At 40.9% G+C, this 144179-nt stretch overlaps 3 protein-coding genes across 9 annotated transcripts in view; 2 read left to right on the top strand and 1 right to left on the bottom strand.

The window, feature by feature from the left end:
- ZNF740 (zinc finger protein 740) overlaps window positions 1-5269 on the bottom strand; it is a 17459-nt gene extending 12190 nt beyond the window's left edge. For all 4 annotated transcript variants that reach the window (XM_087710561.1, XM_087710562.1, XM_087710559.1 and 1 more), the window contains exons 1-2: window positions 5132-5269; window positions 1889-2262 (exon numbers count right to left, since the gene is read on the bottom strand). In XM_087710561.1, the coding sequence (XP_087566687.1) occupies window positions 1889-1897 (9 nt within the window). In that variant the 5' untranslated portion in view covers window positions 1898-2262; window positions 5132-5269. The remainder of the gene's footprint in view (window positions 1-1888; window positions 2263-5131) is intronic.
- A 48917-nt stretch (window positions 5270-54186) lies between these two features.
- Window positions 54187-129890, top strand: GALNT6 (polypeptide N-acetylgalactosaminyltransferase 6). 4 transcript variants are annotated; one of them, XM_087710557.1, is made up of 12 exons: window positions 54187-54335; window positions 77495-77568; window positions 80412-80992; window positions 98090-98262; window positions 106317-106466; window positions 108932-109166; window positions 116758-116875; window positions 120566-120766; window positions 121685-121816; window positions 122754-122855; window positions 125470-125622; window positions 127029-129890. In XM_087710557.1, exons 3-12 carry the CDS (start codon window positions 80505-80507, stop codon window positions 127140-127142), a joined length of 1866 nt encoding a protein of 621 aa, XP_087566683.1. In that variant the 5' UTR covers window positions 54187-54335; window positions 77495-77568; window positions 80412-80504; the 3' UTR covers window positions 127143-129890. The 4 variants fall into 4 exon arrangements, with proteins under 4 accessions (XP_087566683.1, XP_087566681.1, XP_087566684.1 ...); XM_087710555.1 differs by lacking the exon at window positions 77495-77568 and having other exon boundaries at window positions 127029-129889; XM_087710558.1 differs by lacking the exons at window positions 54187-54335; window positions 77495-77568 and adding an exon at window positions 77585-77795.
- Window positions 129859-132489, top strand: CELA1 (chymotrypsin like elastase 1; the record flags this gene model as incomplete). The annotated part of the gene is made up of 2 exons (XM_087708271.1): window positions 129859-130114; window positions 132326-132489. Coding segments are annotated over 2 exons (420 nt in total), but the record flags the coding sequence as incomplete, so codon positions are not given.
- Window positions 132490-144179: the final 11690 nt, after the last annotated feature.

Raw genomic sequence — 144179 nt, 5'->3', positions numbered from 1 at the left:
ATTAACACAAAGTTAGTCATGTTGATGGGCAAGAAAGCAGAAGATTAAGTGAAAGATGAAGGGAGATAGGAGAAGGAGAATGCAAACCCGAAGGGCATGTCCTACTGTCCAACATCTTAAACGAGGCACAAGTGAAAGCAACAACTTTCAACACCCAATGTGGTAACTGGATCTGCAACCCAGAGGCTGCATAGGCACAGATGTACAGCATGACAGCAATTTGGACACGTGCCAGACTCTGGCATTCTAGCCACAGATGATCACAAAAAGAGAATTACAATACTTCAGAGAAGAGCTAAGTCAGCCATGAAAAGGGGGGGGGGATTATGAAGAATTGGGAGCTGGGTTTGGCTGGGGCCTCATCAGCCTCAGTGGCAGTGAAACGGGCCACCTCCTCACTCTGCAAATGGTGAAACAAATAGAAGAGGGATTAGTAAAGTCCTAAATTGCCACTGGACTCGGAGCCTACAGCCTACAGGGGATTCTGTTTGTATTCTTCTTGCTGAAGAAAAAAAAGCATTGCCAACAATGGCCAAACTCGCCCAGGTTCTGTGAATGAAGCCCATCAGGTAGAGCCTAAAAAGCTTTTCTCAGACACTAAAGCTGAGATAGTTAACTCGTGTGAAGGGGTCTGGAACCGAGGATACCTGGGTTTAAGCCTCAACCAGATAGCGCTCCCTAGATGATTTGACTGCATCATCTCTCCCCATCCCTCCTTGCACAGTTGCTATTGTGACGGGTGGAGGAGAGAGGATATGGCCATATGATCTATTTCAATCTCTCCAAGGATCCTTAAGAAAGAAAGGCAGTAACACATGGATCTCGTGCCTATAAGTGCTACTGCTGGAGCTGCCATTTTAACTTCCCCTCAGTGTATCTGGCATCCTGATGGGGCATCCTGAGAACTGGAATGACACTGTTGTGATTTTTGAAAAGTGGCTTAAAAGGCTAATGCATGAGTAGCAATAGCTGCTAATGGAAAACCAGGGCAGAAGAACATTTCTCTAAGACTGTAAGATCCCAAGACATATTGATAATTGGACTGAGGAAGTAAAGAGAACAGAAAATCTGTGAATAATAAAATGTACGTAAAAAGAAATACAGCAGTAAATACTGGATTAGATTCAATGCTTTAAGATCAAACAAAGATGCAGTTTGATGCATTGGATGAGACAGACAGTCAAGTTTCCTATGGTTGGGGTGTACTTTTCCTCTTCCCCAACCCCCCCGCCCCCTCAGTGGGTTGCAAAGGATATGGCAGATGACATAATCTGGGTGGCAAAGCTGAATTTCTGGGATGGCCTGTCTGGGTTAGTCTGAAGATAATAAAGAGACCCCCCCCAAAAAAAGTATATATAAAATTTTATGTAGGTTTTTACACATTTACTTTGTCCCGTTTTTTGTTTGTTTTTTTGCAAATCCCACTGTGAAAAATAGTGCTACCTAGAAACTTTGATACTACAGTCGAATATTGTTGATGAAACGTGAAGCTGGAAAATGGGTTTGGGGCAGTAGAAGTGCTTTGACATTCTTCATCGCTCTCCCATCAGCCCCTACTCCAGCATACATGTAAGCCCCCTAGGCCTGGAGCGAAAGACGAGAAAAATACGAAAACGTTTCCGGCTTGAACTGGAACTGGCTGTAAGAGAAAGCAAATACATTCTCCAAACATGGCTGTGAGAAGAAGGCCAGAACAGATTGATAACCCCCAGAACTTTTGACGGGGAGGAGCCCAGCACACCAAGCTCTGCAGTGCTGACTCCTGCAGCAGACCATCAAGAGCTGAACAGTTTACGTGACAATAGAATAGATTATCACAGATGGCTCTTAGCAGCCACTTCCTCGATGGATTCCTGTGAGACAGGATGGGAGAACCGGGGCCTGTTACCTGAGCCATCGCGTTAGTCTGACAGTCCTCAACACGAAGATTACGCCAAGTCCTTACGCTTTCTCTCTCTTTCTTGCTCAGGAAAGAATTTTACGACTACAAAGATTTTTCAGTAAATCGTTTCTGCGCCGGTCCCGTCCAATACCTTCCACTTTGTTGACATCTTTCTGGAGTCGGAGAGTCCAGAATGGAGTGCAGCAAGTTTCCTCAGCCTTGTTAAAAGCTGAGGAAAATTACAGACTGCTGCTCTTGCAGATGAATCACCCCAAACCTAAATCCCCCTTCAGGATGGCCCTTCCTGGGGGGGAAAGGGTGCTGAGGTCTTCCTTGCAAAGAAGCCACAATATTGCTGTATGTCCACCTCCAGTTTCCACCTGTGGGTTAAGGGAAAAATATATACATATATTTAAAAAAGAGAAAGTCAGAACAGTTTTTTAAAGAAAATTATAATTACACACCAGAGAATTTTACTGCAATGGCAAAAGGTATTGGTGTCTCTAGTCTACTTAAGTATTCTGCTTATTACTAAGTTCCCATCTCTATATGATTTCTGCAAGCTCTTGCACTAAATTCTGAACTGCTCTTTCAGTACATCATCCTTCTGTACTAAAATATCATAATGCAACTTTAATATAATAATTTTCTATCTGCTTGTTTTCTTTTTTTTAAACCTCAGTAGGAAATATATAAATCATGTAGAAAATCACAATGTTTTGTAAAGTCCATCTAAGCAAGACCTCCTACTGCAGTTAAACAACTGGTCATACTCATGCAATGAAGGTAATTTCTCACTAGATACTCAGTGGATATCTGAATCAGATTCTGACATTGAAATATTAGTAGCTCAAATACAGAATGTTAAAACTTTACAAAGTTAACTTAGTCTCCACGCATAAGCATTCTATTTAATTATTAATGTAATATTTATGGTATTTAATATGAACATTCTAGTCTCTTCATTACTATGGTTCAGTAAAAAATGTTTTAAACTCAAAACCAATGTTTTTAACTCTACACAACACAGCCTTAAATCTAACATCACTGACAGAATGAAGCACATAATGCCTTTTAGCAAAACCAATGTGATTATGTAAGTAAGCATTACAATATACATGCACCAATAATACTGTGTTGACCAAATTGGATGCCCTCCAATTATGGAAATTTCCACAAATTTTCAGAAATAACCATTTTGAGTTGGGAATTCTGGGACTTGAAGTTGCACAAGTGAAAGGCACCAGAGTTAGGAAATACAAATTAATCTATAGTGCCACATTGAAAAAACCAAATATGTTGCAAAAGAGTAAACTGGCACCAAGAAGAAAACCAGAAATGAAGAAAATTAGAACAGGTAGTCATTCGACTTACAATAGTTTATTTAGTGACCATTCAAAGTTATAACTGCACTGAAAAAAGTGACATGACTGTTTTTCACACTTACAACTGTTTTAGCATCCCCGTGGTCACGTGATCAAAATTCTGTTGTTTGGCAACTCATTCATATTTAAGAAGGTTGCAGCATCCCGGGGTTTATGTGAATAGTTTTTATGGCCTTCTGAGAAGCAAAGTCAATGGGAAAGTCAGCTTCGCTTAACAATCGTGCTACTAAACTTTACAACTGCAATGATTCACTTAATGACTGTGGTAGGAAAAGTCATAAATTGGGGCAAAACTCATTTAACAAATGTCTCATTTAACAACATACATTTTGGGCTCATTTGTGGTCGTAAGTTGAGGACTACCTATATTAAAAATTGGGAGTTGGCTATGAAAAAACCATATGACTTTCAATATGTCAATAATTGCAATAAAGCTCAAAAATACAAGGACAAGGACCTCTGACTTAACCACATTAAACCTATGACACAAAACAAATTCTTATTTCCTATTTAAAACCTTTCCTTCATTTTTCAATAGATCAGAATATTGAGAATCCTTGATTCTTTGAATATATACATCGCACAGCATGGACACAATAGTGTTCACACAAACCTGAGGTTTGGTAATTTTGGATCTTTTTTGTTCCTAAAAGGATCAGTGTCAACATTTTTCCCAGCTCAAGAATATTTTAACACCAGGTTATCTCCTTAAAGTGGAGCCTGCATAACTGGGAAAATGACCAACGTTTCATTCACCCTAACCAATTCTAGCTTCTGCACATCAGTGAACAAATGTCATGGTTCAGCCTCAATCTTTTTTAAGGACATGGGTCAATTTGAGATTACATGTTGGTGTAAAGGCTACTTCATCAATTTCACAACCCTTTTGCTTCAGGAAGGTCAACGGGGAACCCTGCAGAAAGTTTTAGCTAGCATCCAGTTACACCATTTGCGCTGCAAGAAGCAAAGCGTGCTCAGCAGCCTCATTTAAAACTGACACCCCTCACATCCTGGACATAAATTGTTTCAATTCCTACCCTCAAAACGACACTAAAGGGCACTGCACACCAAGACAACTAGACACAAGAACAGTTTTTTCCCCCAGAACACCATCACTCTGCTAAACAAATAATTCCCTCACCATTGTCAAACCATTCACTAAGGCTGCATTATTATTAGTCTTTTCGTCGTTCCTACCACCCATCTCCTCCCACTTATGACTGCAGGACTGTAACTTTGTTGCTTGTATCCTTAGGATTTAAATTGATATTGATTGTTTCCTGATTGCTTATTTGTACCCTATGACTATCATTAAGTGTTGTACCTTATGATTCCTGATGAATGTATTTATTCTCTTTATGTACACTGAGAGCATATGCACCAAAGACAGATCCCTTGTGTGTCCAATCACACTTGGCCAATAAAGAATTCTATTCAACTCAAGCGCAGCCCGAGGAGGGTTAGATAGAGTCGGCGGGAAGGATCGGAGACCGGGACGCATTGCTCCGCCTCGATCGTTAAAGCACCTGTCTTGCAAGAGACAAACCCTTCGCCGGTCCCTGCAAACAGGCAGCCGAACAAGGCGGCCGAATAAGTGACGTTGAAGAACCCCGGCAGAGTGAGCGAAGGAAAATCAGCAGCAGCCCGAAGGGCGCGTGGACGAGCATGCACCGCCTCACGAGGGGGCGAGAACAAACGCCCGCTTTCCCCCCACCCCCAACCCCGCGTCTCCCCGCCTGGGCGGACAATGAGCGCGCGGCGGCCATAGCCGCCCCCTCCCTCCCTCCCCGCGAGCGCTAAGGCGTGCGCGCGCCTCTCCCAGGGGACGGCCGCACTGCCGCGCACGGCCCACCCAGCCCCGCACCTGAGTTCAAACTCCCGGCGTTACGGCTCTCCCCCCGACTCTCCCGGGGAGACACCAAAACCAAACACCGCCACGGCTCCTTGCCGCTGCCGATATTCCTACCGCCGCCGTCCCCACCGCCGCCGCCCTGGAAGCGGAAACGTCGGAACCCAGTACACACTGCGGGGTTTCCGGTGGCTTTGCGCACGCGCGTGCTTGGCGACTTCCTGCTAGGTCTGCGTGGAATTTCCCCTCCCCCCTCCTCCTCCCGTTGCGGCCCCCACCTTCGTAAAGAGAAAAGAGATATGGGGGTGATCTCGCGTAGCTCGGATGATAGGAGTTGTTGTCCCATCTGATTAGGAATGGCTGCCGCAAGAAAAAAAGGTTTTTGACTAAGAAACTCTGCTTCTTTTCCTTTGCGGTATTATCGCAGCCTAGATCAGGGATTCCCAGACTTTTTTTTTTGTATTCTTTCTTTTTAGAAATACTACTCCTTGCACTTGGCATTCTCGTATTTTTCTTTTCCTTTCTAGGTTTCATTTGTGGTGTCTTTACTAGTTTTTTTTAAAGCAATTCAACAACATTATTACTTGGAAAAAGAAATACAGTATTCCTTCCTAATTCTCATTCAAAGGAACCCTCCCTTTTTACAAAATGCTCAAATTAAAAAACACAAAAGTTCCCAGCAGATCCATTGATGGGAGTTAAGAGTTCAACAATATTGTACTGCTTATATTTCCTACTTTTAGACTTTCATTCATTCTTTTCTCTCCAGCAGTGAAGGAAGGGAACCTGAATTACCATCAGCAGTATTCCATGTAATGCCTATTGTATTGTGTGAATGATTTTTGAAACTATATTTGGAAATAAAAACAGATTATGCCAAATCAATCTTATTTCATTCTTTGACAGAGATTAAATTAGTAGACCAGCAAAATTCTTTTTTTTTAATTTACATTTTTATTTTCATTTTCATAACACACACTCACATGTATACTATACATAGCCCATATCATATAGTATTAAATAATAATTACATCAGTTCCTCTTGTCAACAATGCCCCCCAAAAATAGAAACCCATTATAGGTCTTCTGCTCTCCATACACCTCTTTCTTCTACCACCCTCCAACTTTCTATCTTCCCTCCATCATCCTTTTCTACTTTATTTCCCCTCCCTTTCTATTGCTCCTCTCTCTACAATCCACTCCTCCTTATCCTTCTAATCTTCCCCCCTTACCCTCTCTCCTATCCTCTTCCCATCTTTCTTCTTTCCCACTCCTCCTCTCCTTGGTGTATTTCCGCTACATATCAATATGCTTAGCCTATCCTATTTTTAAAGAAAAAGTAGTAATAATAATAGTAATGAGAATATAAAATAAAGAGGGAAAAAACAGTATACATGTGGAGTCAAATTACATTGACCAGCAAAATTCTGTTGACATAGTCAGTGGTGGGATACAAGTAATTTAACAACCGGTTGGCTCAGGATCAGGCTGGATTTTCATTGGGGCACGTGGAGTGAGACAGCTCCTCTTGCCACCTCTTCTCCCCCCCCCCACCTCATCAGCATGGCAGGGCTTCTTGCCCCTCACTTCAGCCGGTTCACCAAACCAGAAAAATTTAACTACCAGTACTACTGAACCAGTAAGAACCGGCTGAATCCTACCACTAGACTTCAGCAAGGCATTCGATAAAGTAGACCATGATGTACTTCTTGGTAAACTAAAAAAAATGTGGGATAGACAGCATCACCACCAGTTGGATTTGTAACTGGCTGACAAACCATACTCAATAAGTAGTCCTTAATGGCACTACATCTACATGGAGGGAAGTAAGCAGTGGGGCACCACAAAGGTTCATCTTAGGCCCAGTACTCTTCGATATCTTTATAAGTTGCTTAGATGATGGAATAAAAGTGGAAGTCATCAAATTTGCTGATGAGACTAAGCTGGCCAGAATAGCCAACACCCCAGAAGACAAGCTCTGGATCTAAAAGATCTTGACAGACTTGAGCAATGGACCCTATCCAAAAACATGAAATGTAATGTGGAGAAAAACAAAATTTTACACCTAGGCAGGCAATACAAGAACAGAATAGTTGAAACCTGGCTCAAAAACAGTAACTGTGAGAAGGACCTAAGAGCCCTAGTGGACAATCACATAAACATGAGCCAGCAGTGTGCAGCAGCAGCCAAAAAAGCTAATACAATCCTTGGTTGTATAAACAGGGGGATAGAATCAAAACCACATGAAATATTAGTGCCGCATTATAAATCCTTAGTAAGACCACACCTGGAATACTGCATCCAACTTTGGTCAGCACATTACAAAAAAAGTTACTTTGCACTTTGGAAAAAGTGCAAAGAAGGTCAACTAAAATGATTAAGGACCTGGAGATAAAAACATGAAAAACAGTTGCAGGAATTGGGATGGCAAGTCTAAATAAAAGAAGGACTAGGGTGACATGGTATAAGTATTCCAGTATTTGTGGAGCTGCCACAAAGAAGAGGGGGTCAACTTATTTTCTAAAGCACAAAAAGGCAGGACAAGAAACAATGGATGGAAACTAATCAAGGAGAGAAGCAACCTGGAATTAAGGAGAAACTTCCCATCAGTGAGGACAATTAACTAGTGGAACAGCTTGCCTTCAGAAGTTGTAGGTGCTTCATCACTGGACGTTTTTAAGAAAAGACTGGACAACCACCTTTGTGAAATGGTATATAGGGTCTCCTGCTTGAGCAGAGGGTCTCTTCCAGCTCTATTCTGATTGATTGAAATAGGGATCCCGCATCCACAATAGGGTCCTGGTGGCTTAGTGGCTAAGACACAGCTTGTCGATCAGGAACGTTGGCATTTCAGTGGTTCGAATCTCTAGCACTGTGTAACGGAATGATCTCTCATTATTTGTCCCAGCTTCTGCCAACCTAGCAGTTCGAAAGCATGTAAAAATGCAAGTAGAAAAACAGGGACTACCTTTGGTGGGAAGGTAACAGTGTTCAGTGTTTAGTCATGCCGGCCACATGACCATGGAGATGTCTTCGGACAGCGCTGGCTCTTCGGCTTTGAAATGGAGATGAGCACCACCCCCTAGAGTTGGGAACGACTAGCACGCATGTGCGAGGGGAACCTTTACCAGGCACAATAGAATAGACTGCAGCATGAGACAAGGGTAAACCCATCTGCCCACCATGCCATGTTTCTCATCCAATTAGAAACAAGTTGCACCTGCAGTACAGCATTAAGAAAAAAACTTTGGTCACAATTTTTATGGTGCCTCAATTGTTTCTCTCAATGTAACAAGAAAGTGACATCTTTCATTTCACTGCAGAGGCTGAAGCATTGTCTGCAGAGTATCTGAATGTGTGCACAGCGTTAAGTCAGTCAGAGCCAGTTTGTAGTAGTGGGTAAGGCTAGGGAGACCATGAATTCTAGCTCTGCCTTAGACTCAAAGCCAGATGGGTAACCTGGGACCAGGCACTTCCTCATCCTAGGAAGGATGTAATGGCAAACCATTTCTGAAAAATCTTGCCAAGAAAACTGCACGGATTTGGCCAGGCAGTCTCCAAAATTGGACACGATTGAATGGAAGAAAAAAAAATCCACCAAGGATTCAAAAATCCACCACTATAGTTTACAAATTATTCTGGCTGCAATCATGTAAAACCAAACCACACTGTAGACATATTCATATTTCTCAGAAACAACTCTAACCAGAATGGTACAAACATACGTATGTGCAAGGTTTGAGAGGGAAATGTTAAAAAAAAAATCCAAGCATAAAAAAGTTTAAAAATTAGTATGTCATTCACTTTCTAGCCCATCTCAAGTGATTTCCCTAAGGAAACAGATTCTTCAAAAATAGGTAATAAGTTAACAATATGCAGATTATCTTCATTATAATTAATAAATTATTATAAATTTATATTTACATTTAGGTGGTTGCCCATCTCACATATGTGACTCTGGGTGGCAAGCAATTAAAAATAACAAACAGCATTAAAAGTAACATGAAACACATTACAAGCATTAAATATATTGTCTTAGAAGAGTTAATCTTTCCAGAGGCAAGAGCCTAGAATGGCATCCACAAAGAATCATTTCCACTTCTTCTTATCTGTGATTTGAAGATAGGCCTGAATTTCTGTAATTTTGATCTGCTTGACTCAACTGAGACTACTTTCTTATTACTCGGGGAAAACTGCTTAAGCATAAACTTTGATACCCTCATGATGAATGGCTACCCCAGTGTTTCTACAATTTCCTTGCTCATAGTAAAAATTCAAATAAAAACGTTTATTATAACCATACAACTGAAAATGTGCTGGCTGTATTCCACCCCCTTGTTGTTTGCTGATTCCCAGAATGTCAGTGTTGAATATTGAGACTGCTACTCTGACAGAATAAAGTCTGTCTCTGATGGGTCTGTCATTCTCCACAGCGCTAGCATGCAAAACATTGCAGCAGTGAAGTTTCCTTTTGCTTCTTGTCACTTCAGCACATCCTTTCAGGTTCTGTTGGGCCATACCTTAAGCAGGAGGACTATTTGCACAGTACTTGTTCTCTGATCTCCCTTAGCAGTTCACTAGGCATTTTGCAACCTGGGAAGTCTATCCAGCATAACGTAAACATTTTGAGTGTGAATCCATGTGGCTTCCTTGGCACTATTGGCAGACTACTGTATTTCTAGCCATCTTGCAAGGCTAATTAAAGCGTTTCTTAAAGTGTGGTCATAAAACCCCTGGTGGGATCCCCAAGACCCTCTTAGGGATCTGCAAAATCAAAATTATTTGCTAGCCTACGGTTCAAAAATAATATTAAAATCCCATCAAACGTGAGATGCAATATCAGCAGCAAATACATTATTTTTTCTTTTTAATGTAGTAAATATCATTAAATATAACCCATGTAAACAAAAATTCTTTTGGAGTCTTCCTTAATTTTAGAAATGCAAAGGGGTCCTAAAAAAAAACCGAATTAGAGTATTGAAACTTGCAATGCCAACTTTTCTGGAGGGTACCAGGCCCAGGTAGGTTGCAATAGAGAACTACCCGGATGATTTTATTTTTCCCAATGTGTCAGAGCGGGAGTGCTATTCCCGCATTAGCAACAATATTGAGGGTTCGGATTTCGCGCGTTCGTCTGTAGAACCCTCTCATTGGTGCTGAGTGAGGCAGAGGGAGGAGTTTTACACCTGTGCTTTTTTTGGTTGTTGTCGGGGTTTTTTTAAAGACCCAGGAAACCTTGGCTCCTCTTTCATCCTTTAGTTCCACGAATCGAACGTGAATCTCCTCCATTCAGGCCAGAGGGGGCCGGGCGGGGCGAGGGCGGGGAATACCTGAAAGCCAAAGGAACCATCATGCAGCGCGTGCCCCCCCCCCATCCCCCGCGAGCTCTTTTCCCCGCCACATTACAAAATCAGGTTTGGAAGGAGGTGGAGTGGCGTTTCGATCTTCCCCATCACGACCTTTCGCTAAGCGCCCCACTAGCCCCCACACCATCCAGCGGTCATGGACGAGAGAGAGAGGTTGCTCGGGATCCTTGAGGAGCTGACCGACAAAGAGCTGAAGAAATTCGAGTTTTTTTTGCCCGATGACATCCCTCGTGGGAAACTCGACACTGTCTCTCGGGTGGATCTAGTGAACGTGATCTTGCAATACTACCCCGAAGATGCCTTAAATATCTTCGTCAAGGTGTTAAACAAAATCCCGAGGAAAGATCTCGTCTTGCAACTTCAAGGGAAACCGATTCGAGGTCCCCGGTATGATAGGACCGAAGTGGCGACGGCGGGTAAGCTATAAAGGCAGTCAAGCAGCCGCACACCGTGCTAGCAACCTGAGATTAAAAAAAAACAACAACCCCGAAAGTAGCTATCTTGGAACTTTACGTAGGATTATCAGGGGTAATAGGACATGTAGCAATAATCACCTCAGCCCAATTACCCATGCTTTAAAATAGCAAGGACAGAGGAAATGTAGCTGTATGGGCCAGAAAATCTGTTGTATGGATGGATCATCTACTCTACTGTATTTACTGTGAGTGCCCCTGCTGTCCCGGAATCACAATTTGGAGACTCTTGCAAGGCAAATCAGCGCAGGAATAGAAAGGCTTTCAAATATTCTTCAGTTCTTTAAAATTGTAAGAACTCAGAAATGTCCCTGAGCTGCTGAGATGAAAGGCACTTCAGCAAGGCATTTGACAAAGTAGACCTAAAAGTGGGATAGATAGCATCAGCACCAAATGGATTTGTGACTGGCTGACAAACCGTACCCCAAGAGTTGTCTTTAATGGGTCTGCGTCTACATGGAGGGAAGTAAGCAGTGGAGTACCACAAGGTTCTTTCTCAGGCACAGGACTCTCCCAATATCTTTATAAACAACTTAAATGAGGGAATAGAAGAGGAACTTACCAATAGAAGAAGAACTTACCAAATGTGCAGATGATACTAAGCTGGCAGGAATAGGCAATACCCTAGAAGATAGGCTTAAGATCTAAATGGATCTCGATAGACTTGAACACTGGCCCCTATCTAACAAAATGAAACTCAGTGTAGAGAAAAGTAAAGTCTTACACTTAGGCAAGAAAAACTAAAAGTACACATATAAAGTGGGTGAAACCAGGCTTAATAGCAGTGAGGTGGATCCTGGAGTCTTAGTGGACAACCAGCTAAAATTGAGCCAGCAGTGTACAGTGGCAGCCCAAAAAGCCACTGCAATCCTAAATTGCATTAATAGAGGGATACAATCAAGATCAAATGAGGTACTAATACCATTCTATAAAGCCTTACTTAGTAAGACCACAACTAGAATACTGCATCCAGTTTTGGCCACCATACTATAGAAAGGATGTTAAGACTAGAAAAAGTGCAGAGGGCAAACAGGATAATTAGGAGACTGGAAACTTAAACATGAAGAACAGTTACAGGAACTGGGCATGGCTAGTCTAGTGAAGAGAAGGGCCAGGGGACACACGATAGCAGTATTCCAATATTTGAGGGGATGTCACAGAGAGGAAGAGGTCAACTATTTTCCAAAGCACCTGAAGGCCAGACAAGGAATAATGGATGGAAACTGACCAAGAAGAGATTCAACCTACAAATGAGGAACTTTCTGACAGTGAGAACAATCAACCAATGAAACAGTTTGCCCTCGGAAATTGTGAAAACTTCATCACTGGAGGCTTTCAGGAAGAGATTTGATTGCAATTTGTCAGAAATGGTGTAAGGTTTCCTGCTTGGGTGGGTGTTTGGATGAGATGACCGACAAGGTCCCTTCCAACTCTGTTAATCTGTTAAAGATACCAAAAAGAGTGAGACTCGAGAAGAGGCTTGAAAAGTAACAGCTTTTTATTTTGGCCAAAGCACAATAACTAGATGAACATTTTTCCACACACAAACAGCAAACATGTAAAGGAAATTGCCACATCTATCATAGGTGAGTGTGGCTTCAACATCTTATACCCCCCATTTAGCCAATCAGAGACAGAAGTAGCTACCCAATGTGGGCATCTTGCTCATGTCCCCCTTATCCGTGGAGTATGCTCTGTCCGTGCTTTTTGTTATCTTGCAGGGTCTGTGCTCCTAGGTAGCCCACTGCTCTGGCCCCGTTTGTCTATGGGGCAGGATATTCCTGGGTAACTTTTGTTCTATCTCCAAAGATGTGCTTAGCTTTGAAGCAAACAAACAGAAGTAAGAAACCAGATAGCAAAGGATACAATTTTTAACAAGCAAGGTTTACAGAATTAATCCCTAGCAAATAATTCCTAACGAGCAAAATTAGCAACAAGCAAGTCTTACAAAAGGAAATAGCCACAGTTAGATTGATTTGTGTCACTATGTCCTTTCATTCCTCTTTTTTCTTTATGGCAAGATGCTTCCTGACAATGGGGAGAATATTCTTTGGGGATGGTTTTAAGGACCATGATTTTTTCTGGCCTAACGTGTCTGTGTGTGTGTGTGTGTGTGTGTGTCAGTGGACACAGAGGAGGCTAAGAATGCCGTCAGAGTGATGGGAGATGTAACCATACGCTGAATCAGAGGGATGAAATGGGAGGAGAAGGAGACCTCCAAAAGCTAAGAACACTGGAAACCCAATTATTTTTCAGAGAGAAGATACTGCCAAACCAGTTGAAGCCAACTGCCCCAGTCCAAGTCTGCATTGGGATGTGGACAGTTCCCCCCCCACCTTCCTGGCAGCAATCTATAACTTTTCCTGGACCATCTATTTGAAAACAATAATTTGAGAGACAACATTTTCAACATACACCTGCTGTTGCTAACAAAAAGTGTAAAGCAAGTTTATTCTCATATGTTGCAGTTTTAAACTGAGTATCCTATGCAGCCGTTAAAGCTAAAGCATTAGCAGTTTTATTAATTATTACTCCAACCATTGCCTGTAACCCTATTAGTCTATTCAAGAGAGATCCCGGTTTTGGATCTAGCAGGCCTCCCTGTAGACTCCTGGGACCAAAAACAGGCTGCGAGTGGGTTGTCAAGAACCCCCCCTCCCCATGTGCACCATTCTGGGCCTAGCAGTCCTCTCTGCATAAGGTGACCAGATTTTCAGATTGGTAAAGAGGGAGACACCTTTGACCGGGGTGGGGGGCTTGATTAAAAATTTTATATGGAGCAACAAAAATTTTCATACAACGCAAAAATAGTATTGTAATATTTTTTTTATTTCAACATAACTACAATTTACAAATATAAATTGTAACTGTTGCCAAACATCAAAAATTTGATCACGTGACCATGAGGATGCTGCAACGGTCCCTAAGTGTGAAAAATGGTCATAGTCACTTTTTTCAATGCCATTGTAACTTTGGTCACTATACCACCTTTCTTGCCACAGTTCTTAAGTGAATAACTGCAGCTGATAAGTTAGTAGCATAAGTGAATCTGGTTTCCCCATTTGACTTTGTCAAAAGGTGATTATATGACCCCAGGACACTGAAACCATCATAAATACGAATCTGTTGCCAAACATCAAAATTTTGATAGCGTGACCATGAGGATGCTGCAATGGTCGCTAAGTGTGAAAATGGTCATCAGTCACTTTTTTCAATGCCATTGTAACTTTGGTCACTAAGCCCATTATACCACCTTTCTTGCCACAGTTCTTAAGTGAATAACTGCAGCTGGTATTTTGTATTTTGGATAGAATCTTTTTTTAAATAGTCTAAGACAATTTAAAAAAAAGAATCCACACAGAATAAATTGAAGTAAAACATTTCAAAGTATTGTGCATAGAATTTTTAAAAATGGTTTCACTTCAATTTATTTTGGATAGAATCTTTTTTAAATAGTCTAAGACAATTTAAAAAAAGAATCCACACAGAATAAAACTATTTTAAAAAATCCTATGCACAATAAATAAAATATTATTTTAAAATACATTAAAAAAAATAAAAGAAAAAAACCCAGCTCACTTACCAGCAGGCACAAGTGAGCACTCCAAGTCAATCCAGAATGATGTAGATGTTAATACAAAGAACTGAGCAAATTAAAATGGTGAAATGAGTCAGGGAAATATTTTTCAAAGAAACTTTGCCACCATTTTTTCCACACAAGCTGACCTCCAACCTCTGTGCCCCTCCCCTCCGGAAAATCCAGGAAGGAACACTCGCTACCTCTCTAGACAAGTATTTCCTGGAGTTCTATGGTACTAGGTCATCTTTTCTTAGAAAAGTGAGTAAAAGGGGCGGGGGGTCCGTTTTCTTGCTTTAAAGTTTTAATATCTTCAATGAAAGTACTGAGACAGAGAGAGAGAGGTTAGACAGAGTGTCTTTTGTCTTGCCCCGGTTAGGATTTCTTAAGCAAATCCACTGGGCTTTCAACATGAAGCCAGAAAATTGGGAGTTTTTTAAAGCTCCCTGGGACAAATTGTTATAAATTGTGACTGTCCCACTGAAATCAGGACGTCTGGTCACCTTATCTCTACAGCCTTCTGGGACCAAAAATGGGCCATGGGCAGGTACGCTGCAACACCCATGGCCTGATTTGGGCCTAGCAGGCCTCCCTGCAGTCTCCTGGGACCAAAAACGGGCTGCGGGTATGGCATGCCATACACACCCTAGGCCCCATTTTGTGGCATGCGTGCTATACATTTGCCATCATGGTCCTAGGACAACAGTGTTCAAGTCAGGTTGATCAGATTAAATGCCCCAATTATTACAAAATTAATCTACCCAGTCTTCCTCTATTACCATATCACAAGGTCCTTCAGAAGCACATACTAGTCCACAATCAACAATGGTAACAACAACAACATTCAGTGATACAGTTACAATCACAGAAGCAACACATCCTGTAGGGTGCAGAATTACACAGCTTCGTTGGGGATCTTCAGATGGGATAACACGGTGGGTTACGACCGAGATCCGGAACCCACCACTGGAACAACATAGGCCACCACAGGCAGAAAAAATAAAAAAGTTGGTACTCTTGCAATGAGAAAAATCACAAACAAAGTCCATTTTGGTAATGTTTTGGTAATATTTATTCTCAGCGGGTCTTTTCCAGGAACCACTTTCCACTCTCTTACATTCGTCAACAGGTAAGTAAGTAAAATCTTTATTACGGTCAAAGACCAGCAATACACATTAGTTTTTACACTATATTAAAAAATACTAACAACAGGTCCTTTTGCATGTGTGTAGTGGGTCCACCCTTTGTTGTTTGTCCAGACTACTGTTTCAGCAGTCAACAGGACTTGGTAGGACCTGTCTCGGACTTCGCTAAGCTTTTCTTTATGTCAGCTTTTTATCAAGACCCAATCAGTGGGCTGGAACTTATGGACAGCAAATATGAGAGGTAGGTTTTGACCTAATGATCCTATGTTTCTGAGGAAAGATAAGAGGAGAGCCCAAATATACAGTTCTTTACAAACATATCTTTAGATTCATATTGTGGACTGATGAAAGAAATGTCCTTCTGGGTTCGGCTCCAAGTGGGGAAAACGACACTGGAGACATGGAGGCTGCTTGGAAAGATGGTTTATTGGTGGACAGGACCACATGGTTTGAGCCCTGAACAGAAAAGGCGATCACATGCTTCAATGTTGGTGGAGAAGAAGAGAAGGAAGGAAGGACTGAGATGCTGAGTCCCTGGTTTTATCCCCTCTCTGGCCTTTGATCTTGAGCTTGTATTCTGATTGGTTGTCAGACTCCCATGGGGGCCATCCAGGGACAACTCTAGGCTGCGTTTTGAATCCAGGTTTGGTTTCCTTCCAACAGGCAATACCCATTTCTGCTCTCCAATTTCTAATGCTTCTACTTTCTTTAACTCCTTCTCACTGTCCTTAAACATTCAATTCCTTCTACTGCTGCCATCCTGGCTTCTGAGTCAGCTAAATTAATGCCTCAAGTTTCAAAAGAATTCAAAGCTTGATTTAAGGCATACAATTCACATGTCTATGTAGACCAACTTAAATGTAACTTTCTAGCTTCTACCAAAAGTCCTTCTCTTCCTTCTACTACTTTCTCTTCCTATCTATAAACAAATTAATCCTTCTCCCAAGGGAATATCCATTAAATCAAGTCTAACCCTAGGCTATAATACAGCTACCCCAACATAATGTTCAATATCCGATCCTCCTTCTAAATCTCTAATCCTTATAGACAAGGTCTAGCATTTTAGACAAAAATGCTGCTGGCTGTCTTTTTCTTTCCTACTTCTGAGTTAAAATCCTCAAAGCCATTCCCATATCCATGTAACACTAGGCTCTTCTAGTAGTTTTGCATACAAGTCTTTATTCAAAATAGCATAATTATCTATTCACAGCCTGCAATATCTAGTTAATCCTAGAAATTTCCTCAACTTCAGATGTTAATTTTCTACTACTTTCATTAATCAAATGTCCTAAGTATTTTATCTCACTACATATTGTAATTTCTAACATCCCTGTACCAATCCCTAAAAAAGTAACAACTTGTGCTAATAACAAACAAACAAAAAATGCCATAGGATGGAGCACCTTGACTCCTAACCAATCAAAATACACACAGACATAAAGGCATAAAAGTGGGAGGTAAGAACAGCTTCAAAAATAAAACAAACAATGTAAATAAGGTGTTTTGAGTCAATGCTCTGAAACATATTTGGGTCTAATTTCAGTGTCAATTCTCTGCCATCTGTGAGTCAGATTCAGATTCCATTCAGATAGAAGCAAATTCTCATTAAATAGATTAAAAACATTTACAAATGTAAGCAAACTATGTCAAAATAATTTCTTTTATATAGATTTTAATTAAGCATTTTAAACCTCAAAAATATCCAGAAGGGAAAAAAAATCAAAATTTTATATCTGCATAGTTTTCTATATATGGATCAAAACAATGAAAACTAAGGTTGCAAGAGCAGATTTCAGATGTCACACAGGCTCAGCAGAGAGGGGGGGTGAATGGTTAAAAAGAACAAACTGCACCCCCCTTTCCTGCTTCTCTCACTCTTCCAAGACAAAAGCTCCTCGAGTACCACAAAGAAAAGTTAACAACCAGTGAGGACAGAAAAAAAAAGTTTAAAAGACTACACAGAAATCTCACCCCTTTTCTCCATTCAGCATCCTCTCAACAAAATAATTTTCTCTGTTTCTTCCCCACAAATTTCTCTCTCACATCCTCCATAGCAAGTGTTTGCAAGGAAAAGAAATAATCTTTCTAATTTCTTTTCCTTGCAAACACTTGCTATTCCCTTTCCATTTACTTCACAAAAATAACAGAAACCTTGAAACTTACTGTTTATTTATACAAAAGTGAATCAAAGTATATTCACACCAACTTTTACCATCAACATATTCACATTTGTACTGCTTTGTGTAAACCAATTTCACATGCAAAAATTCCATTTCATGCTTTCTCCATGCAAAGCAAACATTACAATTATTTTCTGGGAGCTTTTTCACAAGCCAATGAGCTCCATTTCCTAAATAATTTTATGTACTATTATTAGAGAGTTTCATCCTCCATCCAGGTTTGGAAATGATTACATACATACACATCAATGGTGGGTTCCGGATCCCACATTGCCCATATGGATGCATGCAGTGCATGTGCACACACGCCCTGTGCGCATGCATCATACCTGCCAGCAATGCCTCTGCAAGCCTCCGCTATGCTCCAGTGACTCGGCGGAGCATCACACAGGCGCTGTACGCACCATGTGCATGCATGGAAGCACCGAAGGCTTTAAAGGACAGGTAAGGAGCTCAGGTGGGTGGGTGGGCCCTCCGGAGCACCTTCATCAGAACAATACCCGGTGCTCTGGGCAGGCTCTGATACGCCTGTACCAGGGGGTACCGCCTGCAACCCACCACTGATACACATGCATATACCATTAAACAACATTTCCAGACCTAGGGAGGTTTTTTTCCTTTAAATCTCCACTTTTTCTTTCCTTGGACAATCTGTAGCTCATTCTCCAAGCAGTGAGAAAAGTCAGGGAGTAGTTTCAGTCATAAATGTGATTGAGGGCCCTAACCACTTCCCATTTCTCAGTTTTTAGCCCAAGTTGAGAAGCTTACTTAATTTGACGGCTGGCCAAACATATCACAATCAATTCAATTCTACATGCTAGGATTATAGATGCACATATAAGAATTTTTAACAGAAATCGCATCCTTTTCGTGCCAAGATGGTGCCACTGACGGCAGCCCTGTTGAAGTGCTCTCTGATAGTTTTTCTGTTTTTTATCATTCTTTATGATTCACTATGGATTTCATACTCAAGAGACCAACTGCTAAGCATCAAGCAATCTTTCTTTGATGATTTTTTTAAAAAATATACTTTGTTGAAAAGACACTGCCATGTCAGGGTAACAATTACAAAGCAAAGCCAAAGAAAAATCTTAACATACATAACAAGCTAATAACTATAACAGTAATATATTTACAGTAATTATAGTAATACAACCAATTGAAAAAAAAGAGAAAAGAAAATGAGCTTTAACTAAATTTCTACTTACATTAGCCTATTTACAATTTTTCCATACAATATCCATAATTCTATAGCATCTTTAGTTTCCATACTAACAGTTATTGACATTTGTCATTTCCCCTCTCATTTCTACCTCTTGTCTCTATCAATTCATAAAATTTATTCCAGGTCCTATAATATTTTGAGTCTTCTTTATCTTTAATTTTTAAGGTTAATCTATCCATTTCAGCACAATCTCAAATTTTCCTAATTTTATGATCATCCAATGGGGTGTTTGCATTTTTCCAATATTTAGCATATATGATTCTTGTTGCCATCAATATATGTAACACTAAATATATAGTTGCTTTGTCATAACTTTCCAACAGTATACCTAAAAGACATGTTTCTGGTTTAAAACGTAATATGTTGCTCAGTTATCATTTCTAACCAATTATGAATTTTCACACAGTAATTCCTTGCTTTCTTACACGTCCACCACATGTGGTAGTATGTTCCTGGAACCTGGTTACATTTCCTGCATTTGGTGGAGGAGTTCTTATACAATTTGGCCAGTCTTGCAGGCAGCAAATGCCACCTATAAAACATTTTGTAGAGGTTTTCCTTATAGGCTGCAGCCATTGTCAGTTTGTAGTTTCTCTCCCAAATTTTTAATCATTTTTCTAATTCTATACTGTATCCGAAATTGTTTGCCCAGGCAATCATTGTTTCTTTAACTATCTCTTCCTCCATTTTATAGTTCAGTAAATATATGTTTGTGTGTGTGTGCGTGTGTGTGTGTGTGTATGTATATATGTATGTATGTGTTGTATTTGTGCTGATAAATAAATAAAGGGAGACTAGTATAGATCTATTTCAAGCTATTTAGCTCTCATCAGCTAGCCATACCCTTACTGAATAATCCCAGTAAGGGTATGGCTAGCTGATGAGAGCTAAATAGCTTGAAATAGATCTATACTAGTCTCCCTTTATTTATTTATCAGCACAAATACAACACAAATGTAACAAAAAGGCAACAGTAAAAATATTGGGTTTCTGTCTGGATGGTCTCTTGTGACGAGCCGATGGACAGAGAATGGAAGTAGTGAACTTCCTCCCATATTTGGACATACCAGGGGTTGTAACTCTAAATAGGTATGTATGTGTATATATACATACATATATACACACAACACAAGTGGCTCAGGTAGTGCAGCTCATCCAGGATGGCACATCAATGCGAGTTGTGGCAAGAAGGTTACTTGTGTCTGTCAGCGTAGTGTCCAGAGCATGGAGGCGCTACCAGGAGACAGGCCAGTACATCCGGAGACGTGGAGGAGCCGTAGGAGGGCAACAACCCAGCATCAGGATCGCTACCTCTGCCTTTGTGCAAGGAGGGACAGGAGGAGCACTGCCAGAGCCCTGCAAAATGACCTCCAGCAGGCCACAAATGTGCATATGGCTGCTCAAACAGTCAGAAACAAACTCTTCACAGATGAAAGCAGGTTCACACTGAGCACATGTGACAGTCATGACAGGGTCTGGAGACGCCATGGAGAACGCTCTGCTGCCTGCAACATCCTTCAGCATGACTGGTTTGACAGTGGGTCAGTAATGGTGTGGGGTGGCATTTCTTTAGGAAGCCGCACAGCCCTCCATGTGCTCGCCAGCGGTAGCCTGACTGCCATTAGGTGCCGAGATGAGATCTTCAGACCCCTTGTGAGACCATATGCTGGTGCGGTTGGCCCTGGGTTCCTCCTAATGCAAGATAATGCTACACCTCATGTGGCTGGAGTGTGTCAGCAGTTCCTGCAAGACAAAGGCATTGATGCTATGGACTCGCCCACCCGTTCCCCAGATATGAATCCAATTGAGCACATCTAGGACATCATGTCTCGCTCCATCCACCAACGCCACGTTGCACCACAGACTGTCCAGGAGTTGGGGGATGCTTTAGTCCAGGTGTGGGAGGAGATCCCTCAGGAGACCTTGGCCACTTCATCAGGAGCATGCCCAGGTGTTGTAGGGAAGTCATACAGGCACGTGGAGGCCACGCACACTATTGAGCCTCATTTTGACTTGTTTTAAGGACATTACATCAAAGTTGGATCAGCCTGTAGTGTTCTTTTTCCACTTTAATTTTGAGTGTAACTCCAAATCCAGACCTCCATGGGTTGCTAAATTTGATTTCCATTGAAAGTTTTTATGTGATTTTGTTGTCAGCACATTCAACTATGCAATGAACAAAGTATTTAATAATATTTCATTCATTCAGATCTAGGGTGTCTTATTTTTGTGTTCCCTTTATTTTTTTGAGCAGTGTACTTCAAAGTCATTTTATTTAGTTCATCAAAAATTTTCTTTTCTAATTTTACTGGTATGGTTTGGAATACAAAAAGGAGTTTTGTAATACTTTCATTTTCACAACTGCAATTTTCTCTATCATCGATAACTTTCCAAATCTAGTTTAATTTGTTGTATCAGCTTTGTATAATCGTCCTCTTTGATTATCCCACACATTGCTGTTAAGAAAATACCAAGGTATTTAACCTTTTTTTCTATCTGTAAGCCATTTTTTTCTGTCAATTCCTTTTTCTGTTTGTTGGTGAGATTTTTGATTAATACCTTGGTTTTATCTTTGTTTATTTTCATCTCTGCCACTTCTCCATATTCCTAAATTTTCTTTATCAATTTAGGGTCAGTTTCTATGGGTTCTTCTAATATAAATACTAAATCATCAGCAAAAGCTTGGAGCTGATATTTTTCTTTTATCTCTGTGTCTCGTCTTATGTCCCTGGTCAATAATTCTAATGTTAAAATAAATATTAATGGGGAGAGGGAACAACCTTGCCTTGTTCCTTTTTGTATACAAAAACTTTCTGTCATATCTCCATTAACCAATACTTTTGCATTCTGTTGAATGTAAATTGCTTTTATCGTATTCATAAATTTCCCACCAAATTCCATAAAATGTAATTGTTGCAACATAAATTCCCAATTTATATTATTGAATGCTTTCTGCGTGTCTAGGAATATTAACAATAGCTGTTTTTCATTATGTAGTTCATAATATTGTAGTACATCCATAATTATTCTGACATTTCTAATTTGTCTCTTAGTTAAAAACCCATTTTTGATCTGGGTGAATGAATTCATTTGAAAAGTTTTTTAATCTTTCAGCAATTATTGATGCGAAATTTTTTTAGTCTATTTGATGATTTCTTTCATGGGCAGCTTTCTGTGACTTTACCTCCCTTGACTTGACAAATGCAGGAAAATTTCTAATATAGGAAGAAGCAATTTCCTCTGAACAATAGATAAACAGTTGACAGTTTACGGTTTATGACATTTTTTGGATAAGCCATTGATTTTATATTTTATGCTAACTGCTATGCAAATATTGTTATATTTAAATAAATACTGGTGGTTTTTAAGTGAAAAGCATAAGCTTTTTGCAATTTGGTGCTGTTTGGATGGGGATTGTGAATTTTCTTGCATGCTTACAATGCATGCTTACAATGACTATGAAAACAGATTAACTGATGCATACCCAGTGGCACACGTGTTGCAATTACTAAGGTCGCTGCTAGTGTTTTGTTAACATTTTTATTGTTTGTGGCCCTGAAAAGGACCGTTTACGTAACCAAACATGGTTACTAATATGAAATTGGCCAGCCCTTATTGCTTATCAACAGGCGACATATACTTTGCACGTGATCTTTGGTGACAATGTGGTGCTGGGCTGCAATAATAGATTCACTCCACTCCTGCTTGATCTTTGGATGCTTCTTGCTTATTTCGTAACCAATCTTGGGCCACAAGTTCTCAATTGGGTTCAAATCTGGGCTCTCAGCTGGCCAATCCAGGAGTTGAACACCATGCTTCTTCATCCTTCACTCTGCTTACTGTGGTGCGATGGCATTTCACTCACTTGGCTATTTCTGTACAGGAGTAACCCTCTTCATGAAGCACAATGATGCGATGCCATTGCTCAGTACTAGTGAAAGCAAAGACCGCACCAAGTGCAAAGAATCAACCACTGAGGATGACAAAGTCTGCCGCCTTCGATCCACAAGGAAGAAGACCCCCAAGGTGAAAGGAACACAGGCAGCGTGCGCTAGCTGCGGTGGAAGCCACCCAAGGTTAGCATGCAGGTATAAAGACACCATCTGTCACCGATGTGGCAAGAAGGGACATCTGGCAAGAGTCTGTCGTGCACGCCAGCCTGCTGCTTACCGCCCAAACCACTCTGCTTACCAGCCTGGCCCCAAGAAGGCACAAACCCAAAAGTCCCGGCTAGGAGAAGGACGCTACCGAGAACCTAAGGGCACATACCAGACCACCATTGGGCAAGCAAGTTCATTGCGCACCAAGAAAAGCCATATCACAGTGCTCATTGAGGGCTCGCCATGCAGCATGGAAATTAACATCAGGTCATCTATGTCGTGTCAGCCCCTGGGCCATCAGGGCTATCATTCGGGCAGGGATCACCTCAGCTGCAGACCACGACCACGCCGGCAGGCCAAACCAGGAGCCAACAGCTGGCAGATGCATCTCCAATCGCACACTGCACGTCGTAGAAGAGGTAAAACTAAAGTTTGGTCAGCATAAGGAATTGATCCGCTTTATTGTGGTTCCTAGGATGAAAGAGAAAGTGATCCTGGGGCTGGCTTGACTGGATAAGTGGGGTGCAATTATCTGGTTGGTGGGGGGTTGGTGACACCTGCAGATTGGAGTGGGCCCCAAGCCACTGCCACATGAACAACTGTGGCCAGGGCGTAAACCTGAGTCCTGGGGTGCTTGAGGCCAAAGCCATGAGAGAGGCGGCAACCTTCCCATCAGTACCTCCGCTGCTATGTACAGTATCAACAAACAGACTGGGCTGATTTACTGTCATTTGCCAAAGTGACTTGTAACAATGCTGTACATAGCAGTACAGGGTTCACCCATTTCCAGATAGTGAATGGAATTGAATTCGTTCTGATACCTGTGAACCCATGGGAGCCTTCTGCTGATGTGAGCCTGCAAGAGTGGCTTACCTATATGCAATGGGTGTGAGATCATGTTCGAACAGCCTTACGGGCAGCGGCAGACACCTACAAAGTGCAGGCTGATAAGAAACGTAGGCCGCAAACCTCATTTCACATGGGAGAACAGGTGTTTCTTTCCACAAAATACCTCAGACTCAAAACACCTTGTCGGAAACTAGCCCCAAAATTCCTGGGACCCTTCTCGATCGTAAGGGTGATCAACCCAGTTATAGTGGAACTCAAACTCCCTCAACTGTTGGGCAAAGCCCACCCTGTGTTCCACAGTAGCCTCCTCCACCCAGTCAAGACAATAGCCTTAAGGGGTCCCACAGGCCAAGCACCCCAACATATCCAGGTGAGAGGGGAACAGCACTATGAAGTAGACCAGATTCTGAATTCTCATAGACACAGGAGCCTCCTGCAGTATCTGGTACTGTTGAAGGTGTACTCCTTGTCAGAGACTTTCTGGGTGCAAACCGAGGATGTGAGCGCACCCCATTTGGTAAACTGCTTCCATCACTGTAATCCGGGCAAACCGGACGGAGTGGGGGCTGGTATGCAGAATGGTGCTAATAGTGTGCTTTACTTTCCAGATGTCGTCCCAGTGATAGGGGCGGCACGTGTTGGCCCCTGGGCTGCCAAAACTGTCACTCGGGCAGGGATCACTTCAGCTGGGGAGCACGACAACGCCAGCCCACCAAACCAGGAGCTGAAAGCTGGCAGCCACATCCCTACTCACATGCCACACTGGGAGCCGCCAGCTGGCAGCCACATCTCCACTCGCCACCAGCATGCTGCACTGGGAGCCATGCCCACACGTTGCACATCTGAGTGGTGCAAAGACCGCAAAGGAAGACACCGGCAACAAGGAATTTACTAGGTGGTGGGGCCCGGAACTGTGCGGAGCCTGCCCTGCCCAGCTGGGCAGCAGCAAGGCATCCGCAGCATGCCTGGCCTGCTCTGCAGTGGTGGATGCCACCTGAGAGGTGGAGGTTGTGGGGTGGAACCTGTGGGTGGGGCTATGGGGGTTGAGCAGACACTATATAAGAGGTGGAGGAGTTAGCCACAGTAGCACTGACTTTTTTTTGTTTCCTAAAGGTCGCTCTGTGCCGGGTTATCACAGTTCATCACAGTTTCTTGGATAAAAGATTACAGTTAACCATGACTTCCTTGGTGCCTTGGAGAAAGCCAGAACTTGAAATGTCAATTGTATCCTGGGCTACAATTAGAAAACTAGTGCTGGGGCTTACCCAAAGACAGCTTAAGTACCAATACATTCAATTGAAAGACTATCAAAGGAACTGCATCCCCATCATAGGGAGCAGAACTTCCAGGTGGCCTTCAAGAAATTTTCTGGACCGAAGAAGGAGGAGCCACGTCACGATGCCACAACGTGCGGTCTCGATATTCCGAGACTGCGGTTGACACTTTTGCCGCTGGACGGTCCATTAAGACCTAAACCGTCCCGTAGAGATGGTGATCAGGAAGATGGAGCCTTGCTGGTCTCAGGGACATCGCAAAATTCCTGATCGACCCAAGGGAAGCGCCTCAAGCGGTGGTAAACACAGCCCCCAGGCTGATGAAATCAGGATGCTCTGGAAGGAAGGAAGTGAGAAGAGAAAGTGAGTCCATCTGGTGAGGTATTTTTTCTATTTCGCAAAAGACTGCCCAAAGAATTTTTTTGTAAAAGCCAAATTAGATCCTTAAGCAAAAGAACTGAGCGGCAAAGTTAACTCATATTGGATTGCTTTGGAAAGCTTTTTTTCCCTTTGTAACTATTATTTGTGGATTGAAGTGGTCACAACATTTCTCATTTCTCCTCTTAAAGTGAACGGATTGATTTTTTTTCTTCTGCTTTTTCTTGCTTAATTTTTTGACTTCTGGATTAAAACCTTCCTTCTTATTTTAACAATTCTTCCTATTACTTGTTATTAAATTTCACTTAAAAAAATCTAAAGAACTTTGTTTCCTATAAGCCGGAGATAAATATTAGAAAGTGAAAAGTAGCACACTGCCACTCGGAGGTCAGAGGCTGGGGTTTTTGAAACAACGTATCTCTTCTCTTTCCTTCTTTGATTTCACTGCAGCTGAAGGGTTTGCAATTTGTTTACAGAAACTGATAAAGAGCCAAGGACATGAATTGTTTTCACAAGTGCCTCTGAGAACTATTTTGGCAGGGGAAACAAAGGGGAAAAAACAGAATGCTTCTCCTTTGAAGAGCATAAAAGAACTTGTGTTCAAGTCAATCTAAAATAAAAAAAATAAAAGAGGCCTGGAAGGCTAGAGTGGCAGTGGCTATTAGTTTTTTTCTTTCTTTCTTCTTTTTTGGAAACATGGATCAATATTCAGATGAGGAAAGCTTAAAATTCCAAAATATCTTGGCTGGAATTCAAAATCTATTGGAAGCATATGAGAGAATTGAGAAAAGTTGGAAAGACTAGTCTTTCTCACAGCAAAAGATAATGGGGTTGGAGCCCCAAAAATTAAAGGGGAGAATGAAGATATAGAAGATAAAGATAAGACAATAGATGGATTTATTAATGGAGCAAATGTGGGTGAAAGTGGAAAGAAGGGAATATGGAAAAGGGAATTCAATGAATTGGAGCTCTACCCCAGATTCCAGGATACAGAAGAAAAAAAAATGGCAATGATGATGGACTTAAGAAGAGAAATTTTTTCAGAAGCAAGATTGACAACCAAAAACAAGCTAATTTTAATAGCAGCTGGTGGACAACGAGATTACCTGAGAGATCCTTTAAGCAACAAAGTGCGGAGAGAAGTCTATAAAAACCTTATAAATGAGATAAAAAGAAGACTGACACCACAATTGGCAAGAGAGATAAGACTGTTTTGTTACTGGAAAGATACGGGTTAACAATGAAAGTTAATAATAAAAAATTAGTTGATTTTGGTAATCAATAAGTAGGAATTTAGTAACTCTTAGATTGTTTTAGATTGTTATTAAATGTTTATTTGTTAGCAAATAATTAACTATAATAACAATAATGATAGTTGATTGGTGGAATCATACATAATTGAAAACAGTGATATACAAATATAAATGGTTGGTAAATCTCTTTCATATTGGGATCTGTGATTATATAAAGGTATAGTGTTATTAAACAGACAATCAAGAATGTAAGGGAATTAGGTTTATTGAAAAAAAATATTGATTGTAATTGAATATACATTGTACAATGAAAGTGAGGTATTTAGTTATATTAGATGAAAAATCTGTGATTGTAAATGTAATTGAGAATATTGATGCAAAAACCAAACGACATACTGTATGTAATGGATGAGATCATTTTTTTAATATTGTTTTTTTATTTTTATGTTTAAAAATAAAAAAAACAGATTGCAAAAAAAATAATGAAATGATAATGGATACAGCTTAATGATATATACATGTATTGGCAAACTAGTAAATTTGTGACTTGGGAAAAAGACCTATAAATTTTATTAACAAAATTTTATTTAGATCTTGTTATAAAGGTATAAGGGTTTTTGGGGGGGGCGGGGTCTGACGAGAGGAGATGGGACATAAATAGTAAATGATTTTTAGCCAATTATAATAACAACAAGGAAACGTCAATGGACATTGTTTAACAATATATACATGCTATGGTATTGACAAAAGTAACTTGGATATAAATTCTAAACAGTGAGTTGGGTGGGGGAAAGGGGAGGAAAGGTTTAGAAACTTTATTAATTGACTTTTACTTAAAGGATGTCATAAAGGTGTAATATTATTGGAGGATTTTTTGAAATAGCTAATGAATGCCATTATGTGGTTGTGGCTTTAAGTATGAATGATTTGAGGTAAAAGCATGTTCAAATAATTGTAATCAAATGAGAATTGTGGCGGACATAGCGGCGGGGCGGCCAAAAGCCGCTTTCTTTCTTTTGCAGCAAAAGAAAGAAAGTGCCAGCCTGCCAGCAGAGGCTGGTAAAAGACCCTCCTCTGTTGGCGGGCTGCCCCGACACAGAGAAAGAAAGCTGGCGGGCTGCCCTCCCTGCCACTCCTACCCCCTTCCCTCTGAGTGAAGAAACAAACACACACGCGCACACACACACAGAGAGAAATTACTTACAGTTACTTACAAATTACATTAATTTTGAATTCCTCCCCCTCCCTCCGACCCACATACCTTTTTCAGCTGTTTCACAATCACAGAGGATTTCAACTCTGCTCTTCCCTGCCATCACGAAAATGTAAAAATATAAAAAGAAAAAGGCAAAAAACAAAAGGCCATTTCCTGACATAGAGTAGAATTATCTTCATCCATCCTCAAATATAGGTGGATCAACGGCAGAGGGTGGAGATCACAGCTCCTCTACATTGCATTGACTGGGTCAAATCTTTTTGGGACATCATTAACAATAATAATACAAATGGTATGTGAAACTCTTATATTCCAATTTCAACAATATTTATCTAATTTCATATTTCTTTTACATTTCCCCATTAATTCATATAAATATAAATAGCATTTATTTGCGCCCTATATTTGTTATCCCTTCCTAGGTATGTCCTTCAATATTATGAAAATCACTCATTATTCCATCATAGCTTCAATGTTCCAAATGTGTGGGACTACTAATAACACCAATTATTAACAATATTCGATTCATCATGGGAGTACAATATATTTTAACACACTATTAATATTAATAATAGAATTACATCACCTAATCTTAGATTACTATCTACTAATCAGCATTTATTGGGATTATGGTATTTTCCCATTTTATTAATATATTTTCTCATTATCCATCATCTCTTAATCTTTCTAGAATTCCATCATTTATTGATTTTTTGGTCAACCTTTTATCTCTCTCTCTTAAGGTCTTGTATCTTTTTCTATTTTTGTATTACTAATCTTTCCCTCCTGAGTGTTTTATATCTTTTTGTTGCATTATTTGAAGACCCATCTCCACAGACTTTTTAACATCAACAATATTTCTAATGTCTCTTGTGAATCCATTTATAGTGATTTAATACTAATTATAAAAAGTATATTTCTATTGTTCCAATATTTCAGTATTTAAATTTTTTCATCTTATAGTTCTCCAAATATGTATCTCCGAATTATCCAAGTTTTAGAATCTTATTTTCCTTCTTCTCTCTTTTCTTCTGACCCTTTCCTTCTTTTAAGTTGTCCAAATCCAAATTAGTCCACATTAATCCACTAGGTTCTTCCGATCTTTCCAATCCTTAGTCCAATAGTCAATTTTGGTAAAGTTCTCTGTTTGCAAATTAATTTCATTTATAACTCTTCAAAAGAAAAAAGAAAGACCATTAAATGTTCTCAGATTTTCCCATTCGTCTTCTCACAATAGAGTGAAGGTCAGGCCATTCTCCAGATGTTCTTGCTTCTATTCTGTGTTTTAATCTTTGTATATATCAGATTAACTTCAATGTTGCAATACTTCTTTTCCACCAGTAGATGGCTCTCTTATTCTCAAATCCAATATTAAGCAGTCTGTTTAAAACAGCTAACGTCGGTAAATCGGAAAACTTTAAAGATGCAAATAAACAAATAAAAATTAATTTCTCCCTGAAGTTATTTTCAAAATATTTCAAACAAAAAGTATCCCCCCAATCTTTCTGTATTTTATAGTTTTCTTTGGGCTTTTTCCGCCTTTTCCGATCCCCCCCCCCGCTTTTCTCCGTATGATTGGTGCGCAGCTAATTTAAGTTTAAGAATTTCAGCTGCCAGCCGCCAGCGTGCCCAAGGCGCGCACTAAAACTCCCTGGGAGTTCTAGGGTGCTCCATTGCCGGCTCTACAGCCCCTCTCGCTGATGAAAATAATCGGACCGTGCCCCCCCCCCCCGCCACTGCCAACCCCCCCCCCCCAGGTATGGAGAGCTGTTAAGTCTCTTTTTTGTTAAGTCCCCATAATTCATAATTACGTTTATGAATTGCTAATATCGCCATCCTGAGTCATTCCCTTTGGAGCACTTTCCATTTTGACAACTTAGGAAAGAAGTGTTGTCTTTTGGGTTTACTTGAATGAAATTCAGGTGTGGGCATCAGGGGAGGGTTAAATTGAAAATGAGCAATAAAAGTAAAGTGACCAGATTTTAAAATTGGTAAAGCGGGACACCATTGACCGGGGGAGGGGGGGGGAGAGAAATCGAAGGGGTACCCAACACGTACCCAGCGTGCCCAGATCCTTCTTCTCGCCTGGCCTCATCTTCACCCTCTGGCCGCCCGAAGCCTTCCAGCCCGAGCACTAGCAGGAGTATATCAACCTGTGTCCTTCCAGAAGGCAGGTAATCAGTGGTGCTATTCTAAATTCTAATCTGATAAGCTATCTAATTATTTATTAATTAACCTTGAGTCTTATTTATAGATTTACTTACATCTCTCTAGGTCTATATATTTCAGGTAAGAACTGTAGCCCAATAGGAATTGTTTTGAGACAGAATTCTGGATATGATTTTTTTTTTGAAAAAAATGAATTGCAAAATTAACTCTCGTCAGATTAATTAAGATCAATAAAAGGCAGGGAACATTCTGATAGCATTCTTGAGACCTTCTGCTCTAAGTTATTTCAAAATTACTCTGGCGTCTTTGGATCTTTATCGCTGTCTCCATCTACTTCTTGGCTATTCAATCTAAATGTTTCTCCCATCACTACCCTCTTCCACTGCCTAGCTTCCAAAATATCTGCCCAACTCCCCCAGCTCCCTTTTGAAGGTATCTTCCTGTATCTCCAATTCTCTTTTCAACTCTCTTAAAATATTTCCCCCCTGGTTTAATTCATCAATCACTGCAGCCCTTGAAGAGCATTCGGAGACTTCAGCTTGTCCAGAATGCAGCTGCGCGAGTGATTGTGGGTGCACCTCGGTACACCCACGTTACACCTGTCCTCTGCGAGCTGCACTGGCTGCCTATTGGTCTTCGGATACGCTTCAAGGCGCTAGTCGTCACTTATAAAGCCCTTCGTGGTATTGGACCTGGGTACTTGAGAGACCGCCTGCTGCCAATTACCTCCAATAGACCGATTAGATCCCACAGACTAGGCCTCCTCCGAATTCCATCCACTGGCCAATGCCGACTGGCGACCACCCAGAGGAGGGCCTTCTCTGTGGCTGCCCCGGCCCTTTGGAACGAGCTCCCCGTGGAGATTCAAACTCTCACCACCCTCCAGGCCTTCCGCAAAGCCCTTAAAACCTGGCTGTTCCGACAGGCCTGGGGCTAATGAGCTTTTGTCCCCCCTCGAATGGTATGGTTGTTGTGTGTTTTAAATTGTGGTATTGTTTTGTTCGTGTTCTTTTTTTCCCTTATTTGTTCCCCCCCCCCCTTGACTTGGGTTGTGAGCCTCCCTGAATCCCCTTTGGGGAAAAGGGCAGCATAGAAATATAATAAATTCAATTCAATTTTATTTTTTATTATCTCCTCATCTTCTTTTCTTTGCTGGTTCTTTGGTTCAATCTTTTCCTCCATTTCTTCTTTTAGCTCCTCCCTTTTTTGAGCATCTTGAACCCTAACCTTTACTCATCACCCCTCATAAAGTATTTTCCATTTTTTTCATAATCTCCTTAGGTTCTTTCTCCGTGATATCTTTTGTGCTTTGGAAAATCAATGCCATCTCCTACGAAATTCCACTCATTCCTTCTTTGTTAAGCATATTATTTTGTTTTTTTTTTAAATCAACTTTTGTCCAGTAGTCCAAGAGCCATTTATTCAGACCCATAGTTGCCCTTCAAGAAGTACATTAATCACAGTTCTTTATATCCCATAGGTATTCAATCAGTTCTATTTAAATAATCCCAGGAATTATCAGGTGCCTCTTTACATCCCCTCTACAGATTCAATCTTCTAATATAACATTCAGGGGTCACTTTAATTAAATAACTTCCTTATTCTCATATTTCAGTCTCCAGTAGTCATGGGGTAGTTAGATATAGCCCATTAAATATTTTCACAATCCTTTATGTAAGTATTCCCAGACTTGTATATTTTCCTTTTGTCAGCAGGTGGCGCTCTCAGCTTAAATTTCAGTTACCACTAATCAATCTTATTTTAATATTTTAATCGTAATCTTAATAATAGTTCAATTGTAAAAGCAGAATAATTTTTAAAGTCAATAATTCCAGTATTTTAAAATGCCTTCTCATTACTATCTCTTCCCAGTTTAAGAGTCCAGTATTTTTTTAAATTTTTATTATTTTTCTCTCTTAAATCTTTTCCTTCCAGCCTGGTATTTTTTTCAGTATGCTTAATCACTGCTTTAACAAATAGTTCTGAGCACATAGTTCTACATTAGTCCTTGGGGTTAGGTTTTAAGTAAAAATGAATCCTCTCCCCCCAGTTCCAGTCAGTGAAATCAGAATTCTCTTTAACAAGATTTATTAAGATGAAAGAGCAGTCATACAAGAATCCCAGCAAGTGAATTCATTTTCAGTTTAAGTGTCTCAATGTAGATTGTGGCAGACTCCTTCTGAGTTTTTTTTTGTCACAGCTGATGGTCACTGAAGGGGAAGCAGTTCTGTACAGTTATAAGGGGTGACTGCAGCTAGTTTTAAGTAACTGTGGCTTGAATCTTTGTCAGTCTGAGAACCAATCCCTGTCAATATTAATCATGCAAATTACATTAAAATGTTCAAGTAGAATTTAGTAATGCAATATAAACATACAAAATTCATAGTAGATGATTACCTAATGCATTCACCTCTTAAGATTGGAATTAATTTTTGTCAACAGATGTTTTATACAGTGTAATGTCTGATCCAGATTAAAAATGTGGCATCTGAACAATAGCCAGCAAGTAAGTTATACTGAGAAATAACTTGCTGTAATAAATTACACATATTGCAGTACAGTGTTTGAATCTAAAGATGACAATGCTGAAATGTTTCTTAATGTAGCCAGTATTACATACAGCAAGTAACATTTCCGGGAATCGTAAATGATTTTTTGTCCATCATAATGCACTATAGTGCAAACAACCTGATTAGTTGCACATCACATTGTTGGAACAAGAATCAATAGAACAATTGTCACACACTATGGCAGTTCCAGTGTAGAAGAATAAATTTAAAACAAAGGTCATAAACACAGCAATGATGGGAAAGGATTTCACTCTCTTGTTTACTATTCTTCATTATTGGTATGGTTCCCAAAATAACAAAGAGATCAGAAATATTCTCAGAAAAGAAAACGTATCACAGTTTGTGTGAGGAGAAGGAAACCACCCAAAAGTTCTGATAACCTAATCATTTCAACATAGTTTTTTCTTTAAATCAAAGGAAAATTTAACAGATGAGAGAGTCAGGCTGGAATACAATTCTCTGACATAATCAGATTTCTGGCAACAGTTTGTTTCTGGATATGATTCACTGCTTGAATACACAATATTGTGTCTTGGAATATGAAGGTGGATTCTTAAAATTTTGAGCTATAACATCCTCTTCCTCTCTTTAAATAAAACTTTCTCTCTTTAAACAATATTGGCGGTATCCTAATAACATTCCAGAACATTTTATTTTTGCTGCCAAGTTTTACCACCACTTTGCAAGAACTTTTAAAAATCCTCCAGCATCCTTTAGGAAGGATAACTCACAACTGGGTTATGAATCCCTTTATAATATACAATATAGAACTTGGAACCTTGTCAACAGGTTATGAGTCAGCTAGTCCATCTTGCATGTGTGATTCCTCAAAGCCTTTTTCACTAGTAGATTATTTTTTTTGTTAATTCCTGAAATGCAGACCAAGACTCAATCTGGTCAAACATTTGAGCGTGTGAATCTGAGGAATCAGATGATCCCTGTTTCACAGAGAACCATAAAATTCCTCAAAGACATTATTCTTAAAAACACACCTTTTATTTCCAACCACAATTTTGGCACAGTCATGAAAAATCTCTTGGCTCATCAGATGGGGTTAAGTTTGCTTTCAAGAACTGGTGTCTGATCCTTGATGTTCTCTGGAAACCAGCTCACAGAATTCCAAGCAGCCTGTCAGACACAGATTGGCTGAGCCAGGTCAAGCAGGAGATTTGTCTGGAATCTTTACATAGGCACAAGAGAACAAAATCCACTTCCTGTCCCCTTGAATAGCCATAGCACTTAGACTTATATCTCGCTTCACAGTGCTTTACAGTCCTTCTAAGCAGTTAACAGTGTCAGCATATTACCCTCAAAAGTATGGGCTCTCATTTTACCCATCTCAGAAGGATGAGTCAACCTTGAGCCAGTGAGAGTCAAACTGCCAAACAGCTAGCAGCTGGTAGTCAGCAGAAGTAGCCTGCAGTACTGCATTTTTTAAATTAAACATAAAAAAGCAATGTCTACATAAAGAGTGTGTTATGTGGGTACAGTTAATTTTGAGAAATAATAATAACAATAAAAATAATATTCATAACACTAATAATGATTACATAATAATAATAATAGTATAGTATTTGCTTATCCATTTTAATGAACCTTCCTTAATCATTCCCTTATGCTTTTAAATTTCTAACTTCTGTTTCTGCTAGTCAGCCATTGATAAAACAAATCCCATGCTAAAAAGTATTCAGTTTCTTCCTTCTCCTTAATTTTGAGAGTTAGTCGATCCATTTCCGCACATTCTAGTATTTTTTTTAAACTATACTTTTATGTGTAGGGATCTCTTCATTTTTCCACTGTTTTGCAAACACAATTCTAGCTGCTGTTAACACGTGTTGAATTAAATATGCATCCTTTTTATTGCATTTTTCTGGCAAGATACCCAACAAAAACATTTCTGGTTTCAGATCTATGTGTAGCTTTATCATTTTTTCTAACCATGTGTGTATTTTTATTCAATATTTTTTTGCCTTTGGGCATGTCCACCACATATGATAATACAAACCCTTATCTGATTACATTTCCAACTTTTGATGGACATGTCCTTAAATAACTTTGCCAGTCTTGCCGGTGGAAAGTGCCATCTATAAAACATTTTATATAGATTTTCTTTATATGCAGTTGACATTGTTAATTTATAATTCCTATCCCACAATTTCTGCCATTTATCTAATGCTATAGTATAATCAAAAATTTTAGCCCATACTATCATTGTTTCCTTTACTTGCTCTTCTTCCATTTTAATGCTCAATAGATAAGCTATAAATTTTTTAAATTAATTTTTCATCTGTCCCTGTTAGTATCTGATCTAGTTCTGTTGATTCTTTATAAAAGCCATACATTTTAGCATTTTTCTCATATCTTGATTGTATTTACACATGCGGCCACCAGTGGTGGGATTCAATTTTTTTTACTACTAGTTCTGTGGGTGCTGCTTGGTGGGTGTTGCTTGGTGGGGATGGCAGGGGACGGATACTGTAGAATCTCCATTCCCACCCCACTCCAGGGAAAGGTTACTGCAAAATCCCCATTCCCTCCTGATCAGCTGGGATGGGAAGCAAAGAATAGATGGTGGCAGGGCCAGTAAGAGGTGATATTTTTCTCCAAACTACTCAAAATTTTGGCTACTGGTTCTCCAGAACTGGTCAGAACCTGCTGAATATCACCTCTGGTGGCCACCATGCTAAATCAATCCCTTGATTATTAAATTCTTGCTTACGTTTAACTTCTCCTTTTTCATTCAAGATGTCCTTATAACTTGTAATTTTTTCCATATTAACAACATTTGGATGTATCAGTGCCTCCATCATGGAGAGCTATACTGGTATTTTCTAACCACTGCACTATACCACCTTATCTAGTCTGGCCAAGGTGCAAACCACCAGTCTGGGAATATTCCTGTGAAATAGATATGAGCAAAAAAAGGAGTTAATTGAACTCTTTACATATGGATCTGGTCTGGAATATTCTAAAGTGCACTCTGAAAAACAAATGGTGTTGATTTTCTTAGACACACAGAAAGCTTTTGATAATGTAAATTGGCAAATTATGTTACATCAATTAGACTATATGGATTTTGGTGAGACTTTTATAAACATGATCAAGATAATTTACTATAAACAAATGGCAAAAGTGAATGGGGACCTTCAAGAGAACTTTAACATAAAAAAAGGCACGAGACAAGAGTGTCCATTGTCCCCATTACTATTTATACTCACATTGGAAGTCTTAAATAGAAACATTAGGCAAGATGCAGAAATAAAATGTATGGAAATAAAAAGGGAAAAATTACAAACTACAAGCATTTGCAGATGACTTGGTATTTATTCTAGAAGAATCACTGGAAATGGGCCCTAAATTAATGAGAAGAATAGAATAATATTGAGAAGCCACATGTTTGAAAATAAATAAAGACAAAACTAAAATAATAACTAAAAATCTCACAGACAAACAAAAGGCCGAATTGACAAAGAAGATAGATCTTCAGGTAGTTAAGAAAGTAATATATCTGGGAATATACAGTAAGATGTGTAACAATTAAAGAAGATAATTATATAAGGCTATCCAAATTAAATTGGATTTGGAGAAATAGAAAAATTAGCAATGGTAGGAAGAATAGCAAACCATAAAAGTGAATATTCTACCAAAGCTACTCTTTTTGTTTCAAACAATTCTTATAAAACTAGAGAGAAAATATGTTTGGCAAGGGAAAAAAGCAAGAACAAGACTGAATGTCAGCTTCTGCTTTGCTGTTGCTACAAGAAGCAAAAAATAATGGGGTTTTGGGGCTGCTGAATTGGGAGCTCTACTACCAGGTTTCCACATTAACATGGGTGAAAGAATAGATAACTCTTAGACAGAAGTTTATTGCTGTTAACTATCTCACCTTCAGGTCTAGAGACTGGCATGGAATTCTACATAGATCCGAAATATTAGATAGCCCCAATCAACTTTTCATAATTTATCAACCACCAATCGACTGCCAGACATTTACTAATATCCTTTGGATCCCCAGGCATTTATTGATCCCTTGGAACATCTCATCAACCTTTGACAGTCAATACTGACCACTTGGGGGAACCCTACAGTCATCAATTGCCTTTCCATTAGGCCCCTGCCCAGATGTGCCATTTTAGATTCAATGTTTCTTTTGCCAGCTATTCTACCAAATGTCATCCTGTTCTGACCATTTTTTTTACTATTTATTTCTGACAGGCAGACAGAATCCGGAGTCTCTCAAGAAACGTAATTTCTTTCCAAAATTTAGTAGTGTTGAAATGAATGAATAAGCTAAGGAAAACATCCTGAGTATGATTTTTAGGATTGTTTCTAATCTCTTTACCAGTGGTCACAGGTATAGGCAATGATTTTCTTCAGTGTAAATAAATAGCATACTGGTCTGTTTGTGTATTCCAGTCACATACATGTGCACAGGGTGAGTTACATATATTTTCCTCTGGGTCACATGACCAGGAAGGAAGGGGATTAGAATGGGCCAGCAAACAACATTCTGAGTTTCTACCAGCTGCTTCTTCTTTTAGGACATTTTGGGAGATTTTTATTTTAATATTTTTGGAATGTTTTTCTCTCTAGAATTATTTATATAATAAAATTTGATCTTTCTTTTGCCAGGAATTTTGCCAAATTCCTCCTTCACCAAATTGTGTCCCATTTTGTTGTTTTCAGAGAGTTATTCGTTTAAAGAATTAGCAAATAGCATCCCAAGCACTTTTATATGATTTATTTATAACATCCTATCCTGTTGGCTTTGAAAAAATAGTAATTAAAAAGGGTAACTAAAGTTGTGAAAAAATGCACTTTGCTTATATTATTTCATCACTACTGATAGTGATTATATATACCCTAATAAATTGCTTTATCCATTGTGGATATATATTGTTTTATTGTATAACAGTTCTGTTCAATCATTCTCCGAAAAATAATTAGATCTGGTTGCAAACCTTCTAATACAGTGTTTTTCAACCACTGTGCCGTGGCACACTAGTGTGCCGTGACATAGTGTAAGGTGTGTCGTGGGAAAAACACCTTATATATAGTCAATATAGGCACAGAGTTAAATTTTTTTAACATTTTCTAATGGTGGTGTGCCTCGTGATTTTTTTCATGAAAAAAGTGTGCCTTTGCACAAAAAAGGTTGAAAAACACTGTTCTAATAAACACGAGGTGGTTCAAATCGTTTTCTTGAAGTAGAGACCATTCTTTTTAAAAAATATATATATTTTCTCTTTTTTTTCTTTGCTTATATTATTTCATCACTGCTTATAGTAGGGGGATGCGATGGCTCAGTGGCTAAGATGCTGGGCTTGTCAATCAGAAAGGTCGGCAGTTCGAATCCCTAGCGCCGCATAAGGAAAGCTAAGGCTCACAATGAAGAAAGGCTTGCCACAAAAGTAAAAAATAACAAAAAAAGCTTCCTCCAACATGTTAAAAACAGGAAAAAGGTTAAGGAAACAATTGGTCCATTGCTGGGAGAAAGTGGCAAGAAGGTGACAAGCAACAGGGAGAAAGCAGAACTATTTAACTAATTTTTTGCATCTGTTTTTACACAAAGGGTTAAAACAGTCCAACCTATCAAAAACAGCACCACAAAAATCAGATTAGGAATACAAATTGAAATAGGGAAGAAAATGGTAAGTGAGCACCGGTCTACCCTTGACGAGTTCAAATCACCAGGACCAGACAGATTACACCCCAGGGTTCTCAGGGAACTGCCAGATGAGATCTCAGAACCACTGAACTATATCTTTCAGAGATCCTGGAGCACCAGGGAACTGCCAGAGGACTGGAAAAGAGCTGATGTGGTTCCCATCTTCAAAAAAGGAAAAAAAAATAGATCCAGGAAACTATAGCCCTATCAGTCTGACCTCAATACCAGGAAAGATTCTGGAAAAGATAATCAAGCAATGAATTAGCAAACACCTAGAAGTAAACAAATAATAGCCAAAAGCCTACATGGGTTTGTCAAAAACAGATCATACCAGACTAATCTTATTGCATTCTTTGACAAAGTGACAAAATTAGTTGACCAGAGGAATGGCGTCGATATAGTTTACTTGTACTTCAGTAAGGCATTTGATAAGGTAGACCATAACCTACTACTAGATAAAGTAGAAGAATGTGGGTTGGACAGCATCACCACCAGATGGATTCATAACTGGCTGACCAACCGCACTCAACGTGTAGTCCTCAATAGAACTCCATCTACATGGAGGGAAGTATGCAGTGGAGTACCCCAAGGCTCTGTTTTAGGCCCAGTACTCTTCAACATCATCAATGATTTGGATGAGGGAATAAATAGGGAACTCATCGAATTTGCAGATGACACCAAGCTGGCAGGAATAGCCAACACTCCAGAAGACAGGCTTAAGATACAGAAGGATCTTGACAAACTTGAACATTAGACACTATCTAATAAAATGAAATGCAATGGTGAAAAGAGTAAGGTTCTACATTTCGACAAAAAAAATGAAATGCACAAGTACAGTATAGGTGGTACCTTGCTCAATAGTAGTAACTGTGAGAGGGATCTTGGAGTCCTATTGGCAATCATTTAAATATGAACCAGCAATGTGCAGCAGCTGCCAAAAAAGCCAACACAGTTCTAGGCTGCATAAACAGAGGGATAGACTCAAGATCACGTGAAGTGTTAATGCCACTTTATAATGCCTTGGTAAGGGCACACTTGGAATACTGCATTCAGTTTTGGTCGCCACGATGTAGAAAAGATGTGGAGACTCTAGAAAGAGTGCAGAGAAGAGCAACAAAGATGATTGGGGGTCTGGAGACTAAAACATATGAAAAACGGTTGCAGGAACTGGTTATGTCTAGTTTAATAGAAAGAAGGACTAAGGGAGACATGATAGCAGTGTTCCAATATCTCAGGGATTGCCACAAAGACGAGAGAGTCAAACTATTCTCCAAGGCACCTGAGGGTAGAACAAGAAGCAATGGGTGGAAACTAATCAAGGAGAGAAGCAACTTAGAACTGAGGAGAAATTTCCTGACAGTTGGAACAATTAATCAGTGGAACAGTTTGCCTCCAGAAGTTGTGAATGCCCCAACACTGGAAGTCTTTAAGAAGATGTTGGATAGACATTTGTCTGGAACGGTATAGGGTTTCCTGCGTAGGCAGGGGGTTGGACTAGCAGACCTCCAATGTCCCTTCCAACTCTGCTATTGTATTGTATTGTATAATGGAGTGAGCTCCTATTAGTTGTCTCGGTTTCTGCCAGCCTAGCAGTTCGAAAGCAGGTAAAAATGCAAGTAGATAAAATAGGAACCACCTTTGGTGGGAAGGTAACAGCATTCTGTGCGCCTTCGGTGTTTAGTCATGCTGGGTACATGACCATGGAGACATCTTCAGACAACGCTGGCTCTTCAGCTTTGAAACGGAGATGAGCACTGCCCCTTAAAGTCGGGAATGATTTATCACATATGTGCAAGGGGAACCTTTACCTTTACTTTTACTTATAGTAGCCCTGCAAACTAGGCTGATTTTATCAGCTGATCATATAAATTGTGACTCAAGTGAGCTTTGAACCAGGGCTGTGTTTGAAACCCAAAGATGATAATTAGCCAAGAACCTGTGAATTCTCATCAGCAGACTTCTTTCCAATATCTTACAGATTCACTAACACTAATGTGTGTTGATTTTCTATTTTTGAAATCAAACTTAAGAAATATAGGCCCAAATGCATGTCCTATTATGTCTCAAACAGTCTCCCAATGTAGTTTCCCCTTGAAGAGACTTTAAAAAGTCTTAGTTGTTGTTTGCCTGTGACTGGAAACAGGTTGTAATATCTGTATTATGTAAGGAACAAAAAGAACAGGAAACTTTAGCAGTATCAACATAATTTATTCAGACCAACACACACCTAGGGCACACTTTTATTCAGGCTACTCTTAAAATAAAGCAGCAATAATCAAACAACTACATTGTTCCCATTTTCAAGTGATTCCTAAATAATCTGGCAGATTACAAATGGCTAGTTTAGCTAATTATATCACAAACTGTATAAGGGTTATCAAGATGGGGCCTTGGCTTGGATTTAAGTGGGATTTTACTAGTTCGGACCAGTTCAGGTGAATCAGCAATTCCGACGATCAGCTGGGAGCAAACTGGTTCGCTCTGACTTTGAAGTCTGCCCACTCCCTGCCCCTGTGTTATACTTATCTATAATTCATTTTCCGAAGCCCAGTTGATCAGCATGGCAAAGTGGATTGCCGCTCCTCAGCTGTTTTCCTCTCTGGCAGTAATACGGAAGATTAGTTTTCTTCATAGAGTATAGAGTATAGAGTATAGAGTATAGAAGTTTATTTGTATGCCGCCCTTTTCCCTGGGGGAACTCAGGGCGGCTCACAACCCAAAAGGGAGGGGGAGACAAACTTTTAACATAAAGACAATACATAATTAAAAACACAACATTCATACCATTCGGGCGGGTTACAGTCTTAGCCCCAGGCCTGACGGGATAGCCAGATTCTGAAGGCTGTGCGGAAGGTCTGGAGGGTGGTGAGGGTACGAATCTCCACGGGGAGATCGTTCCATAGGGTCGGAGCTACCACCGAGAAGGCTCTCCTCCGCGTAGTTGCCAGTCGGCATTGACCGGCAGATGGAACTCGGAGGAGGCCTAATCGATAAGATCTAATAGGTCGCGTGGAGGTAATTGGCAGTAGGCAGTCTCTCAAGTACCCAGATCCACTACCATGTAGGGCTTTATGGGTGACAAGTAGCACCTTGAAGCGTACCTGGAGATCGACAGGTAGCCAGTGCAGCTCGCGGAGGATAGGTGTTATGTGGGTGAAACGAGGTGCACCCACAATCGCTCGCGCGGCCGCATTCTGGACTAGCTGAAGTCGCTGAATACTCTTCAAGGGCAGCCCCATGTAGAGCACATTGCAGTACTCTAGCCTAGAGGTCACAAGGGCACGAGTGACTGTTGTGAGAGCCTCCCGGTTCAGGTAGGGGCGCAACTGGTGCACCAGGCGAACCTGGGCAAATGCCCCCCTGGTCACAGCTGACAAATGGTGTTCGAAAGTCAGCTGTGGATCCAGGAGGACTCCCAAGTTGCGGACCCTGTCTGAGGGGTATAATGTTTGACCCCCCAGCCTGAGAGGTGGAATGCTTGCCGAATTGGTGGGAGGGAAACACAACAGCCACTCATTTCATTTCATTTCATTTCATTTATTAAAATTTATAGGCCGCCCTTTTCCCTGAGGGGACTCAGGGCGGCTTACAATCACAAGGGAAGGGGGTGCAGTATCAAAGACAAAACAAAATGTGAACAAAGAAAAAATAATAAAACACAACTTTCGTTCAGCAATCAACACTCGGGCGGGTAACTTGGAAACCTATCCCCAGGCCTGCTGGGAGAGCCAGATCTTGAGGGCTGCGCGGAAGGTCTGGATGGTGGTGAGGGTACGAATCTCAACGGGGAGATCGTTCCACAGGGTCGGAGCTGCAACAGAAAAGGCTCTCCTCCGTGTAGTCGCCAGTCGACATTGACTGGCAGATGGAATTCGGAGGAGGCCCAGTCTGTGCGATCTAATTGGTCGAAGGGAGGTAATCGGCAGGAGGCGGTCTCTCAAGTACTCGGTCTTATCTGGGTTGAGCATGAGTTTGTTAGCCCTCATCCAGTCCCTAACAGCTTCAAGTCCCTGGTTCATCACGTCCACCGCTTCATTGAGTTGGCACGGGGCGGACAGATACAACTGCGTATCGTCCGCATACTGGTGGTATTTTATCCCGTGCCGCCGAATGATCTCGCCCAGTGGTTTCATGTAGATGTTAAAAAGTAGGGGGGACAAGACCGAACCCTGCGGCACCCCATATCTTAGGGGCCTAGGGATCGATCTCTGCCCTCCAACTAACACCGACTGCGACCTGTCCGAGAGGTAAGAGGAGAACCACTGCAAAACAGTGCCTCCCACCCCCACCTCCCGCAGTCGTCGCAGAAGGATACCATGGTCGCTGGTATCGAAAGCCGCTGAGAGGTCAAGGAGAACCAGGATGGAGGCAAAGCCTCCGTCCCTGGCTCTCCGGAGGTCATCGGTCAATGCGACCAAAGCGGTTTCTGTGCTGTAGCCAGGCCTGAAGCCGGACTGGAATGGGTCAAGGTAGCTAGCTTCCTCCAAGGACCGCTGGAGCTGAAAGGCCACCACCTTCTCAGCAACCTTCCCCACAAAGGGGAGGTTGGAGACTGGACGGTAATTGTTAAGAACGGCTGGATCCAAGGATGGTTTCTTCAGGAGGGGTCTCACCACCGCCTCTTTAAGTGCGGGGGGAAAGACCCCCTCCTGAAGGGAGGCGGTAACAACGGCTTGGATCCAGCCCTGTGTCACCTCCCTGCTGTTAGCAACCAGCCAGGAGGGGCACGGGTCCAGTACACATGTGGAGGCACTCACAGCTCTCATGGCCTTGTCCACGTCCCCAGGGGCATGATGTTCATGATGTTCATGCACACGGAGCACACGTCAGGTGTGTGCGCTCAGCGAACCAGTTGTTAAACTGGTAGGAGCCGAGGTGGCGCAGTGATTAGGGTGCAGTACTGCAGGCCATTTCAGCTGACTGTTATCTGCAGTTCAGCGGTTCAAATCTCACCGGCTCAAGGTTGACTCAGCCTTCCATCCTTCCGAGGTGGGTGAAATGAGGACCCAGACTGTGGGGGCAATATGCTGACTCTGTAAACCGCTTAGAGAGGGCTGAAAGCCCTATGAAGCGGTATATAAGTCCAACTGCTATTGCTATAGGATCCTACCCCTGGATTTAGGATTATACCCTTGATCTTATAGATTAGTCCTTTCTAACAGACAAGTTAGTTTGGTTTCTCTTTATTATTGATTTACAAAAATGGGGAATTCTGAAGCAGCTGAAGAGACAAGCTTGAAATGCCAGTGTTCTACGTCAAACACCATTGCAACATAAAAACCTGTTTTGCTCAGTGCTCCCGAAAGCATTCAACCTAGAATAGTTTATAATATGGGAAGCTGCTGAATAGCTTATGCCTTTCAAGAAGTGACAAAAGGGCACTGCCTTTTGCTGTTGGATCCTCTTGACCTTTGGACTTTAACTGCAATAAATTCACGTAGCTCTGATAGGGGAGAAAATCCTAATTCCATTTTAATGGAAGTTAATGGAACAGTTATTTTAATTATTTAGAAAAATGAACAGTAAGTATATATTTTAATTTTTCTTGTACATTCAAAGTTGCCATTTTTTAAAAAATAACATTTAATTCTATGTGTTACCCCTACTTTCTGAATAACCTGATACTTTTCATAGTCCAAATCAAGTCCTCTTCTTTGTCATAAAATAACTTCTGAATGAGCAAAGGTCTAGAATAGTGACAGATAAGACGAAAACTTTGAGGCTGGAAGATAACTGAAAACAGATTCCCTTTCAATCCACTGACATTTATCTTTCCATCATAGTTTAATGGAGGAAATTCTAGAGAGACTTTGTTAATGAAAGTATAACCAACAAATTAAAAAAGAGATTATTTTCATGTAAGGATGGGTGAAATTGTTGCCTTATCTGCTTGTAATACAAACCTGTGAACATCTACCCAGCAATTATTCCACTGTGTTCAAGTATTCTTAATAAAATTAATTCTCTGTTGGGAAATAAATAATACAAAGGATTTCCACTATTATTCACCAAGAAACCAAAGTATGATGAAATTATTCATATATATCACACAAAGTTGAAATTCCAAATAAAGCTTCTCTTTTCTAATCAACTTTTTGGGTTTTAAGAATAGGTGAAGAAGTAATTTTATTAGAAACTTTGGCTACTGGGTGAAGTAAGTACTTTAGGCTCATCTTGAAGAAGAATGTAAAAAGCACTGGCTTAGATGGGTGAAGCAGCACTTTCTGCAATAAACTTCAACAATAACACATACAATAATGTCACTGCACAAATGCCAGCACACATTAGTTCGTGCCCTTCAATGTCTAATGCAAGTACCTTACTTGTGGCATTCGTGTGATGAATCAGCACATATGCTACCATTTGCTCCCTTTTGCTTTCATTGAGGATGCTCGTGTGTTGGAATACATTAGTCACTGCTTTGCTGCAGTATCCTTCCTACTGAGGTAGTTGAGGAATTGTATCTAGGTAAAGGTAAAGGTTCCCCTCACACATATGTGCTAATCGTGCCTGACTCTAGGGGGCAGTGCTCATCTCCGTTTCAAAGCCGAAGAGCCAGTGGTGTCCGAAGATGTCTCCATTGTCATGTGGCGGGCATGTCTAAACACCGAAGGCGCACAGAATGCTGTTGCCTTCCCACCAAAGGTGGTTCCTATTTTTTCTACTTGTATTTTTACCTGCTTTCGAACTGCTAGGTTGGGACAAGTAATGGGAGCTCACTCCGGGACAAGTAATGGGAGCTCACTTTGGGACAAGTAATGGGAGCTCACTCCGTTACAAGGTGCAAGGGTTCAAACTGCTGAACTGCTGACTTTTCTGATCAACAAGCTCTTATCTGATCAACAAGCCCTTATCTAGCTAGTTCATCCCAATTCATGAAAAATAGTTTTGAAAGATTTTCTAGGAAAGGGCACTTATACACTCAGGCTTCAGCAGGACATTTGGGCTGTATGCTTGTAAGGGTGATGGAGCAGCAACCCAACCCTACTAAAGGTACCAGATGAAGCAAGTCCAAACACATCATGGACTAACCACATGGGGTCGAAGAAATGGCATGCCCGTAATGCAGGAAGCTTTCTCTGAATATAATGCTTACCTTACTTAATCTCAATTTGCTCAGTTGCTGCTTAATTTAAATAACATCCCTAAATCTTTGTAGCTGGAAGCTCAGTGGTAAATATCTCCAATCTCTCCTTGAGACCACCTGCTTAGAGTTTCTAAGCAAACGTGCCCAGGTAGCAATAGTGGATCTGAAATAACCAACAATGGAAGCAAGAATTACAATTCAGTCAATACTAAACCTTTTTCCTCAACAAAATGTGTCCAATCATAATGGTCAGGCTGAGAACTCAGTGCCAGGGGAAAATGCCATAATTTTCCTTTGTTTGACACAATTTCACTAGAAAATACAACAGAGGCAAAAACATATAAAGGATGCTGCAGCTTGAGAAGAGCTACTGATAAATATTGAAAGATAGGTAACAAAAGCATAGTTTGTTAAGACTGTCAGGCAGCAAAATAGAATGAATAGACAAATGTAGAAATTTAGAGATGGTTCAGTCAATTAAGCAACATGTTTATTTTATTTTATTTTTTAATTGTTTGTTTTGTCAATCATGTATAAGATAATAGATATAAGTACATACAAGATTATGAATACATGAAATAGATACAAATAAATGGGGTTGTTAGGACAGGGACGGTAGGCACATTGGTGCACTTATGCACACCCCTTACAGACCTCTTAGGGATGGGGTAAGGTCAACAGTAGCTTTTTTTTAAAGGCATTGCTTAGCCATTCTTGTTTTGCATGAATATTGGGAAAGTAAGGCAAATACTTCTGAATTTTGCTTTTGGATTCTTGAATCTACTAGCAAACACAGTTCTACAGTTTAATTTAAAATAAATATATCATTCGGTTCATGTACCAACAATTAAGTATTATGAGCAGAGTCATTTTGGACTACAATTTTATATGACATAAATGATGAATTTACTTAATAAATTACTGAAGATAACTAACAATATATATGCATTTACCCTTAAATGACTCTGTGTAGCTTACAGCTAACCCCCCCCCCCAACATTTAAAATGAGTATAACAGACCAGAAGGCCAAAATACAAATCCCAAAACAACGAATTAGACCAAAAGGCTTGAGAAAAGGCTTGAGAAAACAACCAAGGCTTCAGTATTTTCCTGAAGGTTAAGACCAACTCAGATCTCTAGAGGGGAGATTATTCCAGATGCTAAGAAGAGTAATACACTAAGTTACCAAGAACCAGTTTGGTGAAGTGATTAAAGCATTAAGCTAGACATTTGTGGCAATATAAACCAGTTTTGGTATTTTGAGGTTTTGTTGTACTCTAAATGCTTTCAACTACATGCAAATAATCCATTCCCAGAAATCAAATCATGATGTGGCTCAAACTTTTTTTCTTCATTGACTGTTCAGCTAGTTTCAAAATCTGATCACAATTGTCTTTGATGATAATCTTACGGAACATTTTGTAAATGTGTTGGAGGACAGAACTGGAGCTTTCTGTTGTGGCCTGCCAGCGGTCAGTGGAGCTGGCAGCAGATTCAGACAGGGTGGAGGAACATGAGCCAGTCCTGGAGTCTGGGGAAGGCTCTGACGAGTGTTTTGCATCGGAAGCAGAGATAGGGCCAGAGCCATCTGACAGTTATCAGTTGCCTTCGGAGTCAGACACAGTGAGGCAGATGAACAGCTGGAGCCTGTTATCAGTGTGCGCATGAGCAGAGTTGCCAGATGAAGGGAACAGCTAAAGAACAGGGGTCAACTTGGGATTAAGGCCACAGGTGGACGATGAATGTCTCCTCCTAGAGGAAATAAAAGACGATTGAAAAGGAGTGGAATTTGCAGGAGACAATGAGTTCGCTAATTGGTTAGTGACTCTCCGGGACTCCTTGCCAAGTTTTGCAGATATCAGCCTGTCATCTCTCCAAGCCAGATAAGTGTGTGACTGTAAATCCTCCCTTGAAAGACTTTGCCATCTGTGAATGAGCAGAATTCACAGTAAATTAATAAAAGGGTTTTTTGTTGGGACAAGGAGTTTGCTTTATGCTCTTGGGAAGCCTCGATAAGAACACTTTTGATCTGAAATGTCATTAGTGGCTTGATTCATACAAGCTCAAATCTATTTGCATGACGTTATGGTAATGACAGAGGGACGTGATGGCTCAGTGGCTAAGACACTGAGCTTGTCGATCAGAAAGATCAGTAGTTCAGCGGTTCGAAAGCTTAGCACCACATAATGGAGTGAGCTCTAGTTACTTGTCTCAGCTTCTGCCAGACTAGCAGTTCGAAAGCACGTAAAAAATGCAAGTAGGAAAACAGGAACAACCTTTGATGGGAAGGTAACAGTGTTCTGTGCACCTTCAGCATTTAGTCATATCGGCCACATGACCATGGAGACGTCTTCGGACAACGTTGGCTCTTTGGCTTTGAAACGGAGATGAGCACCGCCCCCTAGAGTCAGGAATGACTAGCACATATGTGCGGGGGAACCTTTACCTTTATGGCAAAGACGTGGATGGATTTTATTACAACAGTTATTTCTAAGAATTATGTTGGGAAGAAACATTTTAAAAAAATCTTTACTGAAATCCACCAAAGATTCTGTGACATTGCTGTCATTATATATCAATCAAATAACTTTTTCATATCTGCATCTACATTACTTCAGGGGTATGACTAGTCAACCCCTAACATTAGCATACTGGCAACAGAAAGTAACTGCCTAAAGCCCAAAGCTTAAAACTTTGTTAACTACTGTGAAGAATTTGTACATCATCTAGAATGACATATGCTGCATATATTTTCTTCTCAAATGTTCATGACTCTGGAACACATAATATTAGTTCTGTCTCTATAACTTGTACATAAAACAATTAGAATAGGAAATGCAGATAATTTGGATTATTGCACCTGAATTAAATTTTGTTTGGTTAATAATTATAATAGATAAAATTTATATTTCTCATATAAGAACATTAAACCTGGAACATATTAATATTTCTGCTTTTAAAAATTCAATGTACTAAATTCAAGTCATTCACTTAAAATATATTTTGTTGTTCTGGGCCAGTGTCTATGGAGATTCTCAATCATTTAGATCGTGGTTGTCCCAAAGATGCTTTTTTGAAGAGGCAACCGGTTTTTCTTTTGAAGACCTTTCACTTCTCATCCAACAAACTTCTTCAGTTCTGACTGGATGGTAAGGAATGGAAGGATCTATGCTCCTTGAAGACAGCTGGTCATTTGCATTCTTTTAGAGAGTTGAGGCTACCTGGAAGTTTATCTGTGTCCTCAGAGTCACCTGAGTAGTGCAAATGGGTATGGAGCCTCCTTGGAACTGCTGAAAGGACTATGTTGTAGACTGGAGATAGATGATGCTGTATCCATCCCCCATTGTTGAGAGAGGGCTATTCAATTTGATATAGATGGCCTCTTTGACCCCTCTTTCAAACCAGGGGTCCATACAAGTTCAACAAAATAAACACTCTCTTTACACTCACCCACACGTGTCTGTATATGGGTGTGTTTCTGTAGATGTGTACCAACCTCTCAAAGCAAACTAATGTAATTGCTTCCCTTAACCTTTTCTAGCCCTCAGGATGGTTGTTTCCATCTTAGACTACCTGCATTTTTTCCCCAGTGTGGTGGAAATATTTCCAGATAAAATATTGGGTTGCAGCCACATACCCATTTCTAGTTACTGAGTGTGCCACTGAAGTCAATATAGAGTCCAGAGGCATTTGTAAAAAGAAAGGTAACTCAAGAGGTTGACATTCTCCTTTACAGGAGCCAATTTCCTGTTTAGGCTATAAAATCAAATCAATCTAAAAATTAAAAAGATTAGCTGAGGCAGGAAGCTTGCTGGATGCCAAGGAAGAGGTCTCTAGGTATATTAGAATAACAGGCTTCTATGTTAGACTCTGCAGGATAATTATTTGCTCCCAACTTCAAATGATTAATAAGCAAAGAGCAAGTCACAGAACTTCTAATTCAGTACTTGCAATCTCATCCAGTTCTAACATGCCATCAGAGACATGCAAGCATTAAAATTACATTTGAAAATATTAATACTTCCTGTTATTATTTGACCCATTAAACAAAGATGAAAATAAGATAGAATCTTCAGATCATTTGAAGAATGGTTTAATAAAAAGATTTATTCAAAGCTTGATCATCATAGTTTCCTAGCTCTGAAACAATGGGAAACTATGGTTAGTTGAAGATATCTTAGTTCAATCAAGGCATACAGGGAAGAGTGTGAGAAAAACCTGTATGGATCAGAAAAGAGGTCCATAGTCTGAATTTATTATAAATTTAATATCATTATTCAGTAATCATGGAAATCTTCAAAGGGCAACTCAGCAACTACCAAAAATAAGATCATGACTCAGGAAATATTGTTCATATTTGTCTCTCAACAACCTCAAATATGTTAAATGAGAACACACCTCTTTCCCTAGTGTTTATTTCCTTTGTATTCCAAATTTAGAGTAGAATGCCCAGAAAGCTAATTAAAGAATAGCATTAGCTGGGAAAAGCAACCAAAGAGAGAGAAAGAAAAAGAAATACCTTTAAGCAAATCCTTTTTTATAACTTGCCATTTTTTACTGTATACATTAAACCATCTTGTTTATAAATTATGTCATCGTTTATTTCACATGGATCATTTCTATGCAGCCACCAGCCTTCTCTTTTAAATCTCTGGCACCAATTATGTGCTGCCCTAAAGTATTTCACTTCTGTGCTTCATCCTCTCTTGGAGTGGGCTTTTGACCATAGAAGGAAGAGGGGAAATCCCAGTAAAAAGGATGAGGTGAGTGCTCCCAGTGAAGGGAAACTGCCTGCCCCATCAGAAGAAACATTATACAACTGTCTGCATAGTTTCCCCCCTGAAAATAATCATTCCTCCCTCAGCTCCTGGTCTCAAGCCAAGGACTCCTCAGTCCTTTACAGAAATTAAGCCATCATAGCAACGTGGTTGCTGAATCATTTTCACAGTCACTGGTAATGGAGCAGAGGAATACTACCTCAGTGGCTTTGCCCTGTCCCTCCTAATAGCAACTGTTTGGGGTTTTAAAGGAATGACTAAGCAAATGCACAGTTTGCAACACTCAAAATACGGAGGAGAATATGGGATTCCCAATGAAATATCATGTTCCCATTTGCCAGTTGGAAGAAAGTACTGATCGGCTCAAACTGTTTTCAACAATTTAGTTTGGCATAGAAGTGGCCTTTCACTACTTCCTTTATCGTTCCAGTTCGCTTTTGCCTATTTTTCTTCAAATGACTTGGCTTGCATGCCATATCTCTGAATTAAACTGGGTTTTAAGCATTATGTACTCATTGCTTTTCACTAGATGAAATGTATTGGAGAAGGGCTTCTTGAGGGCAGACTCAAGAGCAGTTGTACCCACATAATACGGGAGATAGAGAGAAAAACTGCAACCCATCTGCTGTTATAATCATTTTGTGATAGAGGCTTCCAATAAGAATATAATTTCCTTCTTCCAAAAATTTTACTGACTGCCAAATAGAATAGAATAGAATAATTTATTGGCCAAGTGTGATTGGACACACAAGGAATTTGTCTTTGGTGCAGATGCTATCAGGGTACATAAAAAGACAAGATACATTCATCAAGAATCTTAAGGTACAACACTTAATGATAGTCATAAAGTACAAATAATCAATCAGGAAACAATATCAATATAAATCATAAGGATACAAGCAACAAAGTTACAGTCCTGCAGTCATAAGTGGGAGGAGATGGGTGATAGAAACAATGAGAAGGTTAATAGCCTTAGTGAATAAATTGACAGTGGTGACGGAATTATTTGTTTAGCAGAGTGATGGCATTTAGGAAAAACTGTTCTTGTGTCTAGTTATCTTGGTGTGCAGTGCTCTATAGCCTTGTTTTGAGGGTAGGAATTGAAACAATTTATGTCCAGGATGTGAGGGGTATGTAAATATTTTCATGGCCCTCTTTTTGACTCGTGCAGTGTACAGGTCCTCAATGGAAGGCAGGTTGGCAGTAATTGGTTTTTTCCTGCAGTTCTGATTATCTTCTGAAATCTGTGTCTGTCTTGTTGGGTTGCAGAACCAAACCAGACAGTTATAGACGTGCAGATGACAGACTCAATAATTCCTCTGTAGAACTGTATCAGCATTTTTATCCAGAAAGGCTACCAACTGTTGGGTAATCTTATTTCCTACTAGGGCCTTGATCAAATGCTTACAACACTGATAGGATAGGAAATATACTCTCAATGTACTTACTTACATTTTAAGCTAAGTAAACATGAAAGTATTGTTTACACCTAGCATCTATTTAAAAGCAATATGTGGCCGCCTATCTTAAGCAACTCTGTGCAGTGTATGACAATAAATGAATCTTTAAAGATGGACGCTGGGTAGAGAAAGGGTTGAAATTTGCTACCTCCCTAATCTGAAACATGAATTATTTCTGGGAGGGAGAATTAAAGGTAGGGAAGCAATTTATAGCAGAACTCGGGCTAGCATTGCAGTACAACAAAAACAGAACCCCTGAGGGGAAATTTCTTCATGGGATTTTCCTGAGGAAAGTTAAAATTATAACTTGAAACATGATTGAGTGCAGATGAGGAGACTTTGGGGTCTCCCTTTTCTGTATACTGAGGCACTGGAAGGGAGGTATTTCCAGCAGTAACCAGAAATGTGTGCTTCCTGAGAAAGGCACACCATATTCTCCCTCTGTAGAACATACCAAGAGCTGTGATGGGCTTGACTAAGGCCTGCCTATGTCTTTGTGGTTCCACCTGGTCAGGTAAAAGCTCCTGTGACGCCAAAAACAAGATCGCAAAGCAGCAGCTTGGCTCCATTCTCTTCTTCAGCTGATCCTGAAAGAGCACCCTTGCTTAGAGAGAAACTTGCTTAGACAGAAATCTTAAATGTAATTTCCTCAAAAGGTCACTGCAGTGATAGCCAGTCCTTTCTCTTGCTCTTACTGCATCAACTCTTTACACAGACAATGGTGGACCTGCATTTAGAAACCTCTTTGCTCTGAAAGGAATGGAAAATCTGTAGCTGTGCAGCAATTAGTGTACCTCAGTTTAGTGTAGTGGTAAAGGTACCACGGTCTACTACTACTAGACAGTGAGCTCTAGTCCCGCTTTAGATATGATGACTTTGAGTTAGTTACTCTCTCACAACCCGACCCACCTCACAGGGTTGTTGTAAGAAAAACAGAAGAAAGGAGTATTAGGTATGTTTGTCTCCTTGAGTTACAAGTAGTCCTTGACCACAACTAAGCCCAAAATTTCTATTCCTAAGCAAGGAAATGGTTAAGTAGGATTTGCCCCATTTTTCGACCTTTCTTGCCACAGTTAAGCGAATCACTGCAGTTGTTAAGGGAATCATGAGGTCATCACATGAGCCTGGGATTATGCAACTGTCATAAATACATGCCAGTTGCCAATAACCTGAGTTTTGATCATATGACCATGTGGTTGCTGTGACAGTAGTGTGAAAAACTCATAACTCAATTTTCTAACTAAATGAATGGTTTTAACTTAAAGGACTACCTATACTTATAAAGTAATAAAGGTGGAATAAAAATCTACCAAATAAATTCCAACATCCCCAACCTTCGGCAGTGGGAGCTGCAGATTCTGGAAGTTGAACTCCACCTACTCTGCAAGGCACTCATTATCTAAGGTTGTCTTGATGGGGACTTAATACATTGTATTATGATTTGATTTAATGTGGTTTGTTGAATAAGGCAGACGTCAGGTCAGAAACCCTACTTCACAACTGCCTCATGCCAAGCCCCACTGCAGTGCATTTGATGCAAGTTAGCATGTTGTGCAAACCCTTTCTATTTGGTCTTTAAAGACCTCCACGTTTTCCTGACAGGCAGTAATGCAGCAGGTCACCGGAGAACCAATTTAAAAAGCTGTCTTGAGTGTGCATTTGATTAGATGCTAATCTGCAAGTTGAGTCATGAATACAACGGCAATTTGGAACCTCTGTAGCCGAACCGCATGGGATTATCTTTTGAGTAAAGTTTACTAAGAAATGTGTGTGTGTGCGTGCGCAAAAACATTGAGCATGTAGTTTTTGTCCCAAAGACAATGGCTTTTTGTGAACCAAGACCTCACAACTGTGCAACTTCCTTTGGCAGAAAGAAAGAAAGGCAGAAAGAAAGGCAGAAAGAAAGGCAGAAAGGCAGAAAGAAAGAAAGAAAGGAAGGCAGAAAGAAAGAAAGAAAGAAAGAAAGAAAGAAAGAAAGAAAGAAAGAAAGAAAGAAAGAAAGAAAGAAAAGCATGCGTGCAAAATGGTACACGGTTGGGGTGGTTTTTAAAGCAAACCACCCTCACCATCCCGCCCTTTTTCTACCTCTTCCCCACCCCACCGCTTGATTCGTCCGTTTAATATCTTGAACGCTGAAACTCGCAAAACGGAGGCTGGATGAGATTCCCGCGTCAAGATAAGGCGAGGTTTTAGGCTCCTCGTGGGTGACGTTAAGGCGCTAGGACCCAGCAAGCCGGAGCACGCTTACACCTGTGCCGAAGGCGGCGGAGTTCCCCACCGCCTCGCCTGAGGTCGGCTGCAGGTGAGAAGACAGGCAGGCAGGCAGTGAGGCAGTTGCCCCTCCTTCCCTCCCTCCTTCCAAGACCTCGCCTGCTCCATCCTCCTCTGTGGCCAGCTTTGCGCGTGAAGTGGCTCCTCTGAGCCCGACCTCTTCTTACGCTCTTTCCTGGGTGAGTCTCTTGACGCTCTTCTTTGTGTTTCTCGGGGTCTGGCCGTGGCGTGACCTCTGCGAGTCTCGCCGGACTTCGGGGCGAAGGCTCGGGGGCGCTTTGCTCTGGTCTGGACGGCGCGCCGAGCCTGCAGGTTTAGCAGCGTTCCATTCTTGAAAGGAGTCGCGGTTATCTCGCATCCCAGACGCGGGAGGGGTCGTTGGGGGGGGACGGACGGGGACGGACGGACAAAATGTAACTGGCGAGCAAAGTCGAGCAAAGCTCCGGCGTTTGGGGGTGTTAGGTGGGGTTTCATTGGACAGAGAAATATGCAGCCTACTCTGGATAACTGCATCTTTGCTCCCCCACTTTTTTAGTTTTCTTTCACTTCCAAACCCCCCCCCCAACCCCTACCCCCCGCCAGAATCTTAGATTTAATCCTCGCTTGCCACCGGCTGGCTAGGATTAGGCTGAAATAATGGGAGAACGAGTTTACTTAGTTTATTGGCCTGTGGAGGGGGAAGTTGGGGTAGTTTACAGTTAAGAAAAAAGTAAATCGTTTTTAATATGTATTGTTACAATTGAAGTGCCACCCTTCTAGATTGGAGTTTATTTTTGTTCGTTTCCTTTATTACTTCCTACGGTACTTCATTCTGCTTTCTCACTGCCATTTTGTTCTCTTAATGTAACTTTTCCCAACCGGGTGCTTTCCAGATATATTTGGATAGTAAATCCCAGGAATTGTAACTTGGGGGGGAAGGCTGCTTGAAAATAACTCAAAGGAGGGGAGCAGAGAGAACGGTATCACTGAAACAATCCATTTCAGGGCCCAGCCCATCAGAGGAGTGACTGGGAAAGTAGTGATCTAACAGCGCAGTTAGGTGTTAAACTTGAAAGCCTTAAGATGATTGAAAGGAGGAAGTAAGGTGCTTGCTTGATTGTTCAGCTCATTCTCTGAGGTAGACCCTGGTTGTCTGTCCCTAACTCTAACCCTGCCATCACAACAATCCCTCACTGGGACCTCACCGCTCATTCTCTTTGAGTGGCAGGATTTTAAAGGACACAAGATGGTGCAAAAGAATGCTTAAGCTGAAGTAGAATAAACTCAATGTGGATATGCGGGATTTGCCTTATTTTGAAGGTGCTCTGTCGGATTAGATCTTTGATGGGGGACAGCTAGAAAATCCTGGGTCTGTAAAAGAAACTGAAAACCATCCTGGAAGAAGGCATTGCCTGACCAATTCTATATTATTGTGAAGAAAACTATGTGCTGTGTAGTTGCCTGTAATCAAGCCCAGCTTAACTGGTGGTCTCTACCATTATACTGTAGTTCTGTTGGCGCTGTGTTATTTGCCTTGAAACAGACTCCATTCAGCCCTTCATTAATATCAACTGCAGTGTACATCTAAATAATACCTTGCAAGCTCAAAAGTCCTCCAAAACTCAAAAATGTTTACTTCCCTGTGTCAGTAAGGGTTGAAAAACCATGTAATTCTTTAATTTAGAAACAATGAACTCTAGATTTGTAGCCAATGGTTGTGACTTCCCAGTGGTATTATGAAACAAGACAAACTTTGGAAAATCATGTTTAGATAAGAGCTTTCAGATTTCTAGCAATAATTTTTGAGGAGGAAACCCTTCTTGTATATATTATTATGGTAATTCTCACTTTAGGAAAACCATGAACTGCAGAGAAGGTTGGTAATTATCACTACCCCTGTTAGAACGGAAGTGAGGAAAAAATAACTTGCTGGAAGCCACTAATCAGTTGAAGCAGATCATAAAATGTAGACTTGAAGGTTCCGAGGGAAACTATATGCTTTGGGATATCGTGCAGATATATCTTGACTTCTCTTAGATGAATCACAGGATTGGGTGGAATTATTGTTTTATTGACTCTTGGCCTTCAACTCTCCAGTCACGACGGGAATAGAAATAGTGTGTCATATCTGCCACTCCCCCATCCTATGAGCAGAGTTCCTCAAGAGAAGACATTCCTATACTCCATACTGTATTTACAATACAGGTCAGTAGAGGGAGGCTGTGAGTTAAAAGTCGGTCTGAGCCTGAGCTATGACTTGGCACTGGAAACTTTTATCAGTAGGAAAAATAGTTCAGGACACACAAAGTAAAAATAGCTAGTATTTCAGGTCTAAATCTTGCTCACCAAAGGGGATGTTTGAACAGACGCATTGAGAGAAGTCCCACTTCCTCAAGGCTGCTTGCATAAAATGAAAGTGAATCAATTTGGATCTCCAACGTAAAAGGAAAAGAATTGTCATAGACAATGAAACAATCCATCTTGCCTCTGTTCAAAGATTTAGCAGCTTCATCTATCACATTGTTCTCCCAAATTGCTACAGTTGTAGGACACTATTTAGAAAATGTGGGGATCCCACAATTAAACATAACCCCCCTGTGCTTGTGTCTAAAAACATGGAAGTTGTTAGTGAATAAAATACTGGTAATAGATGGAGTTGTAGATACTTTTATACCCCCATTTAAAAAGAGTTTTTAAAAGGCATATTTTACCAAGGATGTAATCCAAAATTAAGGCTTTAATTACAGGTTGAGGCAGGGGCTGTGTTGGCAAATGGACTTCAGTTAAAGTGGGTCATTGCTGACACTGATGATCTGCTCTGGCTGGTGAATTTGGGATACTGGTATGAGTCATCAGTGGCCCCACTTTGAGAATCTCTAAATTAGCAGGTAATCCACATAGAGATGGTAGCAGAAAGATGCATCACAGGAATGGAGAATCCTTCCTCTTAAAAGTTAAATGTATAACTAACATTAAAAAGTGAAATTGAAGATCTGGGGCCGTAAGAATAACTTTTCTGTTTTGTGGGATTTTGTTTAATGTGCGCCCACATAACTTCCCCTTTTTAAATCTGTTTTTGGCAGTATGTTTTATGTGTTTTACCAAAATGAATAACAAAGATAGACTCAAGTTTTGGTTCCTTCTAATTTTCTTGGTTGAACTCTCCAAATAGTTTGACATCTACATATTACAGGTAGTCCTTGACTTACAACAGTTTGTTTAGTGACCGTTCAAAGTTACAACAGCACTGAAAAATGTGATTTAAGGCCTTTTTTCACAGATACAATTTTTTGCAGTATTCCCATGATCATGTGATCAAAATTTAGATGCTTGGCAATTGGTTCACATTTGTGATAGTTGCAGTGTTTTGGGTTCATGTGATCACTTTTGAGAACTTCTGACAAGCAAAGTAAATGGGGAAGCCAGATTTACTTAACAACTGGGTTATTAACTTATCAAGTGCAGTGATCCACTTAAACACTGTGGCAAGAAAGGTCATAAAACAAGGCAAAATTCACTTAATAAATGTCTCACTTAACAACAAATCTTGGGCTCAATTGTGGTCATAAGTCAAGGATTACCTATATTCCCTGAACATCAACTCTTGCCTACATAATTGATGTTAAAAATGATTCCACACTCTATTAATATTTTTTACAAAACAGAGGGCCTCGTAGTTATGATTATAAAGCAGGTCATCATGGGACTGGAACCTTTTTATGATCCTATTTTTGTGGTAGTCATAAAGCAAATTCATTATTCACGATGGACAGGCTTTGCAGGTCCAGCAAAACCATAAATCATGGTTGATTCAGGGCTTGGATAAATATGGTGAATAAAGCTCAACTGATAAAGATGAAGGACTATAGGATCTGATTTTGATTTGTCTGTATAGTCTCCATGGTAACAGTATGGAAATGAGGATGAGAATATAGTCTTCTGTGAGGTTATTTCCAATTTGCTGATCAAATCTACTTCCTGGGATTTTCTCATGGTCTCCCCTCCAGATAGACTCAGTGCTGCCACCTGCTGATCTAGCCAAGGTGATCTAACCGAGGTGGCGCAGTGGTTAAATGCAGCACTGCAGGCTACTTCAGCTGACTGCAGTTCGGCTGTTCGGCTGTTCAAATCTCACCAGCTCAAGGTTGACTCAGCCTTCCATCCTTCCGAGGTGGGTAAAATGAGGACCCAGACTGTGGGGGCAATATGCTGACTCTGTAAACCGCTTAGAGAGGGCTGAAAGCCCTATGAAGCGGTATATAAGTCTAACTGCTATTGCTATAGTTGATTACTTTCATCCTACATGTCAAATTCTTTTGGGCCATTATTGATGTAAGAGTTTTAATATCAGGAGCTGTTGACCCAAAATTCAACAGAAATAAAACTAGTTGAAAAGGAAGATCACTGTAGTCACAATAGGCAGAGGCTGATTTTTTATGAGTACCTTTTGAGCTATTCTTGAACATTGTTGTTGTGACTAAATCTAAATTAAACGCTAGCCTAAAATTGATTCACATTTTTTACACAGATGATAGCTAACTTGACAGCATCATCATATACCGTACCCCTCCCATGATAGTTACTTTAATATGAATGTGATCAAACCAGCTTTCTCAAAAAATCAAATGCATAATAAATAAGTAAATCAGAACAATGTTGGAAAGAAAAGGAAGGAAAACTGGAAATCAGTTGTGTTGTCAGGAGTCATATAAGGAATTAAAGCCCAGCTTGGCAAAATGAATAGGGGGACCTACCTTCCAAACTCAAACTTCCCCAATTCAGAAGTGACAAAATGCCATTATCTAAAGAGAACGAAGGAAATCCATTCTTGCTGGAATGGATAAGGAAAATTAGGTGGTGGCAACTTTTTTGACTCCCCAAAAGAGCAAACCTCTCTACCTATTTATGCTTCTTTATGAGAAAGTCTAGTTAAGTACAGTCAGTCACTTTTCTGAGTGTATATTTGGAGTTATAAATCCTCAGGCTACTTCCCTTGATAATGAGATAATGAGGATAACATTTAAACCCATCAGAATTAAATGCTAATTCCAATGCAAGGCAGACTGCTTCCAAGACTTGGTATCCGTTAGCTGTCCAGAGATCGTGAACTCTTAAATAAGGCATCGGCTGATAAAATACAAAATTACTTGGTTTGCTGTCCTTTTTGCTTTAGAGGGAATATCATGCAAGGAACAAATGGGAATGGCAGGAAAAACAGGGAAATCATCAATACCTTGAGTTCTTGGTTTTCATCTCTTTCATAAACATGTCTCAGATTGCCTAGTCATCATTTGATTGGTTTGGTTTTAAATAATCTTAAGAGTGCATTTATAAGCCCTCTTTTTTATAATGTAACACATCCAGTTCTGAGTTGTTCAACAAACACAGTGCGATGTTTGAACCAAGTCTGAGTCTAGTGAAAATAATTTCTGTGGAGAATCATGAGGGAAACATTTAGGACAATCGTAGTGTCCTAAGGCAGGACTCCTCAAACAAATACCTTCCAGGTGTGCTGGATCATAACTCCCACAATCCCCAGCTGCATGCTTACTGAGAATTGTATAGGACATACAACCCCTCCCTCCAAAGAGCACCCTTGCCCTAAACTGTCTAAAATCTCAAATGCTTGTGTTTTTTTTACTGTTGCTAAAAAGAATTCAAGAAAGGAACCATAATTTAACTCCATAGTCTACAAAGTACTTTCTATTGCATATTGCATATTTCTTCCTGGTCACGATCATTCTTGCCATAGGCAAGATGACAGCAAAATAGAATAAAATTATGTGGAAGAACCTGCTCTTTTACACACCCACCCCTAGTTCCTTTTCCAGTGTGGGAGCAAATTGACCTTTGAAATCAGGGGCAATTCAAAGACATTTTTTTGCAAATTTGTTTAACCTGTTAAACAAAGGCCCAGAGTCTAGGTTTTTAATGTTTAAAATTCTTGGAAGTGAAAGTAGTTTGTATCAAATAGTCCAGCAATATGGAAATTGAATGTTGTTTTCAGCCTTAGTGGCAGTAATGTGCTCACATGCACAATATATTAAAGAGAGCTGCGGCTTAAAAAAGCAACATAGAAGGTCTAAGCAGTTATCAGCTAGTACATAACTGCCCCACCCTGACGGGAAGTTTTCTGTATCAATTTATCTTTTCCATTTTGTATTACATATGTAAGATTCTCTATTGGAGACCTTCCAGATATGTGTGACCAAGTCCCATAATACTCAGCTTGCATGGGTATTGGAATTATGGAAGCCCAGCACTTCGAAAAGGCAAAAAAACTGGCAAAGGCAGTTTGGGGTTCATCCAAACTTGTAGAATTGGATTGCTTAATCTCCCTTTTCACATTTAGAAAGACTTCAAAGTACATCTCTAATTGTTAATCACCTTAATTCGTCCTTAATGCTGTTAGTGGGTTTTTTCCCCCTCCAAATAACTTCAGTAATTGACAGTATATAAAGTAGACATATTAAACATTCAGGTCACTTAGATAGCAACAAAAAGCAGAATTTTTCCTGTAGCTCTTTTGCTGATTTAGCCTGTTTTGTTTGTTTACAGCCAGAATATAAAGCCACATAGATGAATTAAACATATGTGTGCTTGTGTTTATATATTGTGCTAAGCCAAAATCATTACATTAAAATAGGACATGAAAAATTAATAGACTTTCCAGAAGACATTAGCTAGGAACCACCAAGTAATTCTAGTAGCACTAATAAAGTCTACCCACATATGAATTTAGATTGATAGTTGGCTCATTTTACCAATAAAGATTAAATGGGGTAAAGAAGATATTGCATGTTTATGTGAAACATAAAATCATTGAAGGAAATATTTTATGTTTAAGTTTATTGCAAGAGACACACCAAATATAATACACCTCCTTTTTCCCACCTGTTACCTTTTAGATGTGCTGGAGTACAGTTTGTGCCATCTGCAGGAATAGGGGCATGCAGAAGACAGAACCTGGTTAAAGAAGCTGGTGTGTTAGCTGAGCTGGGAAAACCACAGATACTGACATTTAAGCACTACTGATACTACAAGTAGTCCTCAGCTTATGACCACAATTGAATCCAAAGTTTCCACTGCCAAGCAAGGCAGTTGTTAAGTGAGATTTGCTCTCATTTTATGAATTTTCTTGCCACAGTTGTTAAGTGAATAATGTAGTTGTTAAGTGAATCATGTCATTAAATGGATCTGGCTTTCCCCTTTGACTTTTGTCAGAAGCTGGCTGGGAAGATTACAAATGATGATCATGTGACTCCAGGACAGTGCAACTGTCATGAATACGTGTCATTTGCCAAGCGTCCGAATTTTGATTGTGTGACACTGGTCGTAAGGGTGAAAACCGGTCATAAGTCATTTTTTCAGTGGAACTTTAGTCACTAAATGAATGATTATAAGTCAAGGACTACCTATATTAGTGTAGAGGATAACTTTATTTCTTTTTCTTTTAAGAATCTAGATTTCTAGTTAAAGGTGGTAGTCATTCCTGACTCTAGGGGGCAGTGCTCATCTCCGCTTCAAAGCCAAAGAGCCACAGCTGTCCGAAGACATCTCCATGGTTATGTGGCTGGCATGACTAAATGCCAAAGGGGATGGAACACTGTTACCTTCCCACCAAAGGTGGTTCCTATTTTTCTACTTGCATTTTTTACATGCTTTTGAACTGCTAGGTTGGCAGAAGCTGGGACAAGTAACAGGAGCTCGCTCCATTACATGGCGCTAGGGATTTGAACCGCCAAACTGCCGACCTTTCTGATCCACAAGCTCAGCTCCTTAGCCACTGAGCCACCGCATCACCGCGATTTCTAGTTAGATTCTCTCAAAACCCAGGTGCCCTAAAATGTCGGCATCTCTGCGGGTACCTATAATGCTTGAGGTCAAGAAAATTTGAAATTGTACTCTTGGAAGAAAAGTACATATCTTGGCACATTGTAGTTATTTTGCCCAGTTGAGAATTGTATTGTAAAAAATATTGAGTGGGGTGTAAAAGCAGTGTGAGTTTTTCCAATGTTTATATTTTACCTCTCAGGTAAATAAAACCTTCACTGTCATGTTTGGTAAATTATGATGTGGATATATCATTTTCCTTTCTGTGAAATTTCCTTATTTCATGTAATTATTTTTAGCTTAGTGCTTTATAAAGGACAGAAAGATGCTTACTGCACTGAGTTCTTCAGAGTACTGTAGCTAATAAAAGAACATTTTAGAGGTCTCTGCCCGCTGCTTTAATTAATGGATTACTGAGCCTTCTTCACGTGCAGTGTTTCTCTAATTGTCCCTTTACCCATTGTTTCAGACAAGTATGCATGTACAGGTAGTCCTCGACTTATAACAGTTTGCTTAGTGACTGTTCAAAGTTATAACGGCACTGAAAAAGTGGCTTATGACCATTTTTCACACTTACATCCATTGCAGCATCCCCATGGTCGTGTGATCAAAATTCACACACTTGGCAACTGACTCATATTTATGACGGTTGCAGTGTCCCGAGGGTGGGGGGGGTGAGAGGCATCACGTGACCACCTTTTGTTACCTGGTGAGCAAAGTTAATGAGGAAGCCAGATTTACTTTACAACCATGTTACTAATTTCAGAACTGCAGTGACTCTCTAAACCAGTGTTTCTCAACCTTGGCAACTTGAAGATGTCTGGACTTCAAGACCCAGAATTCCCCAGCCAGCAAATGCTGGCTGGAGAATTCTGGGAATTGAAGTCCAGACATCTTCAAGTTGCCAAGGTTGAGAAACATTGCTCTAAACAATAGTGGCAAGACAGATCATAAAATGGGGCAAGACTCCCTTAAGAAATGTCTTGCTTAGCCACAAACATTTGGGGCTGAATTGTGATCGTAAGTCAAGGACTACCTGTATGTAAAATCAAATGTGAGTGCGTGAATGAGGAACCATCTGAGACTGCAAGATGTACTTGAAAAATATCCCAGAAGAAGACAGTTGCCAAATTACTTTTGTACAGTTACCAAGAAAAATGAATGGCTGTGTCCATGAATGTCACTCAAAACTAGAGCTTGATGCTGATGTGACTACTGCTTGCTTTTCCTGATATATAAATCTTGCTTCTTGTGCTCCAGTATGACAGTTACTAATGCAAATTATTAATCTCCACATCAAGATGCTTGTGACTCACCCTATTCTTCTTAAAGATCATTCTTACTGCATAAGCCCTGAACTTGTACCCTAAAATCCTCCATGGGTGGAGTGGTACCATTTTTGAAGCCTTGTCATGGTCCTAGGTAGAGTGGATTACCGTATTTTTTCGATTATAAGACGCACCTTTTTACCTCAAAAAAGAGGCTGAAAATCTGGGTGCGTCTTATACGCTGAATACAGCATTTTTTGCTTCCCGAAACCCCGTCCCCTTCACCCAAATGGCCATGCTTAGCTTGTAGGAAGCTTTTAGAGAGCTCCTGGGGGCTGGGGAGGGCAGAAATTGCTTAATTTTGCCCCCCAACGCCCAGGAGCACTCTATAAACCTCCTGAAGGCTATCCATGCCCTTTCCCCCCCCACAAAAATGGGCCATTTTTGATTGTTTTTGCCCCCCACCCCACCCCCCGAGGAGCACTCTGCAAGCCCCCTAAATGCTATTCATGCCTTTTGGGGGGGGGACGGGCCCATTTTCATGAAAAAGAGGCCATTTTGGGAAGATTTGCAGAGTGCAAAAATTTCTTTTTTATTTGCCTCCTCAAAACCTTGGTGCGTCTTATACTCCGGTGCATCTTAAACTCCGAAAAATATGATACATCAGGCTGGGTAGATAAATAACCTGAGAATATTTTCATATCCATGTACTGATACACTTTCATGGCAAGCATTGAGATCCAACTAGACAGAGTTCCAAGAAGAGTTCACACTCAAATTATGTTGGTGATATCTGTCTTCCCAAGATGCTGTGTGACTGCATGCCCTTATTTTACTTGCCAGAAATTTACTTCACCAGACATGACTGACAACTGAAGTTTTCCAGGCTTAAAGTTCAGAAGATTGGAGGCATCTCATTTGGAGGTATAGGACAAACAGTCACATCTGCAATATAGGTAGTCCTTGGCTTTCACAGTTTGTTCTAATGACTGTTCGAAGTTAGAACGGCGTTGAGAAAAATGACTTGTGACCATTTTTCACACTTATGACCATTGCAATATCCCCATGGTCATGTGATGACAGTTGCAGTGTCCTGGAGTCATGTGATCACCTTTTGCGACCTTCTGACAAGCAAAGTCAATGGGAAGCCAGATTCACTTAATAATTCAGTTACTAGATTAACAAGTGCAGTGATTCACTTAAAAACTGTAGCAAGAAATGGCCAAAGTTTGAAGGAAAGGCATTTGAAATCTGTTTTGTGTTAACAGTTGTACAGACATAATAATTAACCAGTTGTTTCTATATATTCAGTTCACAACACTTATATTTTCCATGATCTCATAATGTGATAAGAGTGGCTGATTACTGATCTCACTATTAAAATACTTTATAAGTCACGCCATAAAAATAATTCTTCAGCTGGTTTCAATATATAAGTTTTTCCATTAATATGGTAGAAATGTCAGTTAATGTAACTATATTAAAACAATAATTGTGTCTTATTTTTTCAGGTTTATAATATTAAGAGAAAAAATGTTACAAAAGGCTTAAGATGCTTATTCTTTCATTAGTAATAAATACATTTATTACTTTTAATTATATGTATAATCATCTCAGGGACACGGTGGCTCAGTGGCTAAGATGCTGAGCTTGTCAATCAGAAAGGTCGGCAGTTCGTATCCCTAGCGCCGCATAATGGAGTGAGTTCCCATTAGTTGTCCCGGTTTCTGCCAGCTTAGCAGTTCGAAAACATGTAAAAATGCAAGTAGAAAAAATAGGAACCACCTTTGGTGGGAAGGTAACAGTGTTCCATGTGCCTTCGACATTTAGTCATGCCGGCCACATGACCACGGAGATGTCTTCAGGCAGTGCTGGCTCTTCGGCTTTGAAACGGAGATGAGCACCGCCCCCTAGAGTGGGGAACGACTAGCACATATGTGCGCAGGGAACCTTTACCTTTACCTTTAATGATCTCAACCTGTATATACTGTAGCCAGTTCAGTTCCTAATTTCTCTTCAGTCTCTTTTAATTAAATTTTTAATTGAAAGTTTTATTGAAGTGAAATTTCAGTTGAATTTTTTTTTAAATAAGAACTAATACAAACTAAAATAGAATGAAAAAAAGGGAGAAAAAAACCCTAAAAGTGCAGAAAGGGGAAAAAAGCAAAAGACAATTAAATATAAAGAAAGATGTAAACCAGTGGCTTCAGTCTTCTTCACAGCATATCACTACAATTATATTTTAACCACCTTGTTTCTAAAGTGACATCATGACTCTCTTCTTTCATCTTATCACCAAATTTCTCTTCAATCTCAACTTTAAATAGTGATGGTAGAATTTACCTAAAGGATGTTGGGAGTAGAAATCCAGCCACATGGAAGATAGTGAACTAGGAAAGACTACTCTTGAGAGAGGATCGATCAATTATTGATATTTTCTAATAACATTAAAAAGGGACGTGGTGGAAAAGATGCTGAGCTTGTCGATCAGAAAGGTTGACAGGTCAGTGGTTCGAATCCCTAGTGCCGCATAACAGAGTGAGCTCCCGTTTCTTGTCCCAGCTTCTGCCAACCTAGCAGTTTGAAAGCATGTAAAAATGCAAATAGAAAAATAGGGACCACCTTGGTGGGAAGGTAACATTAACACCAAGGACCATTATTGGCATATACCGTATTTTTCGGAGTATAAGATGCACCTTTTTCCCTCAAAAAAGAGGGTGAAAATCTGGGTATGTCTTATACACTGAATACAGCATTTTCTGCCACCCGAAACCCTGCCCCCTTCACCAAAATGGCTGTACAGAGCCTGTATGAGGCTTTCAGAGTGCTCCTGGGGGCTGGGGAGGGCAGAAATGAGTGAAAAACCGGCGGTTTTTGGCTCAATTTTGCCCCCTCCCCCAGTCCCCAGAATCACTCTATAAGCTTCCTAAAGGCTATCCATGCCCCTTTTTTGGCAAAAAAATGGGCCCATTTTCACGAAAAACAGGCCATTTTTTGCTCATCCCCCCTCCCCAGAGCAATCTACAAGCCGCCTAAGGACTATTCATGTCCTTTTTTTGAAAAAAAAAATGGGCCTGTTTTTGGGAGGTTTGCAGAGTGCAAAAACTTTTTTTTTAATTTCCCTCTTCAAAACCTTGGTGCGTCTTATACTCCAAAAAATACGGTAGTTTATGTTTCCATTCCTAAAAAAGGTTAAAAGGATGGCATGATCGCAAAGACCTTAGAAAAATAATTAAACCTAACATGAATGCATGCACTTTCTAAAACTTGGGTAGTAATTCAAAGACTTTGGGGAAAAGATTTGTTGAGAAGCTGTCAGGCTGGAAGAGGAGTGAAGCAGGGAATTAGCCTTGAGTTGTGCAGCTGCAAAAGGCAGATTCTTGTAGTATAGGTAGAAGTCAATAAAGTTGCTTGCTTGTGCTATTGTTAGAGGCTCTGGTGGCTTGTGCCTGGCAAATTGCTTATTCTGACTTTCACATTATAAGAGATTTTATTCTGACAAAGGCTAAGAAATGAGACCAAATGACTACTGAGCTACTAATGTCTGTCTCACTTGCATTCTGCCTTTCATCCTCCCCCCCCCTTTTTTAAATTATCTCTTTAGTTTTGAATAGCTTTTAAGATGGCTCATGACCCGGTTTAATAAAGTTATACAGCCAGCTCAATTTAATAAAATTATAACGCCGCATCGATGAAAGGAGAACAACCAATTCTGTAAAATAGCGAACAATGAAAATATTCATATACTGGCTAGAAATTATTTCAAAAGTCATAACATAATTATGTATGGGGGGCATTTGTAACTTTCATAGCTGTGATTGGTTTTCACAGTCTATAGAGATTTCTTTCATCACCTGTGATTATTTAATTCTTTTGTCAGCTGTATTTAGCCACTTAACACTGGATTTCATGCACTGTATCCCTGCTGATTCATTCTTTAATTAATTGCAGAATTTGGAAGGGCATGATGGATGCTTTAGTTTAGTTGCCTTTACTTGGGGCAACGTCCCTTGGCAGCTCCTCTTTTCAAGAGCAGAAGGGACATGCCAAGACTTGTCAGGAAAGAAGATTCTGTATGTTCTGGAGCTGAATCTTGTAAAGTTTGGAAGTTAATAACCAGTACTTAGACAATCTGGGTAGTGGCTGTAGCATGGATGTTACCTAAATAGGCTACCTCAGTTAAGAGAATGACTGGTGCACTCTAGAGGAATGGGAACTTCTGAGGCATTTTTTAAATGGAACCCATCGTAAAATGCATTGCAGCGGTCTGCTCATGAGGTCAGAAGTCATTATGGTCAGAGCCTCTGATTCAAAAAAGGGCCCAATTGTTAGACAGGCCAAAAATGAGCTAAGTTCCTCTGGCTATGCTCTCCATTTAGAGTTAAAAACTGTTGTTGTTGTTGTTGTTGTTGTTGTTGTTAACTGCAAAGTCCTGTCCGACCCATCGCAATCCCATAGACAACATTCCTCCAGGCCTTCCTGTCCTCTACCATCATCTGGAGTCCATTTAATCTCATGCGTGCTGCTTCGGTGACTCGATCCAGCCATCTCATTCTCTGTTGTCCCTTTCTTTTTTTGCCCTCAATCGTTCCCAGCATTAGGCTCTTCTCCAGTGAGTCCTTCCTTCTCATTAGGTGGCCAAAGTTTCATCTTCAGGATCTGGCCTTCTAAAGAGCAGTCAGGGTTGATCTCTTCTAGGATTCTAGGGTTGACCGGTTTGATCGCCTTGCAATCCAAGGGACTCGCAGGAGTCTTATCCAGCACCATAGTTCAAAGGTCTCAATTCTTTGATGCTCAGTCTTCCTTATGGTCCAACCTTCACAACCATACATTGCAACTGGGAAAAACACAACCTTGACTATACACACTTTTATTGGTAGGGTGATGTCTCTGCTTTTTAGTATGCTGTCTGGATTTGCCATAACTTTCCTCCCAGGAGCAAGCGTCTTTTAATTTCTTGGCTGCAGTCCCCATCTGCGATGATCTTGGTGGGGACTACAGCCAAGAAATTAAAAGATACTTGCTCTAGAAAACTCTAGAGTGCTCCAAATCACACACCTGCTCCTTTACAGAGAATGCAGTCCTGTCCAAAGCAAACATTGGAACCAGAATAAAGCTAGATATGTCCCCAGTGAACAGCCGTCCTGTACTGCAAAGATTCAGTTGGCCTATCTAGATCCTCACAGCCTCCTGGAACAATGTCAGACCTGGATGGTGATACACAAATACAGGCAGTCCTTGACTGATAACCATTCATTCAGTTACCTTTCAAAGTTAACAGCAGTATGAAGAAAGTGGCTTATGACCAGTCCTCACACTTGTCATTGGATCAAAATTTGGGCGCTTAGCAATCAGCATGAATTTACAAAAGTTGTAGCATCCCAGGGTTATGTGACTGCCATTTGCAATCTTCTCAGTTGGCTTCTGACAAGCAAAATCAATAGAGAAAGCTGCATTTGCTTAACAACTGCATGATTCACTTAACAACTGCAGTGATTCACCTAGCAACCATGGCCTAAAAGTTCATAAAATTGGGTGCGACTCATTCTCCTTGCTTAGCATTGCAATAGCACTTAGACTTATATACCGCTTCACAGTGCTTTTACAACCCTCTCTAAGCTGTTTACAGAGTCAGCCTATTGCCCCCAACAATTTGAGTCCTCATTTTACCCACCTCGGAAGGATGGAAGGCTGAGTCAACCTTGATTTGAACTGCCAATTTGCAGACAGACAGCAGAAGTAGCCTGCAGTACTGCACTCTAACCACTGCACCACCTTGGCTCAACAGAAATTCTGGTCCCAATTGTGGCCATAACAGGGGTGGGTTTCAACCGGTTCGTGACGGTCCCTGCGAACCGGTTGGTCGCCGAACCCGGAAGTAAGTAACTTCCGGGAACGGCGAAGGGCGCGCCCGCCCACCCGCCCGCAGTCCTTACCCGGTTTTGATGAGTTCTGCACTTCCACGCATGCGCAGGACGCATACAGCGCCTGCCCGATCGTCCAGGAGCAGCTGGAGCGTCGCGCAGACGCTAGTACGCATGCACGAGGACGCCGCCAGCCCCATTCCAACCGAACCGGTTGGAACGGGGCGAGAAACCCACCCCTGGGCCATAAGTATCATCAGTGTATTGATAATATCTTACCTCAGACTGATCAGGCAATGCCGTGCAGATACTAAATGGTGTAAGGAGACAGCCAAGCCCTGCAGCGCTTCATATCGGAGCAATCAGTAATCATTAAAGCATTTTTTAAAATCAAAGGATATGCAAAGTATTTTGCGTAAGAGTAGGCTGTTGCAATGCCATTTCTTTTGCTGTGTTTAATAACGAATTGCCCACTTCCTTTCTTTCTTGACCCCAAAGCCTGCAAATCAGAGGAGCGAATCAGCCATTGTTCCGTTGCGTCCTCTCAACAGAGGAATAATCATGGCTAAAATAGAAAGAAGGAAAAAATTGTTGTAGCAGTGAGCTTTTATCTTACAGTGGGTTTGTCAGGTGCCTGACAATGCTGACTATGATCCTGGCTCCGTCCCGTCATTAAGGCTGAGTCACGCTACTAAATAACAAGGCTTATCCTCCTTGTAAAACACAGAACTAGATAGTTTTCCAAAGAGTCTGGGATGCAGATTGTGATTCATCCAGACAGTGTGTGGACATGCCTATTCTTAAAAAGGAGATCAGCTCAGGGGTTTTTATTCTGTTCCATTTCCAATCCACAACAACTTAGTATAATTAACGTTTCAAAAACAGCAAAGCCATTAATAAGAATAAAGCGTGAACTTAAAAGATAAATTCATTTATCATTGTGTTAAGCTGACATCTCATGTGGCAGAACATTAACTTTACGTCTCTCATTCATATTACCATTAACTCCTTTCTTTTTCCCAAAGAAAAGTCTCATATGTTTTGACTTGCCTGATGCTTAGCTCCTAGACAGATTTGGGAGGCTGGCTGCTTCTTCTTCTCTCTGAGCTGTTATGATCCTCCCTTGTTTATCCTAGCAGTTTTTGTGGACTGGCTGCAGCTGGGATGGAATGAACTCCTTACCCAGTTCCTTACCTAGTTTTCAGGTTAAAATTGTTTTATTTGTTTATTTTAGAACATTTATATACTCACTCACAGTGACTCTAGGCAGCTTACAAATAGTAAAAGTGGGTCACAGTATCGGCAGCGACCCAGGCTGGCAATGCCACCGAACCAGTTCCCTGGTCACTGCTGCTGCCTCCGCCAACTTTTTAGTTAGTTCTGCGCATGCGCAGAACAATTTTCATTGACCTGCACATGCAGCACACATCCAACGTGCACACAAGCAAACCGGCAGCAACGCCAGCTGAAAGCCACCCCTGGAGCCACCACAGAGAAGGCCCTTCTTCCTGCCAGATGTTTCTCCTTAAGGGATGGGATCCACAACATTCTTCTCTGCTCTAGTGGATTGGGTAGATGTGACCAGCAAGAGATGGTTCTTCAGATAACCTGGTTTGTTCATCCTCTGAACCAGGGGTGGTATTCACTTACTTTCCCTACCGATTCGCAAATGTGAGCACACACACACACACACACACACACACACGTATGCACTTGGCCTTCCTGCATGCGCTGTGGCTTGAAAATGTGCCTAAATAGGACAGCATAGAGCCTGGGCAGGTAGGTCCTTGATTTCCACTACCATTTTGGGTGAACTGGTCTGAACCGGCTGAATACCACCTCTGTTCTGAGCAGATATAAGCCCCAAGCATATGGCAAAAACAAATATTCTTGCGGGTACACAAGAACAAAGTAGAATTAAAAGGTGGAAGAAGGAGACCATTGAGCAAGGAATAACATTAAAAGAGGATATGGCTGAAGGATCTGAAGGATCCGGCCTCCCTTATATTACTTGGAGGCCCCTGAATAGATTGAGATGGCCTAAATTTAGGCCTAAATGTAAAGCCAAAATGCTTAAGTGGAGGCTCTTAGCGGATAACAACACTCTGTGTGTCAGCGTTCCAAATATCATGTAGAATTAAATCAGAATCAAAGGCAAAACGATCCTTAAAGTTCCAATTTAATAAAGCAGACATCTTAGCACATCTGTGTTAATCCCAATACTGGAAATGACACCACAATTCCATCCAGTTAAAAGTTCATGATCTTGTCCCCACACCCACAATCCATCACATGGTCCAATCTTCTTCCATGCTGGCATCCACACCCAGCTGCTTCCGGTCAGGTGTACTGGTGCGGAAACAAAGGATGACCTTGGCTTCTAGTAAAGAATGAAAACAATACATTCCACAATCTCACTCCTGTCTATTCCCCACTCCCATCAACGATACTAAAGAAACAGCATAATGAAATAAGAGAAAGTGTGGCAGGCCAAAATTCTAAAAGGAATATAATTGCAGGCCTGACAGGTGGCCTCTCCTCAAAAGAAAAACGTTTCCTGAAAAGAGAATGACATAAAAGTTAACATATAGCAATAGCAATAGCAGTAGACTTATATACCGCTTCATAGGCCTATATAAAAAATTAACCACCTACTTCCCCCCTTAGGGGACCCTTTGGCTTGTCAGGAAACTTCTCGCGAGTGCAATAGACTATTGCAGTCGTGAGAAGTTTCCTGATAAGCCAAAGGGTGTGACTTTTGGGGCTAATGAGGCCTGGGCTTCCAGCCTGACAGCACAGCTCCCACCACTTCTGGACATTTATTGCAGTTGCAAAGAGTGTGCGGAGAAGAGCGCAAAGTCCAGCAGAGGCAGGAATGCAAAAACAACACCTACTACTCCCTTGCAAGGGGAGCGAAGGAAACCGCCTGGGTCTCCACTCCCCGCCTCATCTGTCTGGAGCCGCCAAAAGCTTTAAACTCTGGCGTTGGTGCTGGTTTCCCACCACTTCAGCGTCCCTGAGAGGCGACTCCACATTTTCCCTTTCCTTCACCTCTCCTCCCTTCAAAAGCTGTGAGGCACTCTCTTAGGGCCAGTTGCCCAGCTGGCATGGCCCCGCGTGCACGCCTCGATCTCCTCACTCCCATAGGCGCTTCTCCTCCTTCTCAGAGTTCAGCGGAAGCTGGGCACAATGGATGGGAGGCTGCTTTTGAAACCACACCTGGGAAAACTTCGCCAGGAAGGGAGGTGGGGAACCAGTGGTGCGGGATGACCTGGAACGCCCCCGTGCTTTGCTGACAGCCACGTCTCCTAGGCAAGTTCAGGGAGGTCCTAGGAAGCCGGCCGCGCCGCACAAGCTACCGCCCACAACGGAACAGGCAAGGAAAGCGAGCGAGGGGGCGGGGCAGACATTCCATGAGGAACCTTTTCTAACCGATTCGGTAGATTTGTAGAACCTCTTCTACTGAAGAGGTTAGAACTGGCAGAAACCCACCCCTGTTTTGGTGGTACACTTCACCTACCTGATTCATTCAGTCTGAAGTATTGAAGTAAGCAGGTGGATTTTGGTTTCAGCTTTTTAAAAAAATCGATAGGTTTTATGAATCCAAGGTGTCATTTTATTTGAAAAAATAGTCATCTTTCTGAAATGAGATACAAAGAGGCTTTTGTTTCAACCTTTCACATTGAAGGTCACCTGCAAAGGAGGGCAAATGATTACCTATCCAAGATGATGCCACCACTTACAGTTAATGTGATGACTTCATGCACGTGTTGTCTTCTTTGGCATCATCAAAGTTTGTTAGGAATGCTGCCAGTTACCTGTCTAAGAAGAAAAAGTTCTCATCAGCTGTTTCAGTAAAGTATACGTTGAAACATGTCTTTGCCCAACAAAGGCCACTAACACCTCTGTCTTACATTATTTCTCAGTGTTTATTTTATAAGTAACATGTTTTTCTAACCGATGACATGATCAATAAGCTTAGGCAAATTATTTCATGCTTCATTGTTCTCAGCTGCAGAAAAGAAAGATCAAGGAAAGGTGCAAAGATGGTAAAAGCAACTAATAGGCATCTTCTTGCCTGATCAAACACATTTTACCGTGTATATGCAGAATAAAATTTGGGCCTGATGGTGATTCCAAAACAAAGCTAAAATACCATTAGTAGATCTCATAGCAAAATGATTGGTGAAGGCTTTTATTCTTTTGTTTTTGAGAGTCTTTGTAATGCTTCTAGAACAGTGTTTCTCAAATTTGACAAATTCTAGAATTCCCCAGCCAGCAAATTTGAAAAATGTTGTTCTAGAGCAGTGATGCTAACTTTTTGGTGCTGAGTGCTGAAAGCACATGAGTACACACCCATATTGCAATGCGCATGTGTGCTCCCCTGCCCCCTGCACATCCATGCCTGACCCCACATGTGGCCCACCCCGTGCATGTGCATGTGACCCCCCGCATGTGCTCACACAACCCCCACATGCTCACATGACCCCTGCACATGCTCACGCGACTTCCAAGCAGTTTAGACATTAATGACTGTGTGTTGCATTATTTTGAGGGAACAGCATATTTACACTGTTATACAAGCTGTATACTCACTACTTTATATTGTAGCCAAGGGTCATTTCTTCAGTGTTGTCATATGGAAAGATATCCTTAAATATTTACAAAATGTGAGGGGCTGTACTCACTTTTTCTGCAAGAGCTCAAGGCAACTTATTTAGAGATCTCTCTTCATTTTCACCCCAGAAACTCTGTGAGGGCAAAAGTGGAGCCAAATATAATTGACCCAAAGTAACTAGTTAACTGCTGTAGCATATTTAAATAATAGTACTCCCTTTTTTAAATTTTCTGAGCAACATTCTGCATTTGTATTGGTCAGAAATGCATTGAACATAACAGAAAAGTCATGCGAGGACTGTGCTACTATAGTTTCTCTAATCCAAGTTGGCTATGTTTTCAAATACGGGTAGTCTGACTTACAACCATTTGCTTAGTCACTGTTGGAAATTATAATGGCACTGAAAAAAGTAACTTACAACTGGTTTTCACATTGACAACTGCTGCAGCATCCCCCTGATCACATGATCAAAATTTGGCATGTATTTATGACAGTTGCACTGTCCTGCGGTCATGTGACCAGCATTTTTAATCTTCCCAGCCAGCTTCCATCAAACAAATGGGGAAAGTCACTTAACAACTACATGATTCATTTAACAACTGCAGCTCAACTGTAGACAAAGTCATAACATGAGGCACAACTTATTTTAACAATTGCATATAAATTTTGGGTCCAATTGTGGTTGTAAGTCAAGGACTACCTATATTGAGTATCATTTAGATTTGAACACGAACTGGTACAATTCAAAAAGACTGGGAAATGTTAAAGATTCCCATAAATCATTCATATCTATGAAATCTGCATAAGTAAGATCACCCATTTGCATCTCTATCCTCAGGAAAAAATGATTATTCAATTCTCGAAAATGTGTCCAACATACGATTGTATTTGTAAGAGGAAGAAAAATGTATGCACCGGCTCTTTTTTCTAGCAGAATCTGGAATTTTATTTTCTTAGCCCCCATCTTTGAGTACATCCTAGTACCACAGGTGGATTGCTCCCGGTTCGGATCATATCGGGCAAACCGATAGTGGCGGCGGCGGGAGGCTCCACCCACTTGCCTGAACATTGCGTGCATGCACAAGCGAACCAGTAGTAAAAAAAAAATAGAAACCTACCACTGCCTAGTACAGTTCTTTTTTTTTGTTTGCTTTTCCCCCCAAATGCAATGTAGAAATCTCGGTAACAAGTCTCTTGTCAAAGTAAGAAAAGGACATCCTGTTTGAACTAGGTGGAGTAGGTAATTTTAGCTTAACCAAACGTTGACACTGCCAGGGATTTGGCATCACTTTGATAAGGAAAGTTCCCTTCCAAGGGCAAGGAGAACAGCTGTTGCTTTCTGAATGTACCTTGCCACGTCCATTGTAACCCTCAGTTACAAATCATATTTTCCTCTCCTGGAAGGGTGTCACGATTCTTCTTTGTTAAGCCTGCTGCTGAATCTCCATAACTAAAGCTGCAGTGGTGAGAGGATTCTACAAAAGTAGCCCTCACAAAGAAGTATTTGTACATTGTGCTTGAGGATCTCCATAGCTTCAGTCAAGAATCTCTTGGGTAGGATAATTTCTTAAAAGATATTCTCCTCATAGTTTGGAGAGATTATTTATCATTAACATTTGAAGATATCAGTTGACTACATAACAAAGAATAAATAGAATAACAGAGTTGGAAGGGAACTTGGAGGTCTTCTAGTCCAACCCCCTGCTTAGGCAGGAGACTCTACACCACTTCAGACAAATGGTTATCCAACATCTTTTTAAAAACTTCCAGTGTTGGAGCGTTCACAACTTTTGGAGGCAAGTTGTTCCACTGATTAATTGTTCTGTCAGGAAAGTTCTCAGTTCTAAGTTGATTCTCTCCTTGATTCTCTCCTTGAGGTAGCTTGACTCCCTCTTCTTTGTGGCAGCCCCTGAGATATTGGAACACTGCTATCATATCTCCCCTAGTCCTTCTTTTCATTAGACTAGACATACCCAGTTCCTGCAACCGTTCTTCATATGTTTTAGTCTCCAGTATTTGATAATAACCAGTAGAATCAAGTTAAAATTTTACATAATATCACTACTGTGGGATAATAGTTTCTATGTAGATAACTGGATTAGGATGGGCAGTTTTTTTATTGTAGTGTAATTGTGTGCCCCATAAATCCACTGAACCAACCACTAAATTTTCAAGTAGGAAATGAAAGTTTGAAGACTTCCTTTAACTTCCCATCTCTGCAACAGTTTCCTTTTTTGGGGGCGCTTTGTGTTTGCAGTTAGTGATTTGCCACCAAATTTTGTTTGATTCTGGTCCAGAATTCTTCCTAAACTAAGGTTGTTAACATAACTGGGCTTTAAATCAGCTAACCCCCTTTTTCAGTCTTAAGCAAATGTTTTTGTGTTTTCATGTCAGATTGATCCCAGAACACCTCTGAAGCTGCAGCTGACTTGATTCCCAAGCGCCTTTGAACATCTCCATTCTGAATTATTCCAAACTAATGAATAAAGTATTTAACAATGTTTTAATTACTATATGTTGGGTTTTTTTTTAGCTTTTGTGACATATGGAATGACTGTAATGAATTTTCAGTTGACAATCATTGACAATCATTAATGGAAAATGTTATATAGCAGTTAATTATGTGTAGTTCTTTTGATTTGATCGATGGTTTAGAATAGAATGAGGAAATTAGGGGCATCATGATTCTAACTACCCACATACAGATAGTCCTCAACTTACAACCATTCATTTGGCAACCATTCAAACTTAACAATGGCACTGAAAAAACCTTCTTTGTGCTTATGACAATCACAACCTCCCCATGGTCTTGTGATCAACATTTGCATACTTGGCAACCAGCATGTATCTATGATAGTGTCCCAAGGTCATGTGATCGCCATTTGCAATCTTCTCAGTTGATCTCTCTGAAAAACAAAGTTCTATTCTAAACTATCGATCAAATCAAATTTACCACACTTTTCTTGCTTGGAACTCTGTGTATAAATGCAGTGTTTAATCATCAGCAAAAATCATCATGCATTTTTGGTCTAAAATATCATGACTGCTTTGGTGAGAGCAGTGATAGATACTGATATGGAGCTTTTTAGAAATCCCTCAATCAACATTCCTGATCAAAAACAAGCTCTGTTGAAATGATGCTGTGTGCACCCTCATATCTCTAGATTCAAGTCATAAGCCTGGCCCTATGGCTCTTTAAGGGAAATTGTCAGTATGCATTTTGAAAAAAGCAGCTTTTTCATCACCCAGCTTGTTACCCATGATTGTTGCAGCCTGCTTGAAAAATAGTTTGGAATACTAGTCAGTACTATAATTCCACCTCCTGAATTACCTACTGCACAGGGAAATTGCATTTGTCTGTCTGCCTGCCAGTATGCTATGGATCCTTCTGTAGAAGAGAGCTCACTCAAGGAGGTCCTCTAAGTGCAGCTCCGCACTAATTCACTGTGCAGAAAGAACCCCAAGTCATGTTTTCCCTGCTAAATCAAGTCCTCTTCCTTGTTCCTTTTGGAAGTTTTAGGTCTCATTTGCAAATTTACCTGTGTAGAAACCAACGCAATAAACTATTTTTTTATTGACTCAAAGACAAGATTGTCAAAAAACTAAGTACTTCCTGAAAATCACACACCCCGGCTCCAAGAGGGTACACCACACCTCTATGATTTTAGTCTTCCTGTTGCCTGGTTCTGCTGTGAGACTAACTTGTTCGTTTGGTTCCTAACAAGATTAATTGTGCAGAGGAATTAGGGCTAATTAAAACCTCATTTTTCTTATAGCTGCTGCCGATGTCCTTTTGAAGGCTGGCATCGCTTCCAAAATCTGATGTGGTTTATTGCACTTCCGTGTCCTTGTGAGCTTTTCCTTATCTTTAAATTTACAAATTTACAGTTTTAAAGGTGTGGCAATGCACAAATCTGGATCTCATACCCAGATTATAAAGCTCATTACTGGAATAAATGGGGGAACAGTCTTTCTGATCCTGATGAGAAGAATGTTGCTGTTATTTACAAATTATTTTCTTACAATGGGTCAAAGAAAAGTGTTTTCCTCTCTAGCTTCACCCTGGTGAGAATACAGGTAGGTCTCAGTGCAATTAACGAACCCCACAAAATGATCACATTATTCAAATTTCCACTCTTCAAAGTGATATTTCTATGGAAAATATGATAATGGATTTCAGCTCGATTGAAATAGGTAATAAAAAATTTAGACATAATTTCTATGTGTATATTAATGAAATATTGCCAGAAAGGATAAAAAGAATATACTTACTTCAATTTATGTTAACCAAAATTATAATGTATTTCTAGAAAGCAAAATATCAATCCTATAAATAAGCTAACAGTGATGAAAATATCTCAAATCTTGTAGATGTTTGCAAACCCCAAAAAGCAGATGCAACTTTTTCTTTAATTCTCTCTGCTTTTTAAAAAATTCATACTATGCATGGTAAATTTAGACCAGGGGTCAGCAACCTGAGGCTCTGGAGCCGCATGTGCCTCTTTCATCCCTCTGCTGCGGCTCCCTGTTGCTGGTTGGCTCCACAATTGATAGGGCTTTCAGTTAGGACAGGTAGAGGAAAAAGGATGCCGTGCTAGGAGGAGACTCTCTGGTGGGAGAACCAGACTTCCAGTGGGCTTCAGAATTGAACAGGGGGCTTCCGGTTAGGATCTTTGTGGCTCTTTGAGTGTTTAAGGTTGCCGACCCCTGATTTAGACATTCCAAAATCTCATCCTATTTTAGCATTGCTATAACATTGTTCCTATCATTCAGTTAAATGAAAATGTTGCTCTACTATAGTAATGACTCTTCTTTTTTTAGCTTTACTGTTTTCCTCTGATAGAATCTTCCCTTTATTTTACACACAGATAAAGATGAACAGTATCTAAAACTGCAGTTGCACATGTGCTATTTCAATTGCATACAGGCTAGCCTCAGCCTTAACTGAATTTTGGGTTGCCTTAAATATGGGACCTGGTGTCAATTTTCAATTTGCACTAAATCAAATATCTCGTTATTTGAATGTGTACTAATCGCAACTTATCCATGTGTATAAATATCATTCAAAATATGAGAACCCTCCAAATCTCTCTCTCTGTCTCTCTGTCTCTCTGTGTCTCTCTGTCTCTGTCTATCTGTCTGCATAAATTTTACTAAGAAAACACTTTACACGGAATGAAAAGGCTACAAAACATAAAAAGTAGAAAAAAGAAAAAGAATAAAAGAAAAAGTGGAAGTGAAAATAAGGGTAAGAAAATGAAAAAAAAATCAAAAGGTATTTGGATCTCCTTTGTAGCATTTATAAGCATATTACCAATTTCCATTCTTCCAAATTATATATCAAGAACCTTTCCTTCTTCCATAAACAGCCCTTTGTAATCAGTGCATCCTGAAATCACCAATTCATTTTTGTTCATTTTTACAAAATTGTTTACAAAATTGTTGTTCTTTCCTTAATCAAAAGCTCTGGATGCTTTTACGGTATTGGCCTGAGAGCCAGTAACTAAATCCTGCCATGTCATGACACACACAGTAGGACAAAATTAGAATTTCCAGAGTCTGTTGAAAAGTGTTTCCCCAGAATTTACTGGCATTTGTATAGCTAGGATGTATGATTGCTATTTTTGTACACTGAATGCATCAGGACTGAGACTGTTTTTCCGAACCATCACAGTTTACAATATTTTTTTTTTACCCCATACACTACTAGGTTGATGTCGCAACCTTTATGGCACTTTTAGCCTTGGATTTGTTTATAAACATTGTGATACTTCTGAAGCCATAAGAAGCTTAGGCAGCATTGCGGCCTTCATTTTATTCTCCTCTCTTTCTTCATTTCCTATTTGCCACCATGTGTCAGCAACTGGCTTAGCACTGTAAAAAGTTGATGGTATAGAACTGTGGTGGTGAACCTATGGCATGGCGGAGCCATATTTGCCGGCATAGCAGCCCTGAGCTCTGTCATGCATGCCAACCAGTTGGTTTTTGGCTTTCCAGAGAGCCGTATGAGGTCGTTTTCACCCTCAGGAAAGTCTCCGGAGCCTGGGGAGGGTGAAAAACGGCCCAAAGGAGAAACTGGTACTTTTTTCCCAAACTTCCGGTTGGGCCATTGGGCCATTTTTCACCCTCCCCAGGCTCTGGAGGCTTTCCTGAAGCCTGGGGAGGACGAAAAATGTTTTTGCCCTCCCCAAACTTCAGGAAAGCCTCCAGAGCCTGAGGAGGACAAAAACTCTCCCCCCGCCCCGCCGCAGAGCACGTGCACATGAGCGTGTGTGTGTGTTGTGCATGTGCAGGGTGGTTGGTTGGTCTTTCACACATGCGCAGGTAGGTCGGCACACATAAGTGCATGATAGCGCACATGCACAATTTGGGCACACCTTTAGAAAAAGGTTAGCCATCGTTGCCATAGAACATGATGACGATGTTATCCATTCGGCTGTGTCCAACTATTGTATAGGCCAAGTCTCTCTACATCTGATCTTTCACTGCTTGGAGCTTTTCTATGCTCAGGCTGTTGTCAGTTTTGCTAGCGTCCAGCCACTATGTTCTTCGGCTTCCTTTTACTGCTTCCATAGAACATAACACTTCAAAATATAGTAAGAAGACTCTCTGTTTAGATCGGGGAAGAGTTTGATGGCACTCATAATCATCCTTCTGATTTTTCTGGCATTTGTCTCCTTGTATGTTTCTCAGGTTTGGAAGAAGATGCTGAGATTCCACAGAGCAACTGAAGCTTTAAGAAGAGCTCACCTTTGATGAAGGAGTAATTGCTGGACATCAGCCGTGATGAGGCTACTCCGAAGGCATTATGGCCCACTAAAGCTAGCTTTGGTGGGTGTTGTCTTTGTAATCTTCCTCTTCATAATGCAAAGAGATGTTGGCAATGGGGAACAAAAGGAGGAGCCATGGCTGAAAAATATTGTGGAGAGGAAAGACCAGATGATAGATATAATGATGGGAGCTGTCAACAATATCCGTGACTCTATGCCAAAGCTGCAGATCCGGGCACCTGCTCAACAAGAGGCACTTGAGCAGGACAGCAAGTCTTGCTTGCCAGGCTATTATACACCAGCAGAACTGAAGCCCTTCATGGAGCGTCCTCCCCAGGACCCCAATAGCCCTGGTGCTGATGGAAAAGCTTTCAAGAAGGACCAGTGGACACAAGACGAGACAAAGGAGAAAGAACATGGATATGAGAAGCACTGTTTTAATGCCTATGCCAGTGACCGCATTTCTCTTCAGAGGGCTCTCGGACCTGACAGCAGGCCTCCAGAGTAAGATTCCTTTCTCATTTCTCCTTCCTGTAGAAATACTGCTTCAAAGCCACCCAGGATAACTATAAGCAACCATTTGCTTGATCACATTGGGCATGCAATCATAAGAGAAATGGGCTATTTGCTAGGTGGAGACCGTTACCATTCTACTATTATTTGGTTTTTTAAAATTTAAGCAGAGATATATAATAAAATCATGGTATGTACATGTTAATCAGTAATTGCTGCCCATATGTTTGCATACTCAGCGGAATAAGCTTTCAGCTTTATATTTGTGGAATGAATTTTATTGGAATATTGATTAAGATGGTGTTCCTGAACATTCTGGTTAATTCGTCAGCCTTTGAGTGAAGAACAGCTTTTAGATGTTAATCAAAATCTCTCTCTGAATTCCAGCAACCTTTCAACATTTCTTAAATACAGAAAATTTGCTTTTGTATGTACACACTACATTTAGTTAAGATGGGTGGATAGACAGGTTTATGGAGAAAAATGATGTCTTAATTCCTTTTAAAGCATCTAAATTTCTGGTATTGATGTACATAAAGAGAATGCTTCCTGTTTTTCAGAACATCTTGTTCCCTTGGAAGAGTAAGAGTGTTACTCCTGTGGATACTAACTTGGATTATGGGAAATTTGAAGCCCTCCAGATGCTATTCAAATACAACTCCCAGCAGCCTCAGTCAGCATGACTTAATAGTTGAAGGATGCTGAGGGTTATTGTTGTGTTCTGAGTTTGCGCTGACTAAAGGTTTGAGCGGGAAGCGCTCGACAGCCGATTGGCTGATCGTTTGACAGCTCCTGTATAAATAGGGAGCTGTCCAAACGAGCAGCGCGCGTTCCTATCTAAGCCGGTTCTGAAGTGTTAGCTTGTACTTAAGGGAATAAACTTGTTAGCCGTCTCCTCCCCCCTTAAGTTCGCGCAGGCGTAGTCCTGCAAGTAAGCTGGACGCCGCCTGATGCGGCCTGATGCCCTAGGCCCTTCTGCTTCGCTTGGATGCTCTGGCTGTTCGACCGAGGACTCTGCATCGGAGGACGGCGATCGCCTGGGCCGCCGGAGAATGCAGGATGGTGCTGGCCCACCAGGTAAGTCGCCGCTTCGGTTTGGGACTGAGGCTGCCGGATCGCGGTTGACCTCCTCGTTTCCTGGCTCTGCGTTGGTCGTCGTGCCCGTCGGGGTTGGCAGGTCGGTTGACTGCTGCTGGCTTGTTGGAGGTTGGTGCCTGTTCCGCAACTGGTCGCAATGGCGCTTCCAGACTCTGCCGTCGAGGAGCCTGACCCTGTAGGAGCAGGGCCCGGTCTGATCGGTTATTATGCCCGGTAGCCACAAGGGATGTCCTACATAATTCCGGGCATACACTGCCTCCCCCTGGCTGAAGGAACGGGGTCCTCCCCGGGAATCTAACGGGGTGGCCACGGAGTAAGTGGGGTGCAAACGGTCTAATGTTGTCCGCAGTCGTCGTCCCATAAGGAGCTCGGCTGGGCTAGTGTTAGTCTCTGGCGAGGGAGTCGTATGTTGGGCGAGTAAAAAGGCGTCAATCCTTTCCTGCCAGGGAAGGTGGTCTAGCTTGGCCAGAGACTCTTTGACGGAGCGGACAGCGCGCTCCGCCGAGCCATTGCTAGCGGGATGGAACGGGGAGGTGAGGGCATGTCGGATGCCTTGGGAAGCAAGGAAGGCTTCAAACTTGGCAGCTGTCAGTTGCGGTCCATTGTCGGACACCAACACGTCGGGCAGGCCATGGGTGGCAAACAAGCGACGCAGGGTCGCTATTAGCGCATCTGCAGTGGTAGTGGACATGTGGACGACCTCGAGCCATTTCGAGAAAGCATCCACAACGACAAGGAGCATGTGGCCGTGAATAGGGCCAGCAAAATCAACGTGAATGCGGGACCATGGAGCCGAAGGTGGCTCCCACGATCGCGGCTCAGCTTTTGGTGGCAGCGCCTGGGCACCTTGGCATTTCAGGCAGCCGGCGACATGGTCGGCGATGCCTTGGTCTAGCTTAGGCCACCATACATAACTTCTACCTAAGGCTTTCATCCGGACAATTCCCGGGTGAGCGTGATGTAGCTGCCGCAAGACAGTAGTCCTCAGTGAGGCAGGTACGACAACCCTATGGCCCCATAGCAAACAGCCGCGCTGAACGGAGAGCTCCGCTAGGCGAGATTTAAAGGGAAGGTAAACGGTGTCTACGGGGTCTTTTGGCCACCCTCGCTTAACCCAGTCTAGCACCCGGGAAATTACCTGATCCCTTGCGGACTCCCGGGCGATGTCGGCGGCAGAGAGAGGAAGATTGAGGTCGTCGATTAGGAAGACCGGCGCGGCAGCAGCAGGGTCGTCCACGGCCTCTGGCAGGGGGCAGCGGCTGAGAGCATCAGCGTGGGCGATCTGCTTCCCTGGTCTGTGGTTCAGCTGATAATCGTAGGAGGCCAGGAACACAAACCAGCGGGTCATGCGTGGGGAGAGAACCTGTGGGGCAGGGCGATCTCCTGCCAGCAGCCCTAGCAGGGGCTTGTGATCGGTGACAATTTGGAATGGGCGGCCGTACAAGTAATGGTGGAACCGGCGCACCCCAGCCACAATGGCAAGAGCCTCTTTATCAATTTGGGCATAGTTACGTTCAGCGGCAGAGAGCGTGCGGGAAAAATAGGCAACTGGCACCTCTGCTCCGCTGGGTAACTGATGGGACAGGACGGCGCCCACCCCATAGGGTGAAGCGTCACAAGCGAGCACAAGGGGCAAATGCTCGCTGTACTGCACCAGCACATCGTTGGAAACAAGCAGGTGCTTGACTGCTATGAATGCGGATGCTTCCCGGCGGCCCCACACCCAAGGGGCACCCGAGTCAAGGAGGCGATGCAGTGGCTCAGCGACTGTCGCCTTGTGGGGAAGGAAGACAGCGTAAAAATTAAGTAGGCCTAAAAAGGCCTGTAATTCAGCTCTGTTTTTCGGAGCAGGGGCCTCAACGATGGCTTTGGTTTTGGCAGCCGTGGGGTGGATGCCCTTGCCATCGATGAGGAACCCTAAGAATTCTATCTGGGATACCGCAACCTGGCATTTGTCTCTCTTAACCTTCAGGCCCACTTTCTGAAATCTTTGGAGAACCATGCGCAAACGTGCCATGAGTTCCTCCATGGAGGTGGCTGACACAAGGACGTCGTCGAAATAGGGGACGACGCCTTGTAGTCCTTGGAGCAGCCTCTCCATCAAACTCTGGAACAGTCCCGGGGCAATGCTGACCCCAAACTGCAGTCTGCGGCAACGGAACGCACCCCGGTGCGTGACAATTGTCTGTGCTTCAGCTGCTTCATTGTCCACGACCAGCTGTTGGTATGCTTGGGCGAGGTCGAGCTTCGCGAATACAGTCCCCTCGCCCAAGGTGTGCAGCAGATGTTGAACCACGGGTACAGGGTATGCGTGGGCAGGCAAAGCACGGTTGATTGAGCAGCGGTAGTCAGCACAAATCCTCACGCTGCCATCCGGTTTGATGGGAAGCACAATGGGTGTTTCCCATTTTGCATGGTCTACTGGCTCCAAAATGCCTTGAGCCACTAACTTGTCCAACTCAGCGTCCACTTTTGGTTTGAGGGCGATGGGCACCCGGCGAGGCTTCATCCGCACTGGCTGCACGGACGGGTCGAGGTTAAAGGAAACCGGCGTGCCCGTGTACTTGCCCAATTTGCCATCGAAAACGTCAGGGAACTCGTTTACCAGGCAGTCGAGTGCGTTGGAACTGAGGTGGTGAATTCCGCTGATCTGCAGACCCAGGGACTGGAACCAGTCGAGGCCGAGAAGGCTGGGTAGCCGTCCGTCGACTATGATGAGGGGTAGGCGGCCATCAAACCCCTTGAACTGCACTCTGACTTTGCGGGTGCCTATTATTGGGATCAGGTTGCCCTGATAGTCTCTAAGCGTGAGATGGCACTCGTTTAGCTGGCGTTTAGAAAGCTTTGGCACAATGCGTTTGATGGTGCTCCACGACACGATAGATGTGGCAGAGCCGGTGTCTAGCTCCATCTCGCAGGGCTTCCCTTCCACCATGACCTTCAATTGGATTTTCCTCTGAAGTTGGTTACACGAGAGGCCATGGTGCGCGTTGCGGAGAATGGAATGGCAGTCCACTCTCGCTTTCTTGGAGCCCTCTATTCTGGGACGATTTGGCCGCGACCGCTCGGTCTGTGTCTCGGAAAAGGACATGGGCTGTGCTGCTCGGCATACTCGGGCGATGTGACCCTTTCTGCCACAGCGCTGGCAGAGAGCTTGCCTGAATCTGCACTCAGCTCTTTCGTGGTTACCTCCGCAACCACTACATGCAGATTTAGGTCTGCTCTTCTGCCGCTGCCAGCTCTTTCTGCTCGCCTCGTCAAGGCGGTTGATGTCCTCATTATATGTCTCAGCATCGGAATCCTCACTTTCCAAGTCAGGCTGACTGGTCACTGTATTAAAGGCATTGGCAGGCTGCGCGGCGTTGGCAGCCCGGGTCTTCGCGATGGTGGCTAGCGAGGCAGCAGCTATCTCGGAGGCCCGCACTTCGTCGAAAGCTTTCTGGAACGACAAGTCTGACTTCGTTAGAAGCCTCTTCTGTAGTTTGAGGTCGCGGAGGCCACACACTAAACGGTCGAGAAGAGCTTCATCTAAGTCCCGGAACTCGCAGTGCAGGGCGGCGGATCGTAAGGCAGCAACGTAGGCACTCACGGACTCCCCCTCAGCTTGGCTTCGCTGATGGAAGGCGTGCCGGCTGGCTATCTTGGACGGGGACGGAGCATAATGGCTCTTCAGTTTGGCCATTAGCTCAGGCCACGGAACGGCCTTTATAGGGTCAGGAGCTGTCAGAGCTCTGGCTGTGTGGAAAACGTCTGAGCCACACACGGACAAGAAAAACGCGCATTTCCTCTCATCTGTCAGCTCGGTAAGGTCGTGTGCGACCAGGAAGCATTCAAATCGAGCCGTGTACGACTCCCATGTCTCAGCTCCATAGTTGAATGGCGCGAAGTTTAACGTGGCCATTCCTGTCAGAACCAACGACGTCTCGTCGCGGTATTATTAAGCGCGGTTCTAGTGACTCAGCGAGTGACTTTCAGCTATCAGTGACTTCAGCTTCTCGTACCTCAGTTTGGCGATCCCACCTTCGTCGCCAGTGGTGTGTACCAAGGACCTGTGGGTAGCCAGAAGAACTGAGGCAGAGACAGGAATAAACGGCTAACAAGTTTATTCCCTTAAGTACAAGCTAACACTTCAGAACCGGCTTAGATAGGAACGCGCGCTGCTCGTTTGGACAGCTCCCTATTTATACAGGAGCTGTCAAACGATCAGCCAATCGGCTGTCGAGCGCTTCCCGCTCAAACCTTTAGTCAGCGCAAACTCAGAACACAACAGTTATAATTCAGCAACATCTGGAGGATCATCAGAAGTATTCCACCCAGTTTATAGATAAAATACCACAGTTTCAGATCTCAAGTTAAATTATCTTACAGGCGGTATGTCGGGAGAATGTCTTGTTTCTCAGGCCATATTTTAGATCAAATCATGACTACATTACCCAAAAGGCATTTGTGTGCTTATTTATTTGGAGTGGGTTCTAGCTCATAGGTCAGGATAGAAACACTTAATACAACATCAACAACCTCTGCCTATCTCACATACTTGGAAAGGACTTGACAGATGGAAAAAAAATGAGACACTCAGTCTAAACCTCTCAGTGACTGTGCAGTGTAGAATATAATCATCATCATCATCATCATCATCATCATCATCATCTTGGTTAATACCTAGGACGCTGGCAGCAAACCGTATCAACCATTAGCACCAGTCACTGGTATTTGTAATGCATTTTTGAATGTTCAGTTGGCTGAGTTCCATGTTTAATTAATTAATTAATTAATTAATTAATAATATCATCATCATCATCACTTGACATAACAATAGTTGAAAAGAAAAAAGTATGCTTCATTGACATTGCAATACCTGGAGATGCACAAATTGAAGATAAACAGCAAGAAAAAGTCACAAAGTACCGGGACTTGTAAATTGAAGTTGAGCGACTGTGGAAAAAGAAATCGTGTGTTGTCCCAATTGTAATTGGAGCCCTTGGAGCAATACCCAAAGGGCTACCTTGCTTTTTGGAAATTTTAAATTTATCAGACTTGAACATTCTGATTCTACAAAAAACCACCCTACTTGGAACAGCTTATATCCTTCAACATTACCTTAACAGTTCCTAGGTCCTTGGTTAGGACTCGAGCTGTTGAGCTACCAACCAGTCCCAAAGGCTGTGAATCTCACCAATGATTAACCACGCAATAATAATAAATAAAGCTGACCAAAAGCTAACTTGGAACTGGTTAAGATCAGGAGCACTGAAAAAAGAAACAGAAGGCTTTATTTTGGCAGCTCAAGAACAAGCCTTAGCCACAAACTGCATGAAGGCAAAAATTCAACATGTTACCACCAACAGCAAATGTCACCTCTGTAATGAGAAAGACGAGACAGTCGACCACTTGATCAGTGGGTGCAGAAAAATTTCACAAACTGACTACCTACAATGCCATGACCGCGTTGCTAAGATCATTCACTGGAAATTGGGCCAAAAGTTTGGATTTGAGTATAGTAAAAACCACTGGGAACATCAGGTTCAGAAGGTTTTAGAGAATGAGAAAGTCAAGATCTTGTAGGATTTCAGAATTCAGACTGACAGGCACTTGGCCTGTCATAATAAAATAAATAATAAATAATAAAATAAAGCATCAAATGGAAGATGCTGAAAGAACACGTTTGCCAAAGCTGAACCAAGTGAACCGAGAAGAATTGAGAAAAGTACTAAAAAAGGTCAATGAGGCTGTATAAACCATTCAAGCCACTACATTAGCTGAGACAAACCAGCTGATGTATGCATCAGCCTTCATAACTACCAAAGAATTGGGTTTGAAAATACAAAAGAACCAAAGAGGCAAGAAGAGGAAGCCTAAATGGAAAATTCGGTTGGAATTGAAGATCAAAAAATTTCGTGGAGACTTGAGCAACTTGAAGAACCTAAGGCAAGGTCAGCTAAAGAACAAGCAGGTCAAAAGCAGCCTGGAAGCAAGATACGATTTGGAGAATAAAGAGATTGCGATACTAATTGAAGAGCTGAAGCGTAGGGTTGTTGCCATTGCTGAAAAGATTAAAAGATATGAAAACACAGTAACTCAATTCAAGGAAAACTCACAGTTCAGAGTAAATCAGCACCAGTTTTATAAGAGCCTAGAAAGTGGAGATGGAGTAACAACAAATAAAAAACCTGATAAAGGGAAAGCTCTGAAATTCTGGAAGAATTTGTGGGAAAACAATAAGAAGCCCAACAGAAATGCAAAATGGATCAAACAGATTGAGGATTCTATTAAAGTGCATAAAATGGAAGAAGTGAAAATAACAAAAGAAATGGTGCAAAGACAGTCAAGAAAAGTGAAGACCCGGAGTGACCTGGACCAGATGAGTTACATGGCTTCTGGTTAAAGGCACTTACAAGTGTGCACAAAAGATTGGCAGCCCAAATGAACCAGATGTTAAAAACACCTGAAAATGATGAATGGATGACAACTGGAAGGACATTTTTGATCCAAAAAGATAAAGAAAAAGGAAAGGCTCCTGGAAACTATAGGCCAATCACCTGTTTGCCAACAACATACAAGCTCCTTACTGGTATCATTGCAAACCAAATTTATGGATACTTGGAAAGAAATAACTTGCTTCCTGTAGAACAGAAAGGATGCTGCAAAAATTCAAGTGGAGCAAAGGATCAACTGCTGATTGACAAACGAATCCTAAAGAATTCAAAGAAAAGACGAACCAACCTATTCATGACTTGGATAGACTATAAGAAAGCATTTGATTCAGTTCCCCATAGCTGGATCAAGAAATGCCTGAAAATCTTTGGCATCAGCAGCAACATACAAAAATTCATGGAAACGTCAATGAACCTCTGGAAAACAAAGCTTATAGCTAATGAAGAAGTATTGGGTGAAGTTGAAATTAAACAAGGCATTTTCCAGAGCGATTCCCTTTCACCCCTACTTTTTATACTCTCAATGCTACCACTGACAATCATTTTGAAGAAGATGAACTATGGATATGAACTTGCAAAGAAAGGACTGAAAATTTCACACTTGGTGTTCATGGATGATTTGAAACTGTTTGGTAAAACAAAAGCTGAACTGAATTTATTAATTGAAAACACAAAGACATTAGTATGCAGTTTGGAATTGACAAATGTGCAACAATGGCAACCAAAGCAGGCAAGGTCATAGAAGATGATGGAATAGAACTTGAGAATGAAGAAATGATAAAGGCAGTAAAACCAGAAGAAGGCTACAAGTACTTGGGGATTTTAGAGGCCTCTGACTTAATGCATAATAAAGTCAAGGAATTAACTTCAGCCAAGTACATTTGACGAATTCGCAAGATATTAAAGTCCAAATTGACTGGAGGAAACATCATAAAAGCCATAAATACCTGGGCTATACCTGTGATTCGATACTCTGCAGGAATAATTGACCCAGATGGAGTTGGACAATTTGGACAGAGAAACAAGGAAGCTTATAACAATGAATCATGCTTTGCACCCTAAAAGTGATGTAGACCAATTATATCTACCAAGAGCAGAGGGTGGTCGAGGACTCTTGCAAGTAAAACAGACTGTGGAAGAAGAAAAACACAGCTTGAATGATTACATCCAAAAAAGTGAAGAACCAATGATTAAGGAAGTAAATAAAGGAGGCCTTTTAAAGACAACTAAGTCAAAAGCTGACTATAAGAAAGAAGTAATTGAGAAGCGAGCTGAAAATTGGAAAAACAAAACTATGCATAGCCAATACTTGAAAAGTATTTAAGGCAAAGCTGGCCAAAAGCTAACTTGGAACTGGTTTAGATCAGGAGCACTGAAAAAAGAAACAGAAGGCTTTATTTTGGCAGCTCAAGAACAAGCCTTAGCCGCAAACTGCATGAAGGCAAAAATTCAACACGTTACCCACCAACAGCAAATGTCGTCACTGTAATGAGAAAGACGAGACAGTCGACCACTTGATCAGTGGGTGCAGCAAAATTTCACAAACTGACTATCTACAATGCCATGACCGCATTGCTAAGATCATTCCCTGGAAAACATACTTGATTCAGAAAGATGCAACTAAAGGAACAACACCTGAAAACTACAGACCAATAACATGCTTTCCAACAACCTTCAAATTACTCACAGGCATTATTGCAGATAACATGATGGATTATTTGGAAACAAACAACATCTTGCCAGTAGAGCAAAAAGGCAACAAAAGAAGGAGCAGGAGCACAAAAGATCAGTTCCTAATTGATAAAATGATATTAGAAAATTGTAAGAACAGAAAAACGAACTTCAATATGGTCTGGATTGATTACAAAAAGGCATTTGACTCACTGCCACATAGTTGGATCATAAAATGCTTAGCAATAGCAATAGCAGTAGACTTATATACCGCTTCATAGGCCTTTCAGGCCTCTCTAAGCGGTTTACAGAGAGTCAGCATATTGCCCCCAACAATCTGGGTCCTCATTTTACCCACCTCGGAAGGATGGAAGGCTGAGTCAACCCTGAGCCGGTGAGATTTGAACCGCTGACCTGCTGATCTAGCAGTAGCCTGCAGTGCTGCATTTAACCACTGCGCCACCTTGGCTCTTAGAAACAACTGGCATTAGCAAAAATATTACATCCTTTACTGAAAAGGCGATGAAACAATGGAGAACTGAGTTGGCAGTAGGGAATGAGATCTACGGAATGGTTAATATCAAGCGAGGAATTTTCCAGGGTGATTCACTTTCACCTCTTCTCTTCATCATCGCAATGATCCCACTATCAGTAATCTTAAAAGAAATGAAATTAGGCTACCAAACAGCCAAAGAAGCTGAAAAAATTTCGCATTTACTATATATGGATTATTTGAAACTCTATGGAAAGTCAGAAATAGAAATCCAATCATTGACAAACACAGTCCGAGTATTCAGCACCGATATTTCAATGCAGTTTGGCATGGAAAAATGCGCCACTGTATCCATAAAAAGGGGCAAGATCACTGCATGTGAGAGAATTGAAATGCCCAATGGCCAACTAATTAAATGCAACGAAAATGAAGCCTACAACTACTTAGGCATTCTGCAGTTGGATAACATCAAGCATGGAGAAGTAAAAACTATTGTCAGGCGAGAGTACACCAACAGAGTTAGGAAAATTTTGAAATCTAAATTGAATGGTGGAAATACAATCAAGGCCATAAATACCTGGGCAATACCAGTTATAAGATACACAGCTGGTATAGTTATAGCAATAGCAATAGCAATAGCAGTAGACTTATATACCGCTTCATAGGGCTTTCAGCCCTCTCTAAGCGGTTTACAGAGAGTCAGCATATTGCCCCCAACAATCTGGGTCCTCATTTTACCCACCTCGGAAGGATGGAAGGCTGAATCAACCCTGAGCCGGTGGGATTTGAACCGCTGAACTGCTGATCTAGCAGTAGCTTGCAGTGCTGCATTTAACCACTGCGCCACCTTTGGCTCAAAGTTAACTGGACACAAGCTGATTTGGACATTTTGGACCGAAAAACCAGGAAACTAATGACAATGCACTACAGTTTACATCCATGTGGTGATACTGATAGACTATGGCCAATTTCTGGAAAAAATAAAAGATAAAGTGGACAGTGAACAAACTTGGTTATGGTTAACAACAAGTACATTAAAGAAAGGAACAATCCTGGCTGCGCAAGAACAAGTTATCCGCACAAATGCCATTAAGGCCAAAATCGAAAAATCCTCTGATGATGCAAAATGCAGACTTTGCAAAGAAGTGATGCACATACTCAGCTGCTGTAAAAAAATCATGCAGACTGATTATAAATTGCGGCACAATTCAGTAGCACAAATGATCCATTGGAATTTGTGCAAAAATTATAATATTAAAACAGCAACAAACTGGTGGGAACATCAGCCTGAAAAAGTCACCGAAAATCAGATGGTCAAGATCTTGTGGGATTTCCGTATACAAACGGCAAAATACTGGCGCATAATACACCAGACATCACACTGGTTGAGAAAAATAAGGTCACAATCATAGACATCGCAATACCAGGGGATAGCAGGGCCGCCGAGAAGGAACATGAAAAAATCGCAAAATACCAGGACTTAAAAATTGAAATTCAACGACTATGGCACAAACCAGCAGTGGTAATTCCAGTGGTAATTGGCATACTGGGTGCTATTCCAAAAGCACTGGAATTACATTTAAAACAGTTAAAAATTGACAAAATCACCATCAGTCAAATGCAAAAAGCCGCACTGCTTGGATCTGCACGCATATTACGAAAATACGTTATGACGTCCTAGGCCCCTGGGTGGGGCCCGACTAGTAACCAATGCCAAATCCGGCGAAACAACTGGCCGCTGTGATACAATTATAATAATAATAAAAGACAAAAACCGGTGATACCCATTGTCATCAGGACACTTGGTACCATGTCCAAGAATTTTATAAAACATGAAACAATTGCAGCTTCCTGCAATAACACCAGCGGAACTGCAAAAAACTGCACTACTCAGACATCGTATATCTTAAGAAGGTACTTGGTTGATACCTAGGACGCTGGCAGCAACCCGTATCAACCATTAGCACCAGTCAGTGGTATTTGTGATGTGTTTTTGTTGTTCAGTTGACTGAGTTTCATGAAATATTGTAATTTTACAAAAAAAAAAAATCACCTGCTTGGAACTTCAACACAAACTTAATAATTCTTAAATCCTTGGTTAGGATTTGAATTACCAGATTTCTTTCATTGAATCTAGCTATAATTACCCACATATAATGTGAATAGTCCTTTTGTTATGGCCATAATACAGCCGGCACATTATGGTTGTAAATCATGATGGTTGTTAAGCAGATCCTCACATGACTGACCTGATTTTTACAACCTATTTTTGCTGCAGTCATTAAATGAACTTATTGTTGACTATGGGGCGTTTTTGTCAAAACCCGGAAATGAACGCCAGTTTTCTGCAAAAAATGTAGCAAATTACACTCATGTGACTGTGGGACACTGCAAATGGCCGTGAATGCAGTCATGTGACTGGGGGGAGGGAGGCATCAGAAGTTCAGAACTGAGTCACAAGAACCTTTTCAAGGGTCCATTGTAACTTTGAATTGTTATTAAATGCTGAGTCATAAATCAAGGACTTCCTCTAATAATAACATTGCAGTTATTCATCCCTTCCTCCCTGCCACCTCCCCCAGCCTAGTTTAAATATCCGGTTCTTAACAGACTTCTGAAATACTAAAAGGAGTTCAGTGACTATGGCAGCAAGCTGTTTAAAGAAGCTTCTCTTTAAAGAGTTTTATCCGTGCTGCCGCTAGTCGTTGCTCATCTTGTCCACTTGAAAATAAAGAGGATTTGTGGCTTTCATGTACTTAACTAGTCCCACATGGTCCCCTATAGTGGATTTAGACTTCTCAGCAGCTCTGCAGTGATTGAAAAAGCTGTAACATGGAATACAATTGGAATTTGATTTTGCTACATAGTCGGTTCCACCACAAAACCGCGGTAGACAAAAGCGCGCTTGACGAAAGCGCGTACGTGACATCATCACAGCGCGACGAAAACATCGCGCTGTGATCGATAAATGTAAAAATAAAGCGAAAACCTTACCCTAACCCCCCCAAACCTAACCCTAAACCTAACCCTAAACCTAACCCTTAACCTAAGCCTAAATCTAACCCTAAACCTAACCCTTAACCTAACGCTAAACCTAACGCTAACCTTTAACCTAACGCTAAACGTAACCCTAACGCTCTAAACCTAACCCTAACCCTAAACCTAAACCTAACCCTTACCTTTATGTGAATCGGCTTGCTTTAATTTTATTTTTATTTCAATTTTTAATTTATTTCGTCGCGCTGTGATGACGTCAAATGTGCGCTTTCGTCGAGCGCGCTTTTGTGGACCGCGGTTTTGACGGGTCACGACATAGTCAACTGGAACACTGGCAACACATCTACATGCATTGCCTATGGGCAGAAATATGTTGTTGTTTTTTCTGTTTTAATTTAAGCTACTACTGTAACAATGTGTAGGGTAGTACCTTCAAGCTTAATGGATTCTGTCTCCTTAGATATCAGAACTAAATGTCTCCTTCCTTGCTCTTTCTCCTTTGATCTAGAAAAACCCTGTCCCTGCCTTGAGAGTCTTGTTAGGTAACTATGCAGTTGAGTGATCAACACCTGCATATGGCTGGAATGAGAGGCTGTGTAGATTTACATGTACTTTTTCATTAAAGCATTCTTGGCTAGTTGTCCAAGAAACTTAGATTCTTTAGAAGACTGAAAATAAATGGCACAATATATAGGACCGATGACATCCAACTTGTCAGTCGAGGTAGCCCTCCATTTGCAACAGTTCATTTCGTGACCGTTCAAAGTTACAGTATCACTGAAAAAAAGTGGCTTATGACCATTTTTCACACTTAAGACCATTGTAGCATCCCCATGGTCACATGGTCAAAATTCAGATGCTTGGCAACTGGCGTAGAATTCTGATGGTTGCAGTGTCCCAGGGACATGTGATCACATTTTGCGACCTTTTGATGCGCAAAATCCACAGGGAAGCCAGATTCACTTAAATAACCATGTAACTAACTTAACAATGGCAGTGATTCACTTAACAACGGTGTCAAGAAAGTAAAATGGGGAAAAATTCACTTGACAGATGTCTCACTTTGCAACATAAGTTTTGGGCTCCGTTGTGCTCATCAGTTGGGGGAATACCTGTATTTAGAAATTGATAGCTGTGAAAGAATGTCCATTTGCCAAAACGGCCAGGGTGCAAAAATTTCCCTGGCTTCTTTGTTTGCAAGTATAAAAAGGAAAGTAGCCTAGAGAGCCTCTGATTCTAGCGATATCCGTACATTAGTGGGCAGTGACAAGTGGGTGGGAAGGGAGAAAAGATCACACAGATTAACTCTTAACTGGTTTCCTTTCATCTCTGTTTTTTTTTTAAAGAAAAGCCCAGGGTTCAGCTCTACTTTTTAATTATCTGATGCGACCTCCCCACTCTTCACTCTCTTACCTTGCAGTGCCACCGTTGCCCCATTTACAGAGCTGTGAACATGGACAATTGCGGCCTTTTTCAATACATAAATAAGAAAAAGGGGTTGCTCAAGTTCAAAAACTTTTCTTGATTACATCTGTCTCCTGCCCTTGGTTTTGGTCCATTTCCTCTCCCTCCGAGAAGCTCCGCTGCCTCCATAATTTTTCACTTTGCTCGGCCAGTGGAACAGACGGCGGCACTTTTTACAGTACAGCAGGAGGGTGTGGAAGGAGGCAAACGTGATGCTTGTCACCCCTTCCCCTTCCCCTGTGGTCTCCCCCAAGCTTTTTCTAAGGCCGCTGCTGCGGCTTTTCATAAGGGGGATAAGTCAGTCAAAGGAGCCAACAAAAGGCAGCCTGAATAAGGGCTTAAAAACTAGGCTGGGTTGGCAAGACAGTTTTCTCTCTTCAACTTACCTCCTACCCTTCTGACAGCTGATTATTTCTGCCTGGCAGGTGTAGATATCCACAATAGAAGAATGCTGTGTTCAAGGCAGAGGGCAAGAATGTTATTCAGTCAACCCAAAAAAGCATAAACCAATTTCAATTAAAGGGTGTAAAGCCCTCCGAGAACCAAACCATAAATCGGGGAAATTGGCTCAGATGGAGGGAGCCTGTGAATGAAACTTTTTTTTTAATTGTTGAGTGCTTTGGAGAGGGAGCGAGGGAGGGGAGGGCCTGATCTGCGATGTGGAACGTTTCCCTCCCTCCCCCTTTTGATGTGCCCTAGAGGTATGCAACACGTAAGGGACCCCTCTCTCTTCCTGCTGAAAGATTCAGAGGGTGGGGTGGCTAGTGGAATCAAAAGAGGTTGCTATAAAGTTGGGGGGGGCTCTTTTAACAAAATGATTTGAATTATCTGACTCTCTGCCAAGCATCCCTGCACAGGATTCATCTCGTATAACCTAGAACATACCACATAGTTACTTTAAAAAAAAAAGTTTATCGCTCCAAGATAATAGGACTTCGTGGTTGGTTTACAATCAGATCCTCTCCTGCAACAATACTGAGAAAAGCAAGAACATGCTATGGCAAGATATTTTAAAGGGCTTCCTGGGTTTGCATATGTGTATTTATTGTGGGAGATACTTTTGACTCAAAGGAACGCTGTGGCTCAGTGGCTAAGATGCTGAGCTTGTCGATCAAAAAGCTTGGCAGTTCAGCAGTTCGAAACCCTGTCTTTCCAACTCATCCTCAAAAATCGCCCAACACTTGTTAGAGGGTTTAAGGTAGCCAGGTTTTCTCATTACGGCTGAACTGAATGTAATCAGGGGAGCTCTCAGATTAACAAATAGTTCTTGGAATGAACTAGGGTCTGGCTTTCTTTCAACAGACCTTAGTTTAATTGTGCCAAGTTTTCTAGATGTTAACAATATACCATACTGCAACTGGTCAAGCAACAGGAAACAGAAGTTTCTGATCATTTATCATGTGCAGAGCAGTGAAGGATGGTTCCTTTTTGTATCCGAATGGCCAACCTTGGCAAAAGATCCTAAACTGCATGAGCTATGAGAAGTAGAAAGCTTTCCTACTTTCTAAAGGAATGCATGCTCTCTGTGAACAAAAAAGATCTTCGCGGTAACTTTCTACTTTACAGCTGAGCTTGCAAACAATAGCAGAAGGCAATGCAGTTAGTCCCTAAATCTTAAGAGAATAAATGATCTCTCCCCCCCCTTCTCTCTACCACCCCTCCCCTTAATACTCTGCTGGGCAGAGCTTCCATTCACAAGCACATAGGAGGGAGCCCATTGAGAGCCTTCATTGTTGCTGCCTTCTTTCAGGGATGCAATTCATGACCTCATCCTGTGACCTACAGGCACTTAAGGGCAAGTTAAAGGAGGGGGTGAAAGAGCCTGGACTGGTAACCAAATGCAATAGAGCTCTTGTCCCTTTTAAAAATGAGGAAGAAGGGGGATTTTAGCAGGTTTTCACAGTACACTCTTGCAGTACTAAAATGCTAAGCTGCACCTGCTAACCTCCCCTTTATTTATGGGCTTACTCAGAACTAGCAGAGTCAAGTGATTAAGGAACTGAGCCCTGAAGCAACAAGGACTCATTTTCAAAGGTTAACTTTGCCATAGACTTACTAAGTAGTCTGGTTTGAATGGTGCCTCTCTCAACCCCCATTTTCTGCAATAGGAAACTCAAAGTAGCACAAAAATGTTGGTTGAGGTGATGTCTAAAGAGCCAAAGATACTGCGTTGACCCAGAGAAAGTCCATATACCTTAATTAAAACAACTGAAGACTTATAAAATAGTTACTATTTTAGTAGCTTAGTGTCAGTCATGGGTCTACAAGCAGGGGAAGAGGAAATATGTATGCCCAGGTTCATTCCCACAGCACTAAGCAGTAGTTTAGTATTATATCTGAATGTGTAGTTTTGGTGGTTTGTGGTATGGCAATGGGAGGTCTTCAGATCAAGAACTCACATGCTTTGACAGATTATAGATCTTATACCCAGTATTTTAAACAGACATCTTAGCTCAGATATGGCCATCTTAAGCTATATGGATAGCCAAGCATAATAGTCAGGACAGATAGGTCCCAGAACCACAGAGAGTCCAAGCTAATTTGGAAAATTCTGGTGTTGGAAGGACATAATGTTTCAATTTCAGATACCAAGAACACGTAGTAAAGCACATTTTTGTCCTATAGACAAGTCTATCCTTGGGGTGTAGCCATTTTTCAGACCCCAAATTAAAGGCTTGCAGGGTCGTAAAAAGGGAGTTTATTGTTGTATATGTCTGCATAATAAAACTGAGATAATATCTACTTGCAAGAAAGGTTTTCTTAAATAACCCCACTTAATAAGTGCTAAAAAATGGGTGCATTAAACTGAACATCGTACAACTCTTGGGTGCAGAGCTTATCTAACCGAAACGAAAAAGTGTTCATTATCTAATTGGTGTAAGGCTACTATCTAATCTTAATTGTAATTTAGATTTCATGTTCCTTTTGCAGGTGCATCGATCAAAAGTTCAAACGCTGCCCACCCCTTCCGACTACCAGTGTCATTATTGTCTTCCATAATGAAGCTTGGTCCACGTTGCTTCGCACTGTCTATAGTGTGCTGTATTCTTCTCCAGCTGTACTGTTAAAGGAAATCATTCTTGTAGATGATGCCAGTACAGATGGCAAGTATAATCCTTTTGAAAGTGTGTGCGCTTGTGTATTGTTCCTGAAAGGCGATGAACTATCCTGTATGTATGAAATATTTTAAGACTTTTGGATCTTAATATCCTATTTGCCTTAAGAACTACATTACTCAGTGCCTGCATTTTATATCTAGGGATAGGACAGCTAGTGCTCCTTTCTCTGTTGGAGGGATCCAGTCTAACTAGTTTAAAGTTGAGGACTATATAAAGCCATAGCAAAGAAGGTCCTAGGAATTTGCCATCTACAATGAGCACCTGAACATCAGACTATGGGCGTTCATTCTCTTCATCAACTTTGCCTCCCATGCTACAATGTATGAAGAGAAACAGATTCAAAGTCAAAGTTCAGACCTAAGTCCAAAAATATTGCCAGTCCCGAAAGAAGCTGTTTATACTGGAATACCTTGAATTAGTTTTCTCTTAAGGAATGGTAAGAAAAATCCCTACCGATCAATATGAGAAATTGATCACCCGTTAGCTTTTGGTTGCAGTTACTGAGCTAAAGTTAGTGCAGCCGGTCACTCAATCTAAGGAAGCAATTATATATATTTTTTCATGCTGCCATGTCACATGTTGTTTGACTTTCTTTATACAATGAATGAAGCAAGCGCCACATTTTGGTGTTACTCATTAACTCAGACTCAAGAACTTGTGTGAGTATAATATCCTGCAGCAAAGATATACAAAAATTTAGAAAACCCAAATACCTTTCCACAGAACTGTATTTAGCTTCTGTCCAAACTACTCAGCTGGGCAAGTTTAGAAACCGCAAGCTGTATTTAGCAATCTAAATTGGTTATACTTCAGATTAACATAATGACATGGTTCAACATCATGACTTGTATATTGTGCCCCAGCCTGCTTTCCTTTCTCTCTACTACTCAAGGTTTTCAAACAGCCAGTAAAGATACTACAGTGAAAGATTTCCTGAGTTTTTTTTTAAACATACCAATGAGTTACAAGTTTTAATACCAGTTTGTGCATACTATCTTACATGTTGACCCATTATTTCTCCTTTCATCTTAGATTTAAATATTTTTCTTCTATTCCATTCTGCATCCATTCTTTGCTTTCTCTCTAAATCTCTTTAAATTGTTTCCAACTTTTCCCCTTCATGTGGAACAATACTATTTTCCAGAAGGGAAGGAAGAATATTTTGGACATTCTGCCCATGTATCTTTTCCTGTGTCCGTAGCTCCGCATTTTTGCACTGCAATGTTTTATACTAGCAGTTAGACAAATAACACAATTAGCCAATATGAAATCTATTAATGGAAAAAACACTGGAGTATATTTTTCCTTCCAGAAGATTAGTATTTTAGCCACTTATAGAGCCAGTCAAATGCTTACACGTATTTCTCAGTTTATGATCACAATTGAGGCCAAAATTTGTGTTGCTAAGCAAGACAGTTTTTAAGGGAGTTTAGTCCCATTTTACAACCTGTTGCTGCAGTTAAGTGAATCACTGCAGTTGTTAATTTATCAACACAGTTGATAAATGACTTTGCCTGTCAGAAGGTAGCAAAAGGGGACCATTTGATCCCAGGACACTGCAACCGTCATAAATACATGCCAGTTGCCAAGTGTCTGAATTTTGATCACATGACCATGGGGATGCTGCAACAATTGTAAACGTGAAAAATGGTCATTGTGTTAATCTGAAGTATAACCAATTTAGATTGCTAAATACAGCTTGCGGTTTCTAAACTTGCCCAGCTGAGAAGTCACTTTTTTCATTGCTGTTACAACTTTGAATGGTCACTAAACAAATGACCATAAGTCGAGGACTACTTGTATTAGCCTCAAACTGTGATCAGAGGTGAGTACAGAAAGTAGTGGGTACAATCTTGTTCAGGTTCTTTGGTTTCAGATGTACTGCAAGCATAGGAGGCTGGCCAGCATGTTTTTGAAGAATCCATGCTTGCTTCTAAGAGGCTCTGCATCTTTTCCAGCATTGTATGCTGGCTCCTGCTTTCACCCAAGTCAGATTATTGATCCATATAGCCAAATGTATCTTCCATGGCAAGCGTTTCAGAGAAATGTAGAAGACTGTTCTGAGGCTTCTCAAGAGCATGAAGCAAACGCCTTGTCCTGACAAAAAGCCCTTTTATTAATTTACTGTGAATTCTGCTCATCCACATTCACATCCAGCAAAGTCTTTCAAGGGAGAATTTACAGTCACAGAACTTATCTGGCTTGGAGAGCTGACAGGCCGATATCTGCAAAACTTGGCAAGGAGCCTCGGAGAGTCACAAACCAATTAAGCGAACCAATTGTTTCCTGCAAACTCCACTCCCCTTTCGCTCTCCTCTTTTATTTCCTCTGGGAGGGGCCACTCATCATCCACCTGTGGCCTTACTCCCAAGTCGACCCCTGTTCTTTAGCTGTTCCCTTTGTCTGGCAACTCTGCGCATGCGTCCACTGGGAACAGGCTCCAGCTGTTCGTCTGCATTACTGATGTCTGACTCTGAAGGCAGATGATAACTGGCATACAGCTTTGGCCCCCTCTCTGCCTCCGACACAGAGCCTTCATCAGAGCCTTCCCCAGACTCCAGGACTAGCCCATGTTTCTTCCCAACCTCCTCACAGTTTGAATCTTCTGCCAGTTGGCTGGCCACTGGCGGGCCACAACAAAGGTATCGTCCTCTTTATAATGTGTTTCTGTAGCTCATAAATTAGGTTAGAAATTACAGTAGATTAATTTGAAAGGAAGTTTCATCCAAAACTCCTGCGCTTCATGTCTATCAGTGATGCTATCCTTCTCCTCACTTGATATTGTTCCACCACAGCATGCATTTTCTTACAAAATTCTCTTAACTCTTTCCCTTGTCCCAGTCATGCTCCCACCCTTACCCATCCAAGAAATCTTAAATCATCATTAATTTAACAATGGGAGTGAGTTTCAAGAGGTGTTCCACAACTGGAAATAATGTGGTTGAGAAGACTGCTGGTGAGCAAACTGGTTATAAAGTTTCTTGCTTCTTTTATCAGATTAAGCAGATCTTATTTCCAGAAATAATAAGCAGCTTGTTCAAAGCGGTGTGGTTTTTGAAGCACTGTATTTTGAAAAGTTTAATGTCCTCTTTGAGTGCTTTGCTATAACTGCAACATTTAACTATGCAGCTATTTTAGAGATTCTGGCATATGATACTATGCCAACATACAACGCTGATACTGTAAGTATTATTTCTATGTTTTTCACTAAACCTGCCCTGCAGGGAAGGTGAGAAAGCTACTGCCTTATGTGAAAAGCATGCAGATTGTTGGCTGTCAGCCTGCCCTTTAAAAGAGTTACTTTAAAATTGAAGGGTAAAATACAAATAAATAAATTGATTCTGAAGACAGATTAATTGCTAGAGTTCTCCTAAGGTATTTTGTTGCTGAAGGTAGAACAGCAAATGTTCTCTTCATATAGTTGTGTAAAAAAAAAAAGCACCCTAGCCAGAAAAGATCACAGATCATTCTCTGGGAGGAAAAAAAAATACCAGAAAGAGAAAATGAATATCTAGCAATTTTTTGTGATGCACCTTGAAGTAACTTTTCATTTTATCTAATGATAGAAGCATTGCCACATGGTTCTAAGGATTTTCTTTAGTCTTCTGCCTTCCTCCTGCCAATTACCTCCCTTCGACCTATTAGATCGCACAGATTGGGCCTCCTCCGAGTTCCATCCGCCAGTTAGTGCCGACTGGCGACTACGCGGAGGAGAGCCTTCTCAGTAGCAGCTCCGACCCTTTGGAACGATCTCCCCGTGGAGATTCGTACCCTCACGAACCATCCAGACCTTCCGCACAGCCCTTAAGATCTGGCTACCCCGTCAGGCCTGGGGTTAAAGATTATAATCCATCCCCGCCCGAATGTTGAATGAAAGTTGTGTTTTATTATTTTATTTCTATTTTTACTCACGTATTGTCTTATGTTTTGTCTTGCACTCCCCCTCCTATGAATTGTAAGCCGCCCTGAGTCCCCTCAGGGAAAAGGGCGGCCTATAAATAATAAATAAAATCTAAAAAAAATCTAAAATCTTATAGTGGATGAGATGTCGCAGTTGTCTCTTTTCACATACCTCAAACTGATGCTTATGCAGAACATAGAATAATAGGGGGTAGAAGGGACTTTGGAGATCTTCTAGTAGTCCAACATCTGCTTGAGCAGGAGACCCTATACCATGCTGGACAAATGGCTGTCCAGTCTGTTGTTGAAAACCTCCAGTGATAAAGTATCCACAACTTCTGGAGGCAAGTCATCCTACTGTTTAATTGTTTCACTGTCAGGAAATTTCTTCTTAGTTCTAGTAACCTAAGCTCTCTCTTTAATGTTCTTCCACCTGTTATTTCTTATTCTGCCCTCAAGTACTTTGGAGAATAGATCAACCCTTTCTCTGTAATGGGCAGTTAAGTACTGAAAGACTACTATCATATCATTACTACTCTTTCTCTTCCTTAGATTAGAAATGCCTCATTCCTGCAACCGTTCTTCATATGTTTTACCCTCCAGTCTCCTAATCATCTTTGTTGCTCTTCTCTGCCCTCTTTCTAGAGTCTCAACATCTTTTTTGTATCATGGTGACAGGAACTGGATGCACAATTTGAATTATGGTTTCACCAATGCAGTATAAAGTAGTACTGTCACTTTGCATGGTCTTGAAACTATTCTTCTGTTAATGCAGCCTAGGCGTGCTTTGGGGTTTTTTCCAAGCTTTTTTTGCGAGATTAGTTCTCCACCTGAGTCATGGGTTTGGTGCACATATACAGAAATTACTGTTCCCCATTGCCTTCTCAACATCAGGATTTTGGGAGGAAGAGCAGCATGGTCCTTGAGCAGTACAATAAAGGATGCATAAATTATGACTTCCAGACATCTTGGAATGCCTGACACAGCATTCTGAGAGGAAAGTACCTATTTGATGCAAAACCTCTACAGTTGTTGATACTTGTAGACAAAGGCTTATGAGTTCTCCAAACATAAAAGACTTGTGTTTCTCTTTGAATCTTGTAATGTTGTAATATAGAGATGCCTAGATGGATTTTAAATTGCTTTGCAAGCATTAGCCCACCTCATATGAATAAGCAGTTGCCTGTCATTTTCTTCCTTAGCTGGAAATTTTCCTAACAAAAGGCCTTGCTTGCTTTGAATTGCTTTGAACAAATATTCAGGATCATTAACCCTGTCCTGTTCTCACCTTAAGCTAACACCAGAACAGAAAGCAGACCAATCCTTAAGAAAACAATGCTTATTAGTTAAGTAAAAGAGAGTGAGTTTTGCTATATATTTAGTTGTCTATTATTTAGACTGCGTACGTGTACAGGGAAAATTCCAAAGCCAGTTTTGACCCAATTGCTCAGGAAATATTAAAATCAATAAGAATTTAACTAGAGTTTTAATTACTATAAAGAATAAGTAAGCTACCATCACTAAGAATTCTTTATAATACATATTTTAATACAGATAACCTACACATTGGATTATTTTGTATAGGTTTTTGCTTGCTGTTAGGCTCTGAAAAGAAATGTGCACTCACACACAGACAGAAAATATCCCTATCTGTCTGGTTTTAGGCTTCCTCGCTAAAAATATTACATTCTCCTGATAATAAGATTTTTATCCTGCTTTTCCTGCAAAGTGAAAAACAGAGTTTTGCTCTCAGCCACTGCCTTTATGCTCACAACAGCCCAGGTAAAGGTCAGATCCAAGGCCTTTATTGCTGTCCCTTCCTATCGTTTGTTATCTGAAAACCAGATTTATATTGGGTGATCTTCAAATGGAGGGCTTGTCAAGAACAAGACACCACCATGCCATTCTATCCACACCGAAGAATGAAACAAAAGTATTAGCTGGCCCGTTATCCTGCACATAATCTGTGAATTTTAAAGAGAATGAACTTCGTTTAAAAACCTCCTGTCTAATGTGGGGAGCCAATAATTTGCTTGGCCTAATTAATCAAGTAACATTTTTTATTGTTGACACTGCTGTAAGCTATTATTTCTAGTATCTCCAGAGACTTCATAGTTAATGGGAGAATGTGTTTGTTCATATTTATGTGACTAAAAAGACAACTCCTCAGTTAGTTTGACTGAAAGTTGCTTCTAGTTTATAGTTGTCATTTTCCAATTCCGTGCTGTCATTTCCTGCCCTCTTCCTCTTCTGTACCAGTATTATACCCTTCACATTCACAGCAGAGTCCTTCAGGGTGGCTACAATTACAAAGCTAACAATCTCTCCCCACAGCGAGTTGAACTGCTTCCTGCCCACAGGGTGCACCTGCGACCAAAAGTTTGCTCAGAGTAATTCTAAATAAGGACTTAGCTTTGATGCTAAGAGATGCTGGGTTAAGAGGGGGTAGGGATGAGAGAAACAGAGAGAGTCCCCCTTTTTTGTTCCCTGATAAATAAATAGGGTTCTGCAGATAATGCAAGTAATTGGCTTTGGACAGGCAAGATATTCAACATCATTTTGCTCCCAATCTTGATCCCTCCAAATAAGTTAGACTCCAACTCTCATTACTGGATGTACTCTGGGGGCACACAGTGAAGGAAAGGAGCCTGTAACACTTCGACATTAGCATAAGAAAGGACGTCATTGAGAAGTATTATCTTCTGTTTGAAGAATGGGTGGGTAGCGATAGGGATTGCCTTGTATACACTCCTGAAATTAATGCTAAGCAACAGAAGCACTTAGATTAACTTTTAGGCACCTGTACAAAATCACCTATTTTCCCACCCCTCCCCTATCTGATGAATACCTGCTTTCTTACTCAGTGCATTCTGCTTTTTTTGATCAGTATACTTTCCCATGTCAACATTGTATGAAATGCTTAGACCCAGAACAATCAGGGAGATAAATCATCGCCGAGAATGGTTATTAGACTTGGAAAGCTCTAGTGTAGTTTGTTATTCAATGTTTAATTTTAATTAACTTTTGAGTTCTTTAAAAATATGTACAGTGGCCTTCCTGCGCTTATAATCTATAGTGAACAAGGTTGCAAAACAGTTCTAATATGTTCTGAGCTGCTAGCTAAAGACCTCTGATTTGAGGTCCCAAATAATGGATAAGAAATTTGGGGAATAGGCAGCTATAAAATTTAACACTTTAATCAAATGCTGCCAGTGGGGTTTGTTTTCTGTTGTTGTTTGTTATGGTGTGTTGCCCATTCTTGGATAGCAAGAATCAAAGCATGTCTGGAATGCAGCAAACTCTTCTAACAGCATAGTCTTGGGTGTGTTTGTTTGAACGTATGGCAACCTGCTTTGAGGTATAAATACATAAACATAAGTACTGTAAGTGTGTGCGTGTGTGTGCATTTGAGAACGACTTTTAATATTCATAGTGGGGTTTTATTTTCCTGCTTGAACAGGTATACAATTGCACTCTTTGACTGGTAAAGATGGTTTTTTTTTTCTTCATTACCTTTCGCGCTGAGCCATTCATTTCTCCAATCATCATATATAGTTTCATAAGCCTTTTTTAATTCTTAAAAGTAAACATGAAATTAAAAACCAGAGTTTAAATTGATCCCCCATAGGGATGAGAATCTGATTCCCATTGTCACCAGACTCTTGAGCATCGTATCCCACTAACCGACTCACTGACTAACTGACTATGTGTCTGCCCATCTCTCTCATAAAGGGATTCTGTGTGGTGTACAATAAAATATTAAAACATAAAAACAAAAGTTAAAATTTAAAAAGAGGCAAGGATGATTAAAAACATTAAAAAAATAATTAAAAGAAAAAGGGAAGGCTTTCAGGGCACCAACCAACCCACCCCATAGTTGCATGCTTCTTATGTGAACGGCAAGCAAGGCCGCACCACCCTGTCTTTATATCTTTCTGAAAGGCCAGGAAAGTGGAGCCACACAGAGTGAGGACAAAGGCATAGAAGGTGTTCTTCCTGGACCCTGCCAATCAAAATTCTTTAACTGTCAGGGTCCGCAACATATTTTCCCTGCCTGACTGAGTGGGATTGGACAGTGCAATAGTACAAAGACTGTTCCGTAGATAACCTGGCCTCATGTTTGATTAATTCTCTTTCAGATTACTTGAAAGACGAGTTGGACAACTATGTGAAGCAATTGCAGGTAGTCAAAGTTGTCCGGCAGTTGGAGAGAAAGGGATTAATAACTGCCCGATTGCTTGGTGCCAGTGTTGCCACGGGTGATGTCCTCACTTTCTTGGATGCTCATTGTAAGTAATAAATCTCTTTGTTGATAAAGTTTGCCTTTTTTCCCCCTTGACAAACAGTGCCAGTTCATAGGCGTTTATGTGTTAATTCAGTGTCTCCCAACACGTCTTACAGTTACCAAGGTTGAGAAACACTCCATTAATTGATTGATCTTGGGTTGGTTCACAGAGCCATATTTGCCCCTTGATCAATCTCCATCCACTAATCAGCAGCCCATGCATTGAATGGGTATGGCAGACTTAATGCTACCGATTGTGATAATTGTGTCAAACATAATAACTTCAGTGAAATCAAACAAGTGAATAGTACTTGAATGACCTAATTAACAGACTCTACTAAGAATGCTATTTTATTATTCAAGATAATAAAACTGCATCCAAAATGCTTAGATGTAGTTTGGATGCATCATTCCATCAATCATCATTCAATATTTAATCGTAAAGGAAATGAAGTAGAGTTGCTAGGAGTCAGGCACCTACTGTATGCATTCAATGCATTATTGAGCCGAGGTGGCGCAGTGGTTAAATGCAGCACTGCAGCTACTTCAGCTGACTGCAGTTCTGCAGTTCGGCTGTTCAAATCTCACCGGCTCAGGGTTGACTCAGCCTTCCATCCTTCTGAGGTAGGTAAAATGAGGACCCGGATTGTTGTTGGGGGCAATATGCTGACTCTGTAAACCGCTTAGAGAGGGCTGAAAGCCCTATGAAGCGGTATATAAGTCTAACTGCTATTGCTATTGCTATTATTCATTTAATGTACATACAAGTGTCTCTGTCCTGGAGGCAAGTTCTAATTCTCTTGTATAGACTATGTGGTATAAAAAAAAACTTAGATAACTTTGATTCCCAGAACGTTCAGTAAATTTACTTCAGCCATTTGTTTCTCCATTTTTAGATTTCATACAGTCTTTTCCCTCCATGGTTCAATTTTTGTCCATTTTGTCAAATTTTGCAAATTACTTAATGGTTCAATTTCTTTGGAAGATAGACTCAAGAGTCAGAAGGATATTGACAGACTTTAGCATTGAGCCCTATCCAATAAGTTCAGTGCTGAAAAAGTAAGGTACCATGTTTAGGCAGGAAAAACCAGGTGCACAGGTACAGGGCAGACAGTACCTAGCTCAACAGTAGTGCCTGTGAGAGGGATCTTGATGTCCTGGTGGACTACTGCTTAAGTATGAGCCAGCAGTGTGCTACAACTGCCAAAAAACCCAATAAAGTCATTGGTTACATCAACAGAGGGATAGCATCAAGATCCTAAGAAGTGATAGTACCACTCTATGCTGCACTAGTGAGACCACATTCGAAATACTACACCCAGTTCTGGTTGCCACCATTCGAAAAGGATGCTGGGGCCCTAGGAAGAGTGCAGAGAAGAGCAAGAAAGATTATAATGGGTCTGGAGGCTAAATCATACAATTAACAGCTAAGGGAACTAAGTATGAGGAGAAGGCTTAGGGGAGGCCTGATAGTAGTCTTCCAATACTAGAAGGGCAGTCATAGGGAAGAGGGCATCAATTTATTCTCCAAAGTACCTGAAGGCAGGACAAGAAGTTCTGGAAGTTCAGAGGGAGATCCAACCTGGAAATAAGGAGGAATTTTTTGACAAAACAATTATTCAATGGAACAGCTTGCTTCCTGGAGTTATTGGTGCTTTATCGCTGGAGGTTTTCAAGAAAAGATTGGGCAACTATTTGTCCAGGATAGTATAAGCTCTTGCCTTGGATAGGGGCAAAATAGGGATAGATGGCGTCCATGGTCCCTTCCAGTTCTATGATTGTATAATTCTGTGTATTGAGATTGACATCTGGACACATTAATGCAAGTTTTCTTGACAGTAATATGAAAATGCTTTGTCGTTATCTTTTTCTGGAAAGGCATTTTTATTTGTCAGTCTAACCTATGGGCCAGATAATTCCCAAACTGTCTATAATCCAAATACCAGCCAGATTTGGTCCTGGGTGTATTCTGAGCCCAGAAAAGATCAGGCATCCTCGTCTTGCAAATGTTAAAGCAATAAATATTGAAATTTTAAAAAGAAAATTGAGTGTCCATATGACTTTCCATGGGTAAGAAAGTTCACATTAGAAGAGAAATATTTTCAGATACCTAAGTGTCAGGTATCTCTGAAAACCTTTTAAAGGTAGAAGTGACCGCAGCAACTGTCAGGTACAATGAAAGAACCAGGAACAGGAGTTTAGTTGAAAGCACTTCAAGTTTATTACATGCTACTTATACACAAGAATCTGATCTGCTAACAGTCAAGGTAAATTGGTAGATAAAAGTAAATGGGATTCAAGGGGAGGCTGGATGTAGGTCTCTTGTGGGAGCATAGCGATTCCAAACTGATGACACATTTGACTCCGCCCTCTGGCTCACCCTGGTCAACTCTTACGGCAACAGAGTTTGGAAATAGGGATTTATTTTTGTGGAGCTGGTGTAGTAGTTCCTGATTGATTTTTCCTCAGGTGAATGTTTCCATGGATGGTTAGAGCCTCTCCTATCGCGCATTGCTGAAGAGCCCACAGCTGTGGTCAGTCCAGATATCACCACCATTGACCTGAACAGCTTTGAATTTTCCAAGCCCATCCAATATGGGAAGCAACACAGTCGGGGAAACTTTGATTGGAGTCTTACTTTTGGCTGGGAGGCCATCCCTCAACATGAGAAGCAGAGAAGAAAAGATGAGACCTACCCAATCAAGTAGGTTCAAGCTGAAAGTTTGATACCATTGTTAACATGTCTGGGGAAGTGATGGTAGCAAGAGATTGCCTTAAAAAGCACAGTTTCCCAAAGCATAGGTTTCAGTTTTGGAAATCCTGAAATCAGTTATATACAAATTCTTTCTTTTTACACCCCCACTGTAGAATTTTAGTCATGATATAAAAATCATGGCATTTCTATATTTGACAGAAATTAGGAGCTTGGAGTTTTGCCTGGACTAAGGTAGCTGGATTGCTTCAAGATTATCTTGGTTCTCTTAGTCCATTGTTCTATAAACTGGGTACTATCCAGATGATGGGCTTCAATTCCTAAAATTCTCACCATGCTGACTGGAATTTTGTCAAGCCTGAACATCTGAAGAGCCCTCAGTTTCAAAAAGGCATTAGTGCCATTGGCTGTGATAGGCGAGATGGACAGCAAACAAATTCAATAAATAAATAAATAAAATATTCCAAAATGGTTACCTAATAGAAATGAGACAGAGATTCTGAGTCACATTCTTGCAGAGATAGCCAAGGAAGTGCATCTAAATGTTAAAGTAGATTTCATGTATGGAAGAGAATACCTGAAGGTTTGCACTGAGGTGTTTTTATCATCTTTGAATCAAAGCGGAAGGGATTGCTTTCTCTCCATTGTGCCTGAGTTCATTACTTTAACTCTTGTATTTCCCAAAGTTAAGAGTGTTGATGTGAGGAAACCATTATAGGCCTGCAGCCTATAGGTTTAGCCTCCGTTATCAGATCATGCTGATGTTAATACTTCACAAAACATGGATATAGCATCATAAATTACAGTGACAGCTTGTACTTAACAGGTATTATTATTATTATTAACTGCTCCCATTTAAAAACCAGAAAGGGCATCCCATGAGCCAAGCCTAATTAGGCAAATAATCATTTCTCTTCTCCAGTTGAAAAGGAACAAGAACAATGCCACAGGCAAGAATGAACCATTAGGCTACCTCTCAAAAGACAGATAAGGAATATCAAAAAGAGAAACTTTTTCGAACTTTCTCCACCCTTGCCTTGCACTTCTAAGGATTAGCTAAAGCCCCTGATGTGACAGAAAATGCAGAAATAATTCGTGAAACCACAAATTAAACCACCTCTTCACGTTTCATACTTCACAGTAAGCCACAGTTCCAATCAACAAACTAGTAACAAATAGTGATTTACTGCTCTAAAAAAGCAACAACAACGGCTTATTCCTTGTTCCTGTTTGCACATCGCACTAAACTGCAAAGAAAACATGTACTTATACATAATGTATAAAGCCAGCTAGGAAGCTTTAATGAAGAATCCAGAGATTCATCAGGCAGCATTTTCCCATATAGGAGCTCCTGAAGCCCAAATTCTTCCAGGCGCCTTTCTTACTGATCTTTGATCTGTCATGGCTGAACTCTGCCTATAGAAACACTTGTTTAATGGTTTAAGGCTGTCAAAGGGGGTTGGGAATGGGATGTAGCCTGTTCCTTGAACTCTTGAGCGAAGGGAGGTCATGATGAGCTTCACTCCTACAAATGAAAGAAGTTATTAAATCTCTTCAGGCTCCAGTCAGGTTTTGCTGCCGTAAGAAGTCAATTGTTCCTTTTAATCTTTCACTCTTTATCTTAAATTCAGTCATTTCAATACCTTGCAAAGACCTGCTTGCATTTTTAAATTCTGACCATACATTTAGTCTTAACAAAACATAACATAAGGGTCTGCCGCTTGCATTGTAACAACAGATTCGGGTTGAGCAGGAACAGGACAGATACAATCAGATGGGATCCATTTTAGCAACCGCACCATAGTTTAACATTGTCACTACAAGCCGGTGGTGGGTTTCAAAAATTGTTCGAACCTACTCTGTAGGTGTGGCCGCCTTTGTGGGAGTGGCTTGCTGCCCATGTGACCGGATGGGAATGGCTTGCCGCCCATGTGACCGGATATGAAGATGCCGACGACACTTGTCAGAACCACCTTAAATTACCTTACACGCAGCACTGGCCTGCATAAGAATATGATGTACACCTGTTTTTTAAAAGGCATCTTTGGTTTGCGTTAAAACAACTTCAACACACGCAATGTTCTGATTGCACCACAAACGCAGTAGTCATCCTTACCTTTCACAGAGGCCCTGAGTTTTATAAATATGAGCATGATAGTGTAGAATAATCATATCCAAGGACCAGTGGTGGGTTTCAAAAAATTTTGGAACCTCTTCTGTAGGTGTGGCCTGCTTTCCGGGTCCACTGGTGGAACCTCTTCTAACCGGTTCGGTAGATTTGACGAATCGGTTCTACCGAACAGGTGCGAACTGGTAGGAACCCACCTCTGCTACAAGCACTGCAAGTCCTGTCTCATTCCCCATGTCTCCCCCACCCCCACTGACTTTCTTCTGTTGAAGCCCAGAGAAGGAAAATAGAATCATCCATGTCTACTTGTAAAGTAACTTGAATCCCTTGATATATTCCAAATGTAGGGTAACCCCAGGGGTGGGATTCAGCCGATTTGTACCGGTTAGGGCAAACTGATAGTTCCGGCAATCAGTTGGCTCCGCCCACACGCCCCTGCTCTATTCCGTGCTATATTTCCTTTGTTTGAAGCCCAGCTGATCAGTGCAGCAGAGCAGATTGCTGCATCTCAGCTGTTTTACTCACCGGGGCTGCAGGAAAAATTAAGATATAGTGCTGATTTCAAATGCAATGTGCATGCACACAGCAAACCAGTTGTTACACTGGTTGAATCCCACCACTGGGGGACCCTGATGTAGCCAGAGCTCCCCCAAGTTCAGATATGATGAAGAATTCAGATTAGTTTGAGAAGGAAATAGGTACTTCTAGTGCAGTGTTTCTCAACCTTGGCGAATGCTGGCTGGGGAATTCTGGGAGTTGAACTCTCAATGTAATACAAAAAATATATACAATTTTGAAGGCTTGTTTAGATCCTTTATGGTTATGAATGTACTCCCAGCAATACAGGTAGCCCTCAACCTATAACCTCAATTGAGCCCAACATTTTTGTTGCTAAATGAGACAATTTTTAAGTGAATTTTGCCCCATTTTATGATCTCTCTTGCTACAGTGGTTAAATGAATCACTGTAGTTGCTAATCTAGTAACTGGATTGTTAAGTGAATCCAGCTCCCCCCATTGACTTTGCTTGTTAGAAAGTCACAAAAAGGGATCGTGTGATCCCGGGACAATGCAACTGTCATAAATATGAATCAGTTGTCAAGCATCTGGATTTTGACCACGCGACCATGGCGATGCTGCAATGGTCATAAGTGTGAAAAAGGGTCATGTCCGTTTTTTCAGTGCTGTTCCCATGTTTGGCGGAAAAACTTGCATAGGCGCTTCCAGACTGAGAGAAGTGAATGAAAGTGCCTGATATTCTGTGAAGTAGCAATATCATTCTTGTTTTGCTCTAGTTATGGGTGAACTGGTTCCAGACTGATTGATGATTGAAACTGATTCCATCATACAGTAATTACTGTTATATCAGCTGTTGAGTTTTTATCTAATCAGTTCATGGAGTGCTTCATGATGGCTCTGTGGGATTTCAACATTTTGTAAGACATAGGAGTATTTGTAAACTGCATACTGTACTGCTACTGAGTTTTTAATTTTATTTTTCCAAATGCATATCGTCTAATAATAAATTTGCGTATTTGAACCAGGGCTGAATTTTGAAATGTGTAGAAGAAACCAACTGTTTATGCAGCAACTCTCACCAAACTTTATGTTGGAAATATTTAGAGTCAGTCTCAGTATTAATGACACAAATATTACTGCTACACAGTTAAAAGATATATCTGCAAAGTATCACAGCCCCTCTTGCAAAATAATTCTATGTATGTATGTATGTATGTATTTTGTGTGTGTGTGTGTGTGTGTGTGTGTGTGTGTGTGTCACAACCCCTGGTATGCCCCAATTATGGGAGGAAGCTAACTGCTTCCATTATCTGTCAATCGGCAGAAATATAACACAGATAGATAGATAGATAGATAGATAGATAGATAGATAGATAGATAGATAGATAGATAGATAGATAGATAGATAGATACATAGCTACATAGATACATAGATACATAGATACATAGATACATAGATACCACTGTCTTGTAAGATGTTAGAAATTTCTAATGGGGAATACCCACCTCCTTTCATTTTTAGAATCTCTTGCAGCTAATTAAATTAGGATTTAAAAAGAATTGGAATGATTTATCTCCCAAGTGTCATTGGGTGTAGTGCAAGGTTTGTAAACTGCCTGTGAGACCCACACTTCCTTGAGAGACAATGGCAGGACCTTTTCCCCCTGCTGTATCAAAGCAGGATAATAAGGGCTGTGACATGAAAGGACCAAGGTTTATTTCTCCCTCTTTCAAACTCTGCCAGCCCCTTGTCTCTCTTGGCAGTGGACAACTGAAAAGTCATTAAGGTAACCAGCCTCTCCACTTCTTAAAGCTTGAAATGACCTTGAAATTCATGGTGCCAGCCATTCGATACCGGCTTGGCCCTCCTCCCTTCCAAGAGGGAGACAAAATCCTGTCCCTTTGGCCTCAAGTACAGCTCCTCTTTGTGCAGAGGTCAAACAGGAGGCTGTTCTGTCTCAATGAAAGAGGAACAGAGATTCCTTTTTGTTATTGCTTAGGGAGAAAAAGAAAGGGAGAGAAAGACATTGGCAACTTGGCTTTTCATCAGCTCCTAATCTTCTCTGCAACAGAAGGTGCAATAGAGGACTGGCTTCAGAGAAAACTTTGCTCAAGCTAGTTTCTGGTGCCAGTCTCAGCGTTTCTTTTTCTAAAAACAAATGAACATGCAAGCAAGGACAAAGAGTTCTGGGGTGACTAATAATGAAAGTAGTGCAATTGGGGGTGGGGGGAAACCTCTATCCCCAAATACTCTTATTTGTGCCCAACTTTTGCAGCAATGGTACCCAAGGATAAATAAAGGCCCAGTCTGCCTCTGAAGGGCCATCCTTGAAGCTCTTAAGGAACGTGATCCATCCCAAACACTGGTTATTTCTTGTTTTTGGATGAACATGCCTCAAATTATCAGGATATCAAAATTATCAATTTGAGTCTTTCTCCACCCACCCCCATCTTATCTAATTCTGGAATTAGCAGCTGCCATCTTGTCAGCAAGTGTTTGAACTACCAGGCAAAATGTTTCGGACAAAAAGTGGTAGGAGGGATGAAGGGAGAACATGTTTGTATGAACACGTACAATACTCATGCACAGTCATGCATATTGACTTCACTGCTGCATTTGTTTAGATTTTATACCTACAACCCTGTTTTTTGATCAATACAGTGATTTACCATATTTTTGGCGTATAAGATGCACCTTTTTGCCCTCAAAAAAGAGGCTGAAAATCTGGGTGCATCTTATACACTGAATATATCATTTTTTTCTACCTCCCGATACCCAGCTCCCTTCACCAAAATGGCCATGCATAGCCTTTAGGAGGCTTTCAAAGTGCTTGTGGGAGCTCTGGAGGGCAGAAATGAGCGAAAAATGCTTGTTTTGGGGGGGGAGCAGGAGCACTCTATAACATTCCTAAAGGCTATTCATGCCCTTTGTTTGAGAAAAATTGAGCCCGTTTTCACGAAAAATGGGTCATTTTTGGGAGATCTGCAGAGTGCAAAAATGTTTTTTTTAATTTGCCTCCTCAAAATCTTGGTGTGTCTTATACTCTGGTGCATCTTATACTCCAAAAAGTACGGTATATTAATTAAAAATTAGTGTAGAAGCATCAATTTAGTTTGGATTTTTTTTTGTTTAAAAAAGGTTGTAGATGATACTGCTGTCTAAAAAACTTTTCAGAGAATGGGAGCGAAAGTGTTGCTTCACCCTCCCCTCCCGCCCCGTCCCAGTACACATAATTTCTTTCTTTCTTTCCGTGAAGCATTACCATTCAGATAGGTGTGATTTGTGATTCTTGACTTTTTTGGTAACTGAATCAGGAAATTGTGGGTACCGCTTGGGGAGGGTATGTGTTAATTTAATCCTTTTATTTTGCTTCTTAAAATTCCATTTTGATGCTTCCTTTTATATCAAATATGCTTTCCATGTAATTTAGAAAACTAAGATTTTTAGGATACTTGGTAGAGGACTAGAAAATATGTGGCGGTTCAGCTTTATGGACAATTGGTGGCAAAATATATTAAAATGTAAAACATTTACATATTTTGAATATTCAAATATCCCAGCCATCCTCACACCTTTTGCCATATTTCTTTAAAAAACCTTGAAAAAGCCTGAGATCACTTCTCAAAGGCTGCTTTAGTACAAGGGTGTTTGAAAGTTGCCTTTGATATAGTGCAGAAAAAGCCTTGCCTTCCAATATATGTGATCTGCTTTGATCAAGGGTTTGGGAACCTTCTCCAGAAGTCATTGCCAATATCTCCCAGCATCCTTCTGCAAATGCTAGGTGGAGACACTAGAAATTCAACAATATCTGCAGTTCCGTACAATACCTTTCCCTACTTTAGCCGTTGTAACCCGGTTTGAGCTTTCCTTGATATTTCACTCAGAAATGTTAGAGCAAGGCTGTCAAACTCGATTTCATTGAGGGCCGCATCAGGGTTGTGTTTGACCTCAGGGAGCGTGGCCAGGTTGAGCATGGCCAGCTCAATGTCACTTGTGTGGTGGCCAGTGCCGGATTTAGATGAAAAGAGGCCCTAGGCTATTCCACTTAGGAGGCCCTTTCACCTCCCATTTTTAAGTTTGTAAATTACATGAGAGACAATAAAATACGTCTTTACTGTGATATATATCAATATATATCAATATATATAGCTGGCCTCCCGATGGAGGGCGGCTCTGCTCTGTGGCAAAGGAAGCAAGGCCAGCCGCCTCCCCTGCTGCGCTCAGCTGCCCGGCTCGGCCCCCTCGCCGTCACCTGCCTGGCCGCTGGTGGGCTCCGCGTCGACGGGGCGGCTACTGGGAGCGGCCTCTCGCCCGACCACCGGTGCCGGGAACGTGGGCAGGCTCCCCAACTGCCGCGGCACTGGAACGATCTTAACCAATACATGTTTATGTTTGTTTATTAGTCATATGCATAGAATTTCTCCTTATTTTCGGTTCAGTGTTTTAGTGTTCACTGTTTTTAGAATAGTGTAATTTTAATTTTGCTAACAATTTGAATGTAGGCCCCTCTTGATCTTGAGGCCCTAGGCTGAAGCCTAGTTAGCATATAGGAAAATCCGGCCCTGGTGGTGGCCTGGGCGTAGCTGGGGGGGAATCCTCCAGCCCTCTGCCAGCAAGAACAAAGCTTGGGAAGGCTGTGTGTGGCCCTCGCAAGCTTTCTTTTCACTGGCAAAGGGTTTCAGAAGGCCATCACGGCTGAAAACGGAGTTCGAGAGGGCCACGCGCAGCCCTCCAAAGCTCCATTTTCGCTGGCAGAGGCACCATGGGCCGGTCGTTTGCTGTTTCAGGGTGGCCTTGTGGGCCAGATCTAAGCACTCTGTGGGCTGGCATTGAGTATGACACCCCTGTGTTAGAGAGAATGAAGACTTCAGATCAGAGAGAAGATTTCAGTTTTCCATAATTTGTTTTCACAATATTCTTATGCTTCTTTTGCAGGACTCCTACATTTGCCGGCGGTCTCTTTGCCATTTCCAAGGCCTATTTTGAACATATTGGCTCCTATGATGATCAGATGGAAATCTGGGGAGGGGAAAATGTAGAGATGTCTTTTCGGGTAAGAAGGAAAGCTGCAAAATATTCCTTGGAAGTAGAGCTATATTTAAATATATATATTTTTAAAGCGGGGTGGGGGGGGGGGTTACCAGTTCTCTGAAAAAGCTATATTTAGAGAGTAAATAAGAAGTAATAGATTATCATTGCCTGATATCAGCCATGGTGAAAATTTTGGGCTCCACATGTCAAAAATGTCATATTTTAATGAAATATTTCATAATGTGGATTGCTTCTAAGAGGTTTGTATTGAATTTTATTATCTTTACCCCCTAACTTGTTTTAGATTAAAGGTTCAGAGGTTTTAGAGCAAAGGCTATCAATCCTACTTTATTTCCTGTCTAGTTTGTCCTAACAATAGTCTTATGGGGGTACATTATGCTCAATGATGCCTGGCTGTAAATTACTCAGTGAGTTTTCTTGGTAAGCTTAAGCCTGAATTTACACTGAAGTCTACCACCGCTTCTTTAACTGTGGCTTTATTCCTTGAATTTCCGATACTTTAAATCAGGGGTCCCCAATCCCCAGGCCGCAGCCTTCTACCTGGCTGTGGCCTGTTGGAAACCAGGCCACGTAAACAATGAGCAAGCACACATGAAGCTTCACTCGCACAAACAGTGGGCTCTTGCTCTTGCACACAAAATTCCACTTGTGCAAGCAGAATGTGAATGGAAATTCGTGCGCAAGTGGAGGGCATGTGTGTTTGCTTGCAAAGTTCCATTCACGTGAGTGGAGGGCATTCGCATGCAAAGCATTTGTATGTGAGCTGTGTGCGAATGGAGCTATGCCTGAGTGTGTCTGCCATTCACACACACACACACCCCATGCCGTCCCAGACCACCAAGGTGGAAAGGTTGGGAACCATTTCTTTAAATGAACCTACAAAGTTATTGTCATGTTTCTTTACATAAGGGTTATTTTATTTCTGTTCTGTTACGATTTAGATTGTATTTACAATCTAATGCTTAAAAAGTGTGAATCAATGTAAAGTAATAGCAGTATCATGTAACCTAACAGTGGATAGAATTTGTCACAATAAATTTAAAAGTCAGGATAGATCAACCTGGGATTGATTACAAAGATCCGGTGCACATTATACTAGCTCTGTGCTTTCAAAATGGAATGGAGTTATGTGATAGTAGTAGCAATCGTAGCAAAAGAAAGTAATAATAAAGAAAGCAATAAAAAGAAAGCAAAGGGGAGAAAATACAAGTAATAAAGGAAGAAAGTCGTAAAAAGAAAGTAAAGAAAGTAGAAGTAGTAAACAAAGTAGTAAATTTAAGAAGTTGTTCTGTTGCTAGAAAAACAAAACATGGCTTGGTTTAGAGGCTGACTAACTACTTCTTTGTATTCGGATTCTCAGTTCCGACTGTCCAACTGGGAGTAAAACTTTCATTTGCTGTCCAATCCAGAGACAATGATTACAGTGCAGGTGCATAGATGCCACAGCATTGGTTCTTAAACTGTTTGGCCCAATTACCCCTTTTCCTGCTTTCTAATCATTACCCTCACAAAAAAACTGAACCCACATCCTGCTGTTTTACACAAGACAACAGCAGTCCCAAATTGGATCCTCAGCGTAGACACAAGCAATTAGAAATTGTTCTATTACACCCAGGATACTCCACAATTACTCCCAGTTTAAGGAATCAACTGATTCCAAAGATACAATGAATTATAATTTGTTCCTCTAAGTATGCATACCAAATGTGGTCATAATGTATGCATCAATTGAATTTTTTTTTAAAAAAAATAACCAGTTTATTATTGTTGGAAAATTATATAAGAATCTGAGAAAAATTCAAGCATCATCTATTTTACTATTGATATTGTGAAGAAGAAATGATCTCAGGATCTTCAGAAGTTTTTTTTCTTAATATACTGTATATTTTGCAGTGCAGATATTTAAGCAGATGTTTTGTTGGCAATTTTGCACATAAAGATTTTTTTAAAATGTTAAAAGCAAGATCTTAAATGCTGAGTACAGTGCCACCATGTGGCGAAAAAGAATATAAGAAACGAGAATGCTGATTTTTGTTTTTAAAGTGAGGTTAAGAACCTCTGGTCTGAGTTGCAATTTCCTGTAACTACCTAAAACAAATATAAGTTTTTCTGCCTTCAGTAGGTACCTTAAAAAGAGAGAGTTATCTCAGATTAAATGAAAATACAGAAGCCTTTTGTTCTGCTTTTGTCTAACTAAAGTCGGGCATAATATTAAATTCAATGTCACCTTCCATCCAGGTTAATGCATGTGTTTATGTATGCTTTCTGTTTCGCTTTTCCTCTAATGACATTTTGTTACCCAGAATTATTATTATTATTATTATTATTATTATTATTATTAATAATAATAATAATAATAATAATACAACAAAAGAAACCCTAGCAGTGAACATGGTTTGCAAAACCAAGAATGGCAGAGAACTGGCAAGAACCAGAGTCCTTAAGCATGAATGTAATCTCAAGGCACAAACATGTACTTGCCTCCCAAGCCTTGCTTGTGGCCTTGTTCAAAATTGCTACCAAGTTGTTTCAATGTGTCAGAGGTGAAATTATTTATTAAACCTTTAGTGTATACCTGAATTCCTACATGTATTACCGAAGTGGTATTCAGCAGATTCTGACCAGTTCTGGAGAACCGGTAGCGGAAATTTTGAGTAATTTGGAGAACCAGTAAATACCACCTCTGACCTGGCCCCACCCCCATCTATTCTCTGCCTCCCGAGTCCCAGATGATCGGGAGGGAATGGGGATTTTACAATATCCTTTCCCTGCACACTCACCAAGCCATGCCATGCCCACCAAGCCACGCCCACAGAACTGGTAGTAAAAAAAATTGAATCCCACCACTGATATATCATTAATTAAATGACATAACATTAAATTTTTGTCCTGATCCTCAGGGGCTAAGAATGGCTCCCAGATGGAAAAGGTTACATGTTTTGTTTATCAACATAGTATTACCAGTTTTTATCCAATCCAGTTGCAGCTTGAGTAAATCTTTAACTAAAGCCACCTCTCTGAGATGAAGATTCTTTAGAGAGTGGTCCATTCTGGGATTATAACCAGTCTCAGGTTTTGGTCAGAGGAAATTGGGGTATTGCACTTCCTCAGACTTGAATGCTATTGATCTTCGGAGCGCCTTAGTTTTCTGGTGCAGGACTCCAGTTTACCTTTTAAAAGGACCACTCTCTTTTAAAGGAGGGAAACAACTGGTATCAAACTTGAAAGATATAGATATTTTCTCCTTAAGATATTGCCTGCAAACACAAAGTTGCCACCCCATCCTCCTAAGAAGATGCTCTTTCATGGTGGCATGGTGGATAGAATGGCAGTATTTCAGCCTAACTCTGCCCACTGCCAGGAGTTTGATCTTGATCAGCTCAAGGTTGACTCCGCCTTCCATCCTTCTGAGGTGGGTAAAATAAGGAACCAGATTGTTGGGGGCAATAGGCTGACTCTGTAAACCACTTAGAGAGGGCTGTAAAGCACTGTGAAGCACTGTACAAGTGCTGTTGCTACTTGATGGCTGCTTCTGTCCTGAAGGGGCCTGATTTTAGGCAGCTGGAATCTAATTTGGATTTCTGTTTTAAAGAGAAAAGGATATGTGAGTTTCCTTTACCTGACTGCAACATTCAGTGTATCAGTTTGTAGTTTTCTCATGGTTTGAATGGTATTCTTCTCCTCTGCCCAGGTTTGGCAGTGTGGAGGCCAGCTGGAGATTATTCCCTGCTCCGTAGTTGGCCATGTGTTCCGTTCCAAGAGTCCACACACCTTCCCCAAAGGGACTCAAGTCATTTCTAGGAATCAAGTGCGCTTGGCAGAAGTCTGGATGGATGACTATAAGGAAATCTTCTACAGAAGGAACCAGCAGGCTTCCCAGATGGCCAGAGAGGTATGAAGTACTTTCCTTAAGAATTATTTCCCTTAATGTCTAATTATTTCCCTTAATGTCTAGATTAATGTCTTAATCTATAAGTCTTGTCTTTAAATTCTAAATATTTGATTTAATCGATTCTGTTTCCTTTAAATAAAGGCAAATGTCAGGGTTCCAAATAACACCCCCAACCAAATAAGACTCAGAGGCTTGAAGTCCCATTTTATTAGCGATGTCATATTGGCACATCTGGGAAAACTTGAATCTGCAAGCTTCCAGGTTTTCCCCACCCAAAAGAAAGTCCAAGCCCCTACCTGGCACCCACATGTCCATCACATGGTCCAATCAAAGCACCGTTCCAATTGGAGATGCCTCCCAGTCACACCTCTCCAGATGCAGGGCAGGATGTCCTTGACTCTCTGAGAAAGGAATGTCATTATGGCTATCCCAGTTTCCCATAGACTAAATTTGGCAGGCCTGAAGATCCAACGCCGATGATGGCTTCAAGGCCTGGCAACCAGATTCTCCAGCATAGTTGCTGGGAACCTTACCAAAGGAAGATAAATATTAGAGTATTTTCCAATCGTTATTTCAATGACTTAGACACCCTGAGGTGGCCTCATTTCTGTAACTGGAGTGACTGGCAAGAGATTTGATACAAAAACAGATCCATTGATAGATTATAAATGGAGCTGTGGCTTTATCCCCCAAGATCTACTGAAGGAGAGAAATTTGGAGGATCTCAGGGTTAGAATGTTCCATATCTGAATCCTAGAAATCAAATTCTAGCTGGAATTCTGTCTCAGGTTTAATCCATGGATTAAATAAATTAAAGAATAAAGACACTTTAGTTATTCTAGTAAACAAACCGAAAATGGCTCTTTTGTCTGCTTTATGTGATTCTTTTTAAACATGCACATGTTATGGCTTTATTAGAAAACATATGGAGACCTCAGTGAGCGACTGCAGCTGAAGGAACAGTTACACTGCAAAAACTTCACTTGGTATCTACAAACTGTTTATCCTGAAATCTTCATTCCAGATCTTACTCCAACTTTCTATGGAGCGGTAAGTGAAAATTGTCAAGATAACCTATAGAAATAACACTGTGTCTGAATGAATAAAATCACTACAATTATGTGGGCAGCTAGCAATATCAGAAGGGACATGGTGGCTCAGTGGCTAAGACGCTGAGCTTGTCAATCAGAAGGTCGGCAGTTCAGCGGTTCAAATCCCTAGTGCCATGTAATGGAGTGAGCTCTTGTTATTTGTCCCAGCTTCTGCCAACCTAGCAGTTCAAAAGCATGTAAAAATCCAAGTAGAAAAATAGGAACCACCTTTGGTGGAAAGGTAACAGCATTCTGTGCCCCTTCGGCATTTAGTCATGCCGGCTACATGACCACGGAAACATCTTCGGACAGAACTGCCTCTTTGGCTTTGAAACGGAAATGAGCACCACACCCTAGAGTCGGGAATAACTAGCACATATGTGCGAGCGGAACCTTTACCTTTATCTAGCAATTTCAAACAAACTGAAGTAAAAAAGAAAATTAGAAGTGAATACATCAAGAGAATGAAGGAGATCTTAAAGTCTAAAGTTGTGGGAGAATTGCAAACCAATTTTGGGGAACTAAAACTGATATATTCATATGGGGGATATCATAAATTAACTCTCAAACTGACTTACAGCTGATTGAAAGACCTGAGGAAACAAATCTATCTTTATTTGGCTCTGCATTTCCCATTCAAACTGTCTTGCCATTGGCTCAGTACTTGAATGTTCATAAATATTGTAATTTCTGAAAGGATTTATTAATTGACTCTTGTTGGTGTGAGATACTTAGAGGCAATTGAGCTCAGAAGGGAGATAAAAGAGTACATATGTTTAGAAAAAGAATGCAACAAAAAAAAACACTCTTCTATAAGCTGTTAAGATAAAACCCAAAGCTTTGTATGGATATTCTGTTAATATGCTCCTAATTTTATTAAATCTATTCCACTACAGATTAGAAATGAAGGTGCCCAGCAGTGCCTGGATGTTGGAGAAAACAACCATGGTGGAAAACCTTTAATTTTGTATCCCTGTCATGGAATGGGAGGCAACCAGGTACGGGCTTTGTGAAAATGTACCCATCCTTATCTCTGCTCCTGCAAACATTGAAGCCAGATTATATCTATCAAATGAGGGAGGAAAGAATCTTTGCTGAAATTAGAATGACTGCAGGAAGCGAAAGTATTCCATGCTTTTATGGAGAAAGTATTAAAACATAGATTAAATACCAGGGGTGAAATGCAGCAGGTTCTGACAGGTCCTGGAGAACCGGTAGCGGAAACTTTGAGTAGTTCGGAGAACTGGCAAATCCCACTTCTGGCTGGCCCCAGAATGGGGTGGGAATGGGGATTTTGCAGTATCCTTCCCCTGCTACGCCCGCCAAACCACGCCCACCAAGCCACATCACACCCACCAAGCCACGCCCACAGAACCGGTAGTAAAAAAAATTGAATTTCACCACTGATTAATACTATAACTGGAACATAAACGGAATGAAAAATAGATGTAAAGAAGCATAATGTTGAAGCTGCTTGGAAAAATGAAGAAATGATTATGCTGCAAAGAGCCATGGAAGCCATGGTAGCCGAGGTGGTGCAGTGGTTAGGGTGCAGTACTGAAGGCCACTACAGCTGACTGTTATCTGCAGTTCAGCGGTTCTAATCTCACCGGCTCAAGGTTAACTCAGCCTTCCATCCTTCCGAGGTGGGTGAAATGAGGACCCAGACTGTGGGGGCGATATGCTGACTCTGTAAACCGCTTAGAGAGGGCTGAAAGCCCTATGAAGTGGTATATAAGTCTAACTGCTATTGCTATTGCTATAAGTACTGGAAGTTACGGTAATAGGAAATATTAAAATTTATGAGGTAGAAGTTGCTATGAATGAATGGCGGTTGTAAAAATATGGATGAGAGATTATATACCGCAAAAAAGATTATTTCTAAGAACAATGACAATAAGCTGCAGCTAAGATTAAAAGAGCAGATGAAATGCAAACAGATATGGTGAAAATAAAATTGTTTCAGAAGAGGACTAAATAATGAATATTCAGCAGAGTAAATGAAGTTTCAGCTAAAGGGAAGAAAGTATTTTGGCTGAGACTGAAGCAAGGGAATGTTATTTTAGAGATCTATTTTTTTTAAAAAAAATAGAAGTTTAAAATAGAATAATAAAAGATAATACCAAAGTATTATCTTTAGAAAGATTGTGAGAGAGACATGGACAGAGAGAGAAAAGAAAGTATTAAAAAATCCTCCTGGCAGGTATAAACAATTCCATGATCTCTTCACCTCTGCTTAGCTAACAAATATACAACTCTTCATCCGATAACCCATCTCTTAACATTTGGCAAATCAAGAAGTAATGTCTTTTTCAAGCCAATTGCCAGTAAAGATCTAAACCTCTGGGATTTTAACACTGATTAGATAGATAGATAGATAGATAGATAGATAGATAGATAGATAGATAGATAGATAGATAGATAGATAGATAGATAGATAGATGATAGATAGATAGATAGATAGATAAATGTTAAAATTGCAGAGGTTTATATCTTTATTGGCAATTGGCTTGAAAAAGACTTTTATTTCTCCACATTCCATATCTCAGTCATAACAAAATCTCATTTCCCTATATCATAATGTAAACAAAATAAAAAAAAAACAAATTTAACATGACAAAGAGACCATTTCTCCTTTATAAAAGACAAGCTCCCATACACAATTTATCAACATCCTGTTCAGATATGCATGTCATATCTCCACTATAAACTATAAAAACACCCACATTTCAAAACAGAAAGTAATCCCATTATCCTAATATAAATAAAAGATTAAAATATAACATAACAGTGAGAAATAATTTCTCTCTTAAAAAGACAAGTTCTTCAAACTTTCTTAGTTTAAATTTTAAAAATCAGTTAAATGCAAGGCCATTTTATGTAGTATAAAGTTAGGATTTTGTAAAGCAACTATGGGGGAGGAAGCTTTTACATCATAATAAATGTAACTTAAACCAGCATAACATATTTTTCCAATTAAGTTATCAGTAAATCCAGAAAGAGCCACCAACATGTCCCATTTTATCCCTCGTTGAATAAACCTATTTAGTAATCCTTTTTCTTTTATACAGGGCAGTCTTTTTCTGTAATCCATTCAGATGGTTGTTGATCCACGTTATAAATTTTTTACCTCTTTCACTGAGTTATAAATCCAACAAAAGGACATGTCTATCCGTTTTTGGGGACTCGGGAGGCATTCTTCATTTTTAAAACCTTATCTAGTTTTTCCTTTGCATCTGATGACAAATTTTATGCAGAGTCTCATTCATATTTTCCTCAAATAAATTTTGCTGCATATTTTATTCTCTAACATCTTTGTTTAGGAACAAACTTCCCAAGAGGCACAACATAGACAACATGATTGAATCAAATTCATGAGGCCGGTCACTCTGTGCTTCCTTAAAGATGTCCCTAAACGCCATTTTAAATTTCTTGTCTTATTATGTCTTCAATCTCAAAAACATTTTTTCCTACAATCCTATATTATGTAAAAAATAATTTAAATGTCTTAATATTCAAAGTATAAGAACTCCAATATTTAGCCAACCATTCTGGTTGATTTTCATCTAGTCTTCCATCTCCTCTTTCTTTCGCTCTCTGTTTCTCTTTTAGTATTTTGAATACACATCCCAGCGAGATCTGCGGCACAACATTGGCAAGCAGCTCTGCCTCCGAGCCAAGAAGGGGGCTGTTGAGTTGGGAGACTGTCACTATACAGGGAAACACTCCCGAGTGCCAGAAAATGAAGAATGGGAACTGACGCATGTGAGTTTAATCTGAACTTTACACACAAATATGGTCTTCTTTAAGTCATCTCTTTCCAGGATCAGCTGTTCAGTTCTCATTTTGTAGCTGTGGGAATTAAATGAAGTTTCAAAACTATGTAAGGAAATAGTTCATACGTACTTAAATGTTTCTGAAAGCTTATGAATCTCCTCTTTCCTTCTCCAGAGTCAGTGGAAAGACTTTTCAGAAAGAGATAAATTTTCACAAAAGAGGCTGTTTGGTTAAACCCTCCAGATGTCAACCAGCGTTGGCAGTTCAAATAATATCATGGAGGGTTAAGAAGCAGAAGTCTTCAAATATCATGATTTTATCAGTGCTGGGAGTGATATACGTATTTTCGCCTATATCTGCACATTAAAAATTGCTTCTTCCCCTGCACGTGCAGATGAGAAAAGTTGTCCTTTTCTCTTTGCTACCTACTACACAGGAAGTGGTTTGAGTGTGCTCCAGGTTGTGATGTTGCATCAGCAAATGTGGCTGTTACTAGCTTTGATTGCAGCACTTTTCTCAAAGGGTAGGCAGGGCATAGGTTGACTAAATGGGAGCCACACTAGAAGGTCCTTCAGGTGGAAGCATGGCCAGTGTGCCCTTTTGTGTACAGCATGGGGGTCAAATGTGCAGCATCACCGTGACCCGTCAAAACCTCGCTCAACTAAGCCACGCCTGATTAAACCGCGTCGCTGACGTCATCAACAGGGCGACAACAGCAAGCACGGAGAAAGAAGGGCGCTTTAAATAGCGCTGTGAAAGCAAGCCGATTCAACTTAAGGTAAGGGTTAGCTTTAGGGTTAGCTTTAGGGTTAGCTTTAGGGTTGGGTTAGGTTAAGGGTTAGGGTTAGGGTTAGGGTTAGGTTAAGGGTTAGGGTTAGGATTAGGTTTAGGGTTAGGTTAAGGGTTAGGATTAGGTTTAGGGTTAGGTTTAGGATTAGGTTTAGGTTTAGGGGGGTTAGGTTTAGGTTTAGGGGTTAATTTTAGGTTTAGGGTTTACAGCGTGCTTCTGTCTCCGTGCTGTTGTCGCCCTGTTGATGATGTCAGCGACGCGGTTTAGTCGGGTGCGGTTTAGTCGAGCGCGGTTTTGTGGTGGAACCCAGCATCACATAGCTGTCACATGACATATTGCAACGTTTTTCCCCTTCGCGGAGCTGGGGTTGGCATGACCAGCATGTGACGCATTCGGCGCACAGGCTACCAGTTTGACGCCCCTGGTGTGGAGCATCTTCTTGGCTTAATAGAACCTCTAGCTGTAGAATTTCCCCCCAAGAAACAACAAAAAAGATATTCAAATTCTACTCCCAGAATTCTTAGCCAGCTTAGCCAGTGGAGTCTTTGATTATGTTTTCTCTCAACAGTGTGCCTTACGTTTTTTGGTGTTTTTTTTTTTTTAGGATCACCTGCTTAAGAATGTAGCAATTAACTGGTGTTTGTCTGCAAGAGGTGAGCATCCATCCATGGCTCCCTGCAACACTGCAGATGCTCATCAGATTTGGCACTTCAGCTAAAGCAGTCCAAGAAAAAGACCAAAGCAGCTCTGGAATGCATCTCCTGTCAAAGCTCCCATTCTTCTGAACTTGCTTTCTAGCAACAGAGGGTATATTTCAGGAAATGAGAGGGGGAACCAAGTTGCTGCGTAACCCAAAATTTGCCTGTAACACTCTTGTGCCTTTTGCAATAAGGTCAAAACAGCCAACATTGGTATATCAGTTTATTTGGGCTTTCTTGATAAAAATAATAATTACAAGCTGGTATGTTTGCTCTTTAGAATACTAGATGGATTATCAGAGTTCCAGACTCTGAGAGGCAAACTATGCTATATGGCTGTAGAGAAAAAATGGCCATCAGCCAGATGTGGACTCATACATTTCCCTAAGTTGTACGTTGTGAATATTATAGGAAGTAGTGCTTTGAGGTTCCGTCCTAAGGAATAAATTGTCTGTGTATAGTTAGAGAATAATTGGATGCCAAAGATAATGACTTTACTCTGTTACGTAGAAAACACGGCTTCTGACAATACTGAGCATTGGGAGGAGAAATCTCCGTAATTCTAATGCTTGCTCAGATATCTCAAAGGTCTTTGCACTGACATGCAGGTGAGCAGCAAGTAAACCTCTGCTTCCGAAGGCTCAGTGCAGCCACCTGCAATTAAAATAGCAAATGCTGGCCTGCAGTATTGTTGTGTGACTGAAATCCTAGCCCTTTTGCACAGGCCATGGGCCGTGTTTTACCTCAAGCTTCGGAATCTTTGCCGGCATTCTGCAGGTAGCAGCTGATGATTCTGTGGAAGAATTAAAACTGTGTCCTCTAGCTGTTCAGTTTGTTCTCTTCAGAGCTGTTCGGTCCGCTCTCAGGAAATTGAAGAGAAGGAATCCCTTCCCCATATCTGAGCTTGATGTGCCTTTTAATTCTCCTAATAACCCCTGCGGTCTCGGCCTTCAGAAGGCTGCAACTTGCTTCCATTCTTCATGGCCCCAGCCTGGCTTTCCCTAGACTGCACTGGTGTTAACATCCTGCAGTGGGAGGTGGTATGTGGCTTGATTTCAGATACATCCCTAGCCTTAGTGGTACACTGCAATGCCAGGAATAAGGAAAGCTGCTAATGTGCCTTTAAAAAAACAAAACACTAGGAGAGCAGGAAGCTGTCTCCTGTGAGAAACCAGCTGCCAAATGAATTGCTTATTCACGTCAGTGGATGGAAGTTAAAGCAGTGCAAAACCCCAAATTTGTGTCTGAGTGTGTGTCTGTATATTTGTGTTTGCATTTTGTCGATGAGAAAATACCCACTAGGAAAGCAACTTGAGTAAAGTGATCATGGTTACTGCTAATCAAAGGGATCTGCTGGACCAAAAAAATTTCCTTTATTATTTGTTTGTAATGTTTCTAAGAAAACATTCAGATGTACATTTCTTGAATTTTCTGAGATAAGGGAAACAAACAGCAGCTTTTTTATAACTGACAATGCTGGTAATACTTGTGACTTATAAATGATTAGCATGTTCACCTTCAATGGAAGGTATAAGTCTAAAGGGAAAAATAGATTTTGGATATTTGTAAGTACTGGGTATTTTATGAGCACACCACACTTTTAATCGCCGATTGGTTGACGTTACAGATCAAAACCTATCTGCGTGATTCCATCTTTCCATTTTAAAAGGACAAGGCTGGTTTCCATACAATTCTTTTAGCATTTTCGAAGAACGGAGACAGGGTGAAAGGACTTAGATTTTGAATGCAGGAGCTAGCAGTAGAAGTTTTGGTTCATTTGCTGGAAATTTTTTCAGTTGAAACGAAGTCTTGCTCTGGTAATCTTGACTGGAAATAATAAAGCTGATAACTATTTTATGAGGAAATTCTGTGTTGGGTTCATTTTCTTTTCACTAATTCTGCATTACTTTATAATTAATGTTAGATCACACTTCCCACCCAGCCCCATTCCTCAGTGACACCATTTCATTTAAAGGAGGTTGGTAGTCATATAAGCCATACCAGTAGTCCTCAATGTACGACCACAATCAAGCCCCAGATTTCTGTTGCTAAGCAAGGCAGTGAGTTTTACCAGGTTTAACAATATTTATTGCCACAGTTGTTAAGCGGCTCACTGCAGTAGTTAGGTGAATCCTATCATTGTTAAGTGAATCTGGCTTCCCCCATTGACTTTGTTTGGTTGAAGCCGGATGGGAAGGTTACAAATGTTGATCACATGACCTGGGGACAGTTCATTTGTCATAAATACATGACAGTTGCCAAGCGCCCAAATTTTGATCATGTGACCATGGGGATACTGCATTGGTCATAAGTGTGAAAAAACAGTTGTCACCTTATATCAATATTAATAAAAGAACTATGCCTTGGGTGCCTCTGGGAAAATGAAATGTTATGTGGAAATGACCTTGGGAGACAGAATGAAGAACAAGGTAGAGAAATACTTTCAGTCTTGCAAGTTTCTGTTAATAGAACCTTGCAATAAAGATAGAGCTAATACTCGTTGTTGTGCTTCTTGCCTGGACTACACCTTGCAAGGCTGAGAGAAAAGGATAGCCTGGATAATAAATTTTTAGCTGTCTTTATATGTAACATGTTTTAGTTAAGTGTAATTTTGAAAGCACTGCAGCCAAAATGATACTGTGCATTCAAAAACGTTGTTTATTGGGTCATATTCATGGGCTACCAAGTGCTACAAAAGTAGGAAGCGACTCCTATTAATTGCCATAAACTGAACCTCTTTGCCTTAAGTACTTTGTTACTTCTGTTCCTTATTGGATAATATTTCTAAGTGACGTTTTTGAAATTTGTGGAAAGATTCCAAATTCACAATACAGCTCTGTTTTATTTCCTTGCCCTCTTATCTATAGAAGGATGCATTTCCGGCTGGTGGCTGGTGACCACGACAATTATAAGAATGAAGGAACTGAGCAGACTCTAAGTACGGAACAGAACTTTTTACATCCCAAGTGGAACAGCAATAATATTGCTGAAGGTTAAATGCAGTTGTCCTGAAAACTGCTAGGTCAGGGGTCGGCAAGCTTAAACACTTAAAGAGCCATTTGGATTCGTTTCCCACTGAAAAGAAAACACTGGGAGCCACAAAACCCTTCCGTGCCTATTTCCTGAGCGCCCACAAAACTAGCATATGTATTTGAATTAAAGGTTCTGTTTTCTTCTGAAACTTTTGTTTTCTTAGATTTATCCATGATTGGCCTACTGGGGGTCAAAAAGCTCAATAAATTGTGTGCTGGCGGATGTCACACATTGATGCTTGTGACATATTTTGAGCATCAGGGAGCCGCAGCAGGGGGATGAAAGAGCCACATGCAGCTCCAGAGCCGCAGGTTGCTGATCCCTGTGCTAGGGCCTACCCATGTATTTTTTAAAGTTGGGGATTCGTAGGTTTGTTGTGTGGTTTTTTTTTAAGTCAATAGGTGTGTTGAGACATTGAGATTTTCTTGGAGGTTTTATCAAAAAAATACTACTGATGACTAGGGCCAGTCAATCTGAAGCTAAACCAATGAGGAGGTTCCAGTTTGTGATAAAGATTGCAATTATGCCAACTATTGGATAGTTGGGTTCTCAATGTGCTGAACTATTGCCCAGGTTTTCCTTGAAGGTTCTGGCTTACCACATTGCCCAAAATACACCTTTTAATCCAATGATGGTGAACCTTTTCAGCACTCAGTGCCAAAAAGGGAGTGTGTGCAAGCAGAGGTGCCAAAAAAGGGAGCAACCAGGAAGAGGAACTGCCCAGGGGGCATGCCCGCAACAAAAAACAAACTTCAGTTTTCTGGCATGCAAGCCTTCCGGTTACTTCCGCGCATGCTCACGTCGGAAAACAGAAGACCAGCTCTTCCGGTTTCTGGAACTGCTGCACGCACAAAGGCGGCATCAGCGGCAGCGAGGGAACTGGTTTGGGGGTGTGGCAAACCTGGGTCGCTGCCAGTTCTGCGACCCAGACAAAAATACCACTACTGGTTCAGTCGAACCGGGAGCAACCCACCTCTGGGTATGGCCAATGGTGAGGCGGTTCGATAGTTAGTGAAGAACCCAAGAACCTACATTATGCTGTTCATCCCTGGGAAATCCTCCTTCCATTTTACAAGGCAGGAAGTCAAAATTAAGTTTAGACTTATCGTTCTTCTTGGGCATACTGACACCATCACTCTGGTACAACACATGGACAGTTGGCATCAACTCTGCCGCAAGCCTATCTCCCACTCATGTCCTGGATGCCTGGTAATCTCATGCTATAAAGACATGGTATAAAAAGCATATACTTGTTAACAACAGAAGGGAGTTTCAGGAAGGTCATTGCCTGCCACAAATTGCCTGAGTTTTATCTAGCTCAGCCTTCTGCTCTGCGTTGGACCACTTCAATTTGGCAGAAAGTGTGCAAGTTCAGCAATGCTATGCTGCACTCCTCTAAACTACATGACAGGAGAAATTTCCTGTCAGTGAAAACAATTAATTAGTGGAGTGGTTTGCCTCCAGAAATTGGGGGTGCTCCAATACTGAAGGTTTTTAAGAAGGGATTGGGTAGCCATTTGTCCAGAATGGTTTAGGGTCTCCTGCTTGAGCAAGGCGTTGAATTAGGGAAGACCTCCAAGGCTTCTTCCAGCTCTGTTATTCTGTACTCTCATTGCTTTGCACCCATTTCAGGTTCTATGAATCTTCTTGAGATGGAGCATCCATTATTGCGTGCAAAATCTGCAGTGGGGTCTGCCCCATGCAGAGCAAAGGAAAATGATGCTGGCTGGGAAATTAAGAGAGTTGAAATCCCTACATCTTAAAAATTCTCAAGGCTTGGAAACGACACTTTAGATCCAAGACTCTTTAGAAGTATATAATTGCAAAGCCAAGAATCTGCCATCCAATATCTGTTTCCTAAGGAAGGACTTTTCGTTATCTGAGAAAACTCTGGCAAATTTACCTTGAGGATCAAACTTTGGTGATAGGATCCAGTCTGAGGATTTGGTTATTTATCCACTTCTTACTTGCAATATCTCTGAAATCCAAATTTCTTCAAAATAACCATACTGCAAAAGCTAAGCATTAGTTGTCTGCTTGGTGGATCATTTGCAGGCTACACATTGCCCTGACTTGGTTTATTTCAGCAGCTATTTCATGCTTTGTGGCAAAACCAGAGAGCACAATACATTCGATAATGTAGCTCTCCCATCTTTGCTTTGCATTTGAGGGGTATTCAGGAGGGCCTTTAAACACTTGGTGAATGGCAGATATGTTGTCCGTGAAATCACTAGTTTTGTTTCCAGTAGCAGAGGCAACATTTACCCAAAGCTTACTGTGCTTACTCTTGTCTCAGCTTATAGTTCCTGGATGAATAATGTAAGCTTGTCATAGAATCAAAGAATCATCACATGTAAAGGTTGATCATTTTATTCATCCCTAGGCCTAGAAATGCTTTTATGGGAACTAGATAAGGGGAAAGGTCAGGCAAACTCAGGGAGATTTCACAGCTGATTCTGTTCAGCTTCATTAGTTTGTTTTGTTTGTTTAATGATATGTCCATCCAACTCAAACACTGCATTCAAGATTAGATAACAGGAAATGGACCAAAACAGGAGAAAGATTTTCATTTCAAATCCAAATAGATGCAAGTCAGCAGCCAGAATCTCACATTTACATCCTCTCTAATTTGGAGTTCCAATAATCTTGGCTTAACACCCAAGGAAAACCTCAGTGTTTTTTTTAAGGTAAAAGAGTTGGGACCAATGGCGTGATACATTGGTACCCATACAGTGGTGGGATTCAGCCAGTTCACACCTATTTGGGAGAACCAGTTGTTAAATTTCTAAGCAGTTGGGAGAACCGGTTGTTGGAAGAAATCTCCTTTTGTTTTTTTCCACTTTACAGGACTAATCCTGTAAGGAAGGCAGGAAGGAAACATTCTGGTGTTGTTTCTAGCCTGCTCTTTATTGCCCTGCTTACCGAAACTACCTCTCCAGTTAACACTTATTACATTGTAACAGCTAAGGCAAAGCGCCCATTGACCTGAGTGAGGTTGAGTTGGACACGCCCACCCAGTCACATGACTACCAAGCCACGCCTACTCAGCTGCTCATTAGGGCAGAGAACCAGTTGTTAAATTATTTAAATCCCACCACTGGTGTGATAGAAGATCATTCCAGAAGGCAGGTGTTCAGAACTGAAGAATTGTGAAACAATGCAGATAGATTGACAGTTTAGACCACAGGTGTCAAACTGTCACATGACTTATTGGGACGTATCATGACTTTTTTGCCTTTGTGGAGCCAGATTGGGTGTGGCCTGCCCATGATGCATCCAGTCCACTGGCTCCCAGTTTGACAGGCCTGGTTTAGGCCAAATTTGCGATACCCATTTAGCCATAAATAAGAATGGTAAAGGAGAGCCAGTTTCGTATACTGGTGTGGGTGGGTGTGTTAGTGAAAACTTGACACAATTATTTATTTCCATCAAGTCTTTTCCTTAAATGATTTGGAGTACCAGCAAAAAGAAGCAGCAATTAGTGTGGGTGGGAAAACAATTGTAATGATTTATTTCCTTATTCGTTCATTTAATTGCATACTCCGGAACTTGGTGTTTACCTCATTACAGACATATAAAGTATCCACGATGAAAAAATAAATTAACATAAATCATTAACAAAATAAGATATTTCAAATGTAACAAAAAGTCACAACACCTCCTCATGATTTTAGTCCCATACATAAAAGTTTGATTCATGACTATCAACCACAAATTGAAGGTTGGAAGAAAATAAGACTATATTTTACACATTAAGTCATGGCAGTACTTGCAAGTTTCCATTTGCTCTCATGGTCCTTGTATGTCCACAAATGGCCCAACCCATTTCCAAGACAAGAGATGATCTGCAAAATAGCCATGGAAGCTTGTTCTAGAGCTAGGCCACTCTCACAGGTTGAGGGCCTTCACTGGGTGTGGTTCGAGGGAATAAATCTACAGTAGTCACTATCCTTTTTAGCTATATTAGATTTTTTAAATGTTATTTTTTATCTCTACAAATGTCATTTTCTATATGTTCCATCATTTCCTGGTCCTCAAAAGCATGGAATACTGCTGTCATGCAACCTCATTGCAAGAACCAGCCACCCAAATCACATGTGGGCATCTCCTGTCCTCCTTATCCATAAAGGAATCAGTCTGCTCACCGGCCATGGTGGCGCAGTAGTTAGAATGCCGTATTGCGGGCTAACTGTACTCACATTGCCAGGAGTTCGATTCCTTAGATCCTGACCAGCTCAGGTGGCCTCCATATGGCTAGTTTTTGGCTGGCAGAGTGCTGCAGGAGGACTGGCTTGGACTAGATTACAATTATGTGGCCTCAAGTAAGTGCCTGATCTGAATAGAAAACAAACAACATCCTATACTGTGGGCCCATTTAATCTACAATAAACAATCTACTCTGTATTCTATATTCTGTATTCTATTCTGTATCTATAATTAAGAGCCATTTCTATTTACTATCCTGGAAATTTACCTCTGCTGTTAGATCTTGTATTATCATGTTATTTATGCTATTGTACATTTATTACTAGTTGAATAATAAAAATACAATAGTATAAATAGCTCTTCTGCTTGGAAAAGCAATTTACTATTAAACAATGGGGCATACATTTAGAAATAAAAAGTTTAGTGGAATATGAAGAACAAGTAATAAATGTTTGCCAATAATATCTGGTAGAAGTGATAGGAAAATGGTTATGATAAAGAACTGTGGAAAGAAAGAAGGGGAAAAATGCATCTTGAGCCTGTGTCAAATGCCCACCATGGCCACGCCCACTTGGCCACACCCACCATTACCACGCCCAACTCTAGCCACACCCACCCCGGTCCTCCAAGGTCAAACACATCCCTGATGTGGCTCTGAATGAAATCAAGTTTGACACCTCTGCTATAGAAGCATCAATGTAGGTTTTCTGGTAACTTGAAAAGTCACAATCATGTGGTGCCCTCTGACCCCACTGGATGAAATTGACAGGACCCGCTGCCTCAGCAGAGTGAGGAAAATCCTCAGGGATGATTCGCACCCTGGTCAGCCATTCTTTACTCTCCTATCATCGGGCAGGAGATATAGAAGCATAGCCAGCCGAATGAATAGGTGGAATAATAGCTTTTATTTGTGGATCATCAGGCTTCTAAACACAACATAACTCCACAATCAGGTTTAATATGATAGACTTGTAGGGCCAGAGCAATGTGCAACATGTTTAAAGGTAAAGTTAAAGATTCCCCTCGTACATATGTGCTAGTCGTTCCCGACTCTAGAGGGTGGTGCTCCGTGGTCATGTGGCTGGCATGACTAAATGCCGAAGGCACACAGAACACTATTAACTTCCCACCAAAGGTGGTTCCTATTTTTCTACTTGCATTTTACGTGCTTTCGAACTGCTAGGTTGACAGAAGCTGGGACAAGTAACAAGAGCTCACTCCGTTACGTGGCACTAGGGATTCGAACTGCCAAACTGCTGACCTTTCTGATCGACAAACTCAGAGTCTTAGCCACTGAGCCACCGTGTCCCATGTTTATCAACAGGTTTATCAACAGGTTTATACCGGTGTAATACAATGTTGTATACATATATGTAAGTGGGAATGTGTGCTAGTTATTACTTATTTGGGTTTAGGGATTCCTTTTTCTTTTATTTGTTGATTTTATTCAGATGTATTCTGTGTTTTCAGGGAGGCTGCACCAAGGAAGGCTCATACAATATCATTGTACACATGTTGTGCATTGAGAAAATGACATCCTTTCTAAAAAGAGCAAGGGATTGCATTTGTTCCCATTTTCACAAAAGCCATCAGGGTCCCTGTGTGATTCAAGAGCATACTTGGAAATGAAGATAAAGGTAGACGGCACATTTTTTTTAATTGAAACAATAGAAAACTAATGTAAAAACTGTAAAATCAGATGGAAAAAGAAGCTTGGTGGTGGGAAAGCTGTATCTGTGGGCCACTGATAAGCTATTTCTTTCCACTGTGCCTCCTGTAATGCCTGCTTTGACTTTTAGCTTTAATTTGACAGGATATAATTTTTATTAATTAAATCAGTATGGAAGTAATAATGTCTGATCATGCACAACACAGACGTTTATGCATGACTGGTTCTGCCATAATAAAGAGAGGAGGCCCAATTAAATTCCCATCCTATTCAATATAGATAGAATAGAATAGATTTTTTTTATTGGCCAAGGAATTTGTCTCTGGTGAATATGCTCTCAGTGTACATAAAAAGACAAGATACATTCATCAAGAATCCTAAGGTACAACACTTAATGATAGCCATAGGGTACAAATAAGCAATCAGGAAACAATTTTTTAAAAAAAATAAATTTATTTATAGGCCGCCCTTTTCCCTGAGGGGACTCAGGGTGGCTTACAACGTATAGGGAAGGGAGTACACACAATGACATATAAAGACAGTACGTAATTAAAAATAGAAGCAACATTCATTCATCATTCGGGAGGGGACGGATTATAATCTTTAACCCCAGGCCTGACGGGATAGCCAGATCTTGAGGGCTGTGCGGAAGGTCTGGAGGGTGGTGAGGGTACGAATCTCCACGGGGAGATCGTTCAAAGGGTCGGAGCTACTACTGAAAAGGCTCTCCTCCACGTAGTTGCCAGTCGACACTAATCTGTGTGATCTAATAGGTCGCAAGGAGGTAATTGGCAGGAGGCGGTCTCTCAAGTACCCAGATCCACTACCATGGAGGGCTTTGTGGGTGGTAAGTAGCACCTTGAAGCGTACCCGGAGATCAACAGGTAGCCAGCGCAGCTCGCGGAGGATAGGTGTTATGTGGGCAAACCGAGGTGCACCCACAATCACTCGCGCGGCCGCATTCTGTACTAGCTGAAGTCGCCGGATGCTCTTCAAGGGCAGCCCCATGTAGAGCACGTTGCAGTATTCCAGCCTAGAGGTCACAAGGGCACGAGCGACTGTTGTGAGAGCCTCCCGGTTCAGGTAGGGTCGCAACTGGCGCACCAGGCAAACCTGGGCAAATGCCCCCCTGGTCACAGCCGACAGATGATGATTAAAGGTCAGCTATGGGTCCAGGAGGACTCCCAAGTTGCGAACCCTGTCTGAGGGGTATAATATTTGGCCCCCCAGCCTGAGTGATGGAACACTAGCCAAATTATTGGGAGGGAAACACAACAGCCACTCGGTCTTTTCCGGGTTGAGTACAAGCTTGTTAGCCCTCATCCAGTCCCTAACGACTTCAAGACCCCGGTTCATCACGTCCACCGCTTCATTGAGTTGGCACGGGGCGGACATATACAACTGGGTATCGTCCGCATATTGGTGGTATCTTATCCCGTGCCTCCGAATGATCTCGCCCAGCGGTTTCATGTAGATGTTAAATAGTAGGGGGGACAAGACCGACCCCTGCGGCACCCCATATGTTAGGGGCCTAGGGGTCGATCTCTGCCCCCCAATCAACACCGACTGCGACCTGTCCGAGAGGTAGGAGGAGAACCACTGCAAAACAGTGCCTCCCACCCCCACCTCCCGCAGTCGTCGCAGAAGGATACCATGGTCGATGGTATCGAAAGCCGCCGAGAGGTCAAGGAGAACCAAGATGGAGGCATGGCCTCCATCCCTGGCTCTCCAGAGATCATCGGTCAATGCGACCAAAGCGGTTTCTGTGCTGTAACCCGGTCTGAAGCCGGACTGGAATGGGTCCAGATAGCTGGATATATCAATATAACTCGTAAGGATACAAGCAACAAAGTTACAGTCCTGCAGTCGTAAGTGGGAGATGGGTGATGGGAACAATGAGAAGACTAATAGTAATAGTAATGCAGCTTTGGTGAATAGTTTGACAATGGTGAGGGAATTACAGTATTAGTTTAGCAGAGTGATGGCGTTCGGGGAAAAACTGTTCTTGTGTCTAGTTGTCTTATTTTGAGGGTAGGAGTTAAAACTATTTATGTCCAGGATGCGAGGGGTATGTAAATATTTTAACAGCCCTCTTTTTGACTCGTGCAGTGTACAGGTCCTCAATGGAAGGCAGGTTGGCAGTAATTGGTTTTTTCCTGCAGTTCTGATTATCTTCTGATGTCTGTGTCTGTCTTGTTTGGTTGCAGAGCGAAACCAGACAGTTATAAAGGTGCAGATGACAGACTCGATAATTCCTCTGTAGAACTTTTATCAGCAGCTCCTTGGGCAGTTTGAGGTTCCTGAAAATATTCTTTGTTGTGCTTTTTATATATGCATTGCATATAATATAATAATTAGATGGCATCCATTGAAAACATTTTTGAGTGTACTTTCTATTTAAAGATATAGTTTCTCTTGGGTTTATTTTATGATTAAGGCAAATTTTATGATTGAGGCAAATGTTAAAGTTTGTAACAAAGGGGCCAAACTTATTCCATCTATATTCTGTGTCACTTCCCCAACCCAGTGCTCTTCAAGATGATGTTGCTTTGAATTGCAATTCCCATTTTATCCATGCTGATTTGGGATTATAAACCTATATAAAGAAAGTAAAGGTGTTTTTAAAATCTATTATTAAGAAACAAAATATACTTGGTTTAATTTGCAACATCTTGCAAAATTTCAAAGTGGCAATATTAATGCCTGTTTGATATACAATGATACAAAGTGGCAACACAAAGTGGCAATATTATACCTGTTTGATATACAATGATTCATATATATGAATCACAGGGTTGTTGTTCTGGGAAAAATGGGAGGAGAAAGGCGTGTTGGATATATGATTACTGCCTTGAGTTATTTGTAAAAATATTAAAAGTGGGATATAAACAAACAAACAAATAATTTTAAAAATTTGAATAGTCTTGGGGCCTTTGACGGCTAAGCAGTGAATACAATTGTTTTTAAAAAAACAATTACTATCAATATTAATAACAATACATCTGCAAATTTTTGAGCACAAGCCAAGCAATCTTTATCTTATTTTTTGCTTTCCTTATGATGAATCTAGGACTCTTATACTATCATTTTGCACCCCTTATTGCATTTCACAAAGAGAGAAGGGAAAATGGAAAGACATTATTCTTTGGGGAAAGGGAATCATGGTTTATATATATTTTGAAAAGTTGATTTAGAGTCAGCAGTTCTGTGAGTAATTTCTCTCATTGTCATGCATTACAAAACTTGTTCATTTTATCCACATTTCTCAAGGATAAACACCATGCGTTGGAGAAGCACTGATATAACCCCTTGGATGTGAGATAATTATTATAAGCTGGAAAAAAGAACTATCAAAATGTTAGCAAAAAGGTGGTAGCTTTGATAGCTCTTGGAAATGAATTTGCAATAGGCAGTTCTTTCTCAAGTTTGACAGATAAGCTATCAAATGGCAACTTAAAGAAGTAGAGAATTCACTTGTGGAACCAGTTCTCTACACTTTTGTCCATCAGCAATGTTATAATTTAGCACAATACTCACAATGGAAGAATGGTTGGAGAAGATGATGGAACTTGCAGTGTCAGCTAAATGAACATTTTTTAAAAAACATTTATTAACAAACATGTAAAATACACACACCCAAAACTTAGACGTACATCACATTTACACAATACAATACGAACAGGAGCTTCCTGTTCTTTATAATAGCAATTATCTATTGATAACGCTCATTTTATATTATATCCCCTTCTATTGTATTTCATTTGGATTTCACCATTCTTAACCCTCTTATTTTACTCATAACTATTATTTTTTGAGTTTTGTTATATTCCTTCATTGATTTTTGTTTCTTTCCTCCATCCACCTATATCATTTATCCCATATCTGGTAGAATTCTGATTCTTCTTTTCCCTGGATTTCTTTAGTTAGTTTGTCCATTTCAGCACAATCCATAACCTTTCTTATTATTTCATCTTCGCTTGGAATTAATTTGTTTTTCCATTTCTGGGCAAAGGCAATCCTTGCTGCCGTAATTATATGTAGTATTAAATACTGGATTTCTTTTTTGTATTTCGCAGACATTATTCTAATTAAAAAAAACTTCAGGTTTCCATTCTATTTTAGCCCCTGTTATTCCCTCCAGCCAATTTTTGATCCTTTTCCAAAAATATTAAGCCTCCTGACAGGTCCACCATAAATGGTAATATCTTCCGTGTATTTCATTTCCAACATTTTGGGGAGGTATCTGTTAAGATTTTAGCTATCCTTGTTGGTGCCAGGTGCCATCTGTTAAATGAACATTTTTTTATTAGAGAAAAAAACAATATCTATGTTTATGACTGGAAACCCCTGACAGACTTTTGCCTAAAATGCAAAATAATGCACTTATGATTTGTGATTTTGATAAGTAGAAAAATGTGTTTAATAGAAAAGAGTGAGTTTTAGCAATAGCAGTAGACTTATATACCGCTTCATAGGGCTTTCAGCCCTCTCTAAGCGGTTTACAGAGAGTCAGCATATTGCCCCCAACAATCTGGGTCCTCATTTTACCCACCTCGGAAGGATGGAAGGCTGAGTCAACCCTGAGCCGGTGAGATTTGAACCGCTGAACTGCTGATCTAGCAGTAGCCTGCAGTGCTGCATTTAACCACTGCGCCACCTTGGGCGTTTTCTTTTGTAATAATCAAATAAGAGATAAATTTGTAATTGTACAGGGCGGGGCATAACCTTTTCCTAGGGGGTCACAGCAACACTTGTAATAACAACACAAATAATTCATACACCTGTTTTGTTCCAATTATCAGTAACCCAATCCGGATGACGTTTCAATTTGTTTGCAATCCATTTTCGATTGATAAACGTCGCTCCAGCATCGCGAGCCTCTCGAAAGGCAATGCATTTTATTCTGTCAATGATCCTTTGTTCTTCTGAATCGAATTTTCCAGCCATTCTTAAAGCAAATTTAACATTTAATAGCTCATTCAATTCAGTTTTTTATGGGCTTTAAAATGAGGTGTCGCGGAAGTTGTAAACTGCTGTCGATCTTGCTGTGACCCCCTAGGAAAAGGTTATGCCCCGCCCTGTACTTATGTTTAAGGCAACCATTTCAGACATATGGTTGTCCAATCTCTTTTTAAAATGCTTCCAGTTTGGAGCATTCACAACTTCTGGAGGCAAGCTGTTCCACTGATTAATTGTTCTAACTGTCAGAAAATTTCTCCTCAGTTCTAGGTTGCTTCTCTCCTTGATTAGTTTCCATCTATTGCTTCTTGTCCTGCCTTCAGGTGCTTTGGAGAATAGTTTGACTCCCTCTTCTTTGTGGCAACCCCTGAGATATTGGAACACTGCTATCATGTCTCCCCTAGTCCTTCTTTTCATTAAACTAGACATAGCCAGTTCCTGCAACCGTTCTTCGTATGTTTTAGCCTCCAGTCCCTTGATCATCTTTGTTGCTCTTCTCTGCACTCTTTCTAAAGTCTCAACATCTTTTTTATATTGTGCCAACCAAACTGGATGTAGTATTCCAAGTGTGGCCTTACCAAGACGTTATAAAGTTTTAAAAAAATGTAGACAAAAGGGTTGAATAACCTTTTTGCTAAAAACATGCTCCTTTGTTTGTAACAATTGTTCCAAAAACAGGTCTCATTTGTTGTTTTCTAATTGTTTAAAAAATATTTTATTTAATGTATTTTTGGATGGTTGCTTTTATTGTTTTTTGTTGTTGTTTGTAAGTTTCTTTACAGGTAGTCCTTATTTTATGACCATTGCTTAATGACCATTTGAAGTCACCGCCAGAGCTACTTATGAACTCTTTTCAAAGTTACGATGGCCGTACACATCCCCCTGCAGTCACATGATCACATTAAAAATCAGGTCTGGTCACGTGATGCCTCCACTTACAACTGCGACAACTTATAACAGTCTCAATTATAGGATCCTAAGTCAAGGACTATCTGCATTTTATAGCATTAAGAGCTCCAGTACTGAAGACTAGACACAGTATAGAGTCATAAAAATTCAGAATAAACATCAAATAACAAAATACATTAAGGGACAAAATGACCTAACCAGTACCAATGTAGAACACAGTGTTCTCCATAATGTACAGAAGTCTACAGGGAAGAATTGCTTCCTCAACAATGATCCCTTCCATCTCGCAGGGGAAGGCTCTGGAATATGCCCTCTCCCAATAATAGCACAAGACGGGCAAAATCATGCTGAGATGGGCAAAATCATATACGTATATTGGGATCATGCTATATATGCTGTTCCCTAAGGAAAAATCAGGCTTTGTGTTGGCAGAACTTCCTGGTCTTGATAATAATAAGAATATTATAATCAAATTATTAAGTGATATCCTGCACTGTATGTAGCACTTCAACTAGTTTCCATAGAAACTAGCTGTTTCCTTGCTTCTATAGGGAGTAACAGGCCGCTTACAGGGCTGAAAGGCAGGATATACATCAAATGAGTAATTCATCATTTACACACGTAGTTCGATTCTACACACCCCATGGTCCCTGCCTTGGCCTGATTTACTCAGCTTTCTCTTTATTGGGTAGGTGAATGTACATATGGATTTTCATATACCTCAAATGCAGTTATGGGATTTGAGGGGTTAAACAGCTTAACCCAAAGGCATTATCTGCACTTAATGTTTTAAGTTGTTCCTGCTCATGCTGGGCTTGACACTGAGCCAATCTAAGAAAACGCTATTGAGACCCAAACACTTCAGCAACAGCTTACAAAGGTTTAGTGGAAACTGTGGGCTTCCACCATCTTCTTGCTGGACAATTCCCCTGCTGCCCTGCTCTTCCACTTTTCTGTTTCAGAAAAGAAATAGCCAATTGTTTTCCTTCCTGTGGGTAGATCATCTTGGACATGTCTGTCTGCCTGCCTGTCTGTCTGTCTATTTTGGTGTCTTTACGTCAGTCTTGACTGATGGTAACTGCCTGGACAAGTCCCTACAGTTTTCTTTGCAATATTTCAGAAATGGTTTGCTCTTGACTGCTTCCTATGGTTAAGAGAGAGTGACTGGCCCAAGATCGTTCGTGCTTAAGGTGGGACCAGAACTCACTATCTCCCAGTTTCCACCCTGGTGCTTTAACCAATACACCAAACTGTTCTCACATATACAGAAAGTTAGAGCATTCACATGCAGGTACATGCAAGTACAACAAGCTATCTGACCTATTTTGTTCTAATGCCTTTTAAACCCATCTTTACTATAAATGCTATAGTAGCAGAATGGCTATGTGACAACATTTGCCTTGCAAATAGAACATTACAATTCAAAACATGGCAGAAACTATTCAAATTATTATTATTATTATTTTTCTTTCCACAACCTTTCTTTAAAAAAAAAAACAAATTTCCAGTGATGCATAGTTTTTCTGTTCCCTAAGGTTGAAGGGTTTCATTCCTAACTTAGAAGAAAGTTTTAAAACCTCTGGGCTCCCAGGTCTGAGCCATAAACATCTGGAGGGCAGCAAAATGATACAGAAAACTCTTGTCTGAATAGCTGATATGTTGCTACCTTTTATAATCACAAAGCAAAGCATACTATATCTTTTTTGCTTCTGTAAACATAGCAGCTGAAGAGGTTCTAGTAATAGAATAGTTACTAAATATTTTAAGATCTGTCTAGCACTGATGTTCTAAGGCTACTAGATATCCAAAAAGCAAGTCATGACTTAATGTTAGTGTTTGCAATAAGGATGATTTAGATAGAAAGCAGTGACCTCCTGTGGTAAGGTTAGCTAGAACAGTAGCTCTTTATATTAATTGATTGTTCCCCAAAGAGGAAGTCCTGTAAAATATCAAACCTCATCATCTGCAGAACAATTTAAAACAATACTGAAACTCCCTTCAGTATAGGCTAGAAAACTGACAATTATTTTCCATTTATACATTTCCCTCTATAGATCACAGAGTAAGAATTGTGCATGCTTCAAAAATAATTTAAGAGAAGTGTTTGGGGCTTTTTGTGAATGCAGCATTTCTCTGCAACTTATTAAGGCAGTCAGACTTTTGTAGGCTTCCAAGTGAGATGAGTAAACAAATGGTGCTGTTGAGCTTAGATCTTAGCTTACAATTATTATCACTTTAAATGTATACTAATTGGAATACATTAAAATGAAATTTCATTGCA

The sequence above is a fragment of the Thamnophis sirtalis genome, unplaced genomic scaffold (assembly GCF_051295495.1).
Source record: "Thamnophis sirtalis isolate CommonGarterSnake01/CBP01778 unplaced genomic scaffold, rThaSir2_p1.2 scaffold_3, whole genome shotgun sequence".
Taxonomy (NCBI): domain Eukaryota; kingdom Metazoa; phylum Chordata; class Lepidosauria; order Squamata; family Natricidae; genus Thamnophis; species Thamnophis sirtalis.
This window is presented reverse-complemented; position numbering and strand designations above follow the sequence as displayed.

Bases quoted from the DNA above. Each gene is read 5' to 3' on its own strand.
- GALNT6 (XM_087710557.1), top strand. From the start codon at position 80,505: ATGAGGCTACTCCGAAGGCATTATGGCCCACTAAAGCTAGCTTTGGTG. The intron at 116,876-120,565 runs GTAAGAAGGAAA...TCCTCTGCCCAG, and splicing joins ATGTAGAGATGTCTTTTCGG to GTTTGGCAGTGTGGAGGCCA. The intron at 125,623-127,028 runs GTGAGTTTAATC...TTTTTTTTTTAG, and splicing joins AAGAATGGGAACTGACGCAT to GATCACCTGCTTAAGAATGT.